This window comes from Eulemur rufifrons, chromosome 8, assembly GCF_041146395.1.
Source record: "Eulemur rufifrons isolate Redbay chromosome 8, OSU_ERuf_1, whole genome shotgun sequence".
NCBI classification, from domain to species: Eukaryota; Metazoa; Chordata; class Mammalia; order Primates; family Lemuridae; genus Eulemur; species Eulemur rufifrons.
The window spans coordinates 35,155,032-35,299,210 of record NC_090990.1 but is presented as its reverse complement, the minus strand read 5'-3'; the positions used below and the strand labels follow the sequence as shown (position 1 = coordinate 35,299,210).

Sequence of the window (144,179 nt, the reverse complement as noted above, 5' to 3'; positions counted from 1 at the left end):
TAAGAAGGGATCTCAGGCCGGACGCGGTGGCTCATGCCTGTAATCCTAGCTCTCTGGGAGGCCGAAGCGGGTGGGTCGCTCGAGGTCAGGAGTTGGAGACCAGCCTGAGCAAGAGCGAGACCCCATCTATACTAAAAATAGAAAGAAATGATCTGGACAGCTAAAAATATATATAGAAAAAAATTAGCCGGGCATGGTGGCACATGCCTGTAGTCCCAGCTACTCCAGAGGCTAAGGCAGAAGGATCACTTAAGCCCAGGAGTTTGAGGTTGCTGTGAGCTTGATGCCACGGTACTCTAGCCTGGGCAACAGAGCAAGACTCTGTTTCAAAAAAAAAAAAAGGGATCTCAGAAAAAAACTGGTAGGGAAATAGGAACATGAGGCAAGGAAAGGAGGACAGCCAATGAAATGGTCATTATCAAGCAGGTTACCATTCTTGATAACCAGCGTTTAATCCTGCCGGGGACTCTGGAAGCCAGTGTTGAACTCATATCTCAGAATTATCCCACGTGAGGGATCAGGGAGCTGGATATTTTTCACCAACTCCAATCTGTCTTGGTTGAGGCTGCTCCCAAGGCATGTTAATTTCTTGTCACTTCTGATTGCTGTGGGCTAGAGGCAGGTAGTGGGTGGGGGAGAGCAGTGAGAGGGCACAGCAGGCTCTGGCGGCCACATAAACACAGGCACTGGCAGTCAGAAGTCGGGCAGGTTACCTACGGTGTCGAGGGCAAGGTGGGTGCTCAGAGAGGCCACCACAGTCACACAGCTAGCAGCTCTCAGAGCTGGGATTTGAATGCAAATGTGCCTAACTCCACAGCCCATGCTCTTAATAATCTGGCTTTGCAAAGAAATGAAACCTCCCTGTGGCCTTGGGTGAGTCACCTCACCTCTTAGAGCCCCGGGAGCTGATGGGGATGATGCTATCTGCCACATTTGACTCAAAGCACTGTCATGAGACAACGGAATGGGTGTGTCAGCACTTTGATTATCAGCCAGCCATCGTCTGTTCAGTGTTACTTAATATTACTGACTGTTCCTATCAGGTGGGTAGGAATCACATCAAGCCGACGTTTAGCGCTTTCCCGATGATAGCTAATTAGAAGAAATTAATAGAAGATGGGCTGGCTCCCTGAGTTTGTGAGATGAGTAGTTTCCTAGATTAATTATATAGTGTGCAATGTACACATGGCTCATTGAAATACAAGATAAGTCCTGATGAACTCTGGAGCATTCCATTTTTCTGGCAAAAGGGAGAGAAAAACACAATTGCTCATTTCCATGCACAGTCTCCAGCTCTGGATTCTCCCAGGAGGGGGTTTAATTGCTCGAGAAGCTTCAAATTCAAGGGCTCCTCAATGCTAAGCTTCTGATGAGCTGCATTAAAGTAAAAATGACAAAGATGCCAGTTGACATATTTATGAAATATGTGGGTCCTGAAGGAGCCAATGTGGGCTGCTCATGCCAGCGCTCTTCCAGACAGGAAGTGAGGACTGCTGCAGCCAAGACCGGCTGCAGATTTGAACCCTGGTCTATCTGACTGCAAAATCCTTGTTTCTCTATAGGACCACCTATGTCCTCTTACATCAAAGATATTTTAAAGTTTTACCAACTGCAGTTGCGCAGAACCATTCCCTTATGGCAACTACCTGGAGCAAGATTTCTACGTGCTGTCCCCACCCTGCTCCACACCTGTATAAGTATTTATCTAGATTTTGCTTTGTACTTACTGGCAACCAACCATATCGCTAGTTAGGAAAGAGTGAGGATTCAAATTCACTTCAGTCTGGCTTCAAAACCCAAGCTCTTTGACACCACGGCACTGCCTCCAACTGTATAGATGTTCCCCAGCTTCAACGTGTAACTTTAAAACCCGTGAATGTGCCAATGACTACAGATTCTCATCTCTAGCCTAATGCCATTACAGAAATTAAGATTCATATAGTTACTTGGTTACCAGGCATCTCAGAATTAAACGGAATTCTTGATTTCCACATATTTTTTATCCTCGCCCCAAATTTCCTCCTCCCTCTGTCTTCCCTATCATGTAAAAGGCTCTACCATCTATCTAGCTGCTCAGGCCAAAAATTTTGTTATTATTCCTGATGCTTCCTCTTTGATCTTTCATAACGAATACCTTAACAGGCCTACAAAATAAACCACCCACTACCTTCTATCTCCATTATAGCCCCTTTAGAGCAAGCTACCACCACCTCCAGCCCATGTGTAAATGCAAAACCTGCAACTGCAAAAAAACAAATACAAACAAACAAAACCTTGCAGAACCTTCCTAGGGATCACCCCTGTTTTCACCTCTACTTCCCTGCAATCCATTCTCCACACACAGCCAAAGTGCTGTTTTTCAAAAATGTAAGTCACATCATCATTTCCCTGCTGAGACCCCCTTCCTTTGTTTCCCATCACACTTAGAGCAAAATGGGTCAATTAAAGCCTGCATATCTTAGCTTGATACTCATAACCCTACATGGTACAGGCCTTAACCACCTCTCAAACCTCTATTATCACCACACTCTCCCTTGTCCTCTACACTACAGCCACACTGGCCTTCCTCCAATTTCTCAAACACACCACATTCATTGCAGATTTAGGGTTATAACACCAGCTGTTCCCTCCCTGGTTGCTGCACACATGTAACCTCCTCAGATGGCCTCTCCATAAACACCCAGCACCAACTGACTCTGGCTGCCTGGCCCATGCCAGCATGCGTGTATCTCACAAGGTCATTCACACTACTTGACACTTACTGCTCTTCCAGGTCCAGTTACTATGATGCCACACATATAGTGGACAGTGTGATGTTCTATGGACTGTCCAACCAAGTCCCCTCCAGACTATACTGTAACAGAGAAAGAAAGAGTTAATGTAACTCCAGGGCAACACTGCACATGTACTGCTGTCCAAAGTGAGTGCACTTGCTTCTCATTCTCTCCTATGACAGGGATCAAAAGAATACATTCGCCAGATCAATATCCCAAATGCCAGAGGCTGTTTTGATGTGTTCTAGTAAACGTATCACCTCCTGTATAACCACAATTGGGCTATCATTTGGTTACATTTACAGCAATCCACCATCTTCCACCATAATCATCAGGTGTCAGAATGGTGAATTAAATGAGAATAGGATAGGTACTACTGCCCCTACATCTTCTAAGTCTAATATCTACCATTCTACTGTAATGAGTATTGCTTTTAATTCATTATCTTGCTAGGGTAGGGTACAATTTGGGGCCCATGCATTCTCCCTTTCCTACCATGATAACTTTTGTGTCACAGATCATGAAATGAATCTGAGATTTCTGCAGCTACTAATTATATCCATCTCAATCACCTACTTGAGTCCCAGGGAAATGACCACATTGGACCTACTATAAAGTGACCATGGACCAGGACTCAGCTTATTCCTGGCTTCCCTAGGCCTCCACTCTAATAAAGAAGCCATATTGGCATTTGAGGCTTCCTGGAAAAATCTCAATTTAGATTCTAAATTCAGCAGCCCTCAAAAGGGCTGGATACTCCCCACTCCATGGCATTTAGGTACTCTGGGAAATGAACAGAGATCTCGTTGGAGAAACACCAGGGAAACACTACTGCATATAATGTGGTATTGTAGGGTCCTTGTTGAAGGAGACCTGAATTCATTTTTCATCCACGAGCTCTGGATTTGAGAGCTGGCTCGAGTTTGGAAACTGGGCAAGGGACCATGACTTCTCCTTTTGGCAGCTGACATCAGCTTCTGCTTACCTGTTCTCAATCTCTTTTGCTTAAGTCAAGAAAAACCCTCATTGTCTGCCCATCCACCTCATGACTTTCACTAGAACATTTTTTCTTCTTCTTCTCCTCCTCCTCCTCCCCCCCCCTCCTCCTCCTCCTCCTTTTCTTTTTGTAGAGACAGGGTCTTCTATGTTGCCCAGGCTGGTCTTAAACTCCTAGCCTCAAGTGATCCTCCCACCTCAGCCTCCCAAAGTGCTGGGATTCAGGTGTGAGCCACCATGCCCAGCCCCCACTAGCACGTTTCTTACTGCAGTGGTGCAGGCTGTCTTCAGGCCCTTCATAGGTAACACGATCAGCTGATGGGTTCTCAGTCTTCTATAGTAAGTCTAGTCTAGCACTGACCACTTCCTTGTACTCTTTCACCCCTTTTAACACTTTGCCGAGGCAGTTCTAGCATCTTTCTTCGTTTACTGCAGGCCACTGTGTATATATGTATTTTCAAGATTCAAGAAGTCATATGGCAGCATATTAGGACTGGTTACAGGTATCTTTCAGGATACTGAATCCTAATTCACAGGTTAATGTTCCCTATATTGACAAAATCTCCTGATCTAGTTTTATGTTCAACTATCCACACCCCGCCTTCCCCCCAGCAAAGCACTATTCCCTCAAGATGCATTCCCAGGTATGTACTTCCAGTTTGTGGCAGTGCATAGTGACCACAAGACTAATCCTTTTACCCCCAAAAGCTAGTCCTTTGAAAAGAATCAATAAAATCAATAAACCTCAGATTAGACTCATTAGAGAAAGAAAAGATGAGAAGGCACAAATTACTAATATTAGGAATGAAAAGGTAAACGTGGGTACAGATCCTAGAGATAATAAAGGATAATAAGGAAGTATTATGAGCCACTTTATTCCACTACATTTAACAACTTAAATGAAATGCAAAAAATTTCATGAAACATACAAACCAAAAGCTCACTCACCAAAATTCACTTCAGAAAAATTAGATCCCCCAAATATTTCTGTATCTATTAAATAAATTGAAATTATAGTTAAAAACCTTGTCAAAACACTTCAGACCAGGATAACTTCACCAGTGAATTCTGCCAAACATTTAAAGAAGAGATAATACCAATTCTTCACCAACTCTCCAGAAAATAGAAATAGAGGTGATCACACATCCCAGTTCATTTTATGTGGCCATTATTATTACCCTGATACAAAAAAAGACAAATACATTATAAGGAAAGAAATCTACAGACCAATATCTCTCATGAATACAGATACAAACACCCCTGAGAGTTTAACAAATAAAATACAGCACTATATAAAAAGGATGAGACATTTTGACCAATTTATGTATATCCCTGGAACATAAGGTTGGTGTTTAACATTTGAAATAAAGGTGATTCACTTTATTAGTAGAATAAAAAAGAAAACCCGTATGATCATTTCAACTGGCACAGAAAAAGCATTGACAAAATGTCAATACCAATTCATGGTTAAAACCAAAATACAAAAACCTGTCATAAAGTAGGAATAGAAGAAAGTTTGTCAACCTGATAAAGGCCATCTAGAGTGGGCCTTTTCCCCACATAGGCCTGGAAACAATGATAGATTCAGGAGCAATGAGCATCCTTGCTGCCTATTTTGTGGTCTTGAGGTACCATTTCTCATTAAAAGAAATCAGGACGTCTCAGGGAAATGGCTGATTCTGAGTCTGTGACAGGTAACATTGCAGATGAGCCTGGAATATCTTGTCATAGCAGAGCAAAAACACCATCAAGGACTACTAGAGCCCAGTATAGAAAGGACTCAGGAGTCAGCTTATGATACTCGCAATAACTAAAGAAGGGAAAATTTTAGCTTCAATAAGTATAACAACTACAATGGCTTGAAAACACCAAGTATGTTTAAATCCATTATTAGTTCAGAAAAAAACGATTTCATTTTGTGGAATGATAGGACACCTCATTATCTTGAATAACTGATTATCTTAGAAACTGGAAACAAAAGAAAGGATAAAAAAATTATCCTACCTTTCTTATGAGAACTGGAAAATGTGTTACCATTAATGTATTAGGGTTTTCGAGATATACAGAACCAATAGGCTATATATATATATATATATATATATATGAAATTATATGTGTGTGTATGTGTGTGTGCTGAGAGAAAGAGAGAGGGAGACAGAGAAATTAATTCATCAGGAACTGGCTCTTGAAATTCCAGAGGCTGAGAAGTCCCATGATGGACTGTCTGCAAGCTAGAGATGCAGGAAAGCTGAAGGCTGGTGGTATAGTTCAGCATGAGTCCAACGGCCTGAGAACCAGGGCATGTGATGGTGCAAATCTCAGCCCAAGGACAGAAGAAGGTTGATGTCCCAGCTCAGTCAGGCAGAGAGAGAGAATTCAACATCTCTCTGTTTTATTGTTCTGTTTGGCCCCTCAATGGGTTGGATGATGCCCACTCACACTGAGAAGGATAATCTTCTTTATCTTATCCACCAATTCAAATTCTAATCTCTTTTGGAAACACCCCCACAGACACACCCAGAAATATTGTTTAACAAGATATCTGGGCATCTCATGGCTAAGTCAAAATGATACATTAAATTAATGTTACAATCAAAATCAGAAAAAACAAAATATAATGAGCTTTCTGTTAAAAGAACACACCACTATATTTTGAAAATTAATCTTAATCTGAACAAGCCTCTGGATTCAATTACAAATTTCCAGGAAATACAGAGGACAGAGGAACATATTAACCTGTACCAGGAGGAAGCAATTGGGAAAATCCAGACTTGCATCACCTAAAGGTCAAATAACCTAGGATCTTCCATGAACAAATTGCAAGTACAAAGATGAGGGGGAGATGGAGGGGAGCACTTTAGACTAAAGAGATTTACGAAATCTATAAAATAGGGAAAACTAATCTGTATTATTTAGGGATTCACCCTAAATGATAACACTATATGGAAATACAAGGGAGTTATTACTATAAAAACTAAAGGTAAGGGTTACTTTGAAAGGGGTGGGAGGAGGCTGTGATGGGGTGGAGTACAGGGAGGGTTCTTGAGTTACCTGGCAAAGTTCTATTTCTTGACCTTGGTGGTAGTTACATATTTAACAAGCTGTAAGAGGAGTCATGAATATTTATGAAAGTAGAAACATGCGCATGAGCATCGAATTTCATGGCCCTTCATGGGATCCATGTTCAAAAAATGGTGGCATTGGCATGATCCAAGGGTGGAGTTTTCAGCCCTCTGACATCAAAAGGTGAAACAGAAGACACACAGGCCTCTGTGCACAGCCTCCATACACTGGTCAAAACCACTCCATGGTTGGTGGTATCTTATCAGGAAGGAATGCTGGTCATTTGTGCCAAACAGCAAAAGGGAGTGGTGGCATTAGGTGGTTGGGTGAAATCAGTGGTGGAGCAAGTCTTTCCAAAAGGCTGGTTTCTGTTTAACCCTTAGGGAAGAAAGCCTAATGGCCGTTAGGAAGGGGAGGGAATATAAATCCCGTCATGCCTAGGATTTCAGTTTTTAAGGTTTCTCTGGGGTCCCCTTGGCTAAGAGGGGGTTTGTCCAGTCAGTTGGGGAGCTTAGGATTTTCTTTCCTCAGTAACTAGGAAAATACTAATTAAAACCATATGAGCTGAAGGCAACAAGTGTCGGGGGGACGTGAAGAAATTGGAACCCTTGTGCACTGTTGGTGGGAATGCAAAATGGTGCAGCTGCTATGGAAAACAGTATGGAGGTCCCTCAAAAAATTAAAAATAGAACCATATGATCCAGTAATCCTATTTCTGGGTAATTATCCAAAAGAACTAAAATCAGGATCTCAAAGAGATATTAGCACTTGTATATTCATTGCAGCATTAATCACAATAGCCACAATATGGAAACAACCTAAATGCTAAATGTTCATTGACAGATGAATGGATAAAGAAAATGTGGCATATACCCACAACAGAATACTCTTAAACTTTAAAAAAAGAAATTCTGTGATATGTGACAACATGGATGAACCTTGAGAACAAAAAAAAAAAAAAAAAAAAAAAAAAAACAAAAACCACCATGAGATCTACAGAGGAAAAAGGGAGAGCTTTATTTTCTATTTTAAAAAATCTGCAGGACGAGGAGCCACAGGCCAGTACAAGTGAAACTGTATTCTCAGAGAAACAAAGGTAGGGTCTGGCTTAAATAGGGAAAGTTCTCACCCAGGTTCTCTGGTGCTAAATAAACCTTTTTGTTCACTTCTGTTAAAACTCGTGTTAGCTAACACTTTGATTGCAAAACAATAAACCTTTACAGCAGGGATGATTATACCCATTTCATAGATGAGGACTATGGTGGGCAGGGGTCATTTTCTTTCCATCCATTCTACTTATCTTCAGTTGCCTAGCAGCTAGGCCGATGAATAAGATTTACCTCCACTCTCAACTTTAGAGGTGGGCTTTGATTAGTTGAGAAGAGGAATTGGCAAACTTTTTTCTGAAAGAGCCAGTTGGTAAATATTTTAGACTTTGCAGTCATAAGACCTCTGTCCCAAGGACTCAACTCTGCCAGTATAGTGTGAAAGAAGCTATAGATAACGCACACACAAATGAAAATGTCTGTGTTCCAAAACAGCTTTATTTATGAAAACAGGTGGCAGGCCAGATTTCGCCCGTGGCCCATTGTTTGCTGACCCCTGGCCTAGAGCAGCCTTCTCAGCCAGGATCCTCATCTGAACTACCCAACACAGAAGACTGTTGGAATGAAAATGCTCCCAATTTTCCCAAGGACAGCACAGACTTTAGGGCAGTGGGTCTCAGAGTGTGGTCCAGAGACCTGTGGCATCAGCATCATCTGGCAACTTGGTAGAAATATAAGGGCTCAGGATTCACCCCTGAATCAGCAACTCTGGGAGTGGGGCACAGCAATCTGTGTTTTAACAGCCCTCCAGGTGATTCCGGTGCACACTCAAGTTTGAGACTCCCTCTTCTAGACTGAGTCTAGAGTTTAGAATTGTCAAGAAGATTTCTTCCCACTTGCCACAGCGTAATTACAGGAGTGTAGCTAATCAGTAAGTGGGATTTCCATAATTACAGGGATTGGTTTAGGAGTGATCTAATACTGGGGAAGTTTTCAAAACACTTTACAACCAGCATAGCAAGGGCCCCAACCAGTCAGAATGGGTGCTAGCCCCAGACCACGGTCCTGAAGGGCGTCTCCTATGCCAGGAATTTGTCCTTTCCTTGCAGAAGAATGAAGTCATCCACAGGGTTCTGGGGGACAAGCTAGAGAGGCCAGGGTAGGGGAGAGACATTTAAGGAGCAAATAGCTAGTGGGTACTGAACTAGGTCTTTCCCAACCATATCAAAGCATTTAACTATGTTAATAACCAGTTCAGTTATACTAGTGCACACCAGCCGCAGAGCTGCCCAGGCTCAACCAGCACAAGCCTCAACCTTTAACTTCAGTGATTGCAGAAACAGTGCCTGCTCCCCCTGTGTGTGATACAGCGTGTAAACCGTAAGATACTAACCTAAAGATGAAGGCAACACAGGGTTGGTACAGGAGTACACAGCTGAGAGCAATTGCACCACCTCCCTGAAAGAGCCACTCCCAAAGCTCATCCTACTTCTGGATGTTCCAATTACATGACCCAGTTTGAACTGAATTTTCTAGCGTTTGCATCTGCAAGCATTGTATCTGAAAAAGCGAACACGAGGCCCAGAGAGGTATTATAAGGAAAGCATATTTCCAAGGGCCAGACCAAAATGTTCCCCTTTCTTCCTGAAGCTCTGGGTAATACAGGTTTCCAGCCAGGAACCGCTCAGGCACCCTTCTCCCCAGTGGTGTGTTGGGCCAGCTGCAATGCTTGTTTATTAGTGAAATGCATCTGATCAGAGAGGCCCGCCTGACAAGTTCATTACATATCAATTTAATTAGCTGATTTACATTTAATTTACATTTCAATTAATGTCTTTAGCAACAAAACGCCGCCTTAATAGGGTAATTGCCTGTTAGGCAATATGTAAAAGAATAAATAGTTGCATTCTGAGGAAGAATTCCTATTTTCAATTTTTTATTACCATAAATAACTGAAATAATTATTGCTCTTAAGGGCCACGTCCTCGTTTCCTTCTGGGCCTAATTATAAAGACTTAGTACCTCATTAAGCAAAATGGTTTTAGAGTCACAGAAAAACATTACTCCAATCGTGACTCATTAGTTTCAACAAAAGAGGGGAAACTGTGATAGTAGGCAAATTTGGGGTACTGGGGAATTTGATTTAATGCAGGCATGCCTTATCCTTTCTGGGCCATACCTTCATAAGGCAGAAGATGTTTTATCCTGCACACCTGTTGGGATGTTGGTCTGAGGGGTAATCAAATAGCCTATTTAAAGTATTTCTAGAGACAAGGAGTTCACTACATATTGAGATAGATATTATAGAAGTTTAAAATTTATTTTTTAACTTTTCTTTTTTTTTTTTCCTTTTTTTGAGTCAGGGTCTCACTCTGTTGCCCAGGCTAGAGTGCAGTGCATCGTCATAGCTCACTGTAACCTCCTGGGCTTAAGTGATCCTTCTGCCTCACCCTCCCCAGTAGCTGGGATTATACGCACGCACCACCATGCCTGGCTAATTTTTCACAGAGATGGGGTCTTGCTTGCTATGTTGCTCAGGCTGGTCTCGAACTCTTGGCTTCAAGCGATGCTCCCACCTCCATCTCCCAAAGTGCTAGGATTACAGGTTTGAACCACCATGCCTGGCAGAGCTCTGGGTTTTAAAAGTTCTTTCTTATGTAAAGATAAAATCTGTCCCCTTCTTAAAGCAATTATAGTAGGGGCCTGCTAAAGAAGATGTTTTGCCAGAGGTGTAATTACTATACAATCACAATTGTGTAAGAAGAGAAACTGTCACAGAATAGACAGAAGCAGGAATGAGCTGGGAACTGTGGAAGAAAGGGCACATGGTCTGAGAAATGGAGAGAAAAACTCTGTATTTTGACAGTGCAACATACAAGGCTGTCGTACACCCAGGAAGGATACCAGGGGAGAGGAAGGACAGAGATTTGGGTCTGGGAAGAGTCAGAAACCAGGGTCATAATGCTAATGGGACTGGCTTGTTCCTTGAGATGGCAGCTGTGTGTCTTCCAGGAAGTTGCATTTCTGGAAAATTTGCTGAAAGAGCAGGTAACAAGAACTGAAAACTTTAGGGACAAAGGGCGGGTGGAGTCTCTTTGGGCTAGGGCGATCCTTCCTCCAGGAACCCTGGCAATCTTTACTGCAGTCTCCACAGTGGGCCTGTGGCTTATTTTGTACGCTGTTGGGCGCTCTTCAACAGTGCCACCACGTGGGAGCAGGCTGCAACAGCAGGAGTGGAACGCTAGCCTTGTTCTGTCTCCACTTGGCTGTGATGATTCTTGGACAATCAGAGGAATGAAAGGAGGACTCAGAAAGAGGCACTGAACTTCAAAAAAATCATACTGGGGGTGAAAGAAGGGGGAACTTAATTATTTAGTCAGAAAAAAGGGACTATATTTGCACCCTAATATTTTGGAAGCGTTCGTTCCAGCTATCTGACCACTCGTCCTAGCTTCCCCCTCTCCTACTCAGAACCAGTGTGCTCCATGTCAGCCCTTCAGATGTTAAATGAGGGGATTTAGACCCTCACTCCACCTTGGCTAGTTCCTAAATCCCATTTCCAATCCCTCTCAATCACATTTTTCGTTTGTTTTTCTTTTTTTAGGATAAGATTTTCAGATCCATGACACCTGAGCCGCGCTAGTCTGGCTTGTTGATAGCCTTTTAAAAACAGATTAAAAAGTCTAATGACAAACTGCAGAATTGGTCAGCACAGCTCAGGGTAAAGGAGGCTATCAGGATGGCAGCAGCTGGTCCTCACCAGCAGGGGGCGTCTGCAACTACTCTTGTTTATCCCCGTTTATCAGACTCAAGCCTCCTTTTTTATAACATTTTCTTTTCTATATAAAATTCTCAGAAAATTTAATTTGCCTACACATTCAACTTTTAAAAATATATACAATATTATAACTGTAATATAAAAGAGAAATAAAAGGGAAGTAACATGCTGTACAATAATATGTATTTCCATATCTAAATGTTCTGGCACAACTACAAAAAAAGACTTAATGAGGTAGTGTATGCTTTTATCTCTTCATAAAATTATCCAAATATGAGAACTGTAAATGCTAACTGACTCACTCAGGATATTGAATTGTTGATTCATATAATACCACTAACTGTGAGTGATATGCTTTTCTAACTCTTATACAACTCTTGGTAGAGTTCTGAACAAAACAAAATCAATTCTTCTCTTGATTTAAAAGGAAGTTGCATTCCTGGAAATTTTCTCTGTGTTAAAACCAGCGGCTCATGCCTGTAATTCCAGCACTTTGGGAGGCTAAAGCAGGAGAATTGCTTGAGCCCAGGAGTTTGAGACCAGCCTGGGCAATGTAGCAAGACTTCATACTCACAAAAAGTTGTTTAGAAAATTAGTTGGAAATGATGGTATGTGCCTGTAGTCCCAGCTACTTGGGAGGCTGAGGCAGGAGATCTCTTGAGCCCAGGAGTTCGAGGCTGCAGTGACCTATCATTATGCCACTGCACTCCAGTCTAGGTGACATAGCGGGACCTTGTATCTAAACAAACAAACAAACAAACAAAATTTTTAAAAAGACTTTGAGTTTAAATGTGAAATGAAGTTAGGTTGTAATCTCAGATATTTATAAGCAAGTTTTTCACCTCTAAGAATATGTGAAGAGATAAGACTTGGAGTTGCTGGATGCTTCCTCATTGAGTAGGAATACCGGGCATTTGTGAATCTTGCCCACTAATGACAGAAGCATCACTCAATTGTGTGACAATCATTTTTAGATGGCCCACAGATTTCTGAAACACCTACAGGTGAAATCATCCTCTCATCCTCGTGGAGAATCACTTGCCTAGAGCACTGCAGATTTATGCCTCTGAGTCCCTTCCTTAGAACCCCAGTTCCCTCTGAACTAGGATTTCTGTCCTGAGCCTCAACTTCCTGCTTTACTCTTATCAGTGCCAGTGGCCTGGGGATGTAGGACTGGTCCTGTTCCTATATTCCTAGCTGTTCCTTACTGTAGATTCCTCAGGGCTACCATACAGATTGTCATCACACTCTGAAGATCATGCAAACTACTCTTCCTTGGTTGTAGCCTTCTTTATGTCATGAGAGGGTCCTACTGGTCCACCTTGGTGCTGCAGCCCCTGTGACAATGTCCCACCTCTATTACCTGGCACTCACCACCTCTGTGCTCACCGGCCTGACTTCTGACAGCCAGCACCTGTGATTCTCTGCTTCCTCTACCTCCTGGAGCCCATTCCGCTCACATGGCAGGCTGGAAGGGCCGGACTTAACACTCTCAACCAATGGCAGATGGGGATGGGTGGATAAAGACCCCAGCCAGATTCCTCACCCCTTGGGTAGGATAACCAGGGTATATGCTCTACACTGGCTGTCAGAGTTCCTTGGTGGGACAGTGCTCCAGTTGCCCGTGGTGGAAACTTGCTTGACAGCACGCCCTTTAGTGCCCTTCCTTCTCTGCTTGGTGTTTCCCAGGATCACGTCCTCAGTAAACTACTTGCACTGAGATAATTGTCTGAGGGTTCTGAGTGATCCCAAACTAAGGCAGAAACTCTGGGAGAGCAAAACTTCTAGGAACCCTGTCTGTGTAAGGACTTATAGATCCAATGGGGAGAAATGGCAGGTGGGACTGTGGGGCCTGATGGCTGAACCTAGATGACTGGCCCTGGAATGAACCCAGATGACTGGCCCTGGAATCCTCAAGCAGACGGGATCTCACAGGATGCCCTCAAGCAAAACTCACGGGTCTTCAAGGAATGCATCCTAAAGGAGGAGGCCCATGACTCCTGTCTTGGAATTTTTGTAGGCTTGTGGGTTGGCAGGGAAGAATCATGTTTTGCACTTGATTCTGGATGCTACCATTCAGTTGTCTTCCGACTTGGCTGGTATGACATGACCCACACCCATCAAGAATGAATATGAGCATCAGAAAGGGCATGTACCTTTGGCAAAGTTTATAAGTAGCCATTTTCAGTAGGTTGCCAGACCCTCTGAAGTCTGGCTGAGGGAGATGTTTCTACCAGCTAGAGAGACTCCTCCCTGCAAGGAGCCTTCATAGGAAGTGCAGTCTAAAGGGTGACAGCAATGGCAGTAGAGGTGCAGGTCACTATCCTTCTTTTGCCATGGTAGTAGCACCAATTGCCAAATAAGGCCCCAAAGAGGCGGAGTGGGGCATGACTGTGGTACCCACGGCCAGATGGCTTCAGTGGCTCCTAAGGACACTCTTATCCACTCGACACCAGTAGGGAGGGGAGGGATCTGGGGAAGGCTCTGAAGTCCCAGTGGCCATGCCAAGTGGGGTCTATACTCTCATTCATCAGCAGTGCTGGGTTGCTTTACTCTGACGGAGCAAGGGTCACATTCGCTTCGGTTAGCACATTCCAAAGCTGCCCTGTAACTGCAAAGTAGACGGGGGCTTTCTTTTCCTCTTTATAGTTTATTGGCAGAGTATCAAATGTTTTATAGGGCAAATGCTGCCATCCGCCCAGCTGTGCTCAGCGGTTACTGCTAGCAAGGATGTTTCAGCTGGGACTCACACTAGGGTAACTTCGGGTTTAAAAGGCTGCCTCTGAATGCTTCTCTTCATGCCCTTTAAATGTTGCAAATCAAAGAGACACACAGGGAAGCTTGGTGATTGGCAAACTTCTTGCTGTAGTGATGAGAATAAAGCCCCTTGTGTGGCTAACACAGCTAGGGGTGAGGAGGGGTGAGGAGGGGTGAGGGACACAGGCAGCTTACCCAGGACTCCCAAGCCCCAGTGGACAAGCAGAGCAAATCCCCTGGCTGAGGTTAGGCTGGGATGCCGATGACGCCTCACCAACCACCGACAGCATCAACTTCTTCACAGACATCAGCGCTATGGTTCCTGCTCGCTCCTCTTCTTCCTACCTCCCCTCACTTTCACAGTTCTCCACTCAGGATTCGTGAGGGCCTGCTATGTGACAGTGCCCCCTGTGGGACAGACCAACAGATTAAATGTAGGCTTCAGGACCCCTGACTTGCACTGGCCCCTTCCCCAGTAATGTGTTCACCTGCAAATATATTTTTGTAAATTGCAAAGGGGAGGCATTTTAATGGCAGTCTTCTGGGACCCCTGCCTTTTTCCACTCTCCTTCTCACTTGCCTTCACACGTGGTGGCAATGAAGTGGCCACAGGCATTTTGGGCATCCAGCCAAAGGGGAGTTGAGTCAAAGTCTGGGTTTAGTGGGTTATGTTTACGTCACAGTCACTTCCAAATTTTTTCAGTTTCGCTAGCCGTCCCTGGTGTAGGAATGGCTTCCAGGAACACTGCTGTGGTCCACTGTACTGACTTGCCCGACACCGTGAACCACAGGCGCAAACACGGCCTTCGCAGCAAGGACATGGGAGACAAACTTGCTAATGAGTGCTGTCAGGTCAGAGTACAGCGGATTAGTGCCTCACAGAAGGCGCAACATGCCCCAGAATTTTATAGCACATAGTGAAAGAAACTTGATGGAGGCTTTTGAAACAACGGTCTGAAAAATTTACAGGACATGACCAACAAGGAGCCGTGAAGCTAAAATAAACTTTTGTGAATTCCATAAAATAAAAACCCACTTCTTTTTTTTTTTTTTTTTTTTTTGAAGTCTTCCTAAATTTTATTGGCATGGAAATAGAACATGGGTTGAGCATAAACCCCTCCAAAAACAATTTTTAAAAAACCCAAAAAATACACACACACAAAAAAACACCTGAATACAAAATCTAACCTTTCTCCCCAGCCTCCCTGGGGGTGGGTTACTGCCCTTAAGGCAGCTCGATTGCCCCATAATTTCAGGTTTGAATTTAGCCAACATAGGGTATATGACCAAGTGAGTGTCAATATAATTCACAGCAATGCACGCAAGACTCCCCAAGGTCAGGCATAGAGGGGTAGGATGGGGAAGGGGATCTAGGGAGGCTCTGGGTGAGGGGCACTGCATGGAGGGACAGGATGGTCCCTTGGGGACTGAACCCTGGGGAGAAGGCAAACAGGAACAATAAAACCAAATACCAAGTACTTTAAGAATGGATTGTATGACCTATAGTGACAGATGACATCACTAATACTGAAAGCCCCTTACATTCATATTTTTGGCAAAATATCCTTTTGTAATATAGTATATGCAACCCAGGTGTGGGGGTGGTAAAAGAATGAGGCCAAAATGATCCTGCCCCAGGACTAATATCTTCTAATGGTGCATTAGCAAGAAAGGCAGAAATCAATATTGAGTTAGATATTACTAGAATATATAATACTGGTAGAAAGAAAAAGAGCACACGAGTCAGAGAGGAGGAGAGGGCTGCTTCTGGGTTGAGAGTAAGGTGTGGGGGTGTGGAAAGGACCAGGCCAGAATCCCTAGCAGCTCTCTGGTTACAGCTCCAAGGGACAGCACAGCTGGCAGCAAGACCTGGGTTAGAGGGTTGTCAAACAGAGGCAAGGCTCAGTCACCTCCTTGGAAGGAGGTGACAGGAAGGGTGTATTGGGCACCTGAGAGGGTTGAGTAAACTGTGGGATTAGGGGAATAGGCTTCTTTCAGCTTCCTCCCCCAACTCCCCAGTTGAGCCTACTGGCATCAAGTTCTAAGGCTCATCACACCAAGGCCCAGATGGCTGTGAAGCAGGAACTGTGGCCCAAGTAGCTCTGATGGAGGAAGTGACCTAAAACCCCTGGCAGGGAAAATACTGAAGCCAGGTGTGAACATTTACCCTTCCTGATAGGGCTGGTTGGGCTTTTGGGTACTCATTCCTACTATTCTAGCTGGAGGGGATTTGGGGACTAGAAGGGGAGGGGCAGATCCCAAGAAGGGACCAGGGACCTGGAACAATAAGGAAGGGGCACCTCTGGCCATAGAGCTCACTTGAAACAGGCCTAGACTCCCATAAGGCATTGGGGAAGGATCTTGTACTCAGCCTTGCTGAAATTAGAGAAGAGCCAATGGCCTTCTAGGATGTTGGTGAAGCCTCTTAAAGGCATTGTCTCCACCCATCCCACCCTGGGGAGAAACTGAGTCCCTAAACTCAGGGATAAGGCTTATTGGGACTGAATTTATAACAGGCCCAATCTGGGAGGTAGAAACAAGAATGACTAAACATCTCTTTATCCTCCAATCATTACAAAGCCTAAATAACTCTAAAAGGGATGGGCATTGGGAGGCCAAATCTCAGGTCAGTTGGCATCCTAAAGCAGATTGACAGGGCCCTGCCTCTTTCTCTAAACCCTGTGATACTCCAACCCTGCAAATCACAGGACCCTGAAGAGGAAGGCAGTGGTGGGTCAGGGTGGGGGCTAGCTTTCAACCTATTCCACACTTGACTCCCATAGAACAACAGTAAGTGTGGGGGTATTTGCCAAATCAAGTAGGAAGTGCCTCTAAGCTGGGGAAGTGGTATATTCTAGCAAGATAGATTAAATGGGAAAGAGAGGGGAAAGGAGGTTCCATTGGCACCATAGTGGGCCACTTATTTGCCCAGGGAAGTAAGAGAAGGAAAAACCCACTTCTGATCAATCATGCTATAAGAAAGACTGGATTGTTTTTCTGTTCTCTTGAAAGAAAACAATCTTACAAAAATTGTTGTCAAATGGAGACGTGATCAAAGAATAAACACAGAAAACACAGGAAGAAAAGTGTTATAGCCATATATGAGGCAGTTAATTATCAATAAAAATATAATGTGATTTTTGGGGATTTTGAGATTTAAAAAAATTAATTTGTGATTTATTCCCTCATTCTAAATACATATTCACTTTCTTACTATATTCTTTCTCTTAAAGGGGACTCCTCAAATTACATAAGCTTTGGGCTCCACAAAACTTGAAATCACCAGGCATGGTGACAGCTACTGGGAATAGAATAGTCAAGACCTGGCCGTTGGCTTTAAGGATCTCACAGACCACTGGGACAGCCTGATACAGAAGCCACCAATTACACAGAGTGTCACCAGGAAGTACAGGGCCTTCACCTCACTTCTGCCCCCAGCTCATTTATTTTTCTATTCAGATATGATTTTAGGGCTCAACATACCTCACTTGCTCTCACAGCTTCCACCCCTCACTTCTCCCTCTCACATCTCACATCTCACACCTGAGAATGAGGCACTCTCAGACCCCTCATCCCACAGCCAAACCTTGGAATTCATCCCACTTCTGTGTGCAAAGCACCCTGTCCTCTTTCTGATTGCACTAGGCTATCCTGGTTATGTCCTCTGAATTTCCCTGTTCATACCTGTAGAAGAAGTCTTGAAATTATTTTTCCAAACAGGCACAGTTCTTTCCAGAAGAGGAATTAGGCCATGTGCTCCTCCCCACCTGGTCCCTCTTGTCCTGCCGTCCCAGTGAGCTGTGGTCTCCTAAATAGCTTTGCCAAAATGATTAGGAAATTGAGAACACATAGAAAGATTCAAAGGAAATAGGATTTGTCTGCTATGAGAAAAGGGCATTCTCTCTAATCCCTGCCCTACATGTGGTGCTCGCCTGGGTCCTGGAGGGGGTGAGAACAGTGACCAGGTGAAGGGCAGTGCCATCTCTCTACCAGGCTCAGGGATTCAGGGACAAAGGCTTAGTCTTACTCTTTTCTGTATCCACCATACTCGGTTGCTCAGATTCAATAAATATTTCATGAAGGGGAGAGAATGGGGAAGGAGGGACATTTTATAAAACAAATTTCCTCAAATCTTTCTGTGTTTTCATTTCGAAAGAGGGTTCCATTTTTCTGTTACCCATTACTCTTTCTTCTCTTAGGCTCCAAGGAAGGTGTGTTAGTCTACCTACTCAAAACCAACCCCTCCACCTGTGCCCTTGACCCCAGATTCTCCTGAGTCCTCCAGAATATAGCTTCAATAATTATCTTCCCAGTTTCTGGTTGCAGCCTTTTCCTCTAACTCTCTACTGCCTCTTTCCGCTCAGCCCATGACCATACTCAGGTTTCTCCTGTCTTTAAACATGCACACATGTGTGTGTACACACTCTTGATCACCACCTTCTGAGCTATGTCCCCTTACCTGCTAACTATGAGCTTGACTGTCTTCTGCACTTGCTGTCTCCACTGCCTTATTTGGCATTCATCCATTAACTAAAACTCACCTGGTGAAGGTCACCAATGACCAATTTATAAATCTATTAGGCACTTTCAGTACTTATCCAACTAAAGTCATACAGCCTGGGGCACTGAGGACCCTCACCCCCCTGACCCCTTCCCTGAGTCCCTTTCCTCTAGTGTTGCGGTCCCCAACCCCTGGGCCATGGACCAGAACCACAGAGCTCCACCGCCACCTCCCAACCCCATCTGTGACAAAATTGTCTTCCATGAAACTTAGGAGAGGGCGGGGAGGAGTGGCCAAGGGGGGTGCAGAGCAGCAGGTGAGCGGTGGGCCAGCAAAGCTTCATCTGTATTTACAGCCACTCCTCATTGCTCTCACCACCGCCTGAGTTCTGTCTCCCCTCCCAGTCAGTGGAAAAATTGTCTTCCGTGAAACCAGTCCCTGGTGCCAAAAAAGTGGGGGACTGCTGCTCTAGTGGCCTCCACGACAATGAACTCTGCTGCTTATTCTTGTGCCTGCTCATGTCTATCTCCTTCACAGCCGTGCAGCAAGATGATTCTCTGAACAGAGGCTTTTATTTTCCACATTTTCTTTCTCTCCTTCAGAACATTCTATTTCAATGTTGAAGCTATGGTGCTGTAGCTTAGGAGGGCTGCTGACCACTCAGTGTTGTATCCCGACAAGAATGGAGGGAGTGGTGAGGGAGCTTCTGGGCCATGCTGGAACAGGATGTTTGAAGGAATCAGGGCTGAGAAACCTGGAGGAGAAAAGATTTCATGGCGACTGGAGAGGGGGTGCTAATGGGTCCTAAGCAGCTGCAAGCCATTAAATGACCATTGAGTGGAGTCTTTGAGAAGGTCAATCTTGTCTCATTGTAAAAGAGAACTTCATAGCAGTCATTGCCATGTAATAGTGGAAAAGGGAGCCTCAAGATGCCAGGGCCCTGATACCCTATATGGTATTTTTGTGTGAATTGGGAAGAGGTGCTTCTTTCTTTAGCTGGTCAAAATGGCACCCAGGCCCTACCTGCTTGCTACCTTGGGCAGCTGCCCTGTGCAGAGCAAAACCTGCACTGTCTTATGTAGTGACTCTGCAAAAGCAGTGCGCTTTCTGTCACTGCAAGCATTCAACTAATGACTGCATGGAAATGTGTCTTGGTTCTATAGAAAGTCCTTCTTATAGTCCTGTGTATGATTATCTAACCCCAGCTAAGAAGATGCACTAGGGATAGAGGGACAGGGAGGCAAAGGGAGGAAAAAACGGAGTGGGAGGGGGAGAGAAGGAGAGAGAGGAAGATGGAGGGGGATAGAGATGGAAGAGAAGGGAGATGGATGAGAAATGGAGAGAGAGGGGAGAAAGAGATTGATTGATGGATCATTTTAATCTTATATTCAAATATGCCCAAATCCAGCTGGATCTTCCTTGGCTTATGAGCAAATAATTTCCAGTTGTGTCTGCTACCACATATTAATCCCTATCCCCATCCTATTACTTTTCTGTCTTGCTTGCTGTTTGGGTCCCAATTTTGTTCCAAGTGGCACAAACCATAATTGGTCTATGCTTGTGGTGGTCAACCTGGCTACACAGTGGAATCACCTACAGAGTTATATACATATATAACTATATATGTATAACCATATATATATATATATATATATATAATCAGAACCTTTGGAAATGAAGGGGGCAGCTGCACTTTTTAAATGTCCCTGGGCAATTCTAGTCAAAATTGAGAACCACTGGTTTAAACCAGTCATAAACATCCTTTTCCCATTTGTGAGATATTCTACCTCTAGCTTCCCTACACCTGCAGGAGGCTGTGTGACCTAGCAAACAGTGTTCTGTTTGGAGGCTTCTGGAAAAGCAACAGGCATTTGGTGCTGCCCGTTCTCCTTTTTCCTGGCATGAATGTGAGTGAGTAGCCTGAACACAACCAGCATGAGGACAAAAATAAACAAACAAAACCCCTCTAAACATGCTAAAAACAATGAAATGGAGAGATAGAAAGGGCCTGGGCTTTCAAACCAGATGAGCTTCTGCAGCATTCCTCTCCTGATCACTGTCAGACCTCTAGTTATATGAGATAACTAAACATATTTATTTTTTAAGCAAATGATAATTGAGTTTTCTCTTTGCAACTAAAATTAATTCACCTGAGTTTCTGATATTTTCTTATGCTGAATGCTATTATGATAGAGAAGGATAGCCCATGCTAATGTTCAGAGTTTAGAAAATGAGTGTTTGTAGGATGAAAATGTTCAATGGATTTGAGATAAATTTTTTATTGGTTGTACTAGGTTGCTAGAACTGCCACAACAATGTACCAAAGACTGAGTGGCTTAAAACAACAGAAATTCATTTCCTCACAATCCTGAAGGCTAGAAATCCAAGACCAAATTGTCAGCGAGGATAGTTTCTTCCATGGGCTTTCTCTGTGGGTTGTAGATGGCTGTCTTCTCCCTGTGTCTTCATATGGTTGTTAATGGAAAAACCAAACTCTGTAAAATATTTTAGAGGTTTATTCTGAGCTGAATATGAGTGATCATGGTCTGGGGAAACATAATCTCAGTATGTCCTGAGAAAGTGCACCCAAGGCAGTCAAGTTATAGTTTGGTTTTACACATATTAGGGAGACAGGAGTTGCAGGTAAAATCATAAATCAATATATGGAAGGTATATGTTGGTTTGGCCCAAAAAGGTGGGACGTCTCAAAACAGGGGCTTACAGGTTATAGGTGGATTCAGAGATTCTTTAATTTGTAATTGTTTAAAGGAATAAAGTTTTGTCTCAGAGATTGGAGTCAGTAGAAAGGAATGTTTTAAATTAAAATAATAAAGTCTATTAATCCTAGAGCAAGACCCAGTATACTGACTTAAAGTAATCTGTTAAGTAAATCGATGGCCTGCAGGTGTGACTTGTGACTTAACCTTTGCCTTGCATGGCCCCAGGTCCTGCTTATAATTTAGTATCTGATTGCTACAAAGAGTCTGTTTTGTCAGTCTTAGATCCCTACTTTAACATCAATATTGGTCAGCTGTTGTGTCTAAACTCCAAAAGGGAGCGGGTATAAGGAGGCAGGTTCGATCCCCCTTCCCTTCATAGCTGGGAATTCAGTTTTAAGGTTTTTCTGGGGTCCCCTTGGCCAAGAGGCATCCATTCAGAAGGTGGAAGGGGCTTAGGATTTCATTTTTAGTTTATATTGTCTTTCCTCTTTGTGTGTCTGTGTCCTAATCTTCTCTTCTACAAGGATACCAGTCATACTGCGTTAGAGTCCACTCCAATAACCTCATTTAACCTTAATTATCTTTCTAAAGACTCTATCTCCAAAAACAATCATATATTCTAAGTTATTGGGAGTTAGTACTTCAACATACAAATTGGGGGGAGATATAATTTGTCCCACGACACTGGTGATTAAAATTTGTCCAGGAATAGGATTCATGACTGGCTTAGACAAGTGGTTCTCAATCCTGACTATAATCACCTGGGGAAGTTTAAAAACTAGAGATATCTAGGGCTCACTCCCAAAGGTTCTGAGTTAATTGGTTTGGGATGGGACCAGATATGTATTTAGGTGTTATTAACCATTATCTAAGTAAGAGATGGTTAAACCAATTAAAGAAAAGCTTTTTACTTTATTTGCAAAACAACCCAGAAATGTGAGGGAGAGGTGAGAAGCCATCTTGTTCTGATGGACAGGAGCTGAGAAAGGAGCAACAGGAAAGGGTGGCTCTTTGGCGTGGGGGTGGGGCCATCACAGGGGGCTGTTCATCTCATTCAGAAAATGGAGAAAGACCCAACTCATCTCCATTCTTCTTCCCGATAAGAATAAGGAGAAATACAGACACTAAAGGTGTTGGCAAGCCACATCTCCTTGAGGAGGAATACCCAGAATGGGAGACCCAGGGTTGCTACGGGTAGGAGGGCAGTCACTTGGTGCTCATATGGCCTTATTTTTTTTCCCACCTTCTCGATTACTAGGCCTGATCCATTTTTAGGGACTGGCATCAGAATTTAATTTTGTTGAAATTTGCAGGTGGCCTGTGAAGGACTGAAAGGGGCTGCTCATCAATTAGGGGTGCTAAGAAACCATCCTCAATAGACACTGCAGAGGAATTACTCATTTCCTGAGGGCATGGCTTAAACAGTCCTCTGAGGTCACTATTTGTGTCATGATTTTAAAATTTGTAATTTTTTTTTTTTTTTTTTTGAGATAGGGTCTTACTCTGTCTCCTGGGCTAGTGTGCAGTGGTGTCATCATAGTTCACTGCAAGCTCAAACTTCTGGGCTCAAGCCATCCTCCTGCCTCAAGTGGCTGGGACTACAGGTGCATACACCACCACGCCTGTCTAATTTTTCCTATCTGTGATAAAGGCTGGATCTTGCTCTTGCTCAGGCTGGTCTCAAACTCTTGAACTCAAGCAATCCTCCCACCTATGCCTCTCAAAGTGCTAGGATTACAGGCGTGAGCCACTGCACCCAACCAACTATAGCTATTATTATTGTTAATAGTCTTATCACTAATGAAGACACTGACTTTGTTGGAAATCAGTTCCTGTATGGAGACTGAACATGAATGAAAGACATTAAAGGTCTTTAAAAATGCCCCTCACCTTCTGATCATTTGGCCAGGAAGTCTGAGTTATGACCATCCTCACTTTGTACATGCAAAGTAGACTGCATAAAAGAAAAAAAAAAATGCTTTAATTCATTCCCTCAAAGTATCCAGCAAATGAGGTAGGATTTCTGGGAAAGATTAAGAGCTTACATTTTTTCATTGGGCTTATTTCCCATAAAATCTCATAGGGGATAAAAGGAGGGGAAGTGCAGAAGCAGGACTATTTCTCTTTTATCTGTTACTCATGATTATAAATGACATCCTGAGATGTCATTAATTATAATTGTGCCATTCACAATGTTGCTATTCAGGCAAATTTTCCCCAAAATTTTGTGCCTGGGGCTTAGAAATTGGCAGCTGAATTTTTGTGTGAGGCTTCAGCTTGAAGGCTATGACAGAGGGAACACCTTCAAACCAGTTGTTATGTAACACGGGATAAGAATGATACATAAGCAGGGGTTTTGACTGAACTAGTGATGCTTTTGTCCATGGCACATTACTTCAGAACAGCTCAAAGAATAGGATAAAATCAAACAATCCAAATCAAGTGAGATCTCAAAAGACCTCAAACTTGGACAGTGTTTATGAGAGAATGTAAAGGAAAAGAACATGAACCTGCTATCATTGAGCTTGCTCTATTAAGCTATCATATGCTAAGTATTTCACTTTTTTTGAGACAGAATCTTGGTCTGTTGCCTGGGCTAGAGTGCAGTGCCGTCATCATAGCTCACTGCAACCTCAAACTACTGGCCTCAAGCCATCCTCCTGCCTCAGCCTCCTGAGTAGCTGGGACTACAGGCGCACACTACCACACCCGGCTAATTTTTTCTATTTTTAGTAGAGATGGGGTCTCACTCTTGCTCATGCTGGTCTCAAACTCCTGAGCTCAAGCAATCCTCCCAGAGTGCTAGGATTACAGGCATGAACCACCGTGCTCATCCTATTTCACTTTTCTTCACAGACTTGGTAGGCAGAATAATGATCTCCCAAAAATGTTCATGTTCTAATCCCTGGAATCTGTGAATATGTTATCTTAAATGACAAAGAGAGAATTAAGATTATAGATGGATTTATGGTTGCTAATCAGCTGACCTTAGCATAAGCAGATTATCCTGGTTAACTGGGCAGGCTCAATGTAACCATAAGGGTCCTTAAAAGTAGAAGAGGGAGGTAGAAGAGTAGGTCAGAGTGATGCGACATGAGAAAGACTTGACTTGCAATTGCTGACTTTGAAGATGGAGCAAGGAGACCATGAGTAAGGAACGCTGATGGCCTGGAGAAGCTGGAAAGGGCAAGGAAATGAAGTCCCTCCTGGAGCCTTCAGAAAGGAAACCAGCCCTGCTGACCCCTTGATTTTAGCCCTGCAAGACCAGGGTCAGACTTCTGACCTATACAAATGTAAGTTAATACATTTATGCTGTTTTAAGCCACCAAGTTTGTGGTGATTTGTTGTGGCAACAATAGGAAGTTAGTGCAGTGCTTAACGTCTCTGTGACAATAACACTAACAAAAACAATGGAACAAACAGAGAATCTATTCCAATCAGTCAGAGTTTAACATATACAAAAATTAAAAATTCAAACAATATCAAACGTTGGCAAGGATGTAGAAAAATAAGACTTCTCATATACTCCTGGTAGAAACATAAATTGTTACTACTTTGGAAAATGGCATAGCCTTACCTTCTGAAGTCTGACATGTGCGAAAGCTAAGTCAACCCACTCCTACTCTAGCACGTGTGCATTAATAGGCATGTACTAGAATGTTCATAACAAATATTGTTAATAATAGCTAAAAAATGGAAACAGGTATAAATGATCATCAATAGTAGAAAGGACAAATAAATCAATATATATTTCTATATTGGAATACTGTCCAACGATGAAAACAACTTCAGCTACACAGCATCAACAATGGGTGAATCCCACAGCATAATATTAAGTAAGAGAAACAAGTCACAGAACACATGCAGTATTAATTCCATTTATTAACTTCAATACCAGTCCAGGAGTAGTGGCACATATCTGCAATCCCAGCAGTTTGGGAGGCCAAGGTAGGAGGATTGCTTGAGCCGAGGAGTTTGAGGCTGCACTGAGCCACTGCTCTCCAGTCTGTACAACAGAGCAAGACCTTGTCTCAAAAATATAAACAAAAGAAAACCAAAAAACATCAATACTAGGAAAAATTAGCAACATCTTCTTTAGAAATGCATACATGAATGGCAAAAGCAAGGGAATTATTGTAACAACAGTCGGGGTACTGGTTACTTACAGGGCAAGGAAGGCATTTTTAAGGTGTTGGTAATGTTCTATTTCTTAACTGTTAGTTGAACAGTTATTGTTCTCATTATTAAGATGAACATGTTTTGTACACTTTTGTATCTATAATGTATTTTTCAATAAAAATGATTAACATGATTGGGTTGGGCAATCTCTTAGGTTCTTTTTGTCTTTGATGGTCTATGGCCAGTCCCTTCACAACTGAATTTATTGTTGACCCCTTATTTAGAGTTCAATTTAAGCAATATGCATTGAGATGCATACACAGGTCAATTAAACATAAAACTTTGAAGGAAAAGGGAGACACACTAACAAAGAGAGAATCACAGACTAGGAGACTAGGAAGAGTATTGTGACGATCTGATTCAAGCCCTTCTTCTCAGGGAGGAAAGTGGGGTTTTACTTGAGAGCTCCTGGGTTCTAGTCCTGGTTCTGCCTTTGACTTGGGCAAGTCTCTTTTCTAGTCCTCAGTTTCCTCATGTTGGCTTTGTAAGTTGTACTGTGAAATTCAAATAGGAGGACCAATAATAATAATGACTTTTCTTTTATAATTGGGGAAACTGAAGCCATAGAGGGACGCCACTAGCCCAAGGTGCCATAACCACGTTGGAACTCAGGGCTCCTGAATCCAACTCCCTGACCTGGGCACTGTCCCATTACACAAACAGCTATTCTCTCTTTCCTCTGTCTTTCGGCCCACGGTTTCACGTCACAGAAGAACTGCCCAGCCCCTCCCGTCGGAAGCCCCGCCTCCTCTCCAGCCCCGCCCCTCTGGCGACGCAGAGCCCCGCCCCCAGCCGCTCGCCCTAGCGCGGGAGGCTCTGGCGCGTCGCTGCCGGCCCACTCTTCCGGCCCCGCCCTTTCTGGCTGCCATGACAACGATTCCGCGCCCCGCGCTCAGCAGCTGCTCCGGCGGGACCCAGGCTGGACCGCGGGCCCCGGCCTGGGGGCCACAGCTGCCACCGCCGCCACCACCTTGTCTCCTCCCCGTCCCCGCCCCGTGCCGCTTCTGTCCGTCTCACTCGGGCCCGTGGCCGGGGTCCCTCCCCGCCGCCCCGCCCCGCGCGGATGCCGAAGGTGAAGGCGCTGCAATGCGCCCTGGCGCTGGAGATCCGCTCTGTGAGTACCGGTCGCGCCCCCCACCCTCCGGAATTGACCCCCGACGCCTGCTTCACCTCCGGTAGCCCGGAATCAGTCAAAACCTCCTTCACCCTCCGACTCATCCTTGGCAAGCCCTGAGCCTGCGTCCCCTTGGGTGTCCCCTACCCCAAACTCATGAACGCCCTCCTACTCTCACCACGCAGAGGCCTGACCCCACCTCCACGCTCCTCGCTTCATCCCACTGAATGGTGTGGGTGCTTTCAGATCCTTTCCGCCACTTCAGAGTTCCCCTCCCCGTCCCCAACTTTCCGGTGAGCTGCGGACGGGACGGGGTGGGGCGTTCTCTTTGAATTCCTCTTCTCTGCCTGTGCTGTCTTAGTGAGAGAGTATCACTGCCCCCGCCTCTTCCTAGCCTGGGCTGGGGTGCCATTTCCTCCTAAATCACTGCAGGCCCCTTCAGACCAATTTCCACGCTTCCCATTAGTGAAGGGGCCTTATTCTCAGTCCAAAAGGTAGAATCCCACAACCAGTAACTAAAGTGTGTCGTCACTGTACACAGTACCTTGCCTTCCCTCCCAGGAAAAACTCAACGCCTCTGAATCACTTGAGGCCCCTCCAATCCCTAAACCCTCCCGACTTTGAGAGAGATCCCTTCTCATTCTTCCAGTCCTTCCAAGAAAGCCCGATTAACTTTTAGAGAGGAACTCCTGATTCCCCAAAATTGCAGCCCCACCCAGTCACTCTCTGGACTTGCTGACGAGGATCCATCCCCCGCTAACCCCATCCAGCTGAGGCAGAGAACCCCAGTGGTCCTCCCCATGCTCCATCCTGCTTTAATAATCTCAGAAGATCCTTCCAAGGGTTTTTGAACTCCTTCCCCTTCATTCTTAAGAGAACTCTCTCATTCCTTTTTTCAAACAAAAGCTCCAGCTTATCTGTTCTAGGGGCAGTTCCCCCAAGAGCCTTTCCACACCCCATTTTAGTCCTGCAGGCACAGACCTATAAGGAGTTCTGGAAACAAAATTTCTCATTCTGTCTCTTTTCCTCCTTCTTCCACTTTAAGTCTTCTTATCTTTACCCAGTCTTCTCTTTGGTTTCCTAGAGGAACTGGGGGGATGTGGATGCTTAAATATTCACCACTACCCCCTGGGTGCTGCAGCTAGGAGCCCTCTGGTTTCCTTCCTGCACACCCTGCAGGCCCGGCTTTTCTCTCCATTTAACCCGCCTTTCCTGGCTCTCCTTCCTCAGATTAGAATGAGGCTGTTGCTGCACAGATCTTAAACCTCCAGGGAAGTCATGAGACTGTTTTAGGTCTTTTGTTAGGTCTTGAAGAAGGGAAACCTGGGTGGGGCAGAGTATGAGGCAGGGGAGGTGGAAAAGAAAGTTTCTGGGACTCTCAGCTTACATTCAAGCCTGCAGAGATTTTACTCGGAAACTCTGTAGCCCTAGCTTTATATGTTTTCATCCCCAAAGCTGCCTTTTTGGCAACTTTTTGTAAAGTGTGATTCGTATAGCAAAAGAATTCATGAAACTCCTTAAACCCCTTGACTCAGGACAGTTAGTGAAACTCCTCCGGAGTTCAGCCTCAATAGACTTTGCTATTGGCTGCTTCCTCCTCCTCCTGCTAACCAATGAGGTTTAGCAGCCTGGGAGTGCGGCTGCCTGACTGGCTGGCTGCTGCTTCCCTTCTGCGGCCCAGGCAAACTTCTAAGAGAAAGTGCTCTGTTGTATCTGATGACGACCTGAAGGAGTCAAGAGAAATACGTCTTATTTCACTACATTTTCTACTCAGTTGTACTGCAGAAAGTGAATGACTGTATAATGGAGCTTTGTTACTCATCAAAGCTAAAGAAAACTGTGCAGATGGAAAATTCCTATGTTTTTGACAAACATTTGAGTCACTGAATTTTATAGTTCTAAGAAATCTTAGAAATCATTGAATTTAATCCCTTTTTACAGGTGAGAAAATTGAGGCTTAGCAGAAGCTTTTGCAATTGTGCAGAAGCTTTTTTTAGCATGATTATTTGTCTAAGATTGCATTATTCAGGGGCAGATTTGCAACAGGATCCTAAATTTTCTGACCTGCAAAATCCCCTTGTTAGTGGCTCTGGTGCTCAGAAGGAGCAAAAAAGACCATTAACCACCATACAAGTTAAATAAACTTGATTAATTTGGCTTTGATTGAATAGAGGAATTATGTGACTAGATATTTTAACATCTTTCTGATTTTAGTTTTTCTTTTCCTTTTTTTTTTTTACATTTGCATGGTATAAAGGTCAAAACTATATAAAATACCCAGAGACGTTTTGTATCCAAGCTTAAACCTATTTCCTGCCTATACTCCTCTGCTATAGGTAACCACTGTCATTGGTTGTAATGTAAACACAAACTCTCTCACACACATATCACATACCATATAATTTTTAACCTTCCTTCTTACACAGTAGGTAACATAAACTATCCTGTACCTTGCATTTCTTTTCATTTAATATATTCTGGAGATCACTATATATCCATGAAAATTGGTGTCTTCTGCTCAACTTTTTAAATGAAATTTTTCAAGTATACAGAGTAGTTGGAAGAGTTGTTCAATGAATAACTGTATCCCATGACCTAAGTACATTAATTTGATTTATCTGTACATATGTGTACATTTATATATAAAATAAAGATATTTTTGCTGAAAATTTAAATTGTCCACATCATGATATTCCACCACTAAGTACTTCAGCATGTATCTCCTAAAAATGAGGATATTAGCCGGGCGTGTTCGTATAGTCCCCAGCTACTCTGGAGTTGAGGTAGGAGGCCTGCTTGAGCCCAAGAGTTCGAGGCTATAATGCACTATGATTACATTTGTGAATAGCTACTGTACTCCATCCTGGGCAAAATAGCAGAGCCTATCTCTAAAAAATAAAAATAAGGATATTGTTCTACATAACTATAATACTGTTATCATACCTTACATAATTGGTGATCATTTCTTAATATTTAGTCTATATTCAAGTTTTCCTGCTTGTCCCACAAAAGACTTCTGGTAGTTGACTTTTTCAAACCAGGATCCAATCAAGATTTACAAGATGCATTTAATTATGAGATTTTTAGGTCTTTGTAGTCCATTTGAATATGGAGATGTTTTATTTTTTCATTCCCACAATGTTCCCTTTTTTTGTTCCAATGGATTTTGATAAATTCATACATTCATGTCACCATCACCCAAATCAAGATTTAGAACACTTCCATCACTCCATGACATTCCCTTGTACCTCTTTCAAGCCCCATGCCAGAGGGAAGTACTAGTCTGATCTATCACTATAATTAGTTGGCCAGTACTTGAACTTCATATTGGAGCCATATAGTATATAATATTTTGTCTGGCTTCTTTTGCTCAGCATGTTTTTGAGATTCATCCATGTTGTATATATTAGTAGTTTGTTCCTTTAAATTATGGAGTAGTATTCTATTTTTATCCATTCTCTTTTTTAAATCGACAAATATATGTTTTCAGTATACAAAGTGATATTTTGACATATGTATACATTGCAAAATGATTAAATCAAGCTAATTTATATATTCATCACCTCACCTTTTTTTGTGGTGAGAACATTTGAGATCAGTGTTAGTAATTTTCAGGTGTATAATACATTATTATTAACTATAGTCACCATGCTGTATGATAGATCTCCAGTTATTTGTTCTAACTGGAACTTTGTTCCCTTTAATCAACATCTCTCCATTCTCCCCCAACCACCCCCTATTGGCAACCACCATTCTACTCTCTGCTTCTATTAATTCTACTATTTTAGATTCAGCATATAAGTGAGATCATGGACTATTTTATTTGTCTTTCTGTCTCTGACTTATTTCACTTAGCATAATGTCCTCCAGGTTCATGCATATTGTTGCAAAAGACAGGATTTCCTTCTTTTTAAAGACTGAATACTATTCCCTTGTGTGCTTGTATTTGAGTCTGTCTACGTAACCCATATTTTCTTTATCCATTCATCCATTGTTGGATACTTAGGTTGATTCCATATTTCAGCTATTGTAAATAATTCTGCAATGAATATGACAGTGTAAATATCTCTTCCACATACTGATTTCATTTCCTTTGAATATATACACAGAAGTGGGATTGCTGAATCATGTAGTAGTTCTATTTTTAACTATTTGAGGAACCTCCATACTGTTTTCCATAATGGCTGTGCTGATTTACATTCCCACCAACAGTATACAAGGATTGCCTTTTCTCCACATTCTTGCCAACACTTAGTATCTTTTGTTTTTTTGATGATAGCCATTCTAACATATGTGAGGTGATATTGTGGGTTTTTTGTTTTGTTTTGTTTTTTTATTTTTTGAGACAGAGTCTCACTCTGTTGCCTGGACTAGAGTGCCGTGGCGTCAGTCTAGCTCACAGCAACCTCAAACTCCTGGGCTTAAGTGATCCTACTGCCTCAGCCTCCCGAGTAGCTGGGACTACAGGCATGCACCACCATGCCCGGCTAATTTTTTCTATATATATTTTTAATTGTCCAGCTAATTTCTTTCTATTTTTAGTAGAGATTGAGGTCTCGCTCTTGCTTAGGGTGGTTTCAAACTCCTGAGCTCAAACAATCCACCCGCCTTGGCCTCCCAGAGTGCTAGGATTACAGACATGAGCCATTGCGCCTGGCCAATATTGTGGTTTTAATTTGTATTTCCCTGATGGTTAGAGATGGGGAGCACCTTTTTATAAATTTTTTGGCCATTTGTATGTCTTCTTTTGGGATGTGTCTATTTAGGTCCTTTGCCCATTTTTTAAATCATGTTTTTTGTTTTGCTATTGCGTGTTTGGGTCCTTATGTATGTTGGATATTAATCTCTTATCAGATTTTCTCCCATTTGTATATTGTCTCTTTACTCTATTGAATGTTTCTTCTGCTATGCAGATTTTTAGTTTGATGCCATCCATTCTCTTGTTGATGGTTATTTGTGTTATTTCCAGGTTATGTTTGTCATAGATAATGTTACTATGTACATGCATTCTTGTAAAAATCTTTTCGTGGACATTACCTTTTCTTTTATTCTCCTGTGTGCTGAGACCATGATGATGTGGACTACCTTTAGAAGAGATCAGGCTCAGATATATAAAATATCTCATGTTATGTTATTGCCTGGTTGTTGTTGTTTTTTCTCCTTTGTGGTGACATTTAACTTGTTCCCAATTCCTATAAACTGGAAATTAGATGTTTTATCTCTACTTGCCTGTTGAAAATGTGGCACCTCATTCTTCTCTATCTCTTGCATGTTTATTTTTTGCTGCAGCCTTGTATTAGTGGTAATCTTGTATGTGTAATACTGTGGTAATACGAGAGCAAAAACATAGTAACCATGAAAGGTTTGGATGTATAACATAACATTTTGTGTTGCCCAACAGAGCCATATGACTTGAGAGAAAATATATTGCTGGGAGGGAAGTGTGATTTTTCTCAATGAATCTTTGAAGAATAAGATATGCCAAGTAACATGTTTTTAAAGAGCATCAAAAGAACTATGTTTTCCATCACTTACTGTTTTAATACTTGAAATATCTTATCTTTGATACAAAGAAGTATTATTGCTGCTTTATCTCTTTACCTTCTTTTTATTATTCAGTATTTCAATTTTCGTGAGATTATTTGGGAAAATAGAAGGAAGAAATTGGAGATAAACAATAAAGAATAAAGCCTAATAGCTGGGCAATTTTCTTTACCTTAATAGAATAATAGGGTCTAGTTTTGGGTTGATTCTGTATAATTCCAACTTGTTTCTTCTCTATACTCACTTCACCTCATTACCTAGCTCAAATTAATGATAGCATTGTGACAAACAAATCTGGGTCCCTTTCAATCACTACTCATCTGAACATGTGTTTATCTTCATGATCCTTATCCAGGTTACTGTGGAGTAATGTGTCTCGATAACAGTTAAGCCACAGTTGGTGGTAAATTTCTCTGGAATATAGACTTTAAAACTTTAACTATAAAATCTTTGAAGTTATAGGAATAAAGTATACATATTTAATATAACTTTTGATATATTCAGTATATATACACTGAATGCCTTCACCCCCCATTTAGCAAATGATACATTTTATATGTTTGCCGTAGATTTTTGTTTCTGAGAAATATAATGTTACAGATGTAATTGAAGCCTCCTCTGTACCTCTTCCTGATCCCATTTTCCTCCTTACCTTCCTTAAGTTAACCAATATCCTGAAGTTGTAGTATATTCTTTTCATTCAGGTTTTTGTACTTTTACTACATATTTGTGTATGTCTGTGTATTACCTGTGCCATTGTTTTGTTTTAAAATTTTACCCAAATATTATAGTATCCGACTTGTATGTCTTCTGCAACCTGCTTTTTCCACTTCACTGTTTCTGAGATTTGTCAGCGTTGATTCTTGCATGTCTAGTTTATTTCCTTAATTGCTATGTAATACTATATGTTTATATGGCAGTGATTTAATTTTTATTTCTCTATTGATGGACTTTTAAATACCATTTGCCACTTTTTATTGTTAGAAACAATGCTGCAATGAATATATTTGCAGATATCTCTTAGTGTCCACCTGTCAGGTGTTCTCAAAGGTGGATATTGTGCCCTACAGGGCATTTTAGACAATTTTTTGTCTACCTTTGTTTGTCATAGTGGTTGGGAGGGGGTCTTATGGTGTTAATGTCCAATATCCTGCATGACTTCAATGTCTCATTGAATATATAGATTAAAAAGTTTATAATTATTGAAGATTAATAACTTAATAACAAACTTACTCTTTTTTAATGTATAAACACAAAATCTTTTTAAAACAGGTTTTAAAATACAGTGAATTTTCCAGGAATAAAATTTCCATGTAAATTGAGGAAAGAATGTGCTTTGTTTGTTTGGAACTATGTTGTGAGTTTACTTTGCCAATATGTGACACTATCATCCAACATTTGAAACTGTCCATTTCATAGATTCTGTGTATAGGTGCGAATATATCTTCCAGCTTAGCCCTGCCTGAGTATTTACATGTAGAAATATGTATTTTATTTTACATTATCTCTGTATTTTTCTTTTTTATTTTAATTAGGACATTGGTTTATTTTTTAGTTATGTGTGTAAATGAGTTGCAAAATATTTGTTGTAAAAGGAGGGTTTTGAATCTTACAGAATGGAGAACCAGTGCTTTAGGGAATAGATCTAGAAATAGAACTACTGAGTCTTAGGTATTATATTAGTTTATCATACTCATTACCCCCACATATACACATACATACCTACATATATGCATAAATACTATCTTATATTGTGGTATTTTAATTAATTGCATTGGGGTAATGTATTAGGGTACTCCAGAGAAACAGAACCAATAGGGTATACTATATAGATATATTTAAGAAGGAATTTATTATGGGAATTGGCCCACTTGATTGTGAAGGCTTAGCAATCCCATAATAAGCTATGTGCAAGCCATCTACAGTCTGGAGAACCAAGGAAGCCCATGGTGTAATTCAGTGTAAGTCCAAAGGCCTAAGAACGAGGGGAGCAAATGGTATAAGTCCTGGAGTCTGAGAGAACCTGAAGTTTTGCTGTCCAAGGGCAGGAAGAAAGCAAATTTGCCTTTCCTTGCCCTCAACAGATGAGCTGACCCTGCCCACATAGGTGAGAGTAGCCTTCTTTACTCAGTCTACTGGTTCAAATACTAATCTCTTCTAGAAACACCCTCACAGACACATGCAGAAATAATATTTCCAGCTATCTCAGCAGCCCTTAACCTAGTCAAGCTGACACATGAAATTAACCATCACAAGCAGTGAACAAGGTCTGTATGATATTATTTTTGTTATTTCCTTTGTGTCCAATACTTATCCAATTGTTGTGAATGTTGTTTACTTGAAAATATATAATATATAATCTCATTTGTTGGATGTAGGGCTCTCTCATTATCACATCAAGCTTATTTACTCTGAAATACCTTCAATTCCATATTAAATTTTTTTGTCTGTATGATCTACCAGTTTTTAATGGAGATATATTGAAATGAAAATGGAGATTTTAATTATTTCATTAAGTGAAAATGATTATGTATTTTCACTTTATCCTTGATGTATTTCAGTACATTGTGATGTATAGAGCCATAGATTTATTTCTGTTTATTCTGTTTTACACTGGGTGTGTGCTTTCCATCTGAGAATTTATGGGTTTCTTTAGTTCTGGAAAATTCTTTACTATCATGTCTTTGAGTATTGATTTTCTGCTATTATTTCTTGTCTTATCTTCTGGCAGTGCTACCGGATATTAGAACTTTTACCTATTCTCCATGTTTCTTAAGTATTTTTTTGTGTGTAGCATTGATCTTTTGATCTGCTTGTTTATAGAGACTTCTTCTGTATTCTTATTTACTTAGTAATTTAATTTTTTTATCTCCTCTGCTGAGATTTGTAACTTCATTGACTACATTTTCCATGATTTAGTCTCTCTTTTTAAATACCTGCCAATTCTTTTAATTTTTACCGGTCTTAATTTCACAATTTTTGGTCTTTTTATGGATTTTTTTTCTGTTACTAAATGAAGGAGCCTAAATACTGCTTTTACGCTTGTTTTCAGATTGTGCAAATTACTTAATTTTCATTTAAAGTAAACTTGTCTCCTTACTGTCAATTTTGTTGGTTTTCTTAGTATTTGGGATGACATTGAAATTATAGCTCAGTTTTGGGAGAATTGATATCTTAACAATATTGAGTCATTCATTCCAATAACCTGGTATATTTTTCCATTTATTTAGGTCTTCAGTTTCTTTCATTGATGTTTGTAGTTTTCAATATGCATGTCTTAGGCACATTTTATTAAATTTATAGCTATGTAGTTCAAATTTTTGATGCTATTATAAATGACATTTTTAAAGAAAATATTTGTGTTGCTAATGTGTAGAAATAAATTGATTTTCTTACATTGACCTTATACCCCATGACTTTGCTAAACTTTGTTATTATTTCTAGGAGCATATTTGTAATAGGCTACAATTATGTTGTCTAAAAATACATTGTTTTACTTCATCCTTTTCAATCTGTATCCCTTTTATTTCTTTCATTTTAAAATATCTTTTTCATGTCCTTTCGCACTGGCTAGAACCTATAATACATTGTGGAACAGAGATGTTGAGAGAAGACATTTTTAACTTATTGCTGATATTAGGGGGCAAGCCAAGCATTCAATCTTTCAGTGTTGGTATGTTTGATGTCAGATTTAGGCTTTTTCATAGATATCCTTTATCAATTGAGGAAATTTCCCTTAGTTCTTAGTTTGCTGAGAGCTTTTTATCATGAGGGCTTAAATTTTGTCAAATGTTTTTCTGCGGAAAAGGAATTGAAGGGAATTCCTAAGATTTAATGCTAATTCAATCTATCTCACAAATTTTGATATACTGTCTTTTCATTTTTATGCAGTTGAAAGTATTTTCTAATTTGTCTTATAATTTCTTCTTTGACCATGAGTGATTTAGGTCTGTATTGTTTAATTTATAAATATTTAGGTATTTTTTCCAGATATTTTTCTATTGTTGATTTCTAGTTTAATTCCCTTGTGGTTAGAGAATACACTCTGCATCATTTTAGTTCTTTTATGTTTATTGAGACTTGTTATATGGTGTATGATATTCTCTGTCTCAGTGAATGTTTTCATGTACACTTGGGAAAAAAATGTGTATCCTTTTGTTGCTGGATGGATTATTCTGTAAATGCCAGTTAAGTCAACTTATGGAATATTGTTGTTTATATCTTCGATATCTTTAATATTTGACTGATTGCTTTATCAATTACTGAGAGTAGTGTTGTAATTCATTTATATAATTTTTTGCTTTTCATTACTTTGACACTGCATAATTAGGTACTTATACATTTAATTTTGTTATGTGCTCTCAGTAATTCAAATTTTTAATTTATATGAAATGTTCTACTTTACTCTTGGTAATCTCTTTCTGAAGTCTACTTCATATCGTATTAAGATAGCAACCCCAGCTTTCTTATAATTTTGGTGATTGCATGGTATATCTTTTCCATTTTAGTTTTATCCTTAGGCTTCATCTTTTTTAAAAATTGAGATATTATTCACATGCCATAAAATCTGTACTTTTAAAGTGTATAATTCAATAAATTTTAGTATATTCACAAAGTTGTGAAACAATCACTACTATCTATTTCAGAAAATATCATTACTCCATAAAGAAATCCTGTACCCATTAGCAGTCATTCCCTGTTCTCCCCCTCCCAGCAGCTCCCGGATCTAATTTCTATGTTTATGAATTTTCCTATTCTGGATATTTCTGTAAATGGAATCATACACATGTGGCCTTTTGTGTCTGACTTCTTTCACTTAACGTTTGTAAGATTCATCTACATTGTGACATATGTCAGAACTTTATTCCTTTTTGTGGCCAAAAAATATTTCATTGTATGGATATACCACATTTTGCTTATCCATTCACCAATTGATGGACATTTGGGTTGTATCTACTTTTTGGCTATTATGAACAATGTTGCTATACTTGTGTACACAATTTTGCATGGACATAATGCTTTCAGTGCTTTTGGGTATATACCTAGGAGTGAAATTGTTGGATTTTATGGTAACTCTGTTTAATTTTGGGGGGGAACTGTCAAACTTTTTTCTGTAGTGGCTGTACCATTTTTTATTTCCATCAACAACATGTGAGAGTTCCAATTTCTCTTCTTCCTCCCTAACACTTGTTTTTGTCCATCTTTTTGATTATAGCCATCCTAGTGGGTGTGAAAAGATATCTCATTGTGGTTTTGATTTGTATTTTCCTAATGACTAATGATGTTGAACATGTTTTCATGAGTTTATTGGCCATTTATTAATCTTGGGAGAGATACTTGTCTCTTTATTCTTCATATATTTTGGGGCTTTGTTAAGTGCATATGTGTTTATGATTGTTATGTCATCTTGACATATGTCTTGTATATGTTTCTAATTGTTATGCAATTATAAAATGTTTTTATTTGTCTCCATAGCAATCTTTGTTTTAATGTCTATTTTGTCTGATATTAATATAGTCACTGGAATTCTGTTTTGGTTACTGCATGCATAGTATATTTTTTCCATCCTTTTACTATCAATCCATTTGTGTCTTTGAATCTATAGACAGCATATAGTTGGATCATAGTTTTTTAATCCATTTTGCCAGTCTTGACTTTTTGTTTGGAGTGTTTAGTGAATTTATCTTTAATGTAATCACAGGTAAGATAGGCTTTACCTCTGTCATTTTGCTATTTGTTTTCTATATGCCTTATATCTTTTTTGTTTCTCTGTTCCTCCATTATGGCCTTCTTTTGTGTTAACTATTTTTTAGTGCACCATTTTAATTTCCTTGTTTCTTTTCTGTATTTTTTGAGTTATTTTTGTAGTGCTTATACTGGGGTTCACAATTAATTTCTTTATTTATAATAATCTAGTATGGATTAATACCAATTTAGTTTCAGTAGTACACAAAACCTTTGCTTCTATTTTGTTCTATTTCCTCTCCTCTTCTTTATTATTATCATCATACAAATTAAGTTTGAAAAAAATTTTTTTCTTCCTGCCAAAGCTCAGAGAGATGTGTGTGACAAATTACATTTTAACATGTATTAGTCCATCAGCACAGTTTTATCATTGTTGCTTTATGCAATTGTCTTTTAAATAAGATAGGAGCAATAAGAGAAAAATGCACTTATGCTGTTTTATATACTGGTGCTCTTTATTTTTGCATGTAGATATGAGTTACTATCTAGTATCCTTTCATTTCAACATGAAGGATTTTCTTTAGTATTTCTAGTAGGGAAGTTCTGCTAGTGATGAGTTCTCAGTTTTTGTTTACCTGGGAATCTCTTAATTTTACTGCCTTTTTGAAGGAGAATTTTTGTGGACATTGAATTATTGTTTGAAAGTTTCCTTCTGTCAGCACTTTGACTAAGTCATCGCACTTCTGGCTTCATGTTTCTGATGAAAAATCAGCTATTAATTTTATTGAGGATTCCTGGTACCTGCTGAATCACTTCTCTTGCTGCTTTCAGGATTCTCTCTTCTTGACAATTCTTTTGATTCTCTTTTTTTGAAAGTTTGATTATGATGTGTAGAATTTGTAGATCTTTAATCTTGTTGGATGTATTGATTGTTTTTCTTGAAATCTCAAAAGTTTTCATCCATTATTTCTTGCCATATTTTTTCTGGCCTTTTCTCCTCTCCTTCAGGGCTCCCATTATATTCTATTTTGCTATGCTTGATGTTATCCCACAGGTCTCTGAGACTCTGTTCATTTTTCTTTCTTCATTCTTTTTTCTTTCTGTTACTCAGACTGGATAATTTTAATAGAGATATTTTGGGGTTCACTTATTCTTTCTTCTGACAGTTCATATCTACTCTTGAACTTCGCTAGTGAATTTTTTTATTTTATTTGGGTACTTTTTCAACTCTAGAATTTATACTTGGTTCTTTTTAAAAAATAATTTCTATCTTTTTGTTGATATTTCCTATTTTATGAGATGGCATTCCATAATTTCCTTTAGATCTTTAAACAAGATCTCCTTTAGTCCTTTGTACATATTTATAATAGATTTAAAGTCTTTGTTTAGTAAGCCCAAATTCTGGGCTTCCTCAGGGACAGTTCCTATTGACCGCTTTTTTTTCTGTGTGGGGGTCATACTTCTTATTTCTTTGCATGTCGTAGTTTTTGTTGAAAACTGGACAATTTAAATAATGTTATGTGGAGCTCTGTAAATCTGACCCCCTCTTCCTTCTCCCAGGTTTTTATTGTTTGCTGTTGTTGCTTTTTGTTTGTTTAGTTCTTTTCCTGAACTAATTCTGTGAAGTCTGTATTCTTTGTCATGTGTGACCACCAAAGTCTTTGCTCAGTTAGCTTTATGGTCTGCTAATGACTAGACTTACATTTCCTTAAATGCTTTGACCCGATAAGTCTCTCAGCCTTTGCTGAGGATCTCTGTGTGCATGTTGGGGCATGCTTTCTATGTCCTGACGGGCAGTCTGCAACTGTGGTAGTCTTCACTTCCAGCTTTCCTAGAGCCTCAAGGTCAGCCAGAAGTGGGAGATTATGGCTTTCTCGGGTCATTTCTGAGCATACATCCAGCCTTGTACACGTGCATGCCCTTCTAAATTGTCAAGAATATGTCATAGCTTGTCAAAGTAGTTTAAGTCAACCACTTTGCCAGTTATTTTCTATTTGCCCCATCTGATTTTTTTTAACCTCTCTTTTCCTGCTTTCTTTTTGGAAAGCTGCTGGGTATTCTTTTAAATGATGGCAGAATTTATAGAATTGTAGATGAGAAGAGAAAGCTATGCCTTATTGCATATGTTTCAAATTGGGAAGAGACTCAGCAGTTTTCAGTGAGGACAATTAGAGCAGTGCTTCCCAATGAAAATAATATATGAGCTTCAAATTTGAGCCAAGGATATAATTTTAAATTTTCTAGTAGCTACATTTGAAACAGTTAGAAGAAGTAGATAAAATTAAATTTAATAATATATTTTATTTAAATACATATATTCAAAATATCCTTTCAAGATGTAACTTTTATATAAAAGTTATTAATGCAAATCTTAGATATTTTTGTAACAAGTCTTTGAAACCCAGTATGTGTTTTACAACCCATCTCAAGTTGGACTAGCTACATCTATAGGTATCAGTGGGTAGCAGCTACCATGTTGGATAGTAACATGGCAGATTTAGAAGAATTCTAAGACTGTTTTGGTTTTAGAAACCTTTGGTTTTAGAATCTGCCTCTCCTGAGGCAGAGTAGGAAATGAAGCTGATGGACAGAGTGAGATTTGCTGAGCACCTTGATTTTATAGTGATCAGTTGGGAATATATTAGGGCAAAAGTGGAAAATAGAGTAATAGGGAGATGGAGTCAGAAAATAATAACTGGCCTAGAAAATAATCTTAACTGCTGTGCACAAAGGGACATTAAGCCTTAGTCATTTATTTAATGCACTAGTCTGTTAAGATGGCAGATGATATGGTTTTTAATCTAACAATAATGATAGCTAGTATTGATGAATGCTCTGTCAAGCACTGCTCTAAGCACTTTGAATGTATTAACTCATTTAACCTTATGAGTCATTTACTTTCTGACCTTAAGTTAATAGATCACCTAAACTTTCCTGGGGCTCTGATGGTTTCATACATAAGAATTCAAAATTGGACTAGATCATCTCTAAGCTTCTTAATACTGAAAGTCCATTTCTTTGGATACCATGATGAGGAAAATAAAATTTCTGTCTTCAGAGAATTTATAAACAAGTAAAAGAGGTGAGATGTGCCCAGTTAATTAAAATGCATGTAGACAATAATTTGGACCTTAAGCGAACTACAAAATGCTATGAGAATTTAAAACATATTATTTGCATACAGTAAGTTCATAATAAATGATTGAATTAAATAATTTTAGGTGGTGAATCAAGAGAAATTTTGTGTAGGATGTGGCAGTTGATGTGTGTCTTGGCAGATTGTAGGAATAGAGGAAGAGATAGAATGGAATAGTAAGGAGTTATTACTCCTTACATTATATTACATTATACAAATGATGGAAGAACATGAGGCAAGAGTGTAATGGGTTCTTTGTATTGTTAGGGGGTGTTGGGTAATATTACTGTGTTGGACTTAAATCTTAGAGAACCTTTAATATCCTGTTAAGGGTGTGGTTGATCACTGGCAATGAAATAGGCAGAGACTGGAGACTATGCACTGTATTATTTAGAAACCTCACATTTTACGCTTATACTTTCTGTCAATTATAATAATGATAGTTAAGTGCAATTAAATATTTTAAAAATACTTCATTGGGCTAGAGACTTTCAGTTCATTAGCTTTGAAACTTTGTCATGTTACTTTTGATAAGGGTATCTATGGACTGCTACTTAGGGTGATAGAGATCAAATTTGTACTTTTTATTGGTATTGGTATTTTTTTTGTTCTCTAGTGTAACGTTTTATTTCTGCTGAGCATTAATCCTTTGTGATTAAATGATGCTGAATAACTTTATGTAAGCATTCAACATAAAGTAGAAGCCTAAGGCTGGCTGTTTAAAACTATTAGTGTCTGTCCCAAGAGCCAGCACAGAGAGCTTCAAATGTGACACAAGTAACCAAATGGAAAATTACAGATTTCTCAGAGGGATGGAAGTTATAAAGGCATTTCATTTAACTCTGTAAACACTAGAATCTCTCTCTTTTTTATTTGTGTGTATTTTTGTTAGGTTAGCAGACTAGTATTTTTATGTAATATTTGATAAATCATCTTAGTAGGATAGTTTAGGGAATTCATAGAGCAATTACATTCATTTATCTAATTTCTTTCAGGTAACTTGTCCAGGAGTGGTGCTGAAAGACAAGGAGGACATCTATCTTAGCATCTGTGTGTTTGGCCAATACAAAAAGACACAATGTGTCCCAGCCACTTTTCCACTGGTCTTCAATGCCAGAATGGTGTTTGAAAAGGTGAGTTCCAATATCAGATGAAGTGTTAAAAAATAAGAAAAAAAATGAAGGGGTTCTAATTTTTGAATAAAAGCCCGTAACACAAATTATTATTGCTGACTTTGTCCTTTGGTTTAGTTCAAAAGGAAAGTTGTAACTTAGAACTTGACACTTAGAAATACATATGCATTTAATATACATTGAATCAGTTGCTTTTTTTCCCCTTGATGGATTAGCTTGCTTCTAAAATTGTCTTAGTGGGCTTTATGTGAGACATAACATCTAGAATTCTAAATAATCATTTTCATAAAAAAAGAAAGAGATAAGTAATTAATAGGTAAGAATATGTCATATTTTACTTATAGCTGCCTTGTGGTAGTTCTTTCTATAAGTTTCTTTTCTTTTTTTCCCCTAAAACTGCTGCTTTGGGTTAATTATTACCAATCACATTTCTTACCTTTTAATGACACTTCTTCTTTCCTTCTTACCTGCTTTCCTTATTTCAACCTTCCTTCCTTTCCACCCACATTCCTTTCTTGCTTTCTTTCCTCCTCTCTTTTTCCCTTCCATTTCTCCCTCCCTCCTTTCCTCTCTGCCTGCCTTCCTTCCTTCTTCCTTTTCTCTACAAATAATTACCCAGACCCTGCTCTGTTCCATTGACTGTTTTAGGCACTGAGGGCACATGGTAAACAAGGCAGAATCATTGTAATGGGAGAAACAGACAATAACCAACTAAATATGTGAATAACATTAGCTAGTGATAAGTGCATAAAGAGGATAAAATGGGTGGCGGTAAGGGGATTAGGGTCTATTTTAAGGGGTGGTCAGAGAAGGCAATAACATTTAAGCTTTGAGCCTGAATTATGAAACTATATTAGTTTTGAAAGTCTAGGGAAAGAGCAGAGGAATAATAAATATAAAAGCTTCTTGTTGGGAATAAGCTTGATGGGTTGGAGGAACACGAAGAAGGCGGGTACATTCATGGTAACAAATGAGGAGAAGAATGTTAGCAGGTGGAATTGAAGAGGGAGGCAGTGCGAGCTATAAAGTTTATTTATTTGTAAAATCTTTCATAATAGTCATGAGAAGCAGAGAGGAAGTGACAGTTCTCAATAATGTTGAAAGTTTCTTTGGTTGGGAAAGGAATGATATTCTGAGAATGAGAGGGAAAAAAAACAGTCATATATTGTCTTCCTTTCACTTCCTCTTCCACATCCTGTTTTTCCCCTGAATCCTCCTCCTGCTACAGGTGTTCCCTGATGCAGTAGACCCTGGAGATGTGGTTGCACAGCTTGAATGTAAGTTTTTAACTTTTTAATTCCTGAGTCGAAGACATTTTAGAATTTATTATCCCTATACTCTTTAATCCTGGGTTAAATAAAAGTTTAAAAGGGTCTATTTGAATTTTAAAAATCTTGAGCTGAGACTTTTTTATATTTTTTAGAATTTCAGAATATACCTAGAAATGATAAAAAGTGTTTGGTCTATGGAAAACAAAAAGAGACTTATTTAAATCTTTTATTGATTGAGATGATAAGGAGTGTTCATGATGGCAATTCATGTTAGGTGGGACTTTGCCCTGAAAACACAAATATGTCTTTAACCTCAGTGCACTGCAAATCAAGACAGTGAATAATAGAAGATCAAAGTAATAGTAGCTTAAAATATTAAATACATATGCTTTTGCATTTTGTATCACATTCATTATGTTAATTAATTATTTGAAAGAAATATTTTTTCAGGGCTATAGAAAACAGTAAATTCTTCAAACTACTAGAAATCAACTATAAAAAGATACAGTTATTTGTGAGAGCAGCAATGCAAAAATGTACATTTAGGAATAAGTTATTCAAGCTCTGGGTGTGAAATGAAAAACTCTGTTATTTATCTTTGTAATTAGGAAGGGCTCTGGGGTCACCAGATTGATCTAATGTATAACTGTGGCTCAAAAGGGCAACAATATTGAGCATTACCATCGTAAACTGTCCCCTCCCCACTTCCCCCCTACCCAACCCACTGGGACTCTAGCAATGTAAAAGCATGTAGCTTGGCGCCATGCTAGAATCTGGGTGTACAGTGAGGAATGGGGCCAGACCGTTGTCTGTTTTCATAGAGGTTATATGATAGTTTATTGACTCTTCTCCAAAGAGCTCTTTATAGCCTGTGTGAATATCTTATTTATTTTTTTATAGCTGTTCTAGCACTTGGTATTCTATTTTCCACTGTGGCAGATTAGCTAAGGTAGCAGTTTGGTGCCAGTGGATATATGAATTTGAATATTTTCTGAACATCTTGTTCAGTATCTGGGAAATTGTTTATCTTAGAAAAAATTAAGGTAATCATTTCTCTCATTTTGAAATTTTCCTATTAAAAAATAATGCTTTTTTTTCCCATTTGGTTTGAAATTTTGTGGCTATAAGAAGAATACTTAGTGCTTATTACTTGGAAACTTTCTTCTTTGGTTTCCCTGATTGATTTTTTTTCTTTTGGGTTTCTTCTCAACCACTGATATTTCATTTTTTGGCATCCTTCTCAAATTCATCTTTCTCTGCCCTATTTTTTTTTTTTTTTTTTTTTTTGAGACAGAGTCTCACTCTGTTGCCCAGGCTAGAGTGAGTGCCATGGCGTTAGCCTAGCTCACAGCAACCTCAAACTCCTGAGCTCAAGCGATCCTCCTGTCTCAGCCTCCCGAGTAGCTGGGACTACAGGCATGCACCACCATGCCCGGCTAATTTTTTCTATATATATTTTTAACTGTCCATATAACTTCTTTCTATTTTTAGTGGAGATGGGGTCTCACTCTTGCTCAGGCTGGTCTCGAACTCCTGAGCTCAAACGATCCACCCACCTCGGCCTCCCAGAGTGCTAGGATTACAGGCGTGAGCCACCACACCCGGCCTGCCCTATTTTAAATATTAAATATTGGTGTTCCACTGGTTTCACTTCTCTGACATCTTTTTACTTTATTTATGCTCTCTCCTTATATGATATTCTCCAAATACTATCCTCTGATGTCTTCCACATCAGTCTTTACCCCTGACCTCTCCTGTGAGCTTTGGGCTCTTTTTTCTTTTATCAATACTTCCCCTTGCCCACCATCCCCTGTTTTGTGATCTTTCTTTGTCCCCTAACCTTTTTTAATATGAAAAATTAATTAGAAAACACTGAAAGTGGAGAGAATGAAATGATGAAGTCTCATGTGCCTGTCACCCAGCTTCCTTAATTTTCAGCATTTTGCCAATCTTATTACATGTTCACCCTACCACTTAAAAAAAATGCTAGAATATTTAAAGGCAAATTTTGTGATTGTGTCATTTCACTGCAAATACTTTGGTATGACCTCTATCAGATAAAAGCTTTTAAAAACTATAACCACCATGTTGGTGTCACACCTAACAAAATTAATAATTCCTTAATGAAATCAAATATTTAGTCATTATTCAGATTTCCTCAGTTGTCCCCAAAATGCTTTTTGTTAAAATCAGATCCAGTCAAGGAGTGGTTCACACATCACATATGGCTATTTATCTCTTAAGTTTCTTTTTTTCTATGGTCGTAGTACTTACTGTTTTGTTGTTTGTTTTTAATATTGTTAATTCGTTAGGAAAACTAGGTTCTTTAGAATGTCCTACGGTTTGAATTTGGCTGATTGCTGCCTTAAAGTGTTTTTTACTTATATTATAAACTGATAATTGCACTTAAAGGTTTGATTAAGTTCAGGTTTATTTTATTTTATTATTTTGGCAAGAATCCTTCATTATATCAAATTGCATAAAATGTTTGATTGTCTTAAGTTCAAGGATGCTAAGATTGATCGTTTGGCTCCAGGCAGCATCAGCTTGATTCTTCCATTATGAAGTTTCTCATCAGCCTTTTTCGTCTAATAACTTTAGCATCCATTGAGATCCATCTTTTCGTTAGGGGCTTACAAAACTGTTATTTTTCTAATATTGTCATTCTTTCCTACTTATTAGCTGGAATTTTTCTATAAAAAACTTGTCCTTATCAGCAATTTCATTAACCTGAAATAAAGTTCCTATAGGCAAGGCAGGGCAAGTGCTTCATTCCCTGCTTCCCTTATTTAACAGTCTTAGTGAGGTATAATTTACATATCATAAAATTCACCCATTGTCACTATGGTTAAATGATTTCTAGAAAATGTATACAGTTGTAAGCCATCATCACTATCCAGTTTAGACTATTTCTATCACCCTAAAAAGTTCCCTGATGCCTATTTGCAGTCAATCCCTATCCCCACCACCTAGTCCCCAGCAACTGCTAATCTCTTTTCTGTCTCTAGAGTTTTGCTTTTCTAGAAATTTCATATAAAGAATTTATATGACACATAGTCTCTTCTCTCTGGCTTTTTCATTTAGAATAATATTTTTGAGGATCATCTATATTATTCCACATCAAGTAGTTCATTACTTTTTATTGCTGTATAGTATTTTATTGTATGGAACTTCCCCCCTACACACATATTGACCCTTTAATGCAGGGTCCCCAAACTTTATGGCACCAGGGACTGGTTTCATGGAAGACAGTCTTTCCACGGACCAGGCGCGGATGGGAGGTGGGGTGGAGTGGAGCTCTGGCGGTTATGCCAGCGATGGGGAGCAGCTGTAAATACAGATGAAGCTTCCCTAGATCACCCACCGCTCACGTCCTGCTGTGCAGCCGGGTTCCTAAGTTTCATGGAAGACAATTTTTTCACAGTCAGGGTGGGGGTGGGAGATGAAGTGGGGGTAGTGAGGGAGGCGGAGTTCAGGCAGTGTTGTGTGGCCAGGTTCCACTGACCGGTCCTGGGCGGCAGCCTGGGGGTTGGGAACTGCAGCTTTTGATGAGTATTTGGACTGTTTTCAGTATTTGGCAATTATGAACCATGTTGGTATGAATATGTGGATATATGCTGGCTTGTATGCTAGGTATATGTTTAGCCTTTTAAGAAACTGTCAACCTGTTTCCCAAGTTACTCTACTATTTTACATTTCCACCAGCAATTTTTGAAGGTTTTAGTTTTTCCACATCATTCCCAAGATTTAATATTTTCAGCCTTTTGGATGGTGGGTCTGTCTTAGTATCTCATTGTATTTTTAATTTTTATTTTTATAGTGACTAATGATTTTGAACATCTTTCCATTTGCTCATTAGCTGTTCATAAATCTTTTCTTATAAAGTTCTTATTCAAATCTTTTGCCCATTTTTTAATTATTTGCCTTCATATTGAGTTGTAAGAGGTTTTCTTTTCAATATTCTAAATATAAAATTTTTATTAGATATAGGATTTGTTAATATTTTCTCACAGTCTATGATTTGTCTTTTCATTTGCTCACTGGTGTCTTTTGTAAAACAGAGGTTATAAAGTCAAATTTATCAATTTTTTTCTTTTATGGTTTATGTTTTTGGTGTTATGTCTATGAAATATTTGCCTAATGCAGGGTTACAAAAATTTTCTCCTATTCTTTTAGAAAGTTTATAGTTTTATTTCTTACATTTAGGCCTATGATACATTTTGAGTTAATTTTTATGTATGCTGTGAGGTAAGGATCCAGTTAATTTTTTTTTTTTTTCGGTGATAAATGGATATTCAGTTTTCCTGGCATCCATTCCCATTTGTTTATGAGACTATCCTTTCCCTCGTTGAATTATCTTTGCACCTTTGTTGAAAATCAATTGACAATACAGTGGGGGTTTACTTCTGGATTCTCTAGTCTGTTCCATTCATCTATATGTTTATCCTTATGTTAATAATACCACTGTCTTTATTATTTTAGCTTTCTAGTAAGTTTTGAAGTCAGGTTGTGTGAGTTCTTCAGCTCTATTTTTACTAGTTCTAGGTCCTTTGTGCATCACATAAATTTTAGGGTTAGCTTGTCAGTTTCTACATAAAAGCTGGCTGGAAATTAGATAGAAAGAGTGTTGGATGGGAATAGTGTTAATAGAAAAAATCTAGAGATAAATTTGGGGGAGAACTGCTTCTTAAAACTATCAGATCTCCAATCTAAGAACCTGGTGTGTCTTTCCATTTTTTTTACCTTAAATCATCTTTAATTTCTCTGAGCAATGTTTTAGAATTTTCTGTGTACAGGTCTTGCATTTCTTTTGTTAAGTTTTTTTTCAAGTATTTTATTATTTTTTATGCTATGATGAATTGATTTGTTTATTTTTTAATTCTTATTTGCACTCTATAGAAATAAAATTGATTTTATATATCTTGAACCTTGCACCTCTGCACCTGTTGAACTTGTTTTTTGGTCCAGGTAGGTTTTTTATTGTTGTTGTTGTTTTTATAGATTAATTCTTACATCTAGAATTATATGATCTGAGAATAATGACAGTTTTACTTTCTTCTTTCCAATCTGTATGCCTTTACATTTCTTTTCTTCTTCTTCTTTTAACAATTTCTTTTGTCTTATTGCACTGGCTAGATCCTCCAGGACATTGTTAACTATAGAAGTGATGAAAACAAACATTCTTGCCTTGTTTCTGATGTTAGGGGGAAATCATTCAGTCTTCCAAAAAAATATGAGGTTAGCAGTTATTTTTATTATAGAAAGATACCCTTTCTAAGAAGATCCTCTATTATTAATGGAAGATGAAGAGATCAATTTAGGCTAGTTGAATGTTTTTATCATGAATAGGTGTTGAGTTTCATCAAACTCTTTTTCTATATCAAGATGATCATGCATTTTTTGCCCCTTTATTCTATTGCATTAATGGATTTTCCAATGTTAAACTAACCTTTTACTCCTGGGATAAACCCTACTTGGTCATAGTATATAATCCTTTTTATATTTTCCCACATTCAGTTTGCTAATATTTTGTTAATGATTTTTTTGTGTGTCTATTTATGAGGAACATTGGTTTGTAGTTTTGTAATTTCATTTTCTTTCATTGTTATCCAGGTAGTACTGGATTTATAGAATGAATTGAGAAATGGACCCTTTCTCTATTTTCTGGAAGAGTTTGTATAGAATTGTTATTATTTTATTTTTAAATATTTGTTAGAAGTCACCAGTTAAGCCATCTGGGCCTGGACTTTTCTTTTTGGGAAGGTTTTAAATTACTATATCAAATTCTTGTTATGTATCTATTTCTTCTTGAGTTAGTTCTGATATTTGTACCTTTCTAGGAATTTATCCATTTCATCTAAGATGTCTACCTTGAAGTTGTTCATATTTTTCCCGTAGGACCTTTTTAATTTCTGTAAGAGTAATAGTGGTATCCCCTCTTTCATTCCTGTTCTTGGTAATTTGTGTTTTCTGATTTTTGTTTTTTGGATGGTTTAACCTAAAGGTTTATCAATTTTGTTGATATTTTTGAAGAACATGTTTTTGTTTCAATGATTTTTATTTATTTTCTTCTTTTCTTTTTCATTGATTTTCATTTTGATCCTTATTATTTCTTTCTTCTACAGATTGAGTATCCATTATCCGAAATGCTTGAGATGAGAAGTATTTTGGATTTTGAATTTTGGAATATTTTGCATATACATGGTGTGATATCTTGGGAATGGGACCCAAGTCTAAACATGAAATTCATGTATTTTCACATACACCTTATACAAATAGCCTTAAGGCAATTTCATACAATATTTTAAATAGTTTTGTGCATGAAATAAAGTTTGTATATGTTGAACCTTCAGAAAGCAAAGGTATCACTGTCTCAGCCACCCATTTGGACAATCAGTGTTTATTTTGTGTCATGATAATACCTGACTCTAAATTTGTATGCTACCAAAAGGCAATCATTTTCTTGTATTTATTCATATGTAAGTACTTAACAGTAAAATATATGACATAATGAAAAAATAATGTGTTCAGAGTAAGTAAGCAGCACAGTAACATCAACAGGATACCTGTATCAGCCGTTAAACAAAAACAAACAACGGCAGACTTTCAGTCTCCATCTATGATGCTGTGCTTTGATTAAAAGGTTACTGTATACTATATTTTATTTTTTTAGGTGAGAAGAAACATCAAAAAGCAGTTGCAGGACCAGGAAATGGGTCCCTAGGGATGAGGAGCCATTCTGCTAGATGGCTTTTCAAAAATGTTTCCTCCAGAGTCATCTGTCTCATTAACAAAGGTTTATGTCTAAGAAGTATCTCTTTGATTTTATAAAGTCACATGATTTCTTGTTCTGTTATGAATGCGCAGTCCTCTAATTCTTCAAAAAGCCTATCACACATTTTCACCCTGTTGTCTATAGGGACTTTTCTTGCAGTGTTAACAATGTCATCTTCATTGTCACTATTATCATAGTCACTGTGATTCAGAACTATTTTGGCTATTTCATCATCAGTTAATGAACGAACAACTGGGGCCTCATTAGCAATGTTAAAAACGTCTGTAATATCCAATTCTTTGAGCTTACTGATGGACTTTGAAGGTATATTTTTTACATGTATAAGGAGGTCAGAGTTCATTTTTTTCTCACTTGACAAATGGAATCCTTCAAAGTCACCACCTTGTTCATCATCATCACTGAATATAGTAGGACAGTAGTGTGCCACACATGCACAACTATGTCTTCAGTCTCTATGTTCCAAGTTTTGGCTATAGCATATATCGCATCCTTCGTGCTAAACTCCTTTTGAAAACCTTCCACATCCATGCCTCTGTTCATTGCTGCTAGCATGCTGTTCAAGAAAGTGTTTTTATATTTACTCTTCATAGATCTAAGGATACCCTTGTCACTTGTATGAATTAATGAAGTCACATTTGGGGGAAAGTACATGGCATAAATATTAGTTTTGATGAGAATTTCAGCTGTAGGATAAGCAGAACAGTTGTCAAAGAATAAAATCTTGCAGTAATCATCCAGTCCAGCTTTCCTGCAGTAAGCATGAACCACTGGTACAAAATGTTTGTGAAACCAGCCAGAAAAGATGTCCCTGGTGATCCATGCCTTTTTGTTGGCATAATAATGGATTGGCAAGAAATTCACTCCTTGAAAACAGAGAGGACACAAGCTTTTGCCTATCACAGCAAGTTTCCCCTTATGTGTGCTTGCTGCATTAGCACGTCCCAGAACAATTATTCTGTCCTTGGCAACCGTCAGTCCTGTAGGGGCTGTCTCATCATCTATAGTCAGTGTCTTTCTGGAGCAATAATGCCAAAACAATGATCTTTCATCAGCATTATAGACATGTTCTGGCTTTAGATTTTCATCAGTAATGACCTTGGCAGACTCATCAATGAATTTCTCTGCTGCTTCATGATCAGCAGATGCTTTATCACGATACATCTTTGAAAATTTAATACTGTGTCTTTTCTTAAATTTCTGCAACTAGCCTGTTGAATATTCACAGTGCCCTTGAATTTTCAGTTCATTGTGATAGATTTTTGTTTCCTGATCACCACACCATTAAGTATTATGTGTTCACTGCATCACTGACAGATTCATTCTTTCAGAACATGATTGAAATCTTCATTTTTAGCTTTATGCAGTGTTTTTCTATTTTTCATTAACTTCTGTTCATTTTTGGCATGGAATTTCTACAGTTCAGTTTCTCCAACAACTTGACTTTCTGGGCTATGGATAACCATAAATGCCTCCTCTTTTTCAAATCACTGTTACCCATAGAGGTATCTGCAGGTCTTTTTGATATTTTCAATAATATCTTTGCACCACAGAGCAGAGAATAAGCAAAACACCCACAGTAAGTAATGCAAATAGGTCTTGGCCCCATGTGAGACATCATGGGGAACCTGCTGTTGGCATGTCCAGCTTGTACATATGCCATTTTATTACCCTTTGGGTACATGCTTATATGGGGGCATATGGATTTTAATGGAAAAGATACATTGCAGTTGATGGAGGCTGGAAGGGTCTTATTTTCCCTTGGGGATGCTGAGTAAACTGTGTTCTGTTTTGACTGTGATTGTCACATGAGGTTAAGTGTGGAATTTTCCACTTATGGAAAATATGGCATTATGTCGGTACTTAAAAAGTTTTGGATTTTGGAGCATTTCGGATTTTCAAATTAGGGATACTCAGTCTGTACCTACTTCATGTTAGATTTGCTCTTCCATTTTTAGCTTCTTGAGATAAAAGCTTAGATGATTGATTTTAGATACTTCTTCCTTTCTAATTCTTTAAAGCTATAAATTTCCATCTACCCACTTATTTTGCCCTATTTCATAAGTTCTGATGTTATTTTTTGTTTCCATTAATTTCAAGATATTGTCTAATTTTTTTTTGGTGTGATTTTTTCTGTGACCTTGGGTTCTTTTGAAATGTGTTCTTTTATTTCTAAATATTTGGGGATTTCCTATATTTCTTTCTAATGTTGATTCTGATTTAATTATGTTGTAGTAAGGGAACATAATTTGTAGGATTTGAATCCTTTAAAATTTATTGAGACTTGCTTATGGCCTATCCTAAGGTCTTGAGGATGTTCCAAGTGCACTAGAAAAGAATGTATACAGTTGACCCTTAAACAGTGCAGGGGTTAGGATGCTGACCTCCTGCATAGTCAAAAATCCACATATAACTTCTGACTTACCCCAAACTGAACTCCTAATGGCCTGTTGTTGACTGGAAGCTTTGCTGATGGCAATGTCGACTAACACATATTTTGTATGTTATACATATTATATATTATATTCTTACAATAAAGTAAGCTAGAGAAAAGAAAATTAAGAAAGATTTCCTTTCTTGAGAAAATCTTAAAGAGGAGGATGAGGAGGGGTTGGTCTTGCTGTCTTAGAAGTGGCAGAGGCAGAAGAAAATCTGTGTATAAATGAACCCATGCAGTTTAAACCCATGTTGTTCAAGGGTCAACGATATTTTGGTGGTGTTGGTTGAGTCATTCTATATCAATCTATTTCTGTCATTTAGGTCAGAAGACTTGATAATGTTCAAGTCTTCTATATTCTGATTTTTTGGGGGGTTTATTGTTTTATTAATTACTAAGAGAAGGGTATTTAATTGTCTTACTGTAATTATTGAGTTCTTTGTTTCTCCTTTCATTTATATCAAGTTTTGCTTCATATAACATGCTGATTATCAATTTACTGCCCCTTTGTAACAAATTCAGTCTTCTTGCCTGTTCTGTGGAAATTGATTTGGGCTCTTAATTTTCTTCTTTCCACCTGGCACTGAAACTTTGTACATTAGAGGGCAGAGGAGAAATCACGCAAGGGAAAGGATTTTGCTTCCAGGGACTGGTTTGTTGACATGATTAGCACCAGGCTTCTGAAGCCATTGTAGCTTCTCCAGTGTCCAGGTATTGCAGTACATGGTAATCAACAGCATTTTCCCCCAGCTGTCCCCTCTTTGGATGTTTTGTAGTGAAGTGCTTCTACTGAAATACTTCCCTGTAAATAGCCTCCCTGGCACCCTAGAGGGAGAATTTCTGGCAAGTTCCAAAGGGCAGATTTACAGTAAATTCCACTGGCACAGCACTAGGCGACTTTTCTTTCAGTGAGCCAAGGTTGTACAGTCTCCAACAAGGTCTGAATCTCAGCACTGGGGAAGAGGGCTTGGGCAGAGCTTTTCTTTGGGTGTTCTGTCTGAGCCCTAGAGATAATGGTTGCTCCTCTACCTGCTATTTCTGTATTATTTTAAGATCTCTTTATCTCTTCCTAGATAATCCCTTATTACTTGACTATCCTGCTGTAGTTAACAGTTCTTTATATTAAACTTTCTCTCTGTGGTTCCTTTCTCCTGATTGGACTTAGACTGGTATATTTATTTTGAGGCTTCATCTTAATTGCTTATACATTTATAATTGTTATATTTTCCTGAATCTTAACCTTATTTATAGTAGCAAAATTTTAGTACTTTTAGGCCTCACATCTTTCCACCATATTCTTAAGAATAAGTAAGAGATCTGTGTTCCATACTGTTCATCAAGCCTTGAATTTATTTTATTCACGGTAGGAAGGGGCATATAATATGCTGTTGGTTTAGCCTATTAGCCTACACATGTTCTACCTTTGGTTTAGGTGGTGCATGTGTCAGCTTTCTAAGAACTACCCAGATCTCTGATAGAAGGGGAAAGGAGGGGAGTAGATGCTGTGGAGGCAGCCCATAAATGGTTCTGCAGTGAGCCTCCACAGTGCTGAGCCTTTAAACTTAAACACAGAGTGATAGCAGAAGTGGTAGAAACAGCCCACTTAAATAAAATATAAAGTCGAGCCCAAAGAAGTAAAACAGTTTGGCTTTATGTCAATGGAAGAAAAGAGAAGCATTTCAAGTAAGGAAAGTTACTGAACCAATGTGGAATGTTTTAGAATTTCCACCTACCTATTCTACTATTGAAATTGTGAGTCACATATATCATTTCTTACTGTCTAAAATACAACACTAATGTGTGCACTGCCTGTTTAAAATCCAAAATTCGTGAAGAATGTGTTATTTAAAAACAAATTGAACATTGTCCAAATACTCAAGGGAATCCTAGGACTCCGTTAACTCGACAGTCTGATAAATGATCGGATCCTTGAGAAACTTCAGGTCAAATGATTATAATAGTCCTTAGACTTACTAATCACCTAAAATGTCCCTTGTTTATTATTATTGGTGGTGGTGTGTTATTATTATTACTACTGCTATTATTTCAGAACTTTCCAGTTCCATCTCATACCCTATGTACACCTCTAAGGAATCTCCAGAGACTCAGTATCGCATCAGGCTCTAGGGAAATATATGTATATGATATTTTAAAAGCCATAATAGGGCAATTTTACATTCATAGAGAAGGTTTTTCTCTTTAGGGAAATGTTTTTAATCCTGGAATCTACCAGAATAAAAGTAGTTAAGATATACCCTGGGAACCATTTTTATGCAAGAAAGAGAATGAAAAAGTTTTCTACTTCATAGACTTCTCTACTGAAACTGTGAATTTCCATCCTTCCTCTCTGAAGATTCACAGATTCTTGTCTACAGATAGGTACCCATGAACACACAAATTCTCTCACTACCACAAAAGCACTGTGTGAAAAGCTTTTCCTCCAGACATACATATGGCTTGCTGCCTCACTTATTTCCAGTAACTGCTCAGATTCACCATCATAATCCAAGAGACCTTCTCTTACCAACATATATGAAATAGCACCTCACTTTTGTCAGTGTCTCAATCTCTGTCCCATTGTCTTTAGAATTGTATCTTCTGCCCCAGAGTATTTTGAGAATAAAAGGGTATGCTATTAATATTTCTGCCAAAACAAAAGGTATAAAAAAGGATACTTCTCAGGGAAAAAAGGGATGAATGGTCCTCCTGTTTTTCTTTCTAGCATTGATATGTTATTTATTTTTTATTTTCTGTCTCACTAGAATGATCATTTTATAAGAAAAGAGACTTTACCTGTTTTGTTCATTGCTGTATCTCTAGCGCATATAGTAGTACCTGACACATACTAGGTATTTGATATCCAAGGAGTTAAATAAAAATACCATAAATGCATTATATAACTGCCCCTCATTACTATTATTATGACTGCTAGAACTATCATATTGAGATAGTTTGTAGTGTGATAGTCCTTTGGTTAGAAAATGTATTTTGTATTTGAGAATTTATAATAGAATACCTGTTCTGGCCTCATTGCCTTCAACAGTTGGACAATGATAAGACATGATCTTTATTTATATTGCAGTAGATTTCTAGGTGTCCCTATTGAGTTCCCTTGCCTATAGGGAAAAGTAGCAGTTTCATTAGAGCGTCAGATTCTCAGCTTCTAGAAATTAGTGCTTATTTGGTGTCTGGGATATTTAAAAGGCTTTCAGGTGAAAATTTGAAGGCTGAGAATAAATCCTTTAAAGACTGTGAATGACAGTATCCCTGACTCAATCCTCAGAAGAGCTTGTAGGATAGGACTAAAGATTCCTATTTTAAATCCACAATGCAAATATATTCCAACCAATTTATCTTTATAATTACGGCAGGTAAATAGGCATTTAGAGGAAATAATTATGGCAGTTGTTCTTGCTGGTACAGAGGGTTAACCATAGTCTGGCACTTTCTCTTAAGGTATTTACTGTAGCTTTTTGATTTACTATATGTGAGTAGGATTTCTGGAGTATTACAGTGTATTTAATTTGTAACTCACACTAAAAGTACGTGTGAAAATGAGAATTTTTACAGAGGAAGAAGGAAAGTTATCTTTAGTTATAAGATAAAGGGCAATTGAACAGTAATATTAATTATACTATATGTTCTAGTAGATGTAGTTTACATTAACTTACTATTTGGGTTTCAGCAGCATTAGTTCTCTATAAAGCCTTTCCTTTAATAATTTAAAGACTTTCTCTCTGAAGTATTTTTTATTATGATAAAATATACATAACATAAAATTTACCATCTTAATCATTTTAAGTGCACAGTTCAGTGGTATTAAATACATTTATTAATATAATGTGCCATCACCACTATGCATCTTCATAACTCTTGTAATCTTGTAAAATTGAACCTCTATACCCATTAAACAATAACACCCCATTTCCCACTTCCCCTAGTCCCTGGCAACCACCATTGTATTTTCTGTCTGTGATTTTGACTACTCAGAGTATCTCAAATAAGTGGAATCATACTGTACTTTTATACATATATATATATGTGTGTGTGTGTGTGTGTGTGTGTGATTGATATATATATGTGTGTGTGTGTGTGTGTGTGCTGCCGAAGCAAACACATGTACTTTTTTTTTGACTGGTGCATTTCAAACAGCATGTCAAGTTCATCTATGTGTAGCATATCTCAGAATTTCCTTCCTTTTTAAGGATGAATAATATTCCATTGTATGCATACACCACATTTTGCCTGTCCCTTCATCTATCAATGGACCTTGGGTTGCTTCCACCTTTTAGCTATTGTGAGCAAAACTGCTACGAACATGGGTGTACAAATAACTGTTTGCATTCCTACTTTCAATTCATTTAAGTAGATATCCAGACATGGAATTCCTGCATCATATGGTAATTCTATTTTTAATTTTTTGAGAAATTGCCATATTATTTTCCATAGCAGGTGTACCATTTTACATTCTCATCAACTACACAAGGATTCCAATTTCTCCACATCCTTACTAACATTTGTTATTTTCTCTTTTCAGTAGAAGCTATCCTAGTGAATGTGAGATAGTATCTCATTTTAGTTTTTAAACTGCATTTTCCTAATGATTAGTGATCTTGAGCATCTTTTCATGTGCTTATTAGCCATTTGTGTATCTTCTTTGGAGAAATGTCTATTCAAGTCTTTTACCCATTTTTGAATTTTTTTATTGTTGAGTTTTATATCTATTCTATATATTTCTATATATTAATCAGTTATATATTATTTGCAAATGTTCTGCCATTTTGTTGGTTACCTTTTTACCCTGTTGATACTGCCTTGATATGCACAAAATTTTTTAATTTTCATAGAGTCCAATTTATTTTTTTCTTACTGCCCTGTGCTTCTGTTGTCCTATCCAAGAAATCATTGCAAAATCCAATGTCATGAAGCTTTGTTCTATGTTTACTTCTAGGAATTTTATAGTTGTAGGTCTTACATTTAAGACCATTTTAAGTTAATTTTTTAATATATTGTTACGTAAGGGTCTAATTTCATACTTTTGCACGTGAATATCCAGTTTTCCCAGAACCATTTGTTGAAGACTGTACTTTCCTCAAGACCTTGAATGGTCTTGGCACTCTTATCAAAAATCAAAAATCATTTGGCTATATATGCAAGGGTTTATCTCAGGGCTCTTTATTCCATTGGTCTATATGTCTATCTTTATGCTAGTATATCACTGTTTTGATTACTATAGTTCTGTAGAAAGTTTTGAAGTGTAAGTCTTCCAGCTTTGTTCTTCTTTTTCAAGGTTGTTTTGGCTATTCAGGGTCTCTTGAGTTTCCATATGAATTTTAGGGTGGGTTTTTCTATTTATGCAAAAAAACATTATTGGGATTTTGATAGGGATTGCATTGACTCTGTAGATCACTTTGGGTGGTATTAACATCTTAAGTCTTTCAATCGATGAACAGAGGATGTATTCCAAATTAATTATGTGTTCTTTAATTTCTCTCAGCAAAATTTTGTAGTTTTCAATATTCACATTTTTCATCTCCTTGGTTAAGTTTATTCCAGTGTATTTTATTCTTTTTATGCTATTCTATGGAATTCTCTTAATTTCCTTTTCAGATTGTTCATTGTTACTGCATAGAAATGCAACTGATTGTTGCAAGTTGATTGTTGTGTGTTGTATGTTGCTACTTTGCTGAATTCATTTATTAGCTCTGTTTTCTGAAATTTTTAAGGATTTTTACATGTAAGATCATATCATCTATGAACAGAGATAATTTTATTTCTTCCTTTCTAAGTTGGATGGCTTTTATTTCTTTTTCTTTCTTAAATTCTCTGGCTGGGACTTGCAGTACTATGTTGAATAAATGTGGTGAGAGTAGGCTTCTTTGTCTTGTTCCTGATCTTCTAGTAAAGCTCTCAATCTTTTACCATTGAGTGTTATGTTTGTTGTAGATTTTCATATATAACTTTTATTGTGTTAAGGTAGTTTCCTTCTGTTCCTAGTTTGATCAGTGTTTTTATCACAAAAGGGTGTTGAATTTGTCATATGCTTTTTCTGCATCAATTGAGATGATCATGTGTTTTTTTAGCTTCATTTTGTTAATGAGGTGTAATTAAATTGATTGACTTTCATATGCTGAGCCATCCTTGCATTCCAGGAATAAATCCTATTTGATTATGATATATAATCCTTTTAATATGCTGCTACATTTGGTTTGCTATTATTTTGTTGAGTGTTTTTGCATCGATGTTTGTTAGTGATAGTGGTCTATAGTTTTTTTGTAGTGTCTTTGGCTTTATTATCAGAGTAATGTTTTTTTCATAGACTAAGTTACAAAGTGTTTTCTCCTCTTTAATTTTGTGGAAAAGTTTGAGAAGGATTGGTATGGTTCTTTTAAATGCTTGGTGGAATTCACTTGTGAAGCTGTCAGTTCCAGGAGTTTTTGTTGTTGTTGTTGTTGTTGGGAGATTTTCAATTACTGATTTTATCTTTTTACTAATTATAAATGTATTCAGATTTTCTGTTTCTTCATGGTTTAGTCTTGATAAGATTTGCTTTTGAGGCCGGGCGCGGTGGCTCATGCCTGTAATCCTAGCACTCTGGGAGGCCGAGGCGGATGGATCGCTCTGAGGTCAGGAGTTCGAGACCAGCCTGAGCAAGAGCGAGACCCCGTCTCTACTAAAAATAGAAAGACATTATATGGACAACTAAAAATCTATATAGAAAAAATTAGCCGGGCATAGTGGCGCATGCCTGTAGTCCCAGCTACTCGGGAGGCTGAGGCAGTAGAATCGCTTAAGCCGAGGAGTCTGAGGTTGCTGTGAGCTAAGCTGACGCCATGGCACTCACTCTAGCCTGGGCAACAAAGTGAGACTCTGTCTCAACAACAACAAAAAAAAAAAAAAAAAAAAAAAAAAAGATTTGCTTTTGTAGGAATTTGTCCAATTTCATGTAGGACATTCTGTTTGTTAGTGTGCTTATGGTGGTTCATGTACTCTCCTATAATCCTCTTTAGTTCTGTAGAATCAATAATAATGTCCCTATTTTCATTTCTGAAACTGTTTGCCAATTTTGTTGATCTTTCTTCCTATCTTCCTTTAAGCATTGTTCTTTTGAGCATCTCTAAGAAAGTTGTTTTAAAGTCTTTGTCTAGTTTATCTTGCAGAATGTCTTTTCTAGGAACAGTTTCTGTTGATTTATTCATTCCCTTTGGGGCATAGTTTTCTATTGCTTTATGTGCCTTATGATTTTTTGTTGAAAACTGGACATTTGAACAGTCCAGTTCAATATGGTATAATAATAATAATAATAATAACATGGGGTAACTGTTGAAACCAAATTCTCTCTTTTCCCTGGATTTTGCTGTTTTTTGTTATTGTTTTTGGCTTTTGTTTTTGTTTTTGTTTTGATTGTTATAGGCTGTCCTGTGTGTTGAAGATTAGCCTGAGGTATAAACTTAAAAGTCCTTTTAAGGTATTTTTCTGAGCCTTTCCCTGGGCATGTGGGGTTATCGTATATTTTTCTCTACATATGCAGTTGTTTTTCAATGTTCTATTCTTTAAGGCTCCGAAATGGTGAAAAAGAAAAAAAAAATGAAGGGGAAACAAAGGGTCCTGGCCCTTTAAATTCCCTGGAAATCACTTCAGCCTGAGTGGCAGGGGCTGGTGATAATGGGATGAGGTGCAAGGACAAGGGCCACAAGCCTCTTTCTGCACCTCTGTGAGCAGAAGCAGAAATCAGAGGCTCTGGGATCAGAGCACAGGTCTTTGATACTTGGAGGACTGGGTCCTTTTCTGCCCACCCTGGTAAGCTGCATGCAGGTTGCTCTTAGAAAGGATGCACCTCTGCCTACCATGGGTTGGGGGTTGAGGGATGGGTAGCTGCCACTGTGCCAAGAGCTGAAAGTGACTGCAGTTTATATTAATAGTTCAAGTCTTCCCATGGAAGTTACAAGCCTTCAATAGACTCCAGTGTTCCAAAATAATTACATCAAACAGATCTGCCAGCGTGATTGTTGTCTAGGTAGAGACAGATTCCTGGTGCTTCCTATTCTGCTGTTTTCCCAGGATCATACTTCTTTGAAGTACTTTTGCCAAAATATGTATGTTTTTAAATATAAAGGAGTAGAAAATTGCTTACAGAAACTAGGAAATAGTTTTTCTCGGTAAAAGTTAATCTTCATTATTTTTTTTTTTTAATTTTAGAGAGAAATTTCCTCCCTTTCCCTCTTTTAATCTGTGTTTTAATGATAAAATATAAGCTAAACAAACTCAGGCAATTAGTTTTCAGGCCAGTTATAGCTGAGGAGTTTCATTATCAATGCAACCTGTACTGTTTAGTTAGTTCATTACTTCACTTTGTGTGACAGTTATTCATTTTGCCGATGCTAGATTCAGAAGGTATATATATTACAGTATATCAACACAAATCTTAAATTTGTTTTCTATTTAAACACTTTTTTAAAAACTTCATGTTCCTTCTGAGACCATTGATACTTTAAGTTTACCTTTAGCAAACTCATTGGAAATGAGTTATATTTGGAAATGTATTTTAATAGCTACCTTTTTTTGTTTCATTGTACATTCTCACCAATAATAACTTGGTGATATTGAATACCCATCTAATATTGTGATGAATATTTTATTGGCTATGTTCTGCTTATGTGTTTGGCTCATTCCAGAATGATTCTGGCTGGTGTGGTACACTACTGTTTTACTCAGGTTGCTTATAAAAAGGCTATTTCCTTCCTTGGCTTTATTCTTAGCCTTTTACTTTTCTTTATGAAATTATTTTCTGCATTAACTTAATTATTTTGTTGGAATTGCTCTCAGACCATTTTATATATACACACACATATATACATATGTATACATATATACATATACAGTCGACCTTTGAATAGCATGGGTTTGAACTGCGTGGGTCCACTTATATGTGGATTTTCTTCTGCCTCTGCCATCCCTGAGATAGCAAGACCAACCCCTCCACTCCCTCCTCAGCCTGCTCAACATGAAGGCAATGAAGGTGGAGACCTTTATGATGATCCACTTCCACTTAATGAATAGTAAATATATTTTTTCTTTCTTACAATTTTGTTAATAACATTTCCTTTTCTCTAGCTTACTTTATTATAAGAATACAGTTTATGATACATATACGAAATATGTATTAATAGGCTATGTTATCAGTGAGGCTTCTTATTAATAGCAGGTCATTAGTAGTTAAATTTGGGGAGAGTCAAAAATTATATGCAGATTTTCAACTGGGGGTTCCCCAGCCGCCTGGTTGTTCAGGGGTCAACTGTTTTAACTTTGGTTTTACTTATATCAGAATTATATTGTTATTTTTATTCAGTCATAAAATTAGGTTATTGTTCTTTAAATCAGTTATATATAGTCTATAGGCTTATTACAGAAAGCAGAAGTCCTGTAACATCCCTATCCCCCATCATTTCCTACTCCGCTAGAGACTAATTTTCATTTTTTATCAATTGTTTTTCTTTGTATTTACCTTCTTATCTATAACACGTTTTATTGAATTTGTAATATTTTGATTTTTTAGTTTTAGACATTCTACTTTGCATTGTGGAAACTGATGGTTCAAATTCTTTTCACACCTTCTCTACTTGCCTTCAAAACATATGCATGTCCATTTTGTGTCTTTCAATCCTCCAAATATAGGTATATCACAATTTTGGTTTGTATTGTTATAACTATGTAAAAAGTATTTGTAGCTGAGCCATGTGGTGTATATATCACATATATAATAACTATGGTTATTTTTCTTAAACGACTTTTCTTAAAAGACTTAAAAGACTATTATATCACATATATAATAATTATGGTTATTTTTCTTAAAAGACTTTTGCTTGAACTAGTAATTGTTTTCTTTCCTTTATGTAGTTTTATAGTTTATTTTTGTTTTTGCTTAGCTTAACCCAAGTCTTTCCTTGGTTGTTTAAATCATTTTTTCAAAGTTTAATGTTACAAATCACTTTGTTTTTTCTGCCTAAGTGCCTAAAATGTTTTTTACTTATTTTTAAAGCAATGATAATTTTACTAGACTATGTCCTGAAGTTGTTTTTTATGGCTTGGTATTCTAGGTACAATGTGCTCTCTTTCATTTGTAGTTTCTAATCTTTTTTCACATTTCAGCAAAGTCTCCTGAACTGTGGTATTTAAAATTTATTTTCTTCCTTTGCCTTAGTTTTCTTTATCAGAAACTACTATTATAGTATTTTGTATCTTTTTTGCCTGTTTAGTATTTGTTACTATATCTCCATTTTAAAATCTTTTTTTGGTTCGTTTATTTTGTTTAAAAAAATTCTCATTTTTTATTCTTCTGTTCCTTTAAGGCATTATCTATTCTGTTATTTACTTGTTTGTTTTTTTAAATTTACATTTATTTCTGAAATGACTTTCTTTATTTGTACTTCTTTCTTGATTTATACCATCTCACTTCTGTGTTTTTCTAATTTTGATTTATGTAGTTCTTCAGTATCTTGTATTACTTTCTTAATTTTTCGATAAATTATGATTTTGTTTTATTTTGCTAGCATGTTTTTGGCTGCTATCATTATAGAGTTTTTTAAAATCTTTTGCTTATTATTATTTTTTTGTAAATAAGAACTTAGTGTGAGATTTGACCTTAATCCTTTTCTTTGCTCATTTTTAAAATTGAATTTAAAATTAATTCAGTTTTTTCCTGATCTTTTAGAAGAAAGAGTTATTCAGGATAACTTTTTAACTTCAAAGAGCTCCTTTGTGTACTGTTCAAAGTGTGGTGGCTTGCTTTCTGGGATTTTCTGCCTCTGTTCCATTTCACTTTTATTTGTCTATTTTTTTTCCTGGAGTTTTTATTTTTTATTTTTTTTGTCCTGCTTAATTTTTATTCTATTCCTTATAGTTCCACCTAGTCTCCTGGGCTCGATTCTGCATAGGAACCCATCTTCACACTTCATTGTAAATCTTTTGAACTCACTGCTATTGGAATGAGCAAGCCCCTTCTTCCTACTTTCAGCTAATTTTTTGTCGAATCAATCTACTGTGCTTCCTAGTGTTTGCATGTTGGCTATGTAGGGATTCTCTTCCTCGGTCCTTTACATCCTCCCTTACTTCCTTCTGCTTGTGAACTGCCCATCTTTTGCCCATTTTTCTATTTGGGTTGTTTGTTCCTTTCTTGATAATTTGTAGGAATTCCTTACATTTTCTAGTTATAAGCCCTCTGTCAGTTATATGTTGCAAGTATCTTTTACCACTCTGTGGCTTGTATTTTTAATCTACTAGTCATTCTTATTTTGATGAACAAGTTATTTTTAATATGATCTGACTTACTAATGTAGTTTTATTAATCTTTTCCTTTGTGCTTAGTGCTTGTATTGTCATTCTTAAGAAATCTTTGTCTACCCCAAGTTATGAAGATACTCTAGATAATCTTCAAGAAGCATCATGCCTTTTTCTTTTACATTTTGATTTACAGTCCACCTGCATTTTATTTGTATGTATGGTATGAAATAGGGATAAAATTTCTGTTTTATTCATATGTATATCTAACTAAGCAATACCATTTGTGAAAAAGACTTATTCTCATTGCTTTGTAGTGTTTACTTTGTCATAAATTAAGTGCCTACCTGCATGTGGATTTTTTTCTAGATTATGTTTTGTTTCATGGGTCTATTTGTCCCTCCTTACATAAATACTATGTTTTCTTAATTACTGTAGCTTAACTTTTGCTATCTAGTAGTTTAAGTCCGTACAGGTTTATTCTTTTTGCAGATTGCCTTAGCTATTCTTTGCACAATAAAGTGTCTCAAGTGTACTAATCTTAATCTTACAAGTACACTTCAGTGACTATTGACATTTGTGTAGAACCGTGTAGCCACCACTCATCTAAATATAAAACATTTCCAGCATCCATGATGGTTCCTTTGTGCCCTGACCAGGCAATACCTCCCCCCAAGATAATTACCATTCTGACTTTTATCAGCATTGATTAAATTTGTCTATTCTTGGACTTCATGTAAGTTAAATCACATAATATGTATTTCTTTGAATTTTTTTTACTAAACGTAATGTCTGTGAGTCATCTATGTTGTTGTGTCTTTTTATTGCTCGTTAGTATTCCATTGTATGACTATACTATAATTCACTTTTCTATTAAGAAGGATTGTTTTTAATTTTGGATTATTATGAATAAAACTATTGTGAATATTTTTACAAATATCTTTGGGTAAACATAGATACTCAGTTCTCCCATCCAAGTAGTAACCAGGCCTGACCCTGCTTGGCTTCGGATGTGAGCCGAGGTCAGACGTGTTCAGGGTGGTATGGTCATAGACTCAGTTGTCTTGGTATATTCTTAGGAGTAGAATTTCTGGATCATAGGGTAGATGTATACCTGGTTTTAGTTGATACTGATGAACAGTTTCCCCAAAAAATTGTACCAGTCTTAGTTAATTTTGAGTATTCCACATCGTATGTGAAAAATTATAGAAATAATTAGAGGGATAGCATTTTGCTATGTTTCTCCCCTTTATGTTTGCTTTTTATTTGTCTTCTGCAGGCTGCTGATAGGACTAGCAATCCTTGATCATGTCAATCTAATGTGAGAGATTGAGATGATTTGAAGCTGGGTTTTACTTTTTGTAAGGACCAGGTTCTTCTCAGTTCATCCTTACTGCTATGATAATGTCTTTTGGGGGCCCTATCCAAAGTAAGGGGACTTTATAAAGGCTTTCCCTTCTTGGTAGACCATGCAGTTGTATTTTGCTTAAAAGTCTATGAGACCATAAAAATATCAGCAAAGCTAAGTTCGTTCATTTGCCTTTTCTGGAATTAGCCAATGCTCTTAGGGAGAAAGCAGCTCCAGTGTCTGGCTCATCACCCTGGCTTTTCCTTCTTCTCCCAGATCTTAGCTCTGTAATTCATTACTTCCTTGTTAGCTTCTTTGTGCATACAATCAGATTTGAAAAAAATAATTTGTCCAGATTTTCTTACTCTTTTCATTAGAATGGTTGATCTGCATTGTGTATATTGCCATTATAAAAGCAGAAATCTGTTCCCCATTAATATATTTTTGCCCTCATCCTTTCTCTCTTTACTCTCCCATCCTCCTTTACCCCCATTATATCTGTTTCATTATTCTAAATTTCTATTAGTGGGCTGATAATGCACAGTTAATCATTATGGCTTTCTAAGATCCATATACATATTACATACATATTTGTATAGAATACACATAAAAATATGTGTTAATTGACCATTTATGTTATTGGTAAGACTTCCCATCAATAGTAGTCTATTAATAGTTAAGTGTTTGGGGAGACCAAAGTTATATGTGATTTTTCACTGTGCCAGGGGTTGGCGCCCCAACCCCTGCGTTGTTCAAGGGTCAACTGTACCTAGGTGTATGCACTGCATAATTTATATTTGGGAAAATATACATAGTATACTAAGATATAAACATATATGTAGTCTACTCAATGATTACTTTGGTTTTTAGATACTCCTGTGGTAGAATAACTAATTTTTGTTTGTTACTAATTTGTTTATTTAAGGAAATTTTTCTTTAAATTTTCAGATGATACAGCAGTGTTCGAGTTGATACAACTAGTTCCACCAGGTACTGTACTATATATTGATAAGGTAATTGACATGGGAACTCATTTCAATGAAGTGTTTTTAAAAACAATCTCATCTTTTACTCCTCTTCCCAAATTTAGAATAATGTTGAGTTTCTGCCATTAGTCTGCTATGTGTAAAATGTCAAAATAATATATACAAAAGATTGGCATAAATAGCACTTGAACACATTGTTCTAAAATTGAATAATTGTAATAACTGAAAGTGGAAAATAACCTGTTATCATTCTAGGATGTTTTTTGACAGTCATAGAAATTCACTTTTAAGTTTTTGTGATTTTTCTAAAACTGTATACTTTTTATTGATAATTAATTATCTTTGATTTTGCATGTTGACTATTATAAAACCTTATTTAGTAAACATCACAGATTGTGGAGAAGGTAGAGTTGAAATATAGAGGCTAGTTTTATTTCTGATATTGATTTCTGTGATTATAGAAGATATCTGTCTTAAATTTTTATTTTATGTGAAAAATGGAAGCTATATTTTATTAAATGCTAGTAATCTGAAAATTCTAAATATTACTTGTATACCTAATTCAGATAGCCACAAATTCTAGAAAATGTCTCAATTATTTTCAACATTTAATCTAATATCTTATAAAGGTAGGTAGATAAAAATGGGAGATAGAAAAAAGTTGTGGAGATGGTAATTGATGTGTAACTGTCATCCCAACTTCATATTTTTAAGGAACTCTTTTTTTCTAGAAACTCATAGGTTCTCACTGAGTTTACATGAATATCCCATTTTCCAAAAGAGGGAGGAGGGAATTACTAATATATAGTACATTTCTGAAAAAGGAAATGTGTTAATCCATTTCACATATCTTTATTTTAATTTTCCTTTCCTAGAAAATAAACGTGACCTGAAGCAGATATTTTAATAAGGCATCAGGCAATAAATATTTCATATTTGATGATTTTGTTTCTAAAGGGAATATTTTGTCATAATTTGAATCATAGGATATCTTTCTTGTAGTGGGTGAAACCCTGTCTACATATGATGAAAATACACGAGATTTCATGTTCCCGGGTCCAAACCAAATTTCTGGACACCATGATTCAAACCGCCAAGTTACCATGAGGAGGATTTCTGGCCTTCGAGTAAGTGTTTCCTATTTTCTGAATCAATTTTTGGTGAAGGATCATTGTCAGAAATCACCACATAGCTTTCAAACACCTTAAATGTGAAGAACTAATTCAAAGTTTAATTTGGTTTGAAACTTATTTGTTTTGTAAAATTATGTTATTTTACATACTGAAATGTAAATGAAAATAATTTAACAAAACCCATGCATGGGCTGGGCGTGGTGACTCACGCCTTGTAATCTTAGCACTTGGGAGGCCGAGGCGGACGGATTATTTGAGCTCAGGAGTTCGAGACCAGCCTGAGCAAGAGCAAGACCCCATCTCTATTTTAAAAACAAAAACAAACAAAAAAAAAACCCATGTATGTACCGTCCAAAATTAAAAAGTGTTATTTTGCCTTATATTCTTCAAATCTCTCTCTTCCCCTTCTTTCTGCCCCTCACCCAATTCCCATCTCCTCTCTCTCTCTATTTCTTCTGTTTTTCTCTCTAAGGAATGATAACAAACATTTGAAAAGATACTCAATCTCATTAACATTTAAGGAAATCCAAATTAAAATAGCCATATGATTCCATTTTTATAGCTATAAGATTGGCAAAATTTATTTACTGACACTATCAAAAGTGTAAAAAATCAGAAACTCTCAAATGCTGCTATGCCCTATAGATCGGAACAATCACAATTCAGAAATATCTAGTAAAGGCAAAGATTCTCATGGCATATGACCTTCTAGGTATGTATCTTAGAGATGTATTGTCTTTGGTATACTAATAGCCTTCTTAAGAATATTCATTTGTAGTATTGTTCGGAATAGGGAAAAATGGAAATTGAAATTTCCATTAGTAGGAGTTTGGATCGATTAATTGTAAAATGTTCATGGAATAGAAATATATATTCATATACCTAAAACTAAAAGCTGCATTAAATGACAGCTCCACCTTTTCCTACAACTTCCTTTAATTTCTGTTGGATGATTTAAAAATATTTTTATCCCTGAAAGTAAGTCTTCCATGCAGAGAAACTGTGAGAAGCCCATGTTGTTTCAAAGGAGGAAAAGCAAAAATTGGCTAGCTTAAAATTATGTGGACAAACTTTTTTTTTACTAATTTTATGAAATATTAGAATAATCAGATTAATGACAGTGGGTTGATTGATACATGAACAAATATAATGAATTAAGTAATTTCTCCTGTAGCTCTAGTTTTATGATATGCTCAATCCAAAGAAATAGCAATTTTACCTTATTGAACATATAAAAGTTGACTACCAAGTCTGTGAAAAGATGCCTCCTTTGGGATATATTCATTGTCCATTAGCCAGCTTCTGTACTACAAAAGTCTTCAGAGTATTTAAAAAATAGTGTGGAAACATGCAATGAAAAAAAATCATATTTTAAAATTATGGTTTCTTTAATTTAAAATGCTTCTTTATACCAAGATGGAATATAAACTCAAGAGTATGGACCATTAACAGGGACTTATCTTTCATCATTTTAATTTGAGTTACTTTTGCATATATTTGGAAGATATCAGATTATTAAGGCAAAAAATATATAAAAATTAGTACTTCTAAGAATGGCAGTGTGAAGAGGTTGGCAGTTATTTCTTCCATACAAAATGAGTGTAAAACTGGACAAAATTGTCACAAATAACAACTTCAGCGCACTGGAAACTGATAAGTAAGACAAGACAAATGAAGAGGTTTTTGTGCTTGAAAAACAGCTAAAGCTTTGAGCAGAAATGACAGGAGTATGTGGCCTTCTTGCCTGGGATGCTACCATAGCCTACTTGGTCAGCGAGGACTGTAACTTCACCAGCGTTGGGCTAGACTCAAAAATTAGCAGCTTTGCCACCAGAGATTACTAAGATCAATTTTGGGCAGTGGGACAAATAGTGTGACTTCAATTGGAAGTGATTTAAGAAAGCCCACAGCTTTGCTAGGCCGATTGCAGTTCTAATTGGGTAAAGCAGCACACCAGCCAAAAAGTTGACAGGGAGATCACTCACTCTGGTGGAAACCAACTGTCATGTGTGAGGACACTCAAGCAGCTCTATGGAGAGGGTAGAAGCTGGAAGGGCTTTGCTGGAGTGTTTGTGAAAGCTTGAAGATCCTTGAAGGAATTGTCAGATGCGTGTTTGCAGGGAAGTGAGGTAAATGTTACTGGAAACTAGCAGAAAAGGGGATCCTTGTTATGTAATGGCAGAAAGTTTAATAAGATAGTCACCTGCAGTAATGTGGAATTAGGAAAGATACCTAATGAAATGGTGGTCTGTCTAAGGAGGCTTTCAGACAAAGTGTTAGAGGGGCTGCCTGGTTTCTCTTTTTTTGTTTATAGCACAATATGAGAGGAGAGGGAGAAGCAGAAGGAAAGGCTGTTAAACAAAAAGGAGTCAGAACTTTGTGCTTCTGATGATTCCCAGCCTTTCCCAATGACAGGTAATGCTGAAATTACAGAAATGACTTATAAGTGAAAAATCATTCCAGAGTAGTTCAGAAAATTATGATCTGCTGGTAAAACTGACGGTGTGACTGTAAAATCCTTCATTAAAACCTCAGAGATAGCCAACATGTTGCTTTAGAAAAGCATTTAATCAAATATGTTTTCTAAGATGCTTAAGGGCATTGTCTCTCAGCAATCTCAGCAGAAGCCCAATATAGAGAAGGGTGTATCTTTTGTCTCATGGAGTGAACTCCAGTAAGATTCATATGAGAATCAAAATAATTTTAAGAGCATTATACTGATAGAAACACCACCAGCTTAGTCTGAAATGGAAACATTACAAAATGAAAAGGCTTTGGGACCTTCAAAATTCTATAGACAGACCCAAGCTCAGAACACTAAGCAGCTACAAATAGCTTACCTCTCATTGCAAAGGCATTATAATTCAAAGGATGGGAAGCAAGAGCCCAGAATCTGGGGACAAGAACTGTTGATAGTTACTTCTGAGCAGGAGCAGAACTAAGTCCTAATCAAGGAACTTCCATTTTCCTGGCTGGATTTCAGAATTGTTACCCTATTTTCTCCCTTTTTGAACAGGAATATCTACAGTGATTGCTGCACATGGGTACATTGGGTGTGTGGGGCAGATAACTTGTCTCTTTAGTTCATAGGTCTTCTGATCATGAGGAACTATATTTTAGAAGCTGTACTTAAAGAACTATACCTGAGGAGCCTTAGCTATACCAGGATTTGATTTAGATGCTAACATCCTGGATTTCAAGCTGAAGTTGTAAAAGGACGAGACCTTTTGTTTTCTTTTCTTTTTCTGGTGCAGCATGAGTATATTTAATACATGAGAGAAATGCCCATAATTTATGGTCAGAGAGCAGACTGTGGTGGTTTTAAAGCTGTGTACAAATTTTTTGATACTCCTTCATTGAAAAGGTAGAATGTGGTGGGAGTGGCAGTGTTAAGAGTTCTGAGACTACATCATTATGGCTTCCTCCTTGCTCTCCCCTTGGATCACTCACTCACTCTGAGGAAACTAGCAACCATGTCACGAGGACATTCAGCAGCCCTATGGAGAGGCTTATGTGATGAGGAGCTGAGTGTTTTTGCCAAAATCTAGAAAGGAACTGAGACCTCCAGCCAACAGCCATGTGAGTCAACTTTCTTGGGAAGCAGATTCTCAAGCCCCAGCCAAGCCTTCAGGTGACTGCCACCCAAATGACATCTTGACCACAGTCTCACGAGAGATTCCAAGCCAGAAACACACAGCTCATCCTGTGCCAGATTCCTGACCCATAGAAACTCTCTGTAATAATAATGTGTTCACTGATGTTTTAAACCACTGTTTTATGGTAATATGTTTTATAGTAATAGATAACTATTACAACAAGCAGACATAGTTGGTCACAGCATGGGTTTGTAGGCCAAATGTAGGCCTCTTGGTCAATGTCTGATTTCCATGGCCCTGGCCACAGATGACATTCTTTAACGTTTGGTGAATGCACAATTGTATGCTTCCAAATATTTTCTCAGATACCTTGTAACTGTCCGTTGAACTTTATCATTTGTCTCTGCTTATCTCAGTGTTCAAGCTGATGATGGAAATGTTGTTGGAAATAGGAGCCTGATTCATTCCTAGATCTGAATATAAGTTAAATTAACAGAAAAAAATGTTTGGAGACTTACTCGTGTTCTGTTTTCAGGAACTACATACCTAGCAGCTGTGGTTTTTTGTTTGCTCGTTTTTATTTTTGTTATTTTTAACATGAGATTATCCAAAGTATTTTTTTTTAATTTTAATTGATAAATAAAAATTGTATTAATATGTATTTATGGCACACAACATGATGTTTTGAGAGAGATATATATGCATGTATATATTGTGGAATGGCAAAATTAAGTTAACATACTAATTTGTTGATTATATAGTTAAATATGCCTTAAATTATAAAAGTAAAAACTAACATCCATTAAGTATGTTCATATATTTATGACTATAACATAATAGTTAAAAATTTAAAACAATTTGACAGGAAACTACTTGAAAATAAAAATACATATTAGTTAACCCCTAAAAGTAATATAGTCACCCATAAGTGAATCATCAGCAATGACACTGTTGCTTACTGGCATTTAGCTTTACTGTGTTGTTTTGGTCTTTAATAAGAATTTCAAACTAACAAATGAAGCAGCTGAACCTTGATAACTGTTTATTACTTTTGTTCGTATTCTTATTACTAATTACTATCTCTTTGACAATGGAACTCTCTAATAATACCTTCCTTTTTCCTCTCAGGGAATTGCTCCAAAGCTGGAATTTTCTACAACTTCAGTTATTACTGAATGTCTGATAAGTTCAAGGAAGTGCCGCACTCAGGTTAAAATCATTTATTTGAAGTATTTACTGGCTTGATATATCTGTTCATATTTATGGCCATTTGACAAGCATTATTCTTTTATTTGAGCTGTAGCTGTTTTCACTTTTTGGGGGGTCAATTTTTAGTTTAAGTGAAAACAACTAATGTAGGTATTTAACAGTTTGGTTATATCATAATAAATGTAAGAATGAAAAACTTGGTACATACGATAGAGGGTGCCATGATGGTTTTTTTTATTTTATTTTGTTCTTTACTTCATGTACTTTTTTTCCCCTTAATGCAGAGAAATCAAGCTGCCAGAAAGATGTTGGGATCAAGAAGTCCCACAGAGATCTAGATTGGAGGCTTCTGTAAATCTTATAGAAGTTACAGATTTCTGCAGAATGTTCAAAGGATACCTTTTTAGCAAATGTGACCAGAGTTCTCAGACTAGGATATTGGTGTTTAGTGAGTGTAGTTTTTTGAGTGTCTCTAATTCCTCAAGGGACTGTTGCTCATTTTGGTGGCCATACTGGTGCTGTCATATCAAGAGAAGCTTGGACATTTCAGCCCAAGTACCTTCTGTATTTTTGAAAACTGCCTTTAGTAAGCAAGGATATCTGGATCTAATATTCCGTTCTGGTCTAACTTCTTACTGAGTCACCAGGATGGTCTTGCTATCCTGTCTATAGGTTATCTAATAATGTCTAGACCTCACTCATGCAGTTACATTGTGATCAGGTAACAATGACCTGTCTGTGATGAAGAGCCAGTAACATAGAAAGCCCAGAGGGCTCAGTCAAACAGGACAGGATTGGGCCTATCATGGAAGGAATGGAATGTTAATTTACTACATTATCAGCTTTTAAGTAAATTTGCTGAGGATGCTAACTGTGACTTAAACTAAGAAAGGTAAAATATAGTTATAGAATTGTTATGGGGACCATTCTTATTTTGTTTAGCAAGATGTTTAGTATTTCAGAGTCAGACTTTAGTTATTTATCTTTTAAATGTAAGCTGAGATAGCTTTTAGAGATCTAACAACCTATGCTTGCCAAATGAGATATGTTATTGACTTGTTTTTGAGATGTGCACTGTGAACATTTGTAAATTATTAGAAATCTTTGCCTGGACAATTTTTCTATCCACACTGGGGTATGTCCTTGTAATGGATAGGTAGAGAAGTATGTTTTTCTTTTTAACTTTCTGTCTGAAATATATACATAGAAAAGTACGTACATTCTAAGTGTACAGCTTGGTGAAAGAGCCCTTTCTAAATACAAAACCATTACGCATTAGTAGTTTCACTGTACTTATGAACTAGCATTTTCCTCTGTAAACTTTTGATAATTCTCTTCCATTTATTTATTTTTTTGACTGAGAATTTAAATGTTTGTTGTTTAATCTTTATTGAGCAGAGATGTGAGAAAATAGGCATTTGTGTCAGACAGTGTTTAATATGCTTTAAAAACAGACAGATCTGGGTTCAGGTTCCTCATAAAGCTGCTGTAAAAATTAGAGAATATAGGCAATGTGCCTGGCATATGACATATAATTAATATTGTGGCTGTTACTAAGGCTATTTTATAGGAATTAAGATAGTTGAGGAGATATAGATGACAATAGATGAAATATAAGGTATAAAACATTGCCTGGTAGGCACAACAGAGTATATTCACTTTTACATTAAAATTCTGGATGTTGACAGTCCTTGATCTTATTTAAGAAGGTGATAAATCTACTTTTTCCCCAAGTGATTAATATTTACAATTATAAGTTTTTAATGGCTATAAAGCATCATCTTTAGTTTTAATGGTAAGCATAAAATATACTATTTTGATTTTTGAGAGGAGTAAATAGGTATTGTAAAATTATTTAGGTTTACAAATACTTCATTGATTTATTCTTTTCAGCACTTTATTTTCAAATTGGATGTCAATTTGTCACCAATTGAATGGACTGAAAAATTAGCATATTGTAATTTTTCTGGAATAAAACTAGTTTTCTACTCAGTTATTCTTACTACAATGTAGACTTTATTATTAAATTGTTAAATATTAGTAGTAACATTTTAAATATCAATTTGTTAATCTGCCATATCACGTAGATTTTGTTATATTACAAACCTAACTAATGTAGTGGCTTAAAACAAGAAGTGTTTCTTATAGTTCTGTAGGTCTGCTGGGTCATTCTTTCACTCTGCACTGGCTGGTTAGGGCTGAATGGTTTAGGATGGTTTCGCTCATTTAGGCGGCTGGCAAACTTTTTGGTTGGGGATAGACCTTATAGTTCTGGTGATGAGCTTGATTTCAGCTAGGGCAATGGTCACAAGACTCTCATCATCTATCAGGCTAATAATTCCAGCTCATTTACATAGTGGCAGGAAAGTTTTTAGGAGTAAGAGAGGACAGGCACTTTTTAAGTCTCTCCTTGTGTCACATGTGCTATTGTACTATTGGCCAAAGGAAGTCCAATGGTCAGACCTAGAGTCATTGTAAGTGGAGAAACTACCCTAGGTGTGGATACAGGAAAGAAAATCATGGCAGCCATTTTATAAACAGTGAAACACAGCCACTATTTTAAGTTTTACTAGGCATGAGCAGAGTGCATTAAGGAATGAGTAGGGTTAGACAGCATGCATTTGTAGTAGGTACTACATAGTTTATAACTTCCTCTAGTTGTATGCAGCATTCAAAAACTTAATAAAGAAAGAAGATGGGGTTAGTTATGTTGTGGTATAATCAGAGGTGAGTATATAAGAAGGAATTTTATAGCATTGCTGAAATGAATGATTGTAAGTTCTGCTGGGTCTGAAGGTGAGAGACACTAAACATGTATAAAGGACTCTGGGAAAGAGCTCTAGGGACTGAGGAGGTAAGGAGGGCAAGCAACAGTGAGAGTAAAAGAAGTAGGTTGAAGGCCGGGCGCGGTGGCTCACGCCTGTAATCCTAGCACTCTGGGAGGCCGAGGTGGGCGGATCGTTTGAGCTCAGGAGTTCGAGACCAGCCTGAGCAAGAGCGAGACCCCATCTCCACTAAAAATAGAAAGAAATTATATAGACAGCTAAATATATATATAGAAAAAATTAGCCGGGCATGGTGGCGCATGCCTGTACTCCCAGCTACTCGGGAGGCTGAGACAGGAGGATCCCTTGAGCTCAGGAGTTTGAGGTTGCTGTGAGCTAGGCTGACGCCACGGCACTCACTCTAGCCTGGGCAACAAAGTGAGACTCTGTCTCAAAAAAAAAAAAAAAAAGAAGTAGGTTGAAGAAAAGAGATTTTGGTCAGCAATATATTTTCAGAGTTGGGGATACAATGGATCTGGAAAATGATGAAATCTAAGATGTAATAGAAAAAGATAATTAAAGCTGAGAAATAGAAACTCTAATGCCAAGGCTTGGAAAGATTCATTGCTTGAATGTTTTATTATTAATAGTAAACCTCAGAGGTCCTTTCTGATGCTAACATTCCTTGTTTCTGTGAGTCAGTATGATGTCATAGAGATGGATGAAATAAGGTAGGAAAATTCTGGATTACTTGTTGAAGTCATTGAACAAGATGGGAGAAGGTCTAGGAGCTTATCAAAAACTATAGTAGAAAGAAAGATGAAATAATCTGATGTTACTGGTCTGTATGAAACTCATAGGCTTATTTTTCTAGTTAGGAAAATATATTTTTTTCCTATGTATCTACTTTAAAAAAATATTTGACTCTTTCTCCTTCCATTCACATATGTATTTTATTTGCTTAGATACCTTAACAAATAGGGAAGAGAGTTGAGAAGTGGAGAGGGAGGTGGGATTGGTGGTTTTTAAAAGTGATTAAAGTTAGAAAGACATTCAAAGATTCTTACTTAGCAATCCATTTTCTCTACTTAAAAAGCTTCTTATAATTCTAGATAAAACATGAATAAATCTTATGTTATTTACTTGTAATCCAACTGTTAAGGCATGTATAAGGCAGAGACTATTTGAATAAAATGTTATCTTAATAATACAACAAAATTATAAATAACAATTAAAAAATTTTTAAATCAAACTTTTAGGCTGCTAACCAGTTTTATTAGAAGATAAGAACCAGTTATTAAAGTTTATACATCTTTTATACATTTTACTTTTATAAAAATATGGGACCAGAATTAAGATATATGATTATCTGTCACTGAATTATAAAATTATAGCTTGAGTGGGACCTTAAAATCCTTAATCTTGTATTAATAGAATCCAAATATTGCATTTCATTAAAATATGTATAAAGTTATTCTTCACATTTTCATGTTGTAGATATGTATATAATATCAGCATGAACAAAACTTATTTTTATAGTTTTCTCCATAAAAATTTCATAATAAACTTATTAGACATGTATATTTTTAACATTATTAAACACAGTTCTCTTAAATTATGTAGCCAATTATTGGAATACTTAAATATAAAAGATAACTAGTATTTGCATTAATTTCTTAGTATACTGAAAAATAATTTTTCTGACTTTGTTTTTAGAGGTTTCAAATGATTAAGTATTGGGCATTAGTTTTATAAAGTCCTTGTTAGTTGGACTTAAGAAGGAAGTTTGATAGAACGTGCTTTACTTACTACTGTAGAAAGAGTTATGTATCTAGGAGAATATGGATTTGACTTCTCCCAGGATCAACACAGATAGGAAATAGGAAGGACTGATCTAGTTGGCTTTGATACAGTTTGTGTGTCTTAGTTAAATTACTTAAACATTTTTTTCTCCAAATGGGTTTTTTTTAAAGATCTCTTTTGCCCAAGTTAATTTTTATTTTTTACGTTTAGGATAAATTTACTTACCATTCGGCTCCAGTTGAAAAATCACACGGCAGACTGCAAGGCAGAGCATCAAGATCACAAAAGAAAAAATCCAAATCACCTGAGAGAAGTAAATATTGCGTAAATGCAAAAAACTACGAACAGCCTACAATTTCTTCAAAATCACACTCTCCATCTCCCTACACAAAAAGACGGATGTGTGAGCTATCTGAAGACACCAGGCGGCGGCTGGCCCATTTAAATCTGGGACCCTATGAATTCAAAAAAGAAACAGATAAACCTCCATTTGTGATTAGACATGTAAGTTTTTCCATTTGAAACTAATGAAATCTTTTCTTCCACTAAAATATGCTGAAATGTCTTTCAACGTCTAGCTTATATTAATAATTTTCTTTCCTGAACTGTTAGCCTAGCAATCTAAAATGGAAAATTAACTTAAAATAAAAGAACATTTTTTTTTCAGTCTTTAAACCTGGCAGAGATCAAACTCCATTGTGAACGCCATGTCATATCCTCTTAAGTACCCATTTCCTTTCTTCTTCTACCATGGACAGTGTAATAACTCTACAAATTGAACTTGATTGTAATTGACATTAGTACTAAAATGGAAAAGTAGGGTTTTAAAAGAGAACCAAATATTCTTTCAGGAAAGGAAGACCCGCCACCCACCCCAGGCGTTTTAAAAATTATAGTGGAAAGTAAGTTTCCTTTGAAATGATGTCCTTCGGGTAAACTTTGTATATTGGATCTTTGAAGCAAATTATTAATTATGGGTACGAGAAGGCCTTTGAAAGGGAAGAGAGTTAACCTAAGGGTAGCATAGTTCTAATCTTTCTGTACAGAGAAGCCTGCTTTGAATCTGGTGTCCATATGTGTTCTGGGGTAACTTTCAATATGATAGTCAAGTAGACTTTGGCTAAATTTAATATCAGAATATTTAATAAAGGACTCTCTCAAAGTCTTCATAATTTCTTGAATTCTTATAAAGTATTTTACCTTAAAAGCAATTATTTACCAAAAGCTTTTAAATTAATAAAAAATACTAATTAATATAATACAAGGGGACTTCAGAAAGTTCATGGAAAATTTGTATTATAAAAAAACTATGCATGGATTTCAAAATTTTTTGCACCAAAATAAACTTATATTAACTTGTTATAACATGTCTGAACAGGATCTAGTTTGAAGTACTAAGGAGGATAAGACTAAGTTTGAAAAGAGACCCTATCAGAGCAACATGCTAAAATTGAAGCAAGAACAAACATTGAATTTACGGTGAAGCTTGAGTAGAAGAATGGTGAAATCATTGATGCTTTACAGAGAGTTTATGGGGACAATGCCCCAAAGAAATCAGCAGTTTCCAAATGGAAAATTAATTTTAGGAAGGGATGAGAAGATGTTGAAGATGAAACCTGCAGCAGCAAACCATCCGTATCAGTTTGTGAGGAAAAAAATTAATCTTGTCTGTGCCCTAATTAAAGAGGACTGACAATTAACAGCAGAAACAATAGCTCAACTAGTTCAGCTTATACAATTCTGACTGAAAAATTAAAGTTGATCAAACTTTCTACTTGGTGGGTGCCAAAACCTTTGTACCCAGATCAGCTGCAGACAAGAGCAGAGCTTTCAATGGAAATTTTAAACAAGTGAGATCAAGATCCTGAAGCATTTATTCAAAGAGTTGTAACAGGAAATGAAATATGGCTTTACCAGTATGACCCTGAAGATGAAGCACAATCAAAGCAATAGCTACCAATAGGTGGAGGAGGGCCAGTGAAAGCAGAAGTGCAAAGGTCAAGAGCAAAGGTCATGGTGATAGTGATTTTGGATGTCCTAGGCATTTTGATTGCTGACTTTGTTAAGGGCCAAAGAATGATAATATCTGCTTATTGTGAGAGTGTTTCGAGAAAGTTAGCCAAAGCTTTGGCAGAAGATGACCTGTGAAAGCTTTACCAAAGAGCACTTCACCAGGAAAATGCTCATATTCATTCCTCTCCTCGAACAAGGGCAATTTTGCCAGAATCTTGATGGGAAGTCCTTAAGCATCCACCTTACAGTCCTGATTTGGCTCATTCTGACTTCTTTTTGTTTCTTGATCTTAAAAAAATCTGTAAAGGGCAACCATTTTTCCTCAGTTAATAATGTAAAAAAAGACCACATTGACATGGTTAAATTTCCAGGACCCGCAGTTCTTTAGGGATGGACTAAATGGCTAGTATCATTGCTTACAAGAAAGCCTCTTGACCTTGATAAAGCTTTATGTTGAAAATAAAGTTTATATTTTTATCTTTTAATTCCATTTTTCTGTGAACTTTTTGAAATTCTTGTATAATATATTAATATATTTAATAATACTAAACCTCAAGATTTAAGTACCCATAGAAGCAAAACAACTTTTTGGGATATCTATAAAAATATTTCTGACTAATATTTTTAATCCATTTTTTCTAAATTCTAAAATGAATTAATCCAACATGTAAATATGCCCCTTTGGAAGTCTAATAGCTTTGTGGACATATACCATCTGAAAGTTCAGATTTTCTTTGTGTTACCTTTTTAAAACAATTTAAATGTGTCTTAAGCAACATTTCATCTTTATGTTTTGACTATGAATCCTTTATTCTTTTAACATAAAGTTACAGATTTTCAATTATAAAAGAAAGTATATAGTATAATGAATAGTTTTAAATGATGATATTTTATTGAGGTTATTGTGATTGCTTTTCTGTTTTCTATAGAATTTCATTAAGTGCTGATCACATTTTTTTGGTTGTTTGCACAGTATTCAGATAATGTTTTAGTTACATGTTTTTGTTGAGACAGAGTCTCACTTTGTTGCCCCAGCTAGAGTGCAATGGCATCATCATAGCTCACTGTAACCTCAAACTCTGGGCTCAAGCAATCCTCTTGCTTCAGCCTCCCAAGTAGCTGGGAATACAGGCATGTGCCATGACACCCGGCTAATTTTTCGATTTTTAGTAGACATGGAAGTCTTATTCTTGCTCAGGCTGGTCTCAAACTCTTGAAGAGTGTTATCATTATAGGCATGAGCTACCGTGCCCAGCCTAGTTGCATGTTTGATTGTGGCTTAAAAATGCCTTTAATTTTATGTCTGCCTGTAATTACAAATTAAATGGAAAAGAAAGGATATACTATATTCTTATCATAGTAGCATTTTAATTAAAATGCCTATGTAGAAAGATAAACCAAAATATTGTGAGGGTTAGCCACATAAAAATTGTTTGAGTAAATAACTGCTCTTAAACTGTTTGTTTTATTATTATTTTTTATGTCAGTGTTCAGAATGGAATAATTCTAATATTGCTTGGTATAAACCTTGAAATTTTCATTTAAGTGGTTTTCTCTCCAGCTTTTCAATGAACAGAAATGCATACTTCTAAGTCTATACTTAGAAAATTGCTTCCATTATTGAATGGGAAACTGGAATTTTCCAATGTATATGTAAACATAGAGATGGTTTTTGCCCACCCCCCTCCCCCCACCGCAGCCATTCATGGTTTTAAAAGCTCATAGAAATTGGTAACTAAACAGAATTTTAACTTGATACATGCATATGTAAAACGTTAACACTTTTAGGAAAGACATTCTAGTTTATGTACATGATGCGAAAAGTAATCTTAAAGGAAAAGGAAACAGTTTTAAGAAATCAATTAGCATACTTCCAAACAAACTGGCATAACCATTCTAGAAGAATTAAACAGCCTTTTTATTTTTCATTTATGCAAGATAGGATCTTTTTTCCTATTGTAAAATACACACAACATAAAATTTACTTTTTCAACCATTTTAAAGTATAAATTCAGCAGTATGACGGGTGTTTACAGTGTTGTTCAACTGTCTGGTTCCAGAACTTTTTCATCTCCCTAAATGGAAACCATGTACATAATAAGAGTTCACTTCTTATTCCTCCCTTCCACCAGCCCTAGCAACCGCTATCTGCTTTCTGTCTCTATGCATTTGCCTATTCTGCCATTTCATATAGATTCATAACAATATTTGGTTTTTTGTGTCTGGCTTTTTTCAGTTAGCACAGTGTTTTTGAGGTTTCATCTATATTGCATGTATCAGTACTTCATTCCTTTTTATGGCTAAATAGTATTTCATTATATGGATATACACCACATTTTGTTTATCCATTTATCTGTTGATGGACATTTGGGTTGTTTTCACCTTCTGGTTATTGTGAGTAGTGCTTCTATGAACAGTTGTGTACAAATTTATTTTTCACAGTGGCTGCACCATTTTATATTCTTACTAGCAATATATAAGCATTCTAGTTTCCCCACATTCTCGATAACACTGTTATTTTCTATTGTTGTTTTGCTTTGTTTTTATTATAGCTATCTCGTGGGTGTAAAGTATCTCATTGTGGCTTTAATTTGCATTTCCCTAATGACCAATGATGTTGAGCACCTTTTAATGTGTTTGTTGACTATTTGTATGTTATTTTTGGAGAAATGTCTACTTGTGTCCTTTGACCATTTTTAGTTGGCTTGTTTGTCTTTTTTGTTCTTAAGTTGTAAGAGTCCTTTACATATTCTGGATTCTGGATCCTTACATGTGGATCCTTACATCTGGATCCTTACATGATTTGCAAATGTTTTTTCCATTGTGTAGGTTGCCTTTTCACTCTCTTTTTAAAAAACTTTTATTTTGCAAATTGTGGTAAAATACACATAACATAAAATTTGCCATGTCAACCATTGTTATGTGCACAATTCAGTAACATTAAGTACCTTCATGTTGTTGTGCAACCATCAGCACCATCCATCTCTAGGACTTTTTTGTCTTGCTAAACTGAATCTCTGTACCTGTTAAACAATAACTTCCCATTTTTGCCTCCCCCAGCCCCTGGCAACCACCATTCTACTTTCTGTTTCTATGAATTGGACTACTCTTGGTACCTCATATAAGTGAAATTATACATTGTTTTTCGTTTTGTGACTGACTTATTTCATCTAACATAATGTCCTCAAGATTCATCCATGTTGTAGCATGTGTCACAATTTCCTTCCCTTTTATGGCTAAATATTCTCTTATATATTGACATGACATTTGTTTGTCCATTCATCTGTTGGTAGATATGTGAGCTGCTTCCATTATTTAGATATTACGTATAATGTTACTGTAAACATGGGTGTACAGAGTGAATAACGCTGCTGTGAATAGGGGTGTACAAATATAATAGCTGTTTGAGCTCCTGCTTTCAATTCTTTGGGGTATATACTCAGATATAGAATTGCTGGATCATATGATAATTCTGTTTTTAGTTTTTTGAGAAACTGCCATATTGTTTTCCAATGCAGCTATACCATTTGACATTCCCACCAATAGTGCAAAAGTGTTCATGTATCTCCACATCCTCCCGAAATGTTATTTATTTATTTATTTTTATGATGGCCATCCTCATAGGTATAAAGTGGTATCTGACTATGATTTTAATTTCCATTTCCCTAATGATTAGTGATGTTGAGCATTTTTTCATATACTTATTGGCCATTTGTATACCTTCTTTCGAGTAATATCTATTCAAGTTTTTTGCCTATTTTTAAATCTGTTTCTTGTTGTTGAGTTGTAGGAGTTCTTTATACAATCTGGAGAATAACCCCTTATCAGATATATGATTTGTTAATATTTTCTGTGATTCTATGGGTTGCCTTCTCTCTCTTAATACTGTCCTTGGATGCACAAAAGTTTTTAACTTGGATGAATAGGGGTGTCTTTTTTACACATTTATGTCATTTTGACTTTTTATTTTTGGTTAGAAACTATGGTTGACAATTATTATAGTAAGCTGTAAGGCACTGAGCATGCTAGCCTCTGAACACAGACAAGACACTATTTGAATTCAAAATGTACATGCTAAGGAGATAAGTAACAAATGGCTGGACTTGTTTTTTAAATATGGCAAAATAGATTGCTCTTTTTTTTAACCTTTTAATGCTAGCCTCTGAACACAGACAAGTAAAGACACTATTTGAATTCAAAATGTGCATGCTAAGGAGATAAGTAACAATGGCTGGACTTGTTTTTTAAATATGGCAAAATAGATTGCTCTTTTTTTAACCTTTTAATGGAAAGCAAAATAGGCAATGGAGTAATGGACATTTCAACGGCAAATCTCTTCATTTTAAATTAGTACAAATATATACAAATTTCTAAAGTTTAATTTCAATTTTACTTAAAAATGAACAACAAAATATCGACTAAACTCTGACTTTGAAACATGCCTGACCCTTACAAGCACCATCATGTTAACCTGATGATATGTGATCTCTGTACCCTAGTTGTTTTTCTGGTGTCATGAGATTGAAGGATTGGGAATATTTAAGCTCTTTTTTACATTGAAATCCCACTTTCTCTAGGTTGATCCCCCAAGTCCCAGGGCTGATACTTTATTTGGATCTTCTGGCAGAGACTGTGAAAGAGATGGATGGTCAAGGATGCACAATGGTAAGCTATAACTTATCTTTCCTCGTTTCCTTAGTTGCCTGAGCTACAATCAAGCCTTTAACTTGGCATCAGTTAACAAAAACAGAATCTCTGCTGTATTATTGGATAACGTGATATAATGTAGCTTTTTACAACTTGTGGAACATCAATATAGGTACTCTCTAAAATAATAGAATTTGTGTGTTACTATAAACCGTCTTCCTGTTTAAGCTTCAAAATACATACTAGCATATTAAACTGATACCTTATACTATTATAAAAAAACAGCTTGATTAATTTGGTTTTACTCAATATTTTCTAAACTTATTTGACTATAGAACCCATTCTAAGTAATTTTAACTACTTTAATAATTGGTTTATTTATTAAAGAATACAGGTAACATGACAAATGTTACCATGTAAAATACACTAGCACACAAAATACTTAATAAATATCAGCTGTCATTCTAATTATAATAGTTATTACTTATATTTATAAAAAGATAACATTCTTTAAGTTTAGTTTATAAGAGTATTTTTTTCATCTTTAGCCCTAGTCCTTGTGGTTAGATAGGTTCCTTTTTAAATTCTATATGATGGTGATTTTTATGAAGAAGGTTAAATAGCATTGTATAATTAAGGGTATTTGAGTGTTATTATCTGTAGACATTGGCTAGTGAGTTAAGCAGTTATTCACTAACAGCCTTTGTAACTGAGTCCAAGCTCATGCCAACCCAGAAGATGGAGGGCTAGTGTCTCAAAGAACCATTTTAATTTAGTATGAGTTTCGGCTTGTTTTATGTTAAGGGAAAGGGGAAGGGGGGGTGTTGAAAGAGATAAGTAAGGACCACAGACATTTGGGTATCAGCAAGGTTCCAAGGAGGTTGTGAAACTTCTTTGTTATTGGTCAGTTAACTCTGAAGGATGGAGGTCAGGTCACAATTTTCCTATAAATCTTTAACATAGTGTTGTTACTTTTGTGTATACTTTCCTCATCTCCCTGGGAGTTAGTTTTGGGAAAGGATTGGTTATGTTTTTTTTAAGAGTTGAACTGCAAACTAATGTGAAGAGCTAAGCAGAAGCTTTTAACCTAAAGGATACTGCTTCAGGGGGTCAGAAGCAAAAGCCTCTAAGCTAAGCCTCTCTGCCACTGTTACTTTAATTTACTACACACTGAGAAAGTCATAGAGGAAGAAAAATGAGATAGACTAAAAAAAATAGAATCATAACATGGAGTGAGCTTCATCTCTTTCTGTTTCTAAACTGTAGTGTATAATCTCTTTTTGTTAAATGAGGAAATGAACCATTCTTTTCTGAGAACATGCGGAGTTTGTGCTTGTTTATTTTGGGGTTTTTTTTTTTAGCACTAACAGAGAGATAGATGTGATAATCAATACGTCTTTTATGTTCAGAATAGCAGATTATATGAAATTAGAAACAGATGTTAAACTCTGTTTCCCCTCTTAGAAGAAACTTACGGACATGGAAAATGAGCTTTAAGAACAGCCAAAGGAAACTAACTTCAACATAAATGTTTCTTTGGAAGATATTTTTGGAGCATTCAAGTGTCTTTCTCTTGACAATTATATATTTGCTGGCAGAACTGTTACAGTTTCTAGTAACTTTCAATCTGCTTTATGTAGAAGTACGATCAGAGAGGTCAATTGCTTTTTTTTAACTTCTTATTCTGACATAATTTCAGACTTACAGAAAAGTAGAAATAGTACAAAGAATTCCCGTATATCTTTCGTTCAGAATCTACAAATAGTAATATTTGCTTCCCTTTTCCCTCCCCTCTGTGCCCTCTCTGTATGTGTCTTTGTATAAATTTTTTTTGACAAGGGCATTATTATAGACTGAATTGTAGCCCCTAAAATTTCATATGTTGAAGCCCTAACCCCCCATGAGATGTATTTGAAAATGGGGCCTTTGGGGGGTGATTAGGTTTAGATGAGGTCATGAGGGCGGGGCCCTCATCATGGCATTAGTCTCCTTGTTCAAAAAGGTACCAGAGAGCTTGCTTTTTCCCTCTCTCACTGCCATGTGGGGACTTAACTAGGAGATGTGTCATCTATAAGCCAGGAAGAGAGATCTCACCAGGAACTGACCATGCTGGCACCCTGATCTCTACCTTTCAGCCTTCAGAACTGTCAGAAATAAATTTCTGTTGTTTAAGCCACCCAGTGTATGATATTTTGTTATGGCAGCCCAAGCAGACTAATGTAGGCATTATCTTATATGATGCAGTTATCAAAAGTAGGAAATTAACAAAGATATAATAATATTAACTGATCTATAAACCTATATCAGATTTTGCCAGCTGTCCTAATCTTTGGTCCCCAATCCCTGTGGTGGCCTGTTAGGAACTGAGCTGCACAGCAGGTGAGCAGTGGGCAAGGGAGCAAAGCTTCATCCGTATTTACAGCGCATTTCACCACCTGAGCTCTACCCCTACCCACACCCCCACCCCCCGCCCCCATCCATGGAAAAATTGTCTTCCATGAAACTGGTCCCTTGTGTCAAAAAGGCTGGGGACCACTGGTCCTAAGGATATCTTCATAGCAAAAGAAATCCCACATCATACATAACATTCAGCTGTTATTTCTCTTTAGTTTTCTTTAATATGGATCAATTCCTTAGTCTTTCTTTGTGTTTAATTAAATTGATAATTTTGAAGAGCACAGGCCAGTTATTTTATAGAATGTCCCTCAATTTGGGTTTATTTAATTTTTTTCCCTCATGATTAGACTTAGATTATTAATTTTTCTCCAGAATACAAATGGTTTGCTACTCTCAGTACATTATGTCAGGAGGCATATAGTGTTGTTTTGTTACCGGTGATGTTAATTTTACTCATTTGATAAAGATGGTGTCTGCCACTTTTCTCCATCAGAAAGGTGCTAATCCTTTCCTTTGTAATTATGGGAAGATACTTTGAAACTATGCAGTGTCCTCTTACTCCTCAACTTTAACTCCTTTAGCATACATTGATGCTTGTTGCCTGAAACAATTTATTACTGTGATTTTTGCCAAATAATGATTTTTAAATATTTGTTAGTCTTTGTACATTTATTAGTTGACTTTCTGCAGTAAAGCGTTTTCCCTTCTCAGTTCTCTAATTTTAATGCCCCTAGTCTTTTGACTACATTTTTTTTTTTTCCTGGCTGGCAGCTGGGCAGATCTCATCAACTTTTGTGTTCTCATCAACTATTTAAATACATGTGGCAATTTCTTATGGTAGGGCCTCTTAAACATAGGGAATTTTCACCTGAGATCTTGCTTTGTAGAAATTCTTAACCTTTGCTTGCCAAATTATCTTGCCTAATAGTTCTTGTTTTTATAGGATGCCATATTCACCAGCATTTACCCATTTCATCCTCCTAATAATCATATAAAGATGGATTGCATTATATTTGATTGAGGAAAAATAGCAGGTGCTTAGACAAGTTAATTGACTTGTTAGAGAGCTACAAAGTGGCCACCCCCAATCTGGAATCCAGGTCTTCTAGCCCCAAGTTCCTTCTTTTCCACCATTCTCCTACTACTTTCTCTGCTTTCATTAAGGTGTATATTTTTAAAAATACGTTTTTCAAGCATATTGTCTCTATCTAGAATCACCATGGTATATAATTGTAATTGTAAATTGTGTGGTCCTTTTGAAGGAACCCAGTATCTCTTGTAATGCAAGACTGTTTGGAAGCTTTATCCAGTCATTTGTGCATTTAAAGAGGAAATCAAGGGCTTCATCCTGGACCCTTTTTTTTATTTGCTTGGAATTTAGGAATGATATTAGAATCTATCTCTTCTCTTGGAAGAAACTTATTCTCTTACTCTATTCTTTTATGAGTTTCATTTCTATATTAAGATTGTAATCTTTTATGAACTTTCACCAGTCCCCTTGATGGTTACTGTTGTAAAGTAACCATCAAAGTTGTAAAGTAAAATAGATTTCCAAATCCTAATGTGTTACATCTTGAGTAGACAACAATAACTGGTAATTTTGATGTTTTCTGAATAAAATAGCATGTAGTCATCATGTACATACTCATTAGCAAAATATCTCATTTGTTGTAGTTTTCTTGTAAATGTGTCTGTCCCTCCTGTTGGATTTGTTGTCCTATAAAGAGCAGTAGCAGCTGAACGATGTCGTTTCTAAGAACTCTTATTTCTCTATTTTTATTCAACATTCTTAACAGCTTTATTGAGGTATAATTTATATACCATAAAATTCACATTTTAAGTGTACAATTAAATTATTTTTAATAAATTTGTACAGTTGTGGAATCACCATGACAATATATTTTTAGAATTCCCTCCCTCTGCCCCTGGATTGTTTCAACTTTTTGGCTATTATGAATAAAGCTGCTATGAACATTTGCACTGAAATCTTTGTGTAGGAATATGTTTTAATTTCTCTTGAATAGATTTCTAGGAATGGAATTACTGATTCATATGGTAAATTTATTTTTAACTTTTTAAGAAATGACCAACTGTTTTCCAAAGTGGCTGCACCATTTTACATTCCTACCAGCAGTGTATGAGGTTTCCAGTTTCTCTACATTTTTTACAATACTTCTTACTATCTTTTTTTTATTATGACCATTCTGGTGGGTGTATAGTTCTATCTCATTGTGATTTTAATTTGCATTTTCCTAATGACTAATGGCATTTAATGTTTATTTATGAACTTAGTAGCCATTTCATCACTCTTCTAGTTACTAGTAAGACGGGAACCTGTTGTGTACCAAACTTCAGACAAGAAAAATAAGTTAGGGGTAAAGTCTGGGATTTTTTGCTACTGAGACTTTGACAACTATAGGAGTGAAAATAATAAGAATATTAGACATTGGAGTAAATGGTTTCAGGTGAATGCAGCACAGCAAGAGGTGAGAAACACTTTAGTATATGCCTTTCTTTTTTAGAAGGTTGGGTCATCTAGAGATATTTTATAAAGCTGGACATCTTGGCTTTGCTGCCAGTAGTAGGGATTGACGTATGGCAAAAGCATTAGCCGTGTGTTCCATGAATGTTCACAGGCAAGCAGAGGGCCAACCTTAGAATGTTACATGGGCATTGGGGTAGGGTGGGTATTATGGTTTGACTGTTTGTCCCCTCCAAAACTTATGTTGAAATTTAATTGCCACTGTAACAACATTAGGAGATAGTACCTTTAAGAGGTGATTAGGCCATGAGGGCTCCACCCTCACTGATGGGATTGGTGCCATTATAAAAGGGGAACTTCTGTCCCCTCTCACCCTCTCCTTGCTTTGTCACCCTCTGCCATGTGATGACGTAGAGAGAAAGCCCTTGCCAAATGCTGGCACCTTAATCTTGGACTTTCCAGCCTCCAGAACTGTGAGAAAATAAATTTCTGTTTATAAATTACCCAGTCTCAGATATTCTGTTACAGCAGAGCACAAAATGGACTGAGATAGTGGGTAGCAGTATCCTTCATAGTAGGGTACTATGGAGGTTGCTAAAATAAGGATTGACACATAGGAACAACACATATTGACTATAATTGTTAGGATTTGGTTGAAGAATTACTTTGATAGAAAGAATAAGTTGATTCAGAGAGATGAATTTTAGATTAAAGCTCCTTAAGTCCTTGCTTAAAGTTAGGATTGGTCCCTTGGGACTGAGTCATATCCCTTGGGACTGAGTCATATCTGAGCCTATAAAGGAAGGTCAACTATGGAGATAAGAAGGATGCAGAGGCTCTAAATTGTCAAACACATCTCAGTGTGAATGGTGACGTTAGGGGAAAAGTGGATCTTAGTTTCTTATTAATGGTTGCTCAGGAAATGTTTTTATGACTGTCACATTTTGTTTTTAACCAGAACTGTTAATCACTACTTGGCATTTTATTAATTTGATTATATATCACATTCGTTTGGTTAGCAAATCCATAATCTGATATCATTTTTGAGACTAATGACACTTTTATTCTCCTATATGCTTTTGTTTTATAATAGGGAAATCTATTATCCTTATATTAGTAGAAGTAGCACTGAACTAATAAAAGACTCAATTCCATCACTTGTTAGTTATGTAGGATGTCAATCTCTGGCATGCAAAGTAGAAATAATCAGTCCTTCCTATTGTATTAGTATTAGTCTGCTCAGGCTGCCATAATAAAATACTATGGACTAGGTGGCTTAAACAAAAGGCGTTTATTTTCTCACAGTTCTGGAGGCTAGGAAGTCCAAGATCAAGGTGCTGGCAAGGTAAGTTTCATTCTGAGATCTCCTCACTTAGCTTGTAGTGGCCACCGTCTTGCTTGTGTACTCATGACTGTTGGGTGTGTGGGGTGGGGGTGGGGGTAGGGACGAGGGGCAGAGAGAGAGAGAGGAGAGAAAGAGAGAGAGAACAAGCCCTCTGGTGTCGTTTCTTATAAACACATTAATCCCGTCATTAGGGCCCCATTATCATGACCTCATCTAACTTTAATTACCTCCCCAAAGTCCCATCTCCAAATATCATCACTTTGGGGGTTAGGACTTAAACATATGAATTTTGGAGGGACATAGACATTTAGTTCATAACACCTATTTTGTGAAGTTAATGGAGAATCAAATAATAGCTAACATTTACTGAATGTGTATTTTCTGCTAGCTGTTATGCTAAGTACTTATATCACATTGTTTACGCATGGTAACATCATGAAGTTTAGAGACTAATTAATTCCCATTTTACGGTTGAAGAAACCTGAGGTTTAAAGAAGTAAAGTAAGTTGTTCAAGATCACACACACAAGATCTGAACTAGCTTACTTTTTCTTCATACTTGTTTTAAGTGAGACCTATTTATTATGCACAGCTCAAGTTTCTCCACCTTTAGGAAGTTTATTCTGATTACCTTTAACCTTGAGGGATTGCTCTCTGATACAACTTTTTATAGCATTAATTATCTGTACCATTCTGACATTTAGCCTGTTCTATACTGCTGCTATTCAACTTTGTATAACTTAACCAAAATAGATTATAAGTACTTCATAGTCATGGGCCATGACTTTTATCTCCTTTATTTCCTGCATTTAGAATATAGTTAGTACCTAATTGGTGGTGAGGGTGATTAAATATGAACATTGGGAAACCTCAGACCAAAGTAATAGCTTAATTTGTAAAAATGAAAGAAAATTATAAACCTGTTTGAATTAGGGTAAATTTATAAATGGTTTATGGCCAGCAGAAGACATATCAGTGTTTTAACATATTGAAACTTTTAATACTATGCTAGCTGCCAGAAAATATATACCACTTCCAGAAGTTATTACCTTAATTTTCAAAGTTAGTATTTTTAGAGAATTAGGCTTAGTGTGTCCTTTTCATTCTTTTATTTCTTCTGCTATTTGTGATCATGTTATATATTAGACTTCTGTACAAGAGGAGTTAGACTGGGATTTTTTTTTTTTTAATTTTGAAAAGTACTTGAAGTAAATTGACTCCTACTGGCATTAAATGGAGAAGTTGGCCTGTGTGAAAGACATTAATATTTCAGCTTATTTCTGGTGTGGTTCAGGGAACCTAGCAAACAATATCTTGGGCAATAAAAAAATGCCAAAAATTTTGCTGAGTACAGACTGTCTTAGGTCTTTCTCCATATAGTTATTTTTTTTATGGGCAGGGCGGTTTGGGAAGGTAAAATATAGAATCTTAGAGTGCTTTTGACTGAAGCGTATGAGTGAGGAAATAGAATTGCAAATTATGGTTTGAATTTTCTTGATATCAATATAACAGAGATTATAATACTTAATTGATTCTTGAAACTTGATTCCCTTAAGTAATGAATAAAACCCAACATCTGCATATACAATGTAGTGGTTGTTATCTAAGGAAGAGATTTAGAATTAGTTTTAAAATCCACTATGTGACAGATATTATTCTAGGGACTTTCACAAATTGTATAATTTGAGGTGAGATAAGCAATGTCTTCATACTTTTAAAATGGGGAATGAAACCAGAACAATATATCTGATAGTTGGCAGAACTTGAAATTGGACCCAGGCTTGTCCAATTTCAATAGTAATAATGTTGATGATGGTGTTAGTAATAATAGTTAACATTTATTTTAGTGTCTTTCATGTAATATCTAATTTAATCTTTTTTTTTTTTTTTTTTGAGACAGAGTGTTGCTTTGTTGCCCTGGCTAGAGTGAGTGCCGTGGCATCAGCCTAGCTCACAGCAACCTCTCCTGGGCTTAAGTGATCCTACTGCCTCAGCCTCCTGAGTAGCTGGGACTACAGGCATGTGCCACCATGCCTGGCTAATTTTTTCTATATATATTTTAGTTGGCCAGATAATTTCTTTCTATTTTTAGTAGAGACGGGGTCTCGCTCTTGCTCAGGCTGGTCTCGAACTCTTGACCTCGAGCGATCCACCCACCTCGGCCTCCCAGAGTGCTAGGATTACAGGCGTGAGCCACCGCACCCGGCCCTAATTTAATCTTTAAAACAATATTATGAAAGAGGTACACCAGACATGTTAGCATTCTGAGACTTACAGAGGTTAAGTCATGTGCCCAAGTTCATACAGTTGGTGCTTGGAATGTAATGTAAATTTATTCGTCAACAAAGTGTATACGCTACAAGTATGCTACCACCCTCTAAAGCTGGTCCTATTTCATTACACCCACTTGATTCTAGCATGGACTCCAAGAATAGGAACACGTGTACTTTGACGATATCAAATCTATCATCTAAATTATATTTTATCATAAACTGGTTATCAACTAAAAATTACCTATTTCGTATAGACAAACTAGTTTATCAACTAAAAATTATTCCTGTCTATGTTCATACGTCTCTTATTCTGATGAAAATAGTATTTGTGAAATCACTTAATTGCTGAACAACCAATACAGATTTTAACTAGTTGGCTTATCATCTTTGATGATGTTAACATTATTGAAGGATTTTGAAGTATTTCTGAAGAATCTGCTGTATGAATTATAATTGTAGAAACAGTGATAGTAGCAGAAATCAAAGATGAGACCAACTTCCTTTTCCTATGAAATATTTATACTTTAATTATTTTGTACATCCTTTTTCAGATCATTCTCATCTTGGCTGCTGCCGACCCAAGGATTATAAGGTTTGTCTAATAAATTGCAGAATAATAATTGTCATGGATTTCAGACAACAGCATAAGTGTATGCATAGTCAGACAGAGATTATCAAATTCACTTAGTAAAATAATGCAAAAATAGTAATTATCATATCATGTAATATTATTTTGGCTACTTTGTCAAGGGGTGTAATAGACTTTTCATTGAATGTCTTCCTGCAAGTATTTTGTGGTTTTTGATTATTTATTTGGATTAATTAATTATGTGGCCTGTGTTTGTATATATTTATGTTTTTGTGTGTGCATTAGGGGGAGAGAGAAATCAGTTGTTACTTATAGTGATACCTCACCTAGTAGTATTTTCAAAGTTCATTCATTTACAAAGCATCCTCATAATTTTTGCAATATCTACATACAATTTATGCTATTTTGTTTAAGTTTACTTTCTTTTTATTTATTTACTATTGTGAGTAATGAAATATCAGTATATGACATGCTTTACATGGATGATAGTCTTAAAAATACTACAGTGAAAACAAAACAATGTTACTAAATTTCAGCTAGATACTATTGTTTGCCAAAGTCTCTGAGGAATGCTCTCCATTTCTTCGTGAGACAAGCAATGATAGAGAGGTGTAAGAGACATTCCAATAGCTAACTGCAGATTTTTGATTGAAAGAGAATTGAAAAGATAATACATTTTTTCCTGTGATTCCATGTTGTTTAGTGTATTTCTTTGTGCCTTGTAAAATGATTTGTGTTATCATCTAAAATCATTTTGGGTACCATATTAAATTATCTGTCATATTGCTAGTAGTCAGTGTCCTCCATCTTGAGAAGCACTTCCTCACAGTTTGTCTTTTCTGTCCTGAAGAGAAAGCTTCTCGATAATAAGTATTATACTTTGGAAAACAAAACAAAACCAAAACCACAGCTTTCCTTAAAATACGTTTGTTTATTAACTTGAAAACAATTTGTTTTGTGCTTCCTAGTACTGAATAGCACAGTAGTTTGCCATGCCTTGACTGTGAAAAAAGAAATATGGAATGGTTAAGCAATGAGTCTAGGCACTGTGTGACTGAGTGCCCAAATCCACCAGTGTCAGAATCATCCAGGTGGAACTTTATAAAATGTTATTCCAGACCTGTTAAATTGAAATTGCTGAGAATGGACACTGGAATTTTTTATTTTTAACAAGTTTCTTGGTGATTCTTCTGCAGCTTTCTTGTTACCTATTGAAGGATTCTCATTTGCAAACCATTGGTATGGACTATGAATATAGCACTTACATAGATAGGGCTGTCCCCGTATGATGTTTGCATTAGGTTATACCTTGTTTAAGGCTCTCTCTAGAGGAAATTGGGCCTGGCGTGATTCACCTAGTCCAACCCCACACTGTTATGTAGAATATATGCAAACACGCACACATGCACACACAGTATGACAAGGACCTTATTGACCTTGCTTGTTGATAGTTGCTAGTATTTAGCACATTGTCTAATACATAGTGTGGATTCCTCATGTATATGTATTGTGTGAGAGGACTACTAAAAGAAAATAAATAAACCAAATATATAAAAATAGAGGATGGAGAGAGAGGGCTAAAGTTCATAGGACATTAATCTCTATCTTAAGTTAGCCATAATCTAACTGTAAGTTGGCTGGTCCGTGTCATGTAAAGATAGATGTAAATAGTTCTCTTTTCCACGTTAATTCTGCCAAGAATTACACTTCAGCCCGTCTTTAATTTCCTTCCACTTTCACCTCTGTATTCTTTACTTTTAGGGCTTCCTTTGGAGGGCATTAGGTAGTAATTTCACAGGATTGTTTTTGTATTTAAGAGGTAGGTTTTCATAGAAATACATCTGCAGCATTGCACTGAAAAGCATAAAGGATTATTTTCTTACAGGCACATAGTAGTTAATAAATATTAAGGTAGTAGAACACTATAGGATTTCTGTAAGGAAAAGAGCCGTGAAGGTGGAAGTACTCCACAGAAAATTTTCTAGAAAAGTGGGATCTTGTCTGAGTTCTCTGGAGAAATATACTTTGCATAGGTAAGAGAGTTTTTTCCCGAGTTCATCACTTTCTTTTTTTCCCCCTAGCTTTATTAAGGTATAATTGACAAATAAAAATTATACATATTTATGGTACAACATGATGTTTTGTTACAGGTATACACTGCAAAATGATTAAATTAAGCTAATTAACGTATCTATCACTTCACATATTTTTTGTGGTGAGCATATTGAAAATCTGTCTTAGCAGTTTTCAAGTATATAATACATTACCATTAACTGTCATCACCATGCTGTACAATAGATCTCCAGAACTGATTCATCCTGTCTACCTGAAACTTTGTACCCTTTGACTAACATCTTCCCATTCCCTCCAAACCCCCCACCCTCAGCCCCTAGCAACCATCCTACTCTCTGCTTCTTTGAGTTCAATTTTTTTAGATTCCACATGTAAGTGAGAAAATACAGTATTTATCTTTTTGTGCCTGGCTTATTTCATTTAATATAATGTCCTCCAGGTTCGTGCATGTTCTCACAAATGACAGAATTTCCTTCCTTTTTAAGGCTGAATAGTATACCATTGCGTGTGTGTGTGTGTGTGTGTGTGTGTGTACGTGTGTGTGTGTGTGAAGAAAATACCACATTTTCTTCATCCGTTCATCAGTCAATGGACACTTAAGTTGATTCCATATGAGCTCATCACTTTCTTGAAGCCCCTTGCTATAAACAAATAAGAGCCAACACAAAGTACTATTCTTTTTCTCTCAAGCTGTTTCCCTAGAATGTAAGCTTGAAAGCTACATGATCTGTCTTCCAAGCTATAGCAGGCTATAGTTTTATTAAATGTTTTGCCACTACATTACATACATCTTAGATTTTCCATTTGAAAATACCTGTTCCCTTGATATCTGCTTCCAACTGATAAGCCACTGTATATGTAGGTATCTGTTAGGGCCAGTACATTAAGATACCAATTTATGAATTGGTTGGGGTAATGCTTTTTGCTATACAAATAAAACTTCAAACTTTAGAAGCTTAATATAATAGAAATTTAGTTTTTAGTCACATAACAATTAAATTGAGGGTACTTTTGATCTGCTTGCTATTTTCTCATGTAATGACCCATCTTATGGCTTTGCCGTACGCTAGGGCCTTGGCTGTCCTCTTCACATGGTGGAAGTTGAAGGAGAACATGGAGAAGGCTTATCTATTTCTAAAAAGACTGGGCCTAGCATTGACACTTAACATTCTTGCCTATATTCTGTTACCAAGAGCTAATCACATTCCCTCACCTAAATGCAAAGATTGCTTCTTAGCAACAATTCTACTATGGAGAAGGGAAAGCTGAATTGTGGTGGACAGCTAGCCATTTCTGTCACATCAAGAATACTGTGTCCCTACATACTCTCAACTTCCCTCTTTCCCTTTAGAAAAAGATTATGTGACTGAAAGTATTATGCTGGAAATAAAAATTTAGCAAAACTAGAAATCATCTCTGCCCACATGGATATTTCATGGTACAGAAAAAGATATTAACAAACTCACAAAAATTCATATATACCTGGAACTGTCATGAATATTGTGGAGGACATGCATAGTGCTTTGACATTAGAGGATTTGACCTAGTCAAGGAGAATGGAAAAGATATCTTGAGAACCTTGAGCTCTGAAGATGAGTAGAAATTTACTACATAAAAAGGGGAATGAAGAACATGTGCAAGAGAAAAGGAGAAATAACAGTTATGAAAGTTAAGTGGCTAAGACACCAGTGCTTCCGGAAGTAAAGACATGAGTAGGTGCATGGTATAAATTGAGGCTGGAGAAACAGGTAGGGATCAAATCTTTTAGGCCATGTTAGGAATTTTGGTAATTATCCTAAGCACAATGGGAAGCAAATGAAATTATTTTAAACAGGTGACATGGTTAGATTTGTACTTTGAAAATATCATTCTGGATTGTGGTATCATTCTGGACTGGGAAAAGAGTGGATCCTGGTAGACATGTTAGTAGACTGTTAAATAGTCTACTAAAGGTGAGAAATGGTGATAGCTTGGACTGGGGTGGTACTAATGTCGGTTGATAGCAGTAGAGAGATTAGACAGATATTTAGAATTTACGTTGGTAGAAAAGTAGACTTGATAAATGGAAAAGATGTTTTACATGACGATATTTTCGTCACTGATGGACCACACATATGATGGTGGTTCTATGAGATTATAATACCATAGTTTTACTGTACCATTTCTATGTTTAGATACACAAATACTTACCATTGTATTCAGTACAGTATTCAGTATAGTAATAGACTATACAGGTTTGTAGCCTAGGAGCAATAGGCTATACTATATAGCCTAGGTGTGTAGTAGGCTATACCATCTAGATTTGTATAGTACACTCTATAATGTTTGCACAATGATGAAATCACCTGACTATACATTTCTCTGAATGTATCCCTGTCATTAAGTGACACATGACTGTACTATGTTCAAATAGAGAAAGACTTGTATTGTAAAGATATTCCTATACCTATAGTCATTTACAAATTAACAAGATCCCAATAAAAATATCACTCAGCATTTTTTTTATTCCAAGAACTAGGCAAAATAGCTAGGAATACTTTGAAATCAGAGAGCATTGAAAGGAGGTTAGCTGTGCAATGTGAAGAATGATTCTTAGATTTCTGATTTTTACAACTCAATGTTTGATGACACCATTTATTGAGATAGGAATATGTTTAAGGACTAGTTTGGAGTTCACAGAATTCTAAATTCTTCTGTAAATTCTTGTTTATCTTGTTTAGGCTTTGAAGAGTCTCTGATATGGCTTTCAGTTCAGAAACAAACCAGAGCTTAAAAATCAATCATATGGCACTTGTTCTATTCTGAAGGGGATTTAACTTTTACAAGTTATTGAGCTTTTGTTTCAGGCAGGTCAGATGAGAAGGAAAGCAGGCAGGAAGGAGGAGGATAGGGGCCTGTCAGTAATGGAAGAGCATAGGACAGGAGGTAAGGAACAGTGGGATAAATGTTTCTTTCAAGCTGCAATGTGAAGGCATCTAAAAGAGAGATGGTTTTAAGGAATCTTTTAAGGAAGCAATTTTTAGAATCTAATTTTTTAAAAAAATTTTGTCATAGCCATTGGGAAATGTAGGCCATTGGATTTGTAGGATTTTGCTCCTTTTCATTCTTTTAAGTGAACAATTTTGTTCATATAATAAAATTCTCCAAAGTAGCCACTGTGATATTTTAGAATCCTTGGTGAAATTATGCTGCTTAGAAAAATAAATATATAATTTAAAATTACAGTCTGAATACATGTAAGAAGCTTGAGTCTAATTTGGAGGGGGCATGGACCTGAACTGAAACAAACCCTTGAGAGTCTGACAATGTTGATCAAATGTATTACTTGCACACATTGTATCTTTGGATCTCAACCTAATGGTTGTCTCAAATTGGAGATCTGACAAATCTGCAATTCTAAAAGGATAGGGTTTGGAGGTAATTTCTCTCAGAGACAATTTCTGTCATGAAAAAAACAAGAAAAAAACTGAGGACAGTTTTCATGATATTTCAGCAAGTGACCCAGGCAAAGTCTTTACTGTAAGGATGCTGGTGTAATGAGAACAGCTGAACCTGTCAGTTCTTGGGCCTGACTCACGGGTGGATTTTAGTGGCTTATGCCTGTTCATTTCCCTAGGAAAGTCTTACAGATTCACCACAAAAAGTGACAAAGACAGAGAGGCATATATTAATATTAGTATTGTTAGTAATAAGACAGATTTCCCCTAGCATACAGGTTTTCAAATCTGATCAGATAAAGAGATTACTAAAAGTGTTCTACATTCCTAGAAGACAGAGTAACTTAGCCTTTGGGAGCTAAACAAAAGCAAATCAAAGCTCAAACTCTGCACCGAGACTCATTTACTTTACTGTTGCAGTCAGAGAGACCTCTGAGGACAGACACTCAAAGGATCTCAGAGGAGTTTGCTGTTTCTAAGTTGAAGATCATAGCTGTAGCAGCAATGCAGTCTTTTGGATCTTAGTGGACTTTTAGGATTGTCAGCTGCCAACTCACCAAATGTCCATCACAATAACTGAATAATCTACTGATATAAACAAAGTTGAGTTTATGACATAACACAGTAAGGGAGAGCACCACCTTTGCAGTCTTAGTATTATCTCTGAAATGGGAAGGCTAAGGGCAGATATTGATAGGGTTTTGGGATCTGGGCTTGAGTGTTTTAAGGGAGGGCTTTCAACATAGGAATCTAGTCAGCAAAGTTTGTGATATAAAAGTTTAGGATTAATGAACACAAAGGCCAGGGTTTTAAAGGAAGTAAATAGTTTGATAAGTAAATAGTTATTTGATAAGGAAGGGATTTGTCCAGTTGAGTGATCTGTTGTCCTGAGAAGGGGACTGTTTGCCCAGATTAAGAATCTGTTGTTGCGAGAAGGTAGCTGATTGATGATTGAGCAGTCTGTCGTTCAGGTAAATGATTTATGGGAAGGTCTTGAAGAAATTAATGAAGTTATTTACTGATTTATAGCTTTTATTTTCCTGGGCAGGAATTTTTTCAGGAACTCACCAGAAAGTTATGCTGAAGTAGGTGGGCTTTAGTTCTTTGTCTTTGTAGTTAAATTATATGAGGTCTCATGTTCTAGATGGTACAGTTGTAAGTTGTTCAGCATGTTTCATCAGTATGGGTCCTTGTGCAATTTTGTGAACTGTAATTTCTCTTGCTAAACTGCATTATTATATAGCAGAGGGAAATGAACCTTTATTATGTTAAGCTACTGATTTCCAAACTTAATTTGCTACTGCAGCATAGCCTAATGTGCTGTAGCATAGACTGATGCAGTATATAGTCTCTTTTTGCTCCTCTCTTTAACAGGATCATATGTAAGGGAGTATGACTGTTATGTGCGATAGAGATATCCTTTAGCAAGTATCCTTTAGATATCCTCTAGCAAGTTTAAGAGTTTCCCTTTGAAATTCTTTGTTTGCGAAGAATGTTTGTGTTTTTAAATCATGAGTGGATGTTGAATATTACCAAATACTTTTTCAGACTCTGTTGAGGTGATCTTTTTTTGTAATGAATTAATAGATTTTCTAATGATGATTCCTCCATGTATTATTTGAATAAACTGAATTTGGTCATGTTGTACTCTGTTATTTCTTTTAACATTATTGAATTTAATTTGTTAATATTTTTAGTTATGATTTTTTTTCCGTATATGGGCACAAATGAGGGTGACCTATAATTACCCTTCTACTTTTCCTTGAGTGGTTTTGTAGCATTGTTATGATCACATCATAAGTTTCGTTAGGGGTGTTTTCTTCTTTCTCAGGAATAGTTTGTCAGCTTGTTCCTTAGCTTTGTTTATAGGATTATTGGTAAATCAGACTGTGAACCCATTCTCTGTGGGACTTTCCTTATAGAAAGCCTATGAGGCTTGGGCTATGTGAGTTTGTCATTTGTTTCTGCCACAGATACATCATATGTCACTGGCCTAGGACCCCCACTGCTTAATAGCTGTTTGACTTTGCTTCCATTTCTTTTCCTGTAAAGTACAGATAATAAAAATACCTACCTGATAAGGTTGATGTGAGGATTAAAAAAGTTATTTATATATATGTGCATAGAACAGTGATCTAAGAGAGGAGATGTTTTTCCTCATAAGAATTGATATATTTGGAAATTATTTTATTTTATTGCATTATTTTAGAATGTTTTCTAACTTCTGTTTTAGTGTAAAGAAAGTACATCTTCCTTAAATCAGATAGCGAGCATATGGATTTTTAAATCAGATAAGATAGAAATTGATCATTCGCTTGCTATAGGATTCACTAGGGAATGTTCTTAGCAATATTGAGAAACTGATCTCAGTTATCTCTGCCTATTTCTGTCCCTCTCAGAACCATACTTTCTTCTTGCCATCCTGTATGTTGTGCTTGTACTGAACTTCTTTCCTATAATCCTTATTCTCAACTACTTCTCAGCTAGTTCCATTTGAATTATTTGTATTTATTTTTTTACTCTTTTGCCCTATGATGATGGAGAAATATTAGAGTGGTATCAGACACTAAGTAGGCTTTCAACAAATGTGTGTTGCATAAGTGTATTTTTTTGGTTTCTATTTCGCTTAGTGGTTAATTCTCCTATTAATTTGACCTTGAAGTTTCATAAGTATAAAAATTTTATGGCCATTAATATGATTTAACTTAACCACTTATTATATAAGTAACTTTCAGGAATCTTATTTTATATGTGTGGTATTACCAAACCACTAGGTATCATAGATTTGAAAACTATGTCATTAATTACAGTGAATTTAGTGTATGAAATTTCCTTTTTTGCCTATAACAGTTTCACATTGGTTTAAAAATATTAGATTTTTTTATCTTGTTACATTTCAGCATTTGCTGTATTGAAACTGTTGTATTTGTGAGATGATCAAAAAGGCATTTACTATTTTCATAAATGTAAAACAGAAAGCCTCTTCCTGCCGAACTATAAGTGCTATAAACATAGGAAAATTATCTTTCATGAGACAAGCCTTCTGCTAGGTGTTTTCACTAATTTTTTCTCATTTCATTTTTGTGTCAAACCTGTAAGATTATTTTTTCAGTTTATAGATAAGGAAACTAAAGCTTCAGTAAGATAAATTATTTTCTCAGGGTCTGATAGCTAGGGGGGACTTGAACCCAGGTCTTTGGACTCTAATCCAGTGTTAGTTATTAAGGAGTCACCCAAGAAATAGAACTCTGCTGTGAAGAGCCAAGAGATAATATTCCATTTGGCTTTTGGAAGGGAATACTAGCCTAAGGGAAACTCACAAGAGCTATGGAAAAAACTTTTTAAGCTAAGGCTTAAGGTTAAAAGTTTGAAGTGGATCCTTATCAAAGATCTACCCCCTCATTACATCTTCCAACTCCTCATTTATATGTAAAACTTTCCAAAACAAACACAAACTCTAATTCTATGGAAAGGATACACTCCAGCTGTGTTTCCTTTGCACAATCACTTATATATATATTTAGTTTTGACTTCCTTTCTTACTGTTTTATCATTACTTGCTTTTGATGTTTCCCATTCTAGATTGTAACTTCTCTGAGGTCTCATGTTATATTTATTTGTGATTATTGTTCCCTACTTTGTTCAGTACTTTATATAGAAAAGATGCTTACTAAATGTTGAATATTACATTTAGGGTTCTCTTACAGTGTGCCCTTCCTACCTCTGTCATATTCTCCATCACCTTCCTGTAGAGATACCCAAGTGATCCTAGTCATTGTTCATCTTTCTGTGTGCCTTTTTCCCATTTTGAATGGCTTTCTTCCTGTTTCCTCCACTTATGGCCTTGATTCCCATTCTACCTCCTCCATGAGACCTCCACCATTCAGACCATTAGAAGTCTTTCATGCCTTTGAATTTCCTTTTGCAGTTGTTGTCACTGGGACATTTTTGACATTTTAGCATATCTATCTTATTGTCAGTTATCTTTTTGTTTACGTCCTGTCTCATCTGGATTGTGAGTTTAAATTCCTGCACTTTTTTAGATCTGAATATTAGCTAACATGTTCAAGAGATTCTCAGTGAATATTCTGATAGAAATTCAGTGTGCTCACTTCAAAGAGGCTTTATTTAAAGCATTGCTCACTAGTTTGGAGAGAAAATTTAGTAGACAAAAATGAAGTGGTCTGCTAGCCAACATGACTCAATTAGCATTGAAATTATGAAAAAAATAATCTCCCCACTATAGGCCAAGTGGCTCATATTTGGATACAATTCTAGAAACAACACTATAGCACCCCCACCTCTTTTCTATGTGGCTTGATCTTGTTTTTGATATTTACTGTGTTTTTGTTTTGTCTCTGTGAATAACTAACAATGGAGAAATTTTCATTTTTTTCATTTATTCAATCTAGATCATGTATTTCTTTTTGGTCATTTATTGGGGATTGTAACTGAGTCATTTGAACTATGTGCTGTTTGGTTCTAGAATGGAAGCTTGATTCTCTCAGCTGACTGCTGGCTTACTATTTATTGTTATAATTCTGGAAAGCAGTGAAAATTGTAGTAGTGTTGAAACAAAAGCTCTGTTGAACTGATATTTTAATAATAACTTACATTTATTATGTAATTAATTTATGCACCTAGGTAATATACAAGGTAATTTAAATCAATTTTGGAAGATCTAGAAGGTAGCTATTATTAGCTTTTTTTTTACATGTAAGGGAAATGAGTCTGAGAAGAATTAGGTAGCTTTCTTAAAGGTCAAATATTTAATTAATAAATAGCACTGCTGGAATATAAACTCTTAAAGGCAGGGGCTTCATTTTGTTCACTGTTGTAGTCTCAACACTTAGAACAATGACTAGACTTTAAATATTTGTTAAATGAATCCAATTCCTCTCCTTTCATTCTCTCTTGAACTCAACTACAGATTTTCACGCTTATCATTTCATCAAAGCCACTCTTATTAAATGTTCCTGATGACCTCACTGTTAATATCCAAAGGTTCATTCTCAATCTTTTCTAACATGACTTAACAGTTAGTCAATTCCCCCTTCCTTGAAATACATTGTTTAGTGACTTCCAAAAACAACACATTGCCTTGTTTCTTCCCCTTCCTCCCTGGCTACTTCTCAATCTAATGTTTTCTTCTCATTTTCCCAGCCTCAGAATACTGGAGTATTCCCAGGGCTCCTTCTTCAGTTTCTACTTTCTATTTGTGCTCACTTTCTTTGTGATATCACCCAGTGCTATATCTTTAAATACCATTTAGACTGTAGTAATTACCAATGCATATCTTTCTCCCCTGAACTCCACTTTAATATGTTAGATGATTAATAGATTGATATGTGAAGCTTAGTATGTCCAAAACTAGACTTACTCTACTACTCTTCAGCTGGAAGGGTATAACTAACTCATACAAACTCAACCCTTCCAGTTGACTAGGCCAAAAATCCTTGGCATCATCTTTGACATCCAGTATGTTAGCAAATCCTGTTAGCTCTGTCTTCCAAATGTTTTCTGAATCTGATCAATTCTCACCTCTGTTGCTATCATTCTGATCCAAGCCAGCATCCTTTTGCAGATTTTGTTGTGATAGTTTCCTAGCTGATTTCCCTGCCACTGCCCTTGGCTCCTCTAAAGATTGTTTTCAACATAGTAGCTAGGGATCCTATTTAAAAAAAAAAAAAAAAGTCAGGGTGTATTTTTCTCTGCTCAGAATAGAAGCCTAAATTCTTAAAACCTACCTTTTTGACCTAATTTCCTACTACTCAGTCCAGCCCTCTGGCTTCCTTGCTATTAAATAATATAAGTCATGCCTTCTACCCCACCTCCCAGGATCTTTATATCTATTTTTCTCTCTTTCTGGAATACTCTTCCCACAGATGTCTCCATGATTTAGGTCTTGTGATCTTTACTAAGGTCTTCAGGTCTTTACTAAAGTGTCCTCTTCTCCATGAGGTCCCGTTTAAAATACAGATACTTCCCTGCATACCTTTCCCATCTCACCCATCAGCACTTCTTATCCCATTTCTTGTTTTATTTTTTCTCTAATTAATTAAGATCCTTTCATATACTCACATATTTTACTTATTTATTTTAGTATATGTGTATTTTAAATTCTCTCCTTACTAGTATATAAATTTTACTAGGATATTAAGTTCCACAAGGGCAGGAAATTTATTCATTTGTCTATCCTCAGTTATTCATATGTCCATCCCCAGAACAAATGAAGCAATGAGTGATTATTAGAACTAGAATTTGAATCTAGATCTGTTTGACCTCATAGCTAAACTAGGCTATCATTTGATTTATGTGTTTGATATACACACACCCGTATGCCAACCCACCCATACTCAAAAGCCTTTCAAATTGATAAAGTTGTGTAACTTTTATGCATGCGTAATGAACAATCTGGATATATTTAATACTTAATCTTACAGTGATAATGACTACTGTATTCTGAAATTTACCTTCAAATATAGCTGTGGCTTATATTTGTTTTATTACTTTTATAAAAGTTGTATGTGTATAATGCTACTATATATGATGTGTTACTATTAATATATATTATGCATATATATGTATGTGTGTATATATATAATTTTTTAAAATAGGTTATCAGGACACCCCATGGGAGAGACTTCGATGACTCTTTGGAAAGATGTGAAGAGTATTTGAGCCCAAGATCATGTAGCAAGCCCCAACATTCAGCGAGGACCTTGCTAGTCCATTCAGCACCCTCAACGATGCCGAAGCATTCTCCGAGCCCTGTGTTAAATAGAGCTTCTCTCAGGGAAAGGTAATAAATACTCTCTATTTTTGTACTAATCTTTTGAATAATCAACTTTAGAAAGGGAAGGCAGCAATTATTCATGTGAATTGATTATTCGTAAAAGTATAATTTGATTTTATGAGGTTTCCTTAAATTGTTTTTGTTTAGAATATACTATATATTACATAATGTTAAATATTCCTCACTAGCCCAGTTCTCTAGAAATGAGTTTATTAACCAGATATGGGTCACGTTAACCCTAATTAAATATTATAGTTCTTAAAAGGGAAAAGTGCAGTATACGATAGTTTATTTTAGTAGATTCATAAGGATTTAATGTTATAGACATGGTTTAAGTATAAAAATAGCATAGGTATTTTCTATTTAGTCATAATGGTGATTTATATATTGTTGGTAAATGGCATCTAGTTTTCTCAAATAACCTCCCCTCAACTCTCTAAGAGAATCTTAATCATGTAAGGATTCCAGCTCTCCCTCTAAAAATGTTTTGGCAACCAAAGTTGGATACTTATGATTTGGATGTGAAAGAAATCATTCCTTTTCATATTTTTAAAAATCTAAATTGGAAATTCCATGCCTGTGTCATAAATAGCAACATAGAAAACTATGATTTTGTCGTAAATTGAAAAAAATCAATCCTGGTTAAAAAAAATTATAGAAATTTGAAGACCTAAGAGATAATACTGTCAACAATCTGTAAATTTGTCTGTATTTATAGATGGTATCAAAAAGCTAAAGTAAGTACACTAAATTACTATAGTATATTAGGGCCATCAGATATAATTAACAAAGATTTAATTAACTGTAGAGAATATATCAAAAGTTCAGCTCAAAACTGATGATTTGAACAAGAGTGTGTTTGTTTGGATGCTGAATTAAAACATCCCTATTCTGAACAGATAGGTTTGTCTTTTTCTTCATTACCTTGTAAGTATTCAGAATGGATATATGGAGGCATGTTGAAGTCCTCAATCCTGAGATATGTAATTTTTATTGATACTGCTTCTAGTCCAATAGAATCACGCCTAAGGGGATCATTGAATCATTGACATAGGTGCCCACGTGCGCACGCGCACACACTCACCCCCACCCGCGCGCGCGCGCTCTCTCTCTCTCTCTCTCTCTCACACACACACACACACATACACACACTTTAAAAGTTTAAGAGAAACTCTTGAAGCAAGGTTTTTCTGCTGAAGTTTACTAACTTGTACCTCAGTATCAGGGGATTTTCATTGATTTCCACATCTGCTCAGATGTTCAGACATATAGTTGGTACCACTTTCTTTTTACTTACTTTTAGAATTAAGCTCTTGTCATTTTGTTGATTGGCTCCTTTGCCATATCTGTAAGTTTTCCAGAATTTTTTAGCCTATATTTCCTTGGATATGTTTTTATAAATATTGTTTTATTTTTCTACCTTTTCACATATTTTGTAGAACTCTCCAATTGCAAATCTACCACTATAGTACAATATCAGTTTTAGTCCTGTGTTACTTTATCCTTGTATACAATTTTGTTCTGGCTACTGACTTTTGCCTAGGTTAACAAATTCTCCATTTAGGTCATATTAAAAAATTCTTCGTTGAGGATAGCTAAAGTCAGCTATTTCTTTATTCTTATTTCAGTGTAGGAGGTGGCTTAGAGTAGATAGAGGCATTTACACATTGTTTTCACTCAAGATAGTAAATGTAGATAAGTTTTGTTGGAAAGAAATGAGTGATTGTAATATTAAACATTACCTATTTTACCTATAACTTTAAGAAGTTTTAAAATTCTTTTAAAATAAAAGAATATAATGGTAATTTAGTTTTGAATTCATCTAAATAAATTAATTAACATTTTATTATGTACTTTCTAGGGCAGGCATAATAAACTTTTTTACTTTCACTGAGGCAGAATACCTCCACCTCTGTTTTGAGTGTATTTTCTAAAAAAGATCTAGATTTAGTCTATAAAGGAAAATAAAATCTGTAAGACATACTACTAGGAACAAACACATTTCATTATTTTTAACACTCAATACCACATCTTTAAATATAAGACATTCTCTAAAAAACAGCAACAATCAATCAATCAATCAATCAATGACATTCTCTATCTGGATTTTTCTAGGTCACTGAGCAGTATACTTGCAGGGTGTTTATATAATTTATTGAAATCAGTAAACAATTTAAACTGATGTAAATGTAGATTATATGTCCCAGGGAAAATTGGAAGTTTTGCCTGGAACCTGTATGACAGATCATACAGCTATAGGAGTTTATCTGTTTAAATATTCATTGCAATTAAATAAGTTTGCTCTAACATTGTAGTAAAATGCTGACTCCTTAATCATATATGTGAATAAACAGATTTTTAAAAATATTATCAATGACTTAAACAAAAGAATTCCTTTATTTATAGTAAAGGTGCTTTTTGCTTTGAGCCTATTTGAAAAATTCCTCCAACAAAATTAGAACATCATAAAATAGTTTCAATTTTTATTGTAAGTGTTATATTTCAGAAGCGGTTTTCTTCTCAATGTATAAATATTAATATTGTGATTTAAAATTTATAATAAGTTCTAGAGTTATTACTAAAATTAGACTAAAAAATACTAGCAAATCTAAAAAGGAGCTTATATTCTTTTGAATCATGCTTAAAATTTGGTTTTTGTAAATGGAGTTAAAGATTGATAGGCAAGCATTCCTTATACCACAGCACAGACTAGTGGATCCTCTAATAGTATCATTGACGAGATCCAGTGGATCCTTGGAGCTACATAGTTGCATCTCAGATTTCCAAAATGTGCTACATGTATTGCAAATAATAAAGTCTGCTAATATATTTGCATAGGTGCAGTAGGGCTTGCTTTTATTCATGCAGGAGATTAAAATTTAGATATACTTGATTATCTGTTATTGATTGTGTTCTTTAAAATAGGTTATATAAACCATTTATCCTGCTCAGTAGTTTATACTTTGCTTAAACATATATAATTGTAACTTTTAAGAACAAACAAGGAAGGAAAAAAGGCAAAGGTTTAAGCAACATATCCACGTTTTACCTATTTCTTTATAAAGAAATTATCAATAACACTTCATATAGATGCATTATAATTAGATGGATATTTTCATTATTATATATAATAAAGTAGCTTAATTATACCAATGTCAATTTTGAATTTGGGAAGGGCATAAGTAAGAGGAATAGATGCTTTGTTTCTTCTTCAACATCATTTCAGCCCTCAGACTCTAATAAAAGTCATATTTTTCTTACCTATTTTTCAATACTTCTTTCTCTTTTAAGTGAATTTATCTCGTAGCAGAGACTAGAGAGGTGATATCATCTGTGTTAAGGGACTATTTAATTTCTATGGTCCTCTGTATTTTGAAAGAAGAACATGATTAGATTCTAAATAATATTTTCATCTATTATACACATTGTTTCATTTTGTAAAAGTAATTTTTTTTTTGTATGCAGAAGGGAATTTCTTTGACATAGTTTAAGAGTATGATTAAATTAAAAGAGAATAAGAACTGATTTTAAAGGCAATGTACATGTAATTGTGTTAATATGAAAATCTATACCTTTAATTAGAGATAAAGCTCTAAATAATTATGTATGGAAATCATTGAAATGGTCAGATATATAAGTATGTTCTCTCCAATGGATGCCAAACTTTATTAAGACTATTTATTAAACATATTGTGAAAACTTAATAGTATACCTGAGAATTAGTACCTGATATTATGTTTCCCCCATCCTTAGTCAAAGGAAGAAAATACGTTATTTTAATCTTCTATATGTTTTCACATAAGGATAAGGAAAAAAATGACTTTCAATGTCTGTGTTTGGAAAATTGGAAAGATTTCTTTTCCTCTCCCTCAAATTACCTCTTTTTTTTTTTTTTTTTTTTTTTTTAATGTCTGCAGGTTCCATTCTGATTGGTGTTCACCTTCAAACTGTGATGAAATCCATGACCGGGTAAAAAATGTCTTGAAATCACATCAGGCTCACCAAAGACATTTATGTGTTAGTTTCTAAAATTTTCTCTTGAAGGCTATTTATAATAGGGCAAGAAAACCACCTCAGATGCATAAAGCTTACAATATTTAGTCACTAAGAAGAAAGAAAAAGGAATGCAATTTGATGGTTTTGTTAAAGGCAACATATCTTAACTTCCTGCTTGACCTGAGCCATGCAATATGTTTGACATAGAGTATCTGAACTATAAACAATGTTACTGATAATTATCTTATAAAGAGTCAATATGACCAGGCACATTCACTTATGCCTGTAATCCTAGCACTTTGGAAGGCCGAGTCAGGAGGATTCCTTGAGGCTAGGAGTTTGAGACCAGCCTGAACAAGAGTGAGACCCTGTCTCTACAAAAATAGAAAAATTAGCTGGGCATGGTGCTGTGCACCTATAGTCCTAGCTATGTGGGAGACTGAGACAGGAGGATCACTCAAGCCCAGGAGTTTGAGGTTGCAATGAGCTATGATTGGGCCACTGCACTCCAACCTCCCAAATTTCCAGCCTTGAACTCCTGGACTCTAGCAATCCTCCCGCCTCAGTCTCCCCAGTAGCTGCAACTACAGGTGCATACCACAATGCCCAGCTAATTTTTAAAATTTTTTGTAGAGGCCGGGCGCGGTGGCTCACGCCTGTAATCCTAGCACTCTGGGAGGCCGAGGCGGGTGGATCACTCGAGGTCAGGAGTTCGAGACCAGCCTGAGCAAGAGTGAGACCCCGTCTCTACTAAAAATAGAAAGAAATTATATGGACAACTAAAATATATATATACAAAAAAATTAGCCGGGCATGGTGGCTCATGCCTGTAGTCCCAGCTACTCGGGAGGCTGAGGCAGTAGGATCGCTTAAGCCCAGGAGTTTGAGGTTGCTGTGAGCTAGGCTGATGCCACGGCACTCACTCTAGCCCGGGCAACAGAGTGAGACTCTGTCTCCAAAAAAAAAAAAAAAAAGATGGGGTCTTACTATATTGCCCAGGCTGGTCTCCAACTCCTGGCCTCAAGCAATCCTCCCATCTCAGCTTCCCAAACTGCCAGGACTACAGGCGTGAGCCACAACGCCTGGCAATCAAAATTTTTTTCATAATTTATTTTCCTTTTTATTAACTTGCTATTCATTTTTTCATTATTCTGTTATTTGTTTTGAAGTATTTCTTTTATGACTTCCCTAATAATATTGGAACATGAAATCATTTAACTCTTTTTAAATGTGCTTCCTTTTTTGCATATCTATGATCATGCATTTTAATTCTACATGTATAAAACACACAAGAAATTATTTTTATTCATATAGTAACATTTATTCATTTTAATCACATATTTACCATTATTCTTTATTCCTTCCTGCAGTTCTCTTTTACCATCTGGACTCTAGAATCATTTTCCTTCTATCTAAAGAATTCTCTTTAATAATTCTTTTCATGTCAGAGTCCTGGATAGGAATTCGGATTTTGTTTGTGTGAAACATCTTGGTTTTGCTTTTCTTTTTGAAGGATTGTTTTACTAGGTAATAGAATGCTATATTTATGGTTATTTTCTTTGGCATTTTAAATAAGCCATTCCATTGTCTCCTGGCTGCTTTTATAACTTGAAAAGTCAGCTGTTATTCCTTTGAAGTAATATGGGTTTTACCCCCCTCAGTTGCATGTAAGATTTGTTCTTTGACTTTGTGTTTTGTAGTTTTACTATGATATGCCTACATGTGGTGTTCTTGATTTATTTTTTCTTTAAGTTTGCAGAACTTACATCTTTTATCAGTTTTGGAAACTCTTAGCCATTCTTTCTTTAAACATTGCTTGTGCCCCAGTATCTCTTTGTTCTTTCTCTGGAGCTCCAGATTATACTTATGTAAGATCTTTAGGCTGTGTCTCGTGTATCTTATGCTTATATTTGTATTTTTCATTCTTTTTTTCTCTCCAGTTTGGATATTTTCTTTTAAACTGTCTTCTTATTTGCCAATACTGTCTTCTGTTACGTTTACATTGAATGTTAAAACTATTTGAAATGGACCAAATCTGTGAAAGACACACACTACAATAACTAACTCAAGAAGAAATAATCTCAGTGGTTGTATATCTATTAAAACAATTGAATTTTTAGTTACCAACTTGTTAAAAAATGAAGTTCCAGGCCCAGATGGTTTCTATGGTGGATTCTACCAAAACTTTAAGGAAACATATTATCAGACTTTCACGCTTCTGAAAATATTAATAGAAGGAAAACTTCTAAAGTTATTTTATAAGGTCAACATTTACTGTAATGCTAAAACCAGACAACAACATTGCAAGAAAAGAAAAATATAGACCAATGTCCTTCATGACAACATATTGAAAAATCCTCAACAATATATTAGCAAATCAAGTCCTGCAGTATATAAGAATGAAAATACATCATGATCAAGTGGATTCATTCCAGAAATGCAATGTAAATTCATCATATTAACAGATTAAATAAGAAAAGGCATATTTCTTCTCTATGTAGTTTAAATAGATACAGAAAAAGCATCAAGCAAAATTCAACTGCATTCATGATAAGCACTTTTAGTAAAGTAGATGAGAACTTCCTATGAGCATCTGTGGAAAACTTACAACTAACATTATACTTAATGCTGAAAGACTGAATGCTCTTCCCTAAAGTTCAGAAACAAGGCAAGGATGCCTTCTCTCATCGTTCCTTTAACATCATAATGGAAATCTTAGACAATGTAAGAAGGCAAGAAAAATGAAAGGCATAAAGATTAGAAAGGAAGAAACAAAACTGTATTTGCAGAAGATTTTATTTATATAGAAAATTTCAAAGCATCTACAGAAAAGATGCTAGAAATAATAAGTGAATTTAGCAAGGCAACAGAATACAAGAAAAGTCCATTTCTTTGCTATATACCAGCAATGAACAATTGGAATTTTAAATGAGAAAATTCGTACCCTTTACAACAGCACCAGTCATTAAAGTGCTTAGTTAAAATTCTAACAAAATATGGTGCAGGATCTGCATGCTGAGAACTACAAAACACTGCTGAAAGAAGTCAAAAAAGAGAGGAATAAGTGGAGTGATATATCATGTTCACAGACTAGAAGATTTAAAATTTAAATCCCAATTTGATCTCTAGATTTAATGCAATCTTAATCAAAATCCCAGCATTATTTTTTATGGATATTGACAAGCTTATTCTAGAATGTATATGGAAGGCAAAAAATTTGAAAAATCAAAACAATTCTGAGAAAGAACAAAGCTGGAGGACTCATTGCCCAGTTTTAAGATTTTTTACTATGAAGCACAATCATGAAGTTAGTGTGTTATTGACTAAATTATAGACACATATGTCAAAAGAATAGAATAGAGATCCTTGAAATAGACCCACATAATTACCACAAGCTACTTTTTAATATAGGTACAAAGTCAATAAATAGAGCCTTTATATTTGTAATCTTTTCAACAAATGGTTCTGGAAAACAAAATAAGAGAGCCCCTTGACACATAATTCAAAATAGATCATAGACCTTAAATGAAACTTTTGGAGGAAAACAGAGTATAAAATCTGTGTAATTTAAGTTTGGCAATGAATTTTTAGATATGACACCAAACACGCCATCCATAAAAGAAAAAATTTGATAAATTAGACTTCATTAAATTAAAAACTTTTGCCCCGTGAAAGACACTGTTAACAGAATAGAATAACAGGACATAGTCTGGATAAAGATATTTCAAATCACATATGTAAGGACTTGTATTTAGATTATATCCAGATTTTGAAAACAAATCTTCAAACTCAACAATAAGAAAATAAATAACAATTTTTAAAAAAATGGCAAAAAACCTGAATAGACATTTCATGAAATAAATACATAAAAAATGCTCAATAGTCATCATGGAAAAGCAAAGTAAAATCACAATGGGACACCAGTACACACATATTAGAATTGTTAAACAAAAGCAGAACAAAATAAAAAATATGCTGGCAGGGATATGGAGCAACACAAACAACTCTCATTCATTGCTAGTGGAAATGCCCAATGGTATAACCACTTTAGAAGACTATTTGGCAGTTTTATGTAAAGTTAAACATGTACTTATCATATGATCCAGCAATCCTACCTAAGTATTTACCAAAATGAATTGAAAACTTATGTTCCCACAAAAATCTGTATACAAATGTGCATGGAAACTTTATTCATAATCACCCAAACTGGAAGCAACCAAGATGCCCTTTATTGGTGAATGGTGAGCAAACTATGGTATATCCAGCCATTCAATGGAATACTACTCAGCAGTAAAAAGAATGAACTATTAATTCACACAGCATGACAAATCTTAAATTTAGCTTGTTAAATGAAAGAAGCCAATAAGAAATAATGATGATATAGAATCCCTTTTGTTCTCCTGGAGAGAGTTGGAACCCCTTCTATTAAGTGAAGTATCCCAAGAATGGAAAAATAAGCACCACACGTACTCACCAGCAAATTGGTTTCCCTGATCATCACCTATGTGCACATTTGGGAATAGCACCAATTGGGTATTGGACTAAGGTGGGGGGTGGGGGGAGGGGATGGGTGTATACCTACATGATGAGTGCGATGCGCACTGTCTGGGGAATGGACACGCTTGAAGCTCTGACTCGGGGGGATGGGCAGGACATGGGCAATATATATAGCCTGACCTTTTGTACCCCCATAATAAGCTGAAATTAAAAAAAAAAATGAAAGAAGCCAGATCCCCAAAGCTAAATATTGTATGATTTTACTTATATGACATTATTGAAATAACAAAAGCTAGGGGAGGCAGACAAGGTTAGTTACAAAACAGACCAACCTCACAGGGAAATTTTTAGGTTTAAAGAACTATTCTGATTTATAGTGGAGTTATCAATACACAACTTTATGCACTCGTCAAAACTCATAGAATGGGTTTTACTATATGAAAATTGAAAGAAAAGCATGATGTGGCTTCCAAGGATAATAAATTAATATAACAGTATTAAAAATGCAAGACATGTTTAAATTAGCTGACCTAAATCACTTTGGAATATGTTATTTCTAATGGATAAAGTAAAGCTAAAACCAAAAAGGACTACATAATCACTATATTCTCATTCAGGGGTTAGCAAACTTTTTCTGTAAAAGGCCAAATAGTAAATACTTTTTACTTTTTGGACCATGGGGTCCTTGTCACCACTACTCAGCTCTACTGTTGCAGTACGAAAGCAATTATAGACAGTATGTAAACAAATGAGCATGTCTGTGTTCCAGGAAAATTTTTATCTAAAATGTGAATTTCCATAAAATATTCTTCTTTCCCCCAGTCATTTACAAATGTAAATCCTACTTTTACCTCTCAGGCCATTCCAAAACAGGCAAAGGGCCAGATTTGCCTTGGGGTCTGTAGTTTGCTGATCCCACTCTACTAGATAAATATGTTTTATACAGGGATATGGATTAGCAATTCTGAAAATACATGTGTATGAGAGTTAAATCAGTAAATAAGTCATAAAGACAGCCAGGTTTCTCATTGTCAGAAGAAGTTACAAAGAATCCAGGAGGATAAAGTTTAGAATGAACTTTATGATATTGGATTAGAGTTTAAGATAACAGTTTTAATTCATGTTTATTTTAAAAATATATACAGATAGATTGATTCAGAAGTAAATATAGATATGAGTATATACATGGGTTAGTGCACACGCATATTTCCTAGCTCTGTCCTTCCTGAGGACCTAGAAGCAATGACAGTAACAGTGAACCATGCAGCTCCCAGATCTTGGTTTCCAAATACCTTTTTTCTATAAAAGTTACTAGGGCTCTTGTAGCAATGGATAATTCCTGGGCTGACGCAGGGAAAATACAAGATTAGTTTGGAACTTCTTGTAGTGTAGAAAGTGAAGAATTACTCAAAAAAAAGTGAAGAGAAATTAATTCAAGATAGATAAAAGACTTAAATGTAAGACATGAAACCATAAGAACTCTAGAAGAAAATGTTGGAAAAACTCTTCTAGATACTGGCCTAGGCAAATAATTTATGAAGAAGACCCCAATGGCAGTCACAGCAACAGCAAAAATAAATAAGCAAACAGAACTTGATTTAATTAAGAAGCTTCTGCACAGTCAAGGAAATAATCAAAGAGCAAATAGACAACCTACAGAATGGGAAAAAATATTTGCAAGCTATACATCCAATAAAGGGCTAATAACTAGAATCTACAAAGAACTCAAGCAAATCAACAAGAAAAAAACAACTCCATTAAACAGTGGGCAAAAGACTTGAACAGAAGCTTTTCAAAAGAAGACACAAATGGCCAATAAACATAGGAAATAATGCTCATCACTAGCCATCAGGGAAATGCAAATTAAAGTCACCTTACCCCAGTCAGAATGGCTTTTATTAAAAAGTCCAAAACAGTAGATCCTAGAGTGAATGCAGAGAAAGGTATGCTTATACACTGTTGGTGGGACTGCATATTAGTATAACCTCTATGGAAAACAGTATGGAGATTTCTCAAAGAATTAAAAGTAGACCTACCATTGGATCCAGCAATCCCATTACTGTGTATTTACCCAAAAGAAAAGAAGTCATTTTATCAAAAAGGCACCTGCACTTAAGTGTTTATTGAAGCACAATTCACAATTTCAAAGATACAGAATCAACTCAAATGCCCACCAATTCACGAGTGGATTAACAAAATGTGGTATATGTATACCATGAAATACTACTCAGCTAAGAAGAAGGATGACTTAATGCCTTTTGCAACAATATGGGTGGAACTGGAGACCATTATGTTAAGTGAAGTGTCTAAAGAACAGAAAAACAAACACCACATGTACTCACTATTAAATTGGAACTATGAGCATGCATGTGCAACTTAATGGAAATTAAGCAGGGGGGAGGGAGGAGGAGGGAGGACGGATGGGCAAAAACCTACCTAACAGGTACCATGAGCACTTTCTGGGTGGCAGGCACACTTATAACCCTGACTCAAGCATTACAAAAGCAATCTATGTAACCAAAAACATTTGTGCCCCATGATACTTTGAAATAAATTTTAAAAAAGAGTAAAACAAACAAAAAAAGCCAATCATCAAATGTTTTCAATATATTGCAAGCTATGTAATATCAAGCCAAATTATGAGTTTTGACCCCATTTCATAAACATGGATTCCTCTTATCCACTCTCATAGTCACCAACATGGAAGGAACAATTTGAATTACTGAAATAGAGGTGAGTGATAAACAGTATGTCCATTCCAGTTGAAATTATGTTCACTCTCTAATTCTTATTGTCTGTTATTCAGTGTGTTATTTTGTTATACACATACCCTGAGGCCAAAACCATCAAAAGAAGCCAAATTAAATAGGCAAGAAAAATGTCTTATTCCCAGCTTGCAATTCTATTTTTCTTTTTATTGGAATAAAAGAGACTGCCAAAAATAAATAAATAAGGTGAAGACAAGGGAGAGAGGGGCATGTCAAAAAGACACAGGAGCCAATCTGAATGAGCCCCCAGTGGCCATTGCTGGAATAATAAAAAGCAGTAGTATTGGATTATGATCCAAAGAATAAAATAAATATCCAGGAGTCCATACTGATGTAAATGAAACAATGAATAACTAAGAGTGAGAATGGACAAATCTTCATTACAGAATTTTAAATAATAATTGTGAATATTGTGCCCCCTCCAGCAGGTGGCGCTCAATTTCTGTCCCCTTGAGTGAGTATTGGAATGAGGCTGGACTTAGTGACTTGGTTCTAATGAGTAGTGCATAGAAAGGAAATCTGGTAGACATCATCTTAAAGTGATCAAGGTTAATATCACTACTGATAACTCATGTTGATATCATGTATCCCTTGATACCATGTGATATAAAGGACACTTATCTGGCTTTTAGGGTACTGATTCCTAAAAGCCATAACCTTAGTCCAAACATGAGGAAACATTATACAAGACCAAATTGAAGGACTTTCTCCAAAATACCTGACCAGTACTGCAGTAAATTGTCAAGGTCATGAGTATCAAGGAAGGACTGAGAAACTTGTCACAAACTGGAGGACAAGTGATGACCAAAAGCAACATGGTACTCTGTACTGGATCCTAGAACAGAAAAAGTACATTATTGAAAAGACTGGTGAAATCTAAATAAATTTCACACTTTATATAATAGTATTGTGCCAGTGTTAATTGCTTAGTGTTGTCACATATACTGTGGCTATATATCAACATTGAGAGAACCTCAGGGAAGGGTGAAGTCTGTGTGCAGGAACTCTCTGCGCTATTTTTGCAAGTTTTCTGTAAATACAAATATTCCAAAATAGTTATAAAACTATTGAGTTCTTAATTTTAGCCCTTTGAACTTTTAACTAAGAGTTGGTATGATTCCCCTTCCCACTCACAGTGTGTAATTCTTACCTTGAGACAAGACAGCATAAAACTCCTTTCTTTCTCTTGGAGGCTTTCTGCGGAGCTTTTTGTCCCCTCACTCTGCATAGTTTGAGACATTCTGCAAGTGCCTTAAGGAAACAATCAGATCAGTTTTGCACCATAATGTCTCACTGGATTTTGGCTTCTCGGATCTTTAGTTTGGTTCATCTAGCTTAGTGACACTGTCCAAACCCTGCCGGTTTCTTTGTCCTCCAGCAGTGAACCTGTGGTTGAGCGAAGCATGGATTCTTGACATTTTGTTCTGTGCTCAGAATCCACAAATGCCCCCAGGAATAAATCAGCTGTAGACCATTAGCTCACCTCTCTGTGGTGTCTCCTCTCAGGAATCTTGGTTACCACTAATACTGTTGTTTAAGCAGCTTTCTAATGCCTTCAAACAGCAAAAAATTTATATCTGTAAGCAAACTACTTCCTATTCAGAAGTGGAACACTTTCACATCACTTTTTAAAATTACCTTAAATTTATGTTTGCCCCAGCTTGACTTTGTTGAATAGAAGATAGTACTATTGCTCATGTTGGCTTACACTGGGCAATAATCTCAACATCTTAAAATGTTTTACATTAAGAGCAACCTGAGCACAAACACTTATTCATGTTTTTCTGCCTATGTTCAATCTTATTTATTGAGAATTTTCACCCATTATCTGCATGGTCTGTACCTGGCACTATGCAAAGCAGTAGGGATATTTTCATTTCCTCCTCCCTGCCTACCCTTCCCTGCCTCTATTAACCACTGTTCTACTCTCTATTTCTATGAGATCAACTTTCTTAGCTTCCACATATGAGTGATAAAATGTAATATTTATCTTTCTGTGCTTGGTTTATTTCACTTAACATAATGTCCTCTAGCTTATCCATGTAGCCAAAAATGACAGAATTTTGTTCTTTTTATGGCCAAATAATATTTCACTGTGTATATATGCCACATTTTCTTTATCCATTCATCTATTGATAGACATTTAGGTTGGTTCCACATCTTGGCCATTGTGAATACTGCTGCAAGAAACATGGGAGTGCAAATATCTCTTCAACATACTAATTTCCTTTCTTTTGAATATATACATATTAGTGGGATTTCTGTATCATATTGTAGTTCTATTTTTAGTTTTTTGATGAACCTCCATACTATTTTCCGTAATGGCTGTATTAATTTACTTTCCCACCAATGATGTATAAGTGTTTCCCTTTCTTAGTGTGGCTCCATAGTAGAGCCAGAGGTAATCAAAGCCACCTTAACTTCAGTAACTCCTTGCAGTTGCCACATGTATCATAGGGAAGGTGATTGGGATAGCAATGCAAAAAGCTGCTCAAGTGAAAGTGACCAGGCGTGTTCTGGATCCTTATTTATTAAAGTGTTTTAGTAAGTGAAAAACCTACTTTGCTCACCATGCCCTTCAGCAGTACACAGTGGGAATATTGTGCTTCTCAAAGCTTTACCTGTTCACATATGAAACATGTGAAACATGAACCAGCTGAGATCATTTTCAAAGTTGGAAAAGTCATGGATCCAGTGACAGGAAAACCATGTGCAGGAACTACCTACCTAGACAGTCCAGTCAGTTTGGAAACCCCCACCTAACGAAACATCTGGAAGAACTCAGTATCTCTTCAGCATAATGAAGAAGAATTGGCAGAAGGAGCCAAAGAGAAATATTTACAAGTTTGATGTATGGAAAAAGAAATTTTTCTAAGTTTCATCACACTGTCTAATTTCTCATGGTATTTATGAAATACCTAAAATTAAGTGAAATTAAGGGCTTATAATTTTTCATACAGGCTTATAATCAGGTTTCAAATTTTCTTTTCAGTGAAGATACTTTCATGTTACGTTAAGTGTGCCTAGCAATCTGCATTATTTTGTAAACTCATGGTTTTAGAAGGTATATATATTTTTTCATTCAAAGGAATCTTGAATTTATATTAGAACTTTTATTTTGGGAGAAGAAATCCTTTTGATATAAACAAATAAGACCACATTAAGTGAATATTTTTAGTGATATATATTCAAAATAAATTTAAAATTTTTTCTCTAATTTCACCAATTCCACATGGAAATATTGAACAACCTGTGGTCAGACTTTTTTCAGATCAGCTGTATTAATAAGAACGCTGACTTGTAGGAAATAAAATTTAAAAATTCTATGTCACTTTTCTTATACCCTAGGCTAGATTAAATAGGCATTAATTCTTAAAATCTGACACATTAAGTTGTAGGATTTCTCACACGTGCATTTGTTGCTATTTGTTAATAAACTGTGATAACTTAGATTTTGATCCGAGGATACATTGAGCTATATATTTCAGTTTTCTGGCACCTAGAAAGAGACTTGGAGCATATTTTAACCTCACCTAATATGTGTATTGTGTAAGCACAGGGTTTCAACAATGACCACAGGCATTGCCCACCTTATCAGGACTCACAGTTTAGTGGGGAAAGTGTGTACAAGTGCCTTCATGGCAAAGAGGACCACGTGGGCAGAGGAGAGATGAAGATAAATTCCCAGAAGAGATGAGATTGTGCTAGAACAGAATGTTAAAGAAAAAGTCTCTGGGCTAATAGATGAGGAGTGTAGAAATGGCATTCCAGGCAGAATGAAGGGCGTGTAAAGTCCTCAAAGTGTGAGATAAAGCATAACCAGCAGGTGAGGATTGCTGGGATTTTTTTTTTTTTTTTTTTTTGACAGGATCTCACTCTTTGACCCAGTCTAGAATGCAGTGGCACTATCATAGCTCAGTGCAACCTCAACCTCCCAGGCTCAAGTGATCCTCCTGCCTCAGCCTCCCAAGTAGCTAATACTACAGGTACACACCACCATGCCCAGCTAATGTTTTAAATTAATTTTTGTAGAGTTGGGGGTCACACTATGTTGGCCGGGCTGGTCTCGATTTCCTGGTCTCAAGCTATCCTTGCTGGGACATTTTGAACAGGGGTGGAACTCAGAAAGAAAGAAGTGGAAGTTACTCTGTAAGCAATAGTATATTATTTAAAGTTTTAAAGAGAATGATAGATTTGCATTTCAATAAAATAAATAGCATCGTTGTAGAGAGTGGACTAGAAAGGGGAAAGATTAGAGGTGGGAAGACCAGTTCAAAGACTGGTCTTAAGACCTAAACTGTGTTGCACAGGGAAGAGAAGTTGGATAACTGATGTTCCAAAGAAGTGGTACCAAGGAAGGTGAATGAAAGGGAAACATCTTTGAGTGTCTAGGTCGCTGGCAGGTGGGGCTTTGTGCTACCAGTTATCCTGGAAAGGCTCATGCAGAGCATCTTAGAGGCATCTATAAGTGGTACTTCCAGCAGATGATGACACCTGTGCCACCAGCTCTGGGACAGAGTCTGAGCCATCTGTAACATATTTTAAAGGTTTACATATACTCTGTAAGGGATTATTTTTTTTAAAAAATTAGTTTCATTTTCTCTGCATACTTGCTAGCATTTGTTATATTTTGTCTTTGTGATAATAGCCATTCTAACTGTGGAGAATTGATATCTTATTGTGGTTTGGATTTGCATTTCTCTGATGATTAGTGATTTTTAGCACTTTTTCATATACCCGTGGGCCATTTATATGTTTCCTTTTGAGAAATGGCTGTTCAGCTCCTTTGCCCATTTTTTAATCAGGTTATTATTATTTTTATTTATTTATTTATGTATTTGCTGTTGAGTTGAGTTCCTTGTATATTCTGGATGTTAATTCCTTGCCAGATGAATAGTTTGCAAATATTTTCTCCTATTCTATGTGTTGTCTCTTCCCTGTGTTGACTGTTTTCTTTGCTGTGCAGAAGCTTTTTAGTTTAATATAATTGCATTTGACTATTTTTGCTTTTGAAGTCTTTTCTATAAAATGTTTGCCTAGACTAATGTCTTGAAGTATTTCCCCTGTTTTCTTACAGTAGTTTTATAGTCTTGGGTATTGTATTTAAGTCTTTTATCTATTTTGAATTCATTTTTGTATATGGTGATAGATTGGTGTCTAGTTTCATTTTTTTGCATATGGATATCCAGTTTTCCCAGCACCATTTATTGAATAGACTGTCTCTCCCCCAGTGAATGTTTTTAGTGATTTTGACTAGAATCAGTTGGCTGTAAATACATAGTTTTATTTCTGGCCTCTATATTCTGTTTCATTTGTCTATGTGTCTGTTTTTATGACAGTACCATGCTGTTTTGTTCACTATAGCTTTGTAGTATATTTTAAAGTCAGGTAGTGTGATACGTGTAGCTTTGTTCTTTTTGCTTAGGATTACTTTGGCTATTCAGGGTCTACTGTGGTTCTGTATGAATTTTAGGATTGTTTTTTTCTATTTTTATAAAGAATGTCATTAGGATTTTGATAGGGATTGTATTGAATCTGTAGATCGCTTTTGGTAGTATGGTCATTTTCATAATATTAATTCTTCCAATCCATAGACTTGAGATGTCTTTTCATTTTTGTGTCTCCTTTTCATGAGCATTTTATAGTTTTCCCTTTTATAATTTTCTTTCTCCTCCTTGGTTAAATTTATTCTTAAGTATTTTTGTAACTATTATAAATGGGATTGCTCTCTTAATTTCTTTTTCTGCTAGTTCATCATTGATGTAAGAAATGCTGTTAATTTTTGTATGTTGATTTTGTATTCTGCAACCTTACTGAATTTATTAGGTAAGAGTTTTTTGGTGGAGCTTTTAGGGTTTTCTATATATAAGATCGTGCTGTCTGCACATGGACAATTTGATTCCCTCCTTTCCAGTTTGGATGTGCCCTTTCTTTCTTTCTCTTGCTTAATTGCTTTTGCTAGGATTTCTAGTACTATGATGAATAAAAGTGGTGAAAGTGGGCATCCTACTCTTGTTCCAGATCATAGTGGAAAAACTTTCAACTTTTCCCCATTAAATATGATGTTGGCTGTGGGTTTGTCATATATGACCTTTATTATGTGGAGGTATGTTCCTTCTGTACCTAACTTGTTGAGAGTTTTTATCATGAAGGGACATTAAATTTTATCAAATTTAGCACTTTTTATACATCTGTTGAGAAGACCATATGATTTTTGTCCTTCATTTGGTTGATGTGATATATCACATTTATTGATTTGCATATGTTCAACCATCCTTGCATCCCTGGGACAAATTCTGCTTGATCACATTGAATGATCCGTTTAATGTGCTGCTGGATTTGGTTTGGTAGTATTTTTTTTTTTCTGAGGATTTTTGCTTCTATGTTCATAAGGAATATTGGCCTGCAGTTTTCTTTTTTTGTTGTATCTGGTTTTGGTATCAGGTTAATGCTGGCCTCGTAAAATGAGTTTGGAAGACTTTCCTCTTTAATTTTCCGGAAGAGTTTGAGAAGAATAGGTACTAGTTCCTTAAAGTAGAATTGAGCAGTAAAACCATCAAGCCTTGAGCTTTCCTTTGACAGGAGCCTTTTTTTTTTTTTTTTTTTAGCAGATTCAATCTCATTTCACATAATTGGTCTTTCAGTTTCTCTGTTCCTTCTTGGTTTGAGCTTGGTAGGTTGTAGATGTACAGGAATTTATCCATTTCCATTAGGTTTTCTAATTTTTTGGCATATAGTTCAAAATGATCTCTAATGATCCTTTCTTTGTATTTTTGTGGTATCAGTTTTAATATCTTTTTTGTTTCTGATCTTATTTATTAGATTTTTTCCTCTTTTTTTTTTCTTGGTTAGTCTAGCTAATGATTTCTTGATTTTGTTTATCTTTTAAAAAACCAACTTTTGAACCAGGCATGGTAGTGCATTCTTATAGTCCCAGCTACTCAGGGGGCTAAGGTGGGAGGATCACTTGAGCCCAGGAGTTTGAGGCCAGCGTGGGTAACAGCAAAACCCCTTCTCTTACAAACAAAATTTTTTTTAAAAATCTTTTTATTTTGTTTATCTTTAATAATATGTTTTAGTCTCAATTTCATCTATTTTTGCTCTGATCTTTATTTCTTTCCTTCTACATTTTGGATTTGGTTTGTTCTTGCTTTTCTAGTTCCTTGAGATGCATCATTAGGTTGTTTACTTGAAATCCTTGTACTTTTTTGATGTAGGCATTTATTGCTATAAACTTTCCTCTTAATAATGCTTTTGCTCTCTCACATATATTTTGGTATTTTGTGTTTCTATTTTTATTTATTTCAAACAATTTTTAAAGTTTCTTCTTAATTTCTTCATTGACTCATTGGTCATTTAGGAGTAAGTTGTTTAATTTCCATTATGGAAATTCTCTTATATGCAAACTTGACGCTTTTCTCTTGCTGCTTTTAGAATTCTCTCTTTGTCTTTAACTTTTGAACAATTTGGCTAGGATGTGCCTTGGGAAGGAGTGTTTTTGGTTAAATCTATTGAGGGATCTTTGAGCTTCCTATATCTGGATGTCCAGATTCCTCCAGACTTGGGAACTTTTTAGCTATTATTTCCTTAAATAGATTTTCTATGCCTTTTTCTTTCTCTTCCTCTCCTGGAACTGCTATAATGTGAAAACATGTTCACTTAATCTTGTCCCATTATGTTTTGTAGGTGTTCTTCAATCTTTTTCATTTGTATTTTTTTCCTGTGACTGGGTAATTTCAAATTCTCTGTCTTTAAGTTCAGAGATTATTTTTCCCAGTTGATTAAGTCTGCTGTTGATTAAGTCTGCTTTATTTCATTCACTGAATTCTCCAGCTGCAGGATTTTTGTTTGGTTCCCTGGCCTTGATTTCTTTTTCAGGAACTCCTGTTACTTATATATGCTGTATCTTATTTGCACCATGATACATATTTTCTATTCTCTTTCAAATTCTTTTCATGTCCTTATTTCTCTTAAAGTAAAAATATTTTTCTTCTTTTCATCATTTTCTCTTATGGCATTATCTATTGCAATTTTTCATTCACTTTGACGTTTCTTATAGTTTTCTCAAATTATTTTTCTTTAATTTCTAATTTTTCTGATTTTTATTAATATTTTATTTTTTAATTTTTCTGATCTCTTAAAATATATCATTTTTAAGGACTTTCAGGTTTTTTTCTTTTAGTTATAGAACATAATGGATCTCTTATTACATTTCCACCTAGGAAGTTTTTGAAATTAGTCATGTGTTTGCATCCTTACTAGTCTTTGTTTTTGTGACACCAGCTTTACATAAGTACCAGGATGTCTGCTGGTTTCTCTGTGACTGGGATCAGCTTCTACTGATCTCAGAAGTCAAGTGTCCTCACGGTAAATGTTTGCTTGCAAATGATCAAATGTCAGTTCACTCCTTTTCAGGGTTTTCAGCTATCTCACTTGCTATGCTGTCAAAGTCTTTCTTTCTGATAGGTTTTTGTCTTTTAAGTACCATGTGATTACATGACATAGTTCCTTTTGCTTTTCAGACATGTTTTGGGTTAACTTGTTTGACCCCAACCTGGCACAGTTTCAGAATTTAGCAAATATGTTTATAAGGACCTTCTATGTATTTAAGGCCCTCCTAGTCTTCAGTTTTATTATCTCTCTAGACTGGTGTGATTCAGAAAAATGTCCTGCATGTTTCTCCATTCTCCAAAATAGCATCTGCTTCTGTTGCCAAGACCAAATTTTTTAGCCGAGCTAGTCTTATATTGTAAAGCGTCTCCTGTTTAGAAACAGTTACATTGTCAACACTCAAGTGCCAACATTACTTCTAGGGTTTTGCTTCTTGTTTTTTCGGGGTCTCTTGCTCTAGTAGATTATATGTTAAGCACCATGAGACTGTAGGACGATGCACTGTGCTTTTCAGACATTTTTGGCTTAGATTTATGCCCTCCAATCCCATGCAGCTTCATAAGTCAATAAATACCATGATTGCAAAACTGGCTATGTATCTGAGGCCTCATAAAACTCAAGTTTTGTCACTGTGCCCCTATAGAAGCATAAAAAGCTTTGCTTGTTTCTGTGTCCCAGCAATGACCCTTGTTCAAATAATAGCCCTGGTTCTCAGCCTCTAGTCCGTGCTCAGAATCTGCAAATGCTTTGAGGAAAAAGGGAGGTGCAGATCATCAGTCTGCCTTAGAAAAATTCACCCTTCTGATATTTTAGAATCTGTAATTTTCTGTAACTTTCTAATAGCTTTAAAAGTATAATTTATTTTTTTCAGAATTTTCTAGTTTTCAGCATGTGCTTTGGTCTTCCATGTGTGGGTTCAAAGACAAAATTTCTTTGCCCTCGGAAGGTTCACTGGAAAATCAACTCATAATAAAACAGATTGATAAGAGAAAAATTATCAAATTTATTTAACGTGTATATACAGGAACCCCCAGAAAATGAATATTCAGCTCCCCAACAGGGTTCAAAAGCTTATATGCCTTTTTGGCAAAATGGGAGGGGAGAAAAGAGGAATTCTGTTGAGGAACAATAAAGGATTACTAGGGAGGATGAATAGATACTTGGGAGAATGAATGGATGGAGGGAAACATTGACTTGTAAGTGATTCCCTTTGGAAATTAAATTAACCTGAGAGACAAATAATATTTTTTAAATGGGTTGAGCCAGGTCAAGTTGCATTCTTGATCTTCTTTCCAGAAATAGCTGTTGAGATAACAGGGGAAGGAAAGACAGTTGTTCCTCTAGGTAGGTCTGGATCTCAGGCAGGTAAAGTACTTCAGTGATTTTGGTAGAGCCTATCTATGGTGGAGGGTGGGGGGAGACCTTGAGACTTTTTCTGTCAATCCAGTATGTCAAAATGCCATATTTTGGGGTAAAAATATTGCTAATTTTCCTTCACATGAATTATTCCATCTAATCTCAAAACCATTGCTATAAGTTTTCATGAGGTGATTTGTACCACTTGTGTGTATTTGTTTTCTATCGCTGCTGTGACAAATTACCATAAATTTATTGGCTCTGTCAACCTAAGTAGATGACTGAGGCAAAAATCTCAATTATTAAGCCAAGATTTTGAAGACACGCCTGGGAAAACACGAACCACAGACAAGCCATGGCTGTTCCCAAGGGGAAGTTGGAACCTTCCACATTTTTTTTTATTTTTTATTTCAGCATATTACAGGGGTACAAATGTTTAGGTTACGTATATTGCCCTTGCTCCACCTGAGTCAGAGCTTCAAGCATGTCCATCCCCCAGACGGTGCTCACCACACCCATTAGGTGTGTATATACCCATCCCTTCCTCCCCCCTCCTATCTTCCCTACATCCAATGAATGTTAGTGCTGTATATGCACTTAGGTGTTGGTGAGTTAAAACCAATTTGATGGTGAGTACATGTGGTGCTTGTTTTTCCATTCTTGGGATACTTAGTAGAATGGGTTCCAGCTCTATCCAGGATAATACAAGAGATGCTATATCACCATTGTTTCTTATAGCTGAGTCATACTCCATGGTATACATATACCACATTTTATTAATCCACTCATGCATTGATGGGCCCTTGGGTTGTTTCCACATCTTTGCAATTGTGAATTGTGCTGCTATAAACATTTGAGTGCAGATATCTTTTTTATAGAATGTCTTTTGTTCTTTTGGGTAGATGCACAATAATGGGATTGCTGGATCAAATGGTAGATCTACTTGTAACTCTTTGAGGTATCTCCATATTACTTTCCACAGAGGTTGTACTAGTTTGCAGTTCCACCAGCAGTGTATGAGTGTTCCTACAATCGAATCCATGCCAGCATTTATTGTTTTTTTGATAAAGGCTATTCTGAATAGAGTTGGAACCCATTCTACTAAGTGAAGTATCCCAAGAATGGAAAAACTAGCACCACATGTACTTACCATCAAATTGGTATTAACTGATCAACACTTAAGTGCACATATAGTAATAACATTCATCAGGTGTCAGGCAGATGGGAGGGGGAAGGAGGGGATGAGTATATACACACCTAATGGGTGCGGTGCGCACCGTCTGGGGGATGGACATGCTTGAAGCTCTGACTCGGGTGGAGCAAAGGCAGGCAATATATGTAACCTAAACATTTGGGCCCCCACAATATGCTGAAATTAAAAAAAATCAAGAAAAATAAATGATGGTTTCCCTCACCCACACCTTACCAACCCCTAAACAGTGTTCTAAGGTAATAGGGGATTATAGCTGAAAGAGCTGCAAGACACAGGCTGTCTTGGAGGAAGGTGTGTTTAGGGAAGACTAAAGTCAAGGGTGAAAACAAAAACAAAGACACTGGAGGAATTTTTGAAGACTTTTATACGTATAGCTACAGCAAGCATTAAACAAAGACCAATTTCTAGCCAGATTAATATAAATCCTCATATTACAGGTTTATTTACCACGTTTATTCTATACGACATGTATGGTTTTCAAAAAAATTACAAGGCAAACCAAAAGGTGAGATACAACACAGTTTGAGGAGACAAAGCAAGCACCACATCCAGACTCATATACAACACACACATTGGAATTACTAGCCTGGGAATTTCAAATAACTGTGATTAATATGTTAAAGGCTCTAATGGAAAAAGTAGACAAAATACAAGAAGAGGTGAGTAAAGTAAGCAGAAGATGGAAATTCTAAGAAAGAATAAGAATGAAATGCTAAAAATAAAATAATAGAAAGGAATAATGGAATATAATCAAATGCTTCCAGCAATCTGGAAAATTAAGCAAATGCTTCAGAAAGGAAAGCAGCTGGATGTTAGTAAGGACACAGTAAGTTTTGTGGCATATTTACCTTGCCCTAATCCCATCTTCTACTGTCTAGCTTCATAGTAGTCTTGAAAACCAACAGTCTGCAATTTCAGTGAAAGCCAACATCCTGGTAGCCACTATAGGGGAAAAAATAAAGTTGGGATTTCTTAAAAGACCATTCCCAGGAAAAAAAAAAAAAAAAAAAAGACGATTCCCAAAGAATTGTCATTATTTGGCCAGTCTGGAGATTGCCTGGAAGACTCCACTTACAATGTTGTCTTTATTTGATGTGAGTCAGAGGTTTCCCAGTGCACAATCTTTGCCCTGGGGGGCATCTTTTGAACACAATTACAGGCAATTGTTTAACTTCATAGCAGTCTGAGGCGGTAGATAGCAATTGGTATACACGATAGACTAATCAAAAAGCTTACAAGGAAAATCTGAGTATGTCCTAGGGGCTTTGAAAAGCCACCACTTATTCCTGGGATTTTAGAAGACAAGTCATATTTGTAGGACTATGCATATGCCAAGGCTGTTTACATGGTCAGTAAAGACCAAAAGGCCCTCAGCTTTTAATTCTACCTGACCTTCAGGCTCTGGACAAATAAGAAGTTAAGGCTTAGGCTGAGTGTTGTAAGTGTACCCCCAACACACACAGCCTCTCAGCAAACACTGAGATACTTACTGGTTCTAAGAGTTTGCAGAAATATCTGTCTAATCATTAATTAACTACTCAGCTAAAAGAATAGAGATATCAGGAGCCACCCACAGAAAAGAATATAGGCTTTACAGAATTAGTTCAAAAAATTACTAAACTAATAACTATAGTAAGCAACAATAACAAATAGTGGAAGTGGAGGGAAAAAAGCTAATAGAAACTGTCTGAGGAACCTAGAAATTGGATTCATTAGACAAAAAGACCTTAAATGAGTTATATTAAATATATTCAAAGAACCAAAAAAATTGTTTCTAAAGAAACAAAGTATGAGAGTTATGTCTCATCGAATAGAAAATATTAATTAAAAAAGATATGTTACTTTTTAAAAGAATCAAATAGAAATTCTGGAGTTGAAAACTAATCAAGAAAGGAAAAGATTTGCAAATGAAAAACTCCAGAAATGAAAAATACTTTAGAAGGACTCATTAGCACATTTGAGCAGAGAGAAGAAAATATTAGTAAACTGGAGGGAGGACAGGTCAAAAGAGATAATCCCTTATGAGGAACAGACATAAATAAGTATAAAGATAATTAACAGATACTCAGGAATTTGTGGGACACTATTAAGCATGCCAACATACCTGTAATGAGAATTCCAGAAGGAAGAGAAAGGGACAGAAGGAATATATTGGTAAATAACCTTCAAAAAGTTCCCAAATTTGAAGAAAACTATTAATCATTCAAGAAGTTCAATAAACTCCAAGTAGGATAAACTCAAAGTGATCCACATTTAAGACACATCATAAACTGTAAGTCAAAAGCCAAAGACAAAAAGTAAAAGCAGCAAGGGAGAAGGGACTTATCACATACACAGATTCCTCAATAAGATTTAAAACTGATTTCTCATCAGACACTAAGTCCAGAAGGTAGTGGGATGGCATTCAAAGTGCTGAAAAGAACTGTTAACCATGAATAATGAGCAAAAGTATCTTTCAGAAATATCAAAGAAATTAACATTCTCAGACAAACAAAACCAGGACATTTATCACTAGCAGATCTGCACTACAAAGGATACTAAAAGGAGTCCTGAAGGCTAAAATGAAAGGATGCTAGACAGCAGCTCAAATTCACATGAAGAAAAAAAGAGCAATGATAAAGGTAACTAGGTAAATACAGAAGATAGTCCGAATGTATTTTTTGCCAGTAGCTCTTTATTTGTCCTGATTTAAAAGATGACTGCACAAAACAATAATTATAAATCTATGTTGATTAAAAAATAATATATAAAGATGTGATTTATAGGAAAATAACAATATAAAGAAAAGGGGTGGGGTTGTATCCTATTGAAATTAAGTTTTAATCTAAATCAGATTCTCATATATTAAGATTTATTTGTAATCTCCATGGAAACTACTAAGAAAATATCTCAAAAACATAGTCCATAGGCAATTAAAAATGTATTCGAGGCCAGGCACAGTGGCTCACACCTGTAATCTTAGCACTCTGGGAGGCCGACGTGGGCGGATCGTTTGAGTTCAGGAGTTTGAGACCAGCCTGAGCAAGAGCGAGACCCCATCTCTACTAAAAAAATAGAAAGAAATTAGCTGGACCACTAAAAATATATATAGAAAAAATTAGCCGGGCATGGTGGCGCATGCCTGTAGTCCCAGCTACTTGGGAGGCTGAGGCAGGAGGATCACTTGAGCCCAGGAGGTTGAGGTTGCTGTGAGCTAGGCTAACGCCATGACACTCTAGCCCGGGCAACAGAGTGAGACTCTGTCTCAAAAAAAAAAAAAAAAAAAAAAGTGTATTCTAGAAAATCGCTAACACAAAAGAAAGAAGCAATGGAGAAATACAGGAACAAAAAAGATACACAGAAAATAAATAGCAAAGTGGAAGATATAAATCTTACCTCGTAGATAATTGCATAAAATTTAAATGCATTAAACACTGCAATTAAGAGGCTGAGTTTGGGAGAATAGATAAAAAACATGATGCAACTATATTTTGTCTACAAGAAACACATTTTAGATTCAAAGGCACAGATAAGTTGAAAATAAAAGGAAATAAAAGGAAAGCAAAAGATATACCATTCAAACGGTAAGCATAAGAGAGCTGGAATGGCTAAACATATATCAGACAAAATAAACTTTAAGAGAAATTTTTGTTACTAGAGACAAAGAAAAATGTTTTATAATGACAAGAGTGTGAAGCCAGCAGGAAAACATGATCATTAGAAAATATGATCATTATGCACCTAAAAAGAGACTCTAAAAATATAAGAAACAAAAACTGACAGAAGGAAGAAATACACACTACAACATAATAAGTTGGAGACTTCAATGTCCCCCATTCCACAATGGACAGAACAGACAGAACAACAATAAGGAAATATCTGATTCCAGATATGCCTCATTGTATTATTTAAAATCTCCAAATTTCAGCAAAAAATTGCAAGACATACAACAAAGCAAGAAAGACCAATACATAGTTAATAGCTTATAATAAGGTATAATGTTTATTGCCTCCTGGCTTTTATATAATTTCACCTTTGAAAAAATAATCTATGCAAGAACTCTTAGAGATATGTATGTGTGTAGAGTATGTATACACACACACAAAATATCAGAAATTTTAGTCTTAAAATTTGAAGGGAAAAACCATGAAGGTAAACTAGTACTTTTTGTTTCTTGGAACAGAGTTGTCCTCCATGATATTCTTGATCTAGAGGGGCATCAGTATTCTACATGAATAGTTTTAGTGATTGCATTCTTTCTCCAAGACAGCCATTCTATTTATTTTCTTCCTTTTCCATGTCTTTCACACCCCTACAGGCAGTTACATTTTCTGTGATCCACTTCATTGACTTATCAGAATGGATAAAAATAAGCAACATCCAGTGATATGCTATTCAAGAAAAAGATCTCATAATAAGGAAAGGTTGAAAATAAAAGGAAAAATACATGCCATCAAAGTACTAAGTAAAAAAAAAAAAGCTGTTGTAGCTATATTTACTAATAGTAGATCAAAAAAGTTAGGGAGAAGAAAGCAGTTATAGAAATAGATGGAGTTATTTCATAATGATAAAATGTAGAAACTATAACAATTCTAAATTTGTATGTACATTTTTTGTGATTTTTTTTTCAGCTTGCCCTATTATTGCTCACAGTTTTATACTGAATGTTCTCTTCCCAGTTTCATGCTGTCAGCAAATTTTTAAAATCATTTTTCTTCATAATCTCTGTTCAGCTGATTCCTTAGAGTGAATGAACTTCTTATTAATACTAATCCTTATCTCTGCTTACTGATTCCTTTTGTTGTCAGTTCTCTTTATTTCTGTTTTCATTTGACTAAAGGAACAAGGGGCCGGGCGCGGTGGCTCACGCCTGTAATCCTAGCACTCTGGGAGGCCGAGGCGGGTGGATCGCTCGAGGTCAGGAGTTCGAGACCAGCCTGAGCAAGAGTGAGACCCCGTCTCTACTAAAAATAGAAAGAAATTATATGGACAACTAAAATATATATATATACAAAAAAAAAAAAAAAATTAGCCGGGCATGGTGGCGCATGTCTGTAGTCCCAGCTACTCGGGAGGCTGAGGCAGTAGGATCACTTAAGCCCAGGAGTTTGAGGTTGCTGTGAGCTAGACTGACGCCACGGCACTCACTCTAGCCCTGGCAACAGAGTGAGACTCTGTCTCAAAAAAAAAAAAAAAAAAAAAAAAAAAAAAAGGAACAAGGGTATTAGCTAGTAGAAAAGATATTTGACCTTCAATTATATAAGATTACCATACATATGAACTTAATGTGAATGATATAGTTTACAAAGCTATCTCTTCAGAATTCTATGTCCTATGTTCTTGTATGTATTTATTAGAAATTAAGAGCAGACTGCCCATACAGGCAAGGGTAGTCATATATTTTCATTCCAATTACCGCACTTTACATTTTTGCCTTTTCTGGCTTGTTATTGCATTTTGGCTTATGATTAATAATTCTAAGTCATTTCCTTTGTAAGTCATAGGTGTATGTTAGAATGCTTGTACCTACATAGTTTTCTCAAATACTTAAGCCTTAGAATGCAGGTACAATCTTTTTAGTGTTCATATAAAAATGCATCATAAGATATTAATTTACGTATCTTGACACAAGATCCATTCCCATTCATTCATTGATTCAAGAAGCCTCTACTGTATGCCTAGTCTTTGATAAGCAGTATTAGCAAAACTATAATCAAACTGTGCAGTTCATTGAAAAGGATAATGAAGTCTCACCCTTTTGTTTCTTACCAAAGACATACTAGCATTTAATTCAATTTCTTATAATGGGGAAGGGGAAGAGCAATTTCCAAAAAAACATAAGCATCATTTTGGGGGCAGTGAGAAAATGAATTAATGGAAATATTTTAAATTTTTCAGGATGAGAGAGACCTAGAGAAAGATGATGAACTGGAACTGAAAAGAAGTCTTCTATACAGAGACTCTGCCTATGATAGTGACCCCGAGTATAGGTATGAACTTGGTTAATGCTGTGTATAGAGATTGTTCTCCTAGTTAGTATAAAAATAACCTGTTTTCTGATCTGCTGATTTGTGGGAAATTTAAACCCAAAAGTATAATTAATAATTGTTTTTATTTTTAGGTATATTAATTCTCATGAAAATATTTTAACATGTTTGTATTACTGAATTTTTTCAGTGAAAACAAATATAGTCAATTAATGGTGATACCTTTTATCCTACTTAAGATTTATTTGGCTGCCACGAAAACATATTTCAAGGTGTATTTATTTATTCTAATCTAAAAAAAAGTTTCCATAATTTTAGACTATGAGGCAACCTTTTTTAATAATATAGGAGCAAATTTTATGTTCTTCTAGCCTAAAATCTGAGTAATTTTAATAATAATAAAACTTTTGCAAGTTTATACCAGTAAATCCCATGAAGACTTGAAAGTTGTGTGTCAGTTGCCATAAAATGCAATGGTAAAAATGGTAAATTTGGGATTTATACATTCAAAGTTTCCTGAATCCTTGGATGCTATGCCACTGATTACTATTAATATATGACTTTCACCTTCCTGAGATTCCTGAGAAAGAAATATAAGAAGAAAGCTCCAAATAATGGAGTATGTTTTATTTCTAAATGTGGATTCGCACTCAAATCTCTAGTCTTTACTCTGGTGGACTAGTCTGGACCATCTGTGAACCTCTGAGGACTTTTTCTTTTGCCCCTCACACAGAGTATAAGTGTGTGTGTGACCTTGTTTTCCAAAGTTACTGCCTCCTAAGCAAGAGGCAATCTGGGCCTCTCATTAAGGTAAGTGGTATATTATAGATGGATTTGAAGGAGAAGCAATACAAAGGAGAAAGGAAGATTCAGAGAATATATATCTTGGGGAAGAAGATTTTCTACCCTTTGTTATTCTTCCTTAAAGCTGTATTCCCTAGATTGTTACATGGCTTAGCATCCCAATTTCAAGTGCTTAACCCATATAATTAATTCTTCTTAGGGGTGCTTAATCCATATAATAAATTCTAATTTAGGCAAGAAGTGAGTAGGGTTTGTATAGGAAAGGGTTTGATTTTTAAACTTTTATATGTATCACTCTCACATACAAGTGAGAGCTTACAATATTCTCTTTCTGTGCCTGGGTTATTTCACTTAACATAATATCCTCCCGTTCCATCTATGTTGCTGTAAATGACAGTACTTCATTATAGCTGAATAATATTTTTATGGCTGAATAATACTCCATTGTGTACATATACCAAGCACATTTTCATTATTCATTCATCCATTGATGGACACTTAGGTTGATTCCATATCTTGGCTATTGTGAATAGTACCACAATAAATATGGGAGTGCAAATATATTTCAGTGTGCTGATTTCCTTTCATTTGAATATATACCCAACAGTGAGATTGCTGTATAGATGGTAGTTCTATTTGTAGTTTTTTGAGGAAGGTCCATACTGTTTTTCATAGTGGCTGTAGTAATTTACATTCCCACCAATAGTGTACAAGCATTTTCTTTCTCTGCATCCTCTCTAGCATCTGTTATTTTTTTGTCTTTTCCATAAAAGCCATTTAAACTGTTGTGAGATGATTATCTCACTGTGGCTTTGATTTGTATTTCTTTGCTAATTAGTGATGTTAACCATTTTTTTATATACCTGTTGGCCATTTGTATGTTTTCCTTTGAGAAATGTCTATTTAGATCTTTAGCCCATTGTTAAATTGAATTAATTTGGTTTTTTGCTATTGAGTTTTTTAAGCCCCTTATATATTCTGATATTAACCCCTTGTCAGTTGGTTTGTAAATATTTTCTCTCATGTTGTAGATAATCTATTCACTTTGTTGATTGTTTCCTTTGCTGTGCAGAAGCTTTTAATACTTGATATGATCCCATTTGTTCATTTTTGCTTTGGTTGCCTATGTTTTTAAGGTCTTACTCAGAAATCTTTGGCCAATCTAACCAATGTCCTAGAGCATTTCCTCAATGTTTTCCTCTATTAGTTTCATAGTTCAGATCTTACATTTAAGTCTTTAATCCATTTTGATTTGATTTTTATATATGGTGAGAGACAGGGATTATTTTCATTCTTTTCCATATGGATATCCAGTTTTCTCAGCACAGTTGTTAAAGAGACTTGTCCTTTCCCCAGTGTATGTTTTTGATGCCTTTGTCAAAAATGAATTGATTGTAAATGTGTGGATTTACTTCTGTGTTCTCTATTCTCTTCCATTGGTCTATGTGTCTGTTTTTATGCCAGTACCATACTGTTTTGGTTATTATAGCTTTGTAGTATATTTTGAAGTCTGATAGTATGATACCTCCAGCTTTGTTCTTTGTGCTTAGGATAACTTTGGCTATTCAGGGTCTTTTGTGGTTTCATATAAATTTTATGATTGTCTTTTCTATTTCTGGGAAGAATGTCATTGGTATTTTAATAGAAATGGCATTGAATCTGTAGATCACTTTGGGTAATATGGACATTTTAACAATATTCATTCTTCAAATCTATGAACATGGGATTTTTTTTTCATTTTTGTATGTTCTCTTCAATTTTTTTCATCATTGTTATATTTATTGTAGACATCTTTCACTTTTTTGGTTAAATTTATTCTTTTTTAAAAATAACTATTGTAACTGGGATTGCTTTCTTGATCTTTTTTTCAGTTTGTTTACTCTTGTCATATAGAAATGATACTGATTTTTGTATGTTGATTTTGTATTCTGCAATTGGACTGAATTTGTTTATCATTTCTAACAGTTTTTCAGTGAAGTTTCTAGGATTTTCTAAGTATAAAAATATGTTGTCTGCAAACAAGGCTAATTTGACTTCTTCCTTTCCAATTTAGATGCCCTGTATTTCTTTCTCTTGCCTAATTGCTCTGGTTAGGACTTCCAGTACTATGTTCAATAAAAATGGGTAAAGTGGACACCTTGTCTTGTTCTAGATCTTAGAAGACCATCAATTTTTCTCTATTCAATAAAATGTTAGCTCTAGGTTTGTTATATAGGGCCTTTATTATTTTGGTCTATGTTCCTATTACACACTTTGATGAGTGTTTTTTAATCATAAAGGGATTTTGAATTTTATCAAATGCTTTTTCTGCATCTATTGAGATGATCTTATGGTTTTTGTCTTGATTCTGTTGGTATGATGTTTATTGATTTGTGTATGTTGAAACATTCTCTAATCCCTGGAATGGATGCCACTTGCTTATGGTGAATGATCTTTTTAATGTGTTGTTGAATTTGATTTGCTAGTATTTTGTTGAGGATTTCTGCATATGTTCATCAGGGACATTGGCCTATAGTTTTCTTTTGTTGTATTTTTGTCTGGTTTTGGTCTCTGGGTAATGCTGGCTTCATGGAATGAATATTCCTTGTCTTCAACTTTTGGGAATAGTTTGAGTATAATTGGTACTAGTTCTTCTTTAAATGCTTGATAGAATTCAGCGGTAAAGCCATCGGGTCCTGGGCTTTTCTTTGATAAGAGACTTTTTATTACTGTTTTGAATCTTGCTACTTGTTATTTGTCTAAGTTTTATATTTCTTCATTGTTGAGTCTTGGCAGGTTGTATGTGTCGAGGAACAAACTTCATAATCTCTAACAGGCCTGAGAGGTCTAATCTGTAACAAATATTGCATTTATTGAAGTAGGTCAATTATTTTATTTAAAAAAAATAAATTCAGTCTTTGGAGGAGTTAACATTTGTGATAAATGATATATTAAGTTCATAACTTAATGTTCATGATAGTAAAATTATAATTTCAGTATTATAAGAAAAGTACCATCAACACTTCAGAAAGAGTTTCCTTTTCTTCTCAATTCTCAGCACAGCTAGCCCTAGTCCTGGTCTATTTCATTAGCTTCCCATCTGCTTGCTCTCACTCGCATGCGCTCTCTCTCTCTCTCTCTCTCTCATGCTTCCCCTTTTTTTCTTCAAGACCCTCAAAAGTGCAGTGGATCCCTATCACTTCAAATTCAGCCTCTTCTGCCTTGTTTCCATTTTTCCATGAATGGTTTATATTCAGCCTAATTTTCTATTCCTCCTTGAGGACAGTAGCAGCATGACAAAGCAGAAAGGGCCTTAGAGTGACAGACGTGGTCTCTTTTCTTATTCTGCCACTTATTATTTAATAGCTGAGTAATCTTAGGCAATCATTTAACTTCACTGAGTCTTAATTTCCACATGTACCAACTTCTAAGGGCTGTGAGATTTATTGACAAATATATAAAGTGCCTAATTCAGTATTTCATATTCAATAACTTTTTATGCTTATAGTCCAAGGTAAGCATTGTACTATACACTTTACATATATTCTCTTTAATTTTTAAAACAATTCTGGAAAAATGTAATTACAGAAGGTGAGCCGCAGGACAATTAAATAAATTTCCCAAAGTCCCGTAGCTTATAAAGGACTGAGCTGGGATTCAGGTCCAGATGTGCCTGACTTTTGGAGGCCGTGCATTTTCGTACCAGATGGCCACATCAGATCATCTGTGCTCTGCTTGTACCGTGCTGCACCTGTCTCTGTTCTCTGAATTCCTTTTTAACTCTAACATAAAATTCTCATATTATTGTTTTATAACAGTTTCACACAAATAGTTCTGCTTCCTGTTTTAGAGAGCCACTCTTTGAAAGCACGGGTCTTATTTTATTTTAGCCCCTATAGAGTATCAGATACCCATGCAATACTTAATAAATATTGGATTTATGTAGTAGTACCTCTAATTTAGTTTCACTGTTGTTTTAAACGTTTTATATCCTTTTTTATAGCTCATTTCAGCGGCCACATGGCGCTCTCCATTTGGATGATGGCGAATACTGGTCCAACAGGGCAGCCTCTTGTAAGGAAAAATCCCACCGACCCATCTTTGAGAACAGCATGGACAAGATGTACAGGAACTTATACAAAAAGGCCTGTAGTTCTGTTTCTCATACACAGGAAAGCTTCTGAGACCATCCACCATAAACTGTATGAGTGTCCGTGTCAACTTTTAATGAAAACGTTTGATGTGATCAATATCTGTATTCTTTTTTTAAAACAGGTGATTATAATTGAGTACAGTAGCTAGACTTGAGTAAGTTCATTACTTCAAATGGTAAATTACCATAGGCAAGTATCTTTTTATTACAGAAGAGTATGCTCTTTTCCAGTGTCAAAGCTCTGTGACACCATCACACCTTCCAATCTGTGACAAGGCTATTCTGTGACACATCTCTTATCACCATCTACAAATCCAAGAATAGGTTCTCTCTAGAAATATTCTGCCTTAATCACCTTGTAATTTTTTTTCATTTGCTTAACTGGTTATCTTGTCTGTGTAATATTTAATTAATGTTAACTACCTTTTCTTGGTAATGAGCAAACAGATATATTATCAGAAATGAGTTTTTCAAGAGTTAAACTCTGTTTCAAATAGCAATTTCTACTCTTTTAGCTCATAAGAAATACCTTTCTTTTTGAAGTTTATATAATAATCACTCACTCCTTCTCTGGAAGAACTAAGTTACCTAAAATTTATAACACTTAGCTAGAAATAGCAGTAGCCAGGTATGATCCAAAATGTGAATAATTTTTAAAGATAGAATTCTTTGTATGATTATCTTCTAAGGCCACACCTTTAGTGCAACCAGAATCAGAAAATACCCTTTATTAGTAAGCTTATAGAAATTTGAAAAGAATAAGGGAATTTTATTGTCATTTTATCACTTCAGAATTTTTATAGGTATCATATAGCCCAAGAAAGTAGTTTTCTCACTTTGAAGAATACTTGGAGCCACAGGGAAGTAAAATGTTATAACCAAACACTTTGTAGTAGACCCTCAAAAATCTGTTGGTTGATTGGTAAAATGTTTTCCTCTTCTCTTACCCCAACACAAATCTGTGAAGCCAGTGACACTTTGAAGGTAAAAATAAAGCAGTGACCTCATATTTACCAGAGAGTGGGGGCAGGGAAAACAGAGAGTAGGAAATAAGTGAACTTGGCTTATAAGCTTGAAGAGTTGACCATAAGATAATGTTTTCTCATTGACTCCATCTTCGGTTTATTTCACAGTTGTTTTAAAAAGGAAAAAAAAATGACTTGAATGCTATGACGTGAACTTCCACATTTCAAATCAACACGTAGAATTGGGTGACTTGTTTTTATAATAGAACTTTTAAACATCATGTTAAAAGTGTTTTAGTATGGCAACCTGTGATATATCAGAAAGGCATGAGAGCTGTCCCTATGGGCCAGGAGTCCTGGGCGTTACTATCCCATCTCTGCCATTTTCTTGCTGAGTCTCTTTGATTCTCTGGTCCTTGGTTTCCTCAGTTATCAAATGACGACAGTGCAGTAGATTCCAAACCTTGTTCTGTGGACCAAGACCACTGTTCTAGAAGATGATTGTAGAAATGTAGATATAAATATTTCATTGGTCATGTAGGTTTAGGAAAATCTGTTTACTACACAAATACATACACACACACACACACACACACACACAGCCCTACCTCTTAGAGAGTCATATGTAGGATGATGGGAATGAAAAGGGATGCTATTAATGCTGGAACAGCACTTGTAACTGGGTTGTTTCTGGCAGAGTAGCACATATGGTCACCATGGTCACAGTGAACACTAGCATGTGAGAAGTTTTAAGAAAATTACGGTCTAAACTTGTTTTACTGTAGCATGTATTAGAGAGTCTGGCACATAATTAATACTCCTTAAATATTGAATTAGCCCAGAATTTCCTAAACTAAATTGAACATGTAACAGGATTTGTTGTTGTAAGCCACCATCCCCATTTCCCCAGCTCCCTACACTCCTCCCCAAATGTCATCCTTAGGTATGTGTGGATACCAACTAGGTAAATACTGGACTATGCAATCTCTGAGTTACCTTCTGGGCTATACGGGTATTTTTTATTTTTTTAGAGACAGAATTTTGCTCTGTTGCCCAGGCTGAAGTGCAGTGGCAATCATAGCTTACTGTAGCCTCAAGCTCCTGGGCTCAAGCAATCCTCCTGCCTCAGCCTCCTTAGCAGCTAGTACTACAAGAGCACACCATCATGCTTGGCTAATCTTTAAAACTTTTTTTTTTAAAGATGGGGGTCTCACTATGTTGCCCAGGCTAGTCTCAAACTCCTAACCTCAAGCAATCCTCCCACCTTGGCTTCTCACAGTGCTGGAATTAGAGATGTGAACCACTGTCCCTGGCCTGGCTGTGGGTTATATAATAACGTTTTGCACAATAAGCTTTTGAAGATCCATATTGAATAACACTCTTTTTAAAAATCATATCCTCAGTGGAAATTAATGTATTTTTCTTTGGGGAAAAAGTGAAAAATTCCTGTGTTTAAAAGTTGCTGTTTGGTAAAAAGAACAAATATGACCTTCAACAAAAATATTTTACTGTTACAGAAATCTCCTAAGTAAATAAGTGCCACAAAAATTACTTATTGAGCCTGTATGTGCCACTGGGCTATGACAAAGGCTGCAAAAAGTAGAACTCAAAGGGGAACTTCATAAACTGATATGCTGAAAGACATTTTCCTGTGGACTAAGTTTAGCATCTCTCTGAAAGTTGAGGGCAAATTTTCAGATGTGTAGTATCTTTACTAAGTGTCTGATTAGCTTCCATTCCCTATGGTAAGGAGTGGTTTTCATTGCTCTGATTACTATAAATTCTTATGCTGTATTGTTTTTAAATGGTAAAACCTTTAAGTACTAATAGTTGTCTTTTCTCATTCATAGAAATAGAAAGTTGCGGTTTTTTATTCTCTTAGACTTTTTTCTATATTTCCCACAAATCGAGTAATGACTGTTAGGCTTAGTAGGAAAGATTAATAGGCTTTTCTTCTTCCTTTTAATATATTTTATTCCTTTAAATAAAAGAAAGCTCTAGGAATTTCAGGAAGGAAAATGTCAAATTCAACAAAGAAGTAAAGATGAATTATTGGAACGAGAGTCTTCCCTGGTTCTACTACCAGTTATATAACCTTGATTAAGCCATTTATCCTTCTTGGAGCTAAGTTTTCTCACCAATAAAGTGATAAAGGGGTTAATATAGAATGATCCTTTAACATGCCAACATTTCTATAATTGTATAATTAATTAATGTGGATGATCAGGAAGTCCTAGGCAGCAGAATTACATTGTGACTTCAAAGAGTATGCCCCTGATTAAAAATCTGGAGCAAATAGAGATTTTTCATTGTTGTATTTATTTACTAATAATAGCTTTATTGAGATATAATTCACTATGAAGAACCAAAAATAACTCAGCTTTTGAGGGGGGGGGGAAGTATATCTGTAAGATATTGAAGAAGGGAGTGATGTAGAGTAGGAGATTCTGGCCTTTGACCCTCTAAACACCTATCTGGCAGCCATCCAGATAGCCATCCATCCATGAATGGAAATAGCTATGGGACAGCTTTGGAATCCAGATAAGAAACTGCAGCAACACAATAGAGCAAAAAACAAACAAAAAACAACAAAAACTAATACAAAACAAAACACTAACAACAACAAAAAAATAAAAATAACCACACAGAAAGGGTAGGAAGAAAGAAGTTTCATTTTGTCTTTTCATACCATCCCTCAGGCTGGCATAGCTCAGTGCCAAGAGTTTCCCTGATGAGTGAAAATGAGAGCAGGGTGAATATCAACTTCTCCACACTTTTGAGATACTGCCAAAAGGACCCACTTCGCTTTCATCCCACTCAGATCACTGGTGAGACTGGCATAGCTGAGATGTCTGATGGCAGCTAGGAACAAAGAAGAGCAGAGTCTGGCATTTCAGCCATGTGGCAGGTGCTACCATGGTTCACAGTGGACTGTTGTTCAGAGGACCCCAACAACCTTCTACACTAAGGACCTCCCACCTGCCATAGACCTCTGCCTCCATGACTTTCACCACAGATGGCCTCCCAATTTTCACTTTCATGGACCCCAGCTGCCTAGGCCACTATCCCCCACAACCCCCCTAACCCCAACCAAAGCTGCTCCAGCCAGTGTTGCTGTGGGCACCACAACTTTGGGTCCTAGTTCAGTCACTGCTTAAATGCCTGCAACTGGCACTTACCCTACAACCAGCTCCAGTTTTAACCACCATGTTTGCCTGCTACTAACTCTCATAGTCCTGTACATACACACAACTGGCCCTGGCTATTGCCATAGTGCCTGCAGGCACTGCTGATTTGCATCACTGCATGCATGCTCTTAACACTGCACACATGCCCACTGCCGGCCCCAGTTGTTGTGGCCTTGTACACACAGCTGGTTTGTATTACTGCACATGTGTCTTCCCATGGCTATCACTTGCCACTACATAAGCATTTGCTCTTGATCTTAGTTGATGAAGCCACAGGCACCCTTGGTGCCGGCCCACCATCACATTTACTCACAGCTGTCTCCAGCCTTCACTTCTAGCTGTTTCCATAACATGTATGCATGTCATCAGCCCTGGCCCTTGCCTATGCAGGTTCACTTGCCGCTGGACCCAGAGGCACTGCCAAGGATCCCAGCAGCCCTCATGGGCTCCACAGAACCCCCACAACCATTCACTGCTGAGGACCACATAGTTGCCAATGTTGTGGACTCTAGCTGTCTGAGCTGCTGTGCTACCACTCTTGTCCCTCCCATATATGGAGCTGTGGCAAGACCTTGCAATCAGCACCTCAAATACCACAAGATATAGTGCCACAGCATGCTCCTACACTCCCTGCTAGTGAAGATCTTTTCTTATTGAAGATGGTCTGTAAAGTCTGGAATAGGTGAGTGTGTCTCCAAATATCCAGGGATACAAGGAGCATGAAAAATCAGGGGTATATGACACCACTAAAGGAACACAAACTTCCAGTAACTAACCTCAAATATCTATGAATTTCCTGGCAAAAAAAAAAAAAAATTAAAATAATTGTTCTAAAGAAGCTTGGTCTATTATAAGACAACATATGTAAACAATTCAACAAAATTCAGAAAACACAAAACAGGAACAAAATGAAAAGTTCAACAAAGAAATAGAAAACATAAAAAAGAAAAAATTCTGGTGCTGAAGAATATAGTGACTATAAACTGAAAAATGCAATAGAGAGCTTCAACATCAGACTTGATCTTGGAGAAGAAAGAATCAGTGAACTTGAAGACAGGTTATTTGAAATTATCCAGTCTCAGGAGAAAAGAAAAGAATGAAAAAGAGTGAAGAAAACATAAATTTAAAGAACCGCATTAAGCGAACCAGTATACACATTATGGGAGTTCCAGAAGGAGAAAGTAGAAAAGGAGAAAAAACCCTTATTTAAAGAAATAATAACTGAAAACTTCCCAAATTTGTGGAGAGAAATAGGCATCCAGACTCAAGACACCTATAACAGCCCAAATAGGTTGAATATAAAGAGGTCTACATTGGGACATATAATTAAACTGTCAAAAGTCAGAGACAAAGAATTTTGAAAGTGCTGTTTGAAAAAGTCACTCACAAGATCCTTATAAGACTATCAGTAGATTTCTCAACAGAAAACTTGCATGCCAGGAGAGTGTGTTCACATAAATAAAGTACACAAAAGAAAAAAACTCTGTCAGCCAATAATACTATACCCTGCAAAGCTATCCTTTAAACGTGAAGGAGAGATAGTCTTTCCCAAACAAACAAAAACTGAGGGAGTTTATCACTAATAAAATTGGATTATAAGAAATGCATAAGGGAGTTCTTTCAATAGAATAGAAAACATGCTAAATAGCAACATGATAGCATATGAAAGTGTGAGTCTCACTGATAAATGTAAATGCATAGTGAAATACATAATATAACACTGTAATTATGGTGTACAAATTACCCACAACCCCAAGTAAAAGTTTAAAAAGACAAAAAGTATTAAGGATAACTATAACCACAAAAAT

General features: G+C 36.3%; 1 protein-coding gene across 1 annotated transcript; it reads left to right on the top strand.

Annotated features, from left to right (window-relative positions):
- The first annotated feature begins 27,155 nt into the window (after positions 1-27,155).
- Positions 27,156-138,249, top strand: SPATA6 (spermatogenesis associated 6). Its single transcript, XM_069479173.1, has 13 exons — positions 27,156-27,221; positions 42,289-42,426; positions 43,655-43,703; positions 66,501-66,542; positions 67,541-67,665; positions 72,396-72,476; positions 77,255-77,548; positions 83,635-83,722; positions 92,752-92,792; positions 104,917-105,101; positions 109,013-109,064; positions 133,194-133,285; positions 138,069-138,249. Exons 1-13 carry the CDS (start codon positions 27,156-27,158, stop codon positions 138,247-138,249), a joined length of 1,434 nt encoding a protein of 477 aa, XP_069335274.1.
- The last annotated feature ends 5,930 nt before the right edge of the window (positions 138,250-144,179 follow it).

Excerpts from the sequence above, each read along its gene's own strand:
- SPATA6 (XM_069479173.1), top strand. The coding sequence starts at position 27,156 with ATGGTGTGGGTGCTTTCAGATCCTTTCCGCCACTTCAGAGTTCCCCTC. Across the intron at positions 42,427-43,654 it reads CCAGAATGGTGTTTGAAAAG|GTGTTCCCTGATGCAGTAGA; the intron begins GTGAGTTCCAAT and ends CTCCTGCTACAG. Across the intron at positions 109,065-133,193 it reads GTGATGAAATCCATGACCGG|GATGAGAGAGACCTAGAGAA; the intron begins GTAAAAAATGTC and ends TAAATTTTTCAG.